Source organism: Saccoglossus kowalevskii, chromosome 18 (assembly GCF_978046115.1).
Source record: "Saccoglossus kowalevskii chromosome 18, keSacKowa6.1, whole genome shotgun sequence".
NCBI classification, from domain to species: Eukaryota; Metazoa; Hemichordata; class Enteropneusta; family Harrimaniidae; genus Saccoglossus; species Saccoglossus kowalevskii.
In genome coordinates this window covers 19,839,758-19,956,722 of record NC_140658.1, presented here as the reverse complement: position 1 = coordinate 19,956,722, position 116,965 = coordinate 19,839,758, and the positions used below count along the sequence as shown (strand labels likewise).

The following is a 116,965-nucleotide window of genomic DNA, read 5'->3' as shown; positions in this document are numbered from 1 at the left end:
CATAACACATATGCTTGATTGATTTCGCGATCTGGGCAGCGTTAATGATATTTCTACCTTTTCAATTATCAAAGAGCAACCAACATGGGTGAAATATATGTTGATCTATCCTGATGCAATTGCGCATTTTATATCCTCGTATAACAAATTCCTTGCTTCTGCTGAATTACCTTGGTCCGTGTACCTCTTCAACACCTCTTCCGCTATTGTAGGTGTCATCGATGCCAGTTAGTCGTGTCTGTTCCACCTTAACTACAAAGATGTTTGCTCTGTACCTTACACCTTATCTACATTCGATATTGAGTATTGAATGGGCATTGGAAATTGCGCATGCGGTTCAGCACCCCAAGTAACCAGTTTTTAATTCGACACATTGTAATATGTGATACAATAAGGAGGGGATAAGTATGTGTTACATTTCTTCTCTGGCCAGCATTTGTGTATTTTAATAGGCTCAATAAACCAACAGTCGATGTTCGGTCTCGTAGAAACTCAAGTGTTGGTGATCGTAGTTCTCAATCATCAAGTGGTGTGTGTTAATCTCCTGAAGTTGAAAAAAGGGGTTGAAACCACACTTAAGAAAATAGTAGAAATAGTTAGAATGTAAGTCTGCCACAAATGGAAAATTGTCGTTGACTGGTCTTTTTTGTCTAGCCCTTGATCTGTTGATTGAGAACAAATGGGGCCAAAAATCATACTCTTGACAAACTTACAAAATTAAAGCCAATGAATGGAGACTCTCATCATTTCGAAATGAAATTACACATTTCTAAATAACAGATTGTACACCTAAGAAGCAGCCGTTTTAATATCAGCATTATGTCTCTTGTGTGGACTGTTATCAGTCTCACTAGTTAGTGACCAGCAGCTACAGAGTATTTTAATATGGTGGGCGAAAGGTCTTTTGTGTATCAAAGAGACAAATGGTTCCTGCTGCTAATTACACAGAACCATACATATAGCATGGCTCTTTTAAATAACCGCTGATTAAGTTGGTTGCAAAAATATACGCCAATTTACGTTAAAACTGAAACAACATATACAGCTGGGTAACTGATCATTTCCGGCTCAGCTGTACATTGGGGCCCAATGTGACTTTTCTCACCAGGAGAGTAGCGTTGGTGATAACCACTTTGAATGTGGGATTTTCGGTTGAAATGATATATACTTATAATCTCCGCGCCATTGAGTAAATACTTCAGTTGAAAGAATATGTCTCGTGTAAGCGCCAGAACATGTCGATCATCTTACTGGGTGTTGTATACACATTTCGACATTTGAGTCACATATTAGCATCGTCATCGTCGGCATTGAGGTTTGCAGCATTCATTTTTGTCGTTCTCAAATATCGCTGCAACGATCTGCGTTGATTTGGCATCCTCTCCATAATTCAATAATGTTTCGATCATGGCTCAGGTACACAATAATTTGTTTGAAGAGCGAATGCCACCACAAGATCATGGGCCCTTCATAGGCATTCTCAGCCAAAATGTCCCCATTGGCAGTTTTGATTTTATCCTTGTTGTGCAAAAGTGTAGAACCGATATCGATGTAGTCCTTTTTGGCTGAAGGTATTACGAATTCGATCAGACCATCGACTATATTCGTGAGTGGGTTTACCTCTTCGTAACTACCTTTTTCGATACTTGTCTGTGTCAGAGTGATAGTAAAGGGATTGAATTGAGTATATCTGGAGATCTACTTCCAGTGTCCTTTTGAGAGTCCAGGACAGCTTTTGCCTCGTACCGAAAAAGTAATTTGACGACTGGCACTCTAGAGGCTTTGTTGAAGTTGTAGAATGTCACCTAGAATAACAAAACCGGTATCAAGTGCTGGGTTTATGCTGGCTTTCAGGCCCTGGGCTTATAGAGGCACAGTCAATGTTGCCAATCCTGAAAACGTACTCACGATTCAATATCCGTGTTGCAGTCTCGCATAAATTAACATAAGGTGTAAAATTGATGTATGTGTTTGTACATTTTTTTCACACAAGCGAAGAACAATCTTTCTGATTTATCTTCTACTTCAACAACAGTTTCGATAAATGACAATTCGACGAACTGTGATAGCCACACTCCACTCCACTTGTAATTGCTATTGATTTCCAAAACGTCTAGATTATATGTTTTATATACATGCAGCCGAAATGCTTATTTTTGTATGTTCTTTTATATATTAAGGTAGAGATGCAGGTTCGTGGGCATTTGGGAATGACATTTTTTTTGCTTTTTATTATCCAAACAGTCTTGGCTATAGATTGTTAAAATTTTGTAGACTAGTGAATAGTGGAACATACTCAAAATACGATTTTAAAATATAGATAACAGGTGCAAACATTATCTCCCTTGAATGCTTAGCAAGATTTAGCAAGGCTGTACATAAATAATAAAAAAGAAACATGGTGAAAAAAGGTAATGACGGAATCTCCATATTATGCACTATATTTAACTTTTAACAAAACGATAATACATTTAAATTTGGAACTGTAACAGCCATTTTAATTATGAGCATTAGCAAACTTCTTACTGAGTGAATTGTTATGGAAATTAGCAATTATCTCAGCTTCTTTTAGTGCACATCCCAGAACTTTAAAAAAATAGCTCATTGACGCTTCAACCTTTTGTTTTGATATTTTCACAAATTATTGACAATGTGTTTGTCTTCAAAACTCCGTCGGGGCATTGTTTTTGGTTGAACAGTGTTACAACAATCGTACAGACAACTAGCCTGGGTGTTAATTTATGCATAAACTTGAAGTAGCAAAATTGACAACTGGTAGACAGTTTTCAAGACGGCACTTTCTTCATAGTAGACAGATGTACCCATATACTAATTTTGACAGGAAACAGAAGCATTGTTTAGAAGCTATTTTTTTTTAATCACTTTCGACAAAAAAGCAAATTTTTGTGCATATTTCTAACTACAGTGTTCATAAAAAAAATACTATCAAAATTTTAAAATTCATCAATAAACTTACCGAAAATATATAGTTTTGTGGACAAGGGAGATCATCTTAGTTTCCTAATTAACTAATTAAAATACCTATTCAATAATTAGTCAAGCAAACTGCATCTCCACCTTAATTAACAAAATAAATAATAAATACAAGTGAAAATACTTCACCCTAGAAATGAGGAAACCAACCACTACTAGTAGGCTGATAGACATATTCGTGAATGGAAAGACACCACGTTTAGTGTAAACTAGGGGGTAACATTTTCGAACCTTAACATTCTGTGTTACGTTATTTTATTATCATTTTCATTTGTATTTGAGTATAGTAATTCCACAGGCGTATACGGATTGGCATATTTGCAGATATTTTTGATTTGTGCGCCACGAAAATATTTTGACAAGAATCATGCACAATGGTATAAGAGCATAACGTGTAAATGTGAATTTCGACTGACAAAGTGATATCAAGAAGTAACATGTGTGGTTCATTGTACGGCATCTAACATGCTTTGTCATCTAAACAAACAACGTAAACGCTTATAATAATATAATAACATTGAAGCATTTCATAGGTTGATGTGGATTAGGGCCACTCATATTTCTGGCGTCTGGAAGAGGTCGGTATTTAGGTGTAATAAATTTAATTTGTTTTTATAAAATCAAAAATTTGAAGTGACAATAATTAAATAGTATTTGAAGTGGAACTAAGAACGTTGCTCTGGGAATTGAATAATTCACGCCTACTAATAACTAAGATATTGTCTTAAACATGTTACATTAAAATTAATTTTTTAAACACCACATGCAGTAATGAATACATTAATTCTAAAATGTTCTGGATTACGTATATTCCCTCCCCTGTGACGGTGAAGTACCAACACTACTACGAAAAATATAATGAAGTATGTTTTACGATCCTAGTTCTGGCGCGTTCTAATATGTTTCCATGTGGAAACTTGGTCACTTGGATTATTTATTTATTATTGATATTGACATTATACAGAACGACACAATCTATTAGTTAAACCTTAAATTGTTACAGGAAGGTTGATAGATAGATCTTGCTTTTTGGCGTACCCAATCAGATCACTTAATTTAACTGAGGTCAAATACATCTTTCCTAACATTTTTCTCTATGCGACGTCTGCTTAATCGATGGAATGGTTTATTGTTGTTAACTGCAATTTACAATAAGAGAAACTATCGCTTAATTCATCTCTGTTGTTGCATTTACTATGACATTAGCTAGCATACATATATTCTGCCCTTACAACAGCCGGGTACCAATACTACCACGACTGCTACAAGAGATATAATGCACTTTCCTGCTTCGGCTTCTATGACTGCAGTTTGGAGCGTGTCTTTTACGATTGTAGCTTCAGTGCATCTGAATTTGCTTTCAAGTGAAACCATGTAATAACTGACCCTAACCTTACTGGTTTCCGAAGTTCTCGGGAGACATACGTAGTGACCTCAAAGGCCTTTTAATGTCTATTTTCACTCATATTATATTGAACAAACAATACAAATTTGCATATCAAGTTTATTGATTAGTAAATGGCGCCCTCACTCAACATTAATTGGAACGAGTGGCTGATTAATAGTTTGATGTGACGGGTGCATCTATTGGCTAAGCTTGTTGTACAAACATGCGAACGAGTAAACAAATTACTGATGTAGGGTGTATTGGGAGGGATTGGAGATTTCATTTTTTCAATGACTGGTTGTAATGTGTTATCTCGTTGTTTCCTGGATGGAGCCTCTTAATTTGTTGCTTTCTTGGTTGTTCAAATATGGCTACATTTCTTTGGGTGTGTGGAAGATATGTTGATTGGTTTTCGGGTCATTGTTTATAGACGCTGCAGCTTGAAATGATATGACCCTTTTCAAAATTGAATATGACGGTGTCTTGTAAAAACATGGCATCAACATGTTTTCTTTTTATGTATTACTGTATCTTTAGAACTAGTCATTGAATATGATATCGGGGAATAAATGGTATGCTGTATGTCTCAGTGTAAGGCCTGCTAATGAGAGGGTACCCACAGTACTCTTTCACTGCTAGTATGGGGGTAGACAAGACAATAGTACTGGAAATACACATATACCAACATATTGAGTTAAAGCTCTTGGCTATAATAATTCTAAAAATAATTACAAAAAATAAAGCACAGAAAAATACATTGAATAAAGTCACTAAAATAGGAGATTGCTTAGGGAAGTGTGCATTGGTGATAACTCACTGTTCCAGGATGTATTATTGGGCGACAGTCAATGGCTACTGCAACACAACAATGAAGAAATACAGGAGTCTTGCTTGCAGAGGAACGCCGGTATTCTGGAGGGCACCTCTGAAAGCAGGAGATCACAGAGCAGTTCATACAAGTCACACAATATCGTAGTAGCAAACAATGGATACCAAGTTAAAATGATGGACAGCAACTGTCCTGAGTCTGTCCAATTTATAGGCATGATTCAGTGTCACCACCTGGGCTCCACATGAGCCAGAATGTGATCTTGCTAGCAGCTGTGTCACGTAGGCAACTTGGTAGATCATAAACATCTTTTGTTATTCAAATAACAGCACACTTGGTAGATTCCTATTTTCCTTCTAGAGGTGAAAACAAGTATGACCTGTCAATCACCTTTATGACAATTATCACAATGCACACCGTTTCTTCCCATGATTCCATGCACACTTTGTTTGAGGTAATATGACAAAAACATATTATAAAGGATGCTGAAACACTCCAACAAATAAAGTTAAGTTACCAAGAAATGACCGTGTGACATTAGGTGTTGAGTTTGGAGTGATTATATAAGCAGAGGGTATGGCACTTGTAAGATAACTCCGAATTGAACAGTTCTTACTGTCCATCAAATAGCTTCGTTGTGCATGGTGGAAGGCTGAATCCGTCTTTAGAATGTCACACTTGTGAAATAAGTAGTTTAAGACACACTATAGGTACGACCACGAGGGCGCTGTTCATAGTTCGGATGCGATGACGTCATGCGGGGATGGATGACGTCATAATGGGGAACCGTGCACAGATTTAACATGAATGCTGACGTTACAATGAGAATTCGTGCATAAATCAGCATAAATGAGCGACCATGGTCGTAGAGGGGTTAATTTGAATGAGGATGACGTCACAATGGGATATTGCATACATAGAATTGATTTGAATACGAGGTCGTAACGAGTTCATCGTGAAAACATTTGCATAAATTACATCAATTTTTTTTTATTTTTTTTTTAATTAATTTTTTTTATTTTATTTTTTTATTTTTAATTGGAGTAAACAAGAATAAAATATTGACATGGAGTATACATTTATGGCGTGGTTGAGTATCTTTTTTAACGCCACAGAAAAAAACATACGATGTGAGTAAAAAAAATAGTTTCGTAGCGTATAAATATTTTTTGTCAACACCTCGAAAAATACGAAAAGTCAATAATAGTAAATAGTGAACAATAAAAAAATAATTCATTATATTTATACATATGTTTTTCATTTTATTTTTATTCCATCGCTCTAATTTGTCGTAGAAGAAAAAAAGAGAGAGAGAATAATATTAAAAACCGATAGTTATATAAAGAGGGTATAAGTTATGTGTTGGAAATTTAAAAGTATGAGACACAGGGTGAAACTGAGGTCATCAATCCGGTAAAATCCAAAGTATGCAAAGTATGTAAACATACATTTTTTTCAGAAATGGCGGACTACGCTACGATAAGTTAAAATTTATAATTACCTGACCATTTCACAGAATAACTTTTGACATACATAATCATCACACGGAATGAGTTTACGGTGTAACGTAGCGATTTTCGTTTTTCCCAAAATGGCCCAATGCGTTGCATCCCGCGAATATCATCTGTGTTTGATACGAGCGATGTGTATTATTCCGAAGCACACTCGTGAATGCCAGTCTAAACTCAATCACAAGATTAAGTGTGAGCGCATATGGTTATTTATAACACGCTCGTCAAATCAAACTATGATTTGGATGTTTGATTGTGGTGAGATATTTTCGTTCTAACCCTAACTCTAAACCCTAGCCCTCTAACCCTAACCAATTTCACTATAACGCAAAATTGGTTTTTGATTGAATCGAATATTTTTAGGTGTGTTTTGATTGGAATTAGTTTTTCTGAGAACTGCATTTGTTGCATTTTTTTGAGTAACGATGAAGGTTCCTGATTTGTGTGTTTTCATTCCGAGGTATGTGTAGGTTTTTGTATTTTCAAGTTCTCCCCCATCAACATAAAATTTCACTTCATAAATCACGTCATATGGCAAATCTGTCAACACCATTGGAAAACAAATGAAAATATATTACTGCAAATACCTTCTAAAAGTAAATAGCAAAGCAAGTTATTTGGCAAGCCTTCTAGAGTTAATAAATAATTCAAACCCAAACTTGCTAGTTCACGAAGCTCACAAACTTGGATTACATCTTGATGAAAAGGGAAAAGGCAACTGAGTAAAATACATGAATCAGATTTTAGAAAATTTGATTATAGAACAATTTCTGGAATACACATAAATCCCAGGATGACAAAAAAAAACCATGATACAGTGACAGGTAAATTAGAATAATCCTTTGAAATCCATAGCACAGAAACATTACATGATACCAAAAAAAGTACAAATCATAAAAACAAGTTACAAAGCTACAGAAAAATTAAAAACAGAATTGGCATATGAAAAATATCTCACCACAATCAAAAATCCAAATCATAGTGCTGCTAAGACGAAAGTTGGAATAAGGACCCATGCCCTTCAAATCGAAAGGGGCAGATATAATAATTTTATAGCCAAAGACTAAATTTGCTCAGTTTGTGACTAATAGAAAATAGAGAACTAAAAACAATCTATACATTAGGAACAAAAATACCATGATTGAAATATTAAATACAATAAAATCAACTTTAGGACGGATGATGAACACCTAACAGGTATACAAAAAAAACAATCATTGAACTAGGAAAATGCATTCACATTTATTTCAAGTTACAACAAGAAAAATTCTAAAATACCAGATGCTTAAACCAACCACCAAACCAACCAGCATTAGTTCGCCGGATCTACAATAGATACATAAAAGGGTTTTGATGACGTTTTCAAACGGGGCTGCCGTATTGATTTTTTAGAACAATACATTTTTAAGGTACAACCCAACAACCAATCAACAAATTGTATTTATAGTTGAACAACAAAGAAATTCAGGTTGTATTTATAAGACAATAAAACAGGGAAAATTTGTTTTTTCTTACATTTTCAATTCCAATGATATGCGAACCAGACATACTAACTATGTCTGTTTCGCTTGATTGTTGTGCACAGTGGCCTCGGTGAATCCACCGTACTATCTCTTATCTTTGTCGCGGGACACAGACGTCACAGTGAATCCACCGTACTGTGTCTCCTCTTTGTCGTGACACACATACGTCGTAGTGAACCAACTGTACTGTGTCTTCTCGTTGTCCTGGCACACATACGTTACAGTGAATCCACCATACTGTGTTTCTTCTTTTTCGTAGTACACAGACGTCGCACGTGGTTGCCCACTATGATGTCTTTGTGGTTTCGAATCTTGCAAACCATTACACTGACAATATGCTATATCGACCATGTAAAGTCACCATAAGTCAATTTGTTAACAGACAAAGTTATTGACCTTTAGGTAACATACATAAATTAGACTTACATTACTTGATTGCGACAATAACATTTACAGATGTCGCTCTCCAGATTGTTGGTGACAGACACAAATTTATTTGAATATTTGTTTTTCTTAAGTCAGAAAACTATTCAGTAGCACAGCCACACATCGCACAGTATGATGAAGCTTGAATTATCATTTATCATGAAATACAAATGTAAGATTGCTTTTGCAGTACAGTGTTTGTTTGATGAAAAACGAAAACCACTAAGGACTGGCTTGGTAATATATGTCACAGTGCACATATATATTCATGTAGTACGTTGCGACGTCATAATGACGTGATTTGATGTAAAGATACCAACTCTGTTTAGTTCATCACTTGGAATGTGTCAAAACTGTATTATTATATTGGCAGATAGAAAAGTCTAGTGCAAAGAACGGAAGACACATTGTATGGGATCACCAAAATGGAAATATGTGAGACACATGCGATAGGCTAGGAAGAAGCTTTGACGGTAAATTGGACAAGACATTCGCGATTCGTTCATGTATATAAACCCTACTAACTTAGGATATATATATATATATATATATATATATATATATATATATATATATATATATATATATATATATATATATATATATATATATATATATATATATATATATATATATATATATTAAGCATTCCTAAATAAATGAAAAGCGAAAATGAAAATAGTTGTAATTTTTGTTTTTGAAGATGGTATCAACCTCGGTGGAAATATTATTGATTATTTTATTATTTATTAAAAGGAGTTAAGGCACGTTAGGAAGTCCACATTAGCGAGCCATGCTGTTTTTACAACTGTTTTGACTACTAATCGACTACTATATATTCTGTATACATCTTATAGCATGATAGTTGAGAACGACTAACCGAACAAATAAAAAACTTTTAGTGCCGTATCACCTAGTGAATGGCATGGTATAACGTCGTATCTACTTTTGACCACAAACGTTTGAAAACGTTTTTCTTCATACATGAAAATTAAGTCGTAGTCGTTCCACACTAAACAATGTATCTTATAACGATGTTGAAGCTGACATTCCTTATAATGTTAAACTGTTCAATCTGCTTTTTCTATCACTGACAATACATTCGTATCCGTACCTCAATAGTACAGATTGCACGCATAACATAGTCATTTAACAATTTTGGTATCTTGGGAAGTTTATTGTTTAACCACCCGGTGGTCTGGGGTATACTCGTACCCATGCCGAGGACTTCATGTTTATAATGATATATGATAAATCAGACTAACTATCACGTGGAATCAAATAACGTATTTGTACCTAATTGAATCTTGATTCATTGACCAGGGAAAAAAATTACATTTGCAATAATAATCGTTGAGCAGGTCCGAGTTTAGCCGTGGTTTCGCGGCGTTTTGTGGGCAGGAAAGGTATTTTACTTCATCTGTCAATTATATACACATCATCGGGTCCGGCTGTATACCGATGATGTGTATATAATTGACAGATGAAGCAAAATACCTTTCCGGAACAAAAAACGTCGCGAAACCACGGCTAGTCCGGGTTGTAACGTTCGGTTGACGAAATAGACAATTTTGACCTACATGAATACCAATCAATTTCACATAACCAAATGTTGTTTTCTCCGATTTTTAATATGTCGTACATTATTTTCGGTGATAACTCCGAAATGGGATTCTGAATGTAGCCGTGAAAACTTGCAAAAGAGTCCGTTTCGATCGATACTCGCTTAAGCAGCATAGATTTTTTTGGGCTCATTTAAAAAATACGAACGGTGTCAATATTCAAAACTGCGTCTTTGACGTGCTTCAGAATGATATATCTTAACCGATCGTATTTTTTTTACAAAAGACCTGATGTACAGCACTAATTTCACCCTACCCAACCTCCAGCTCGCTTCTGCTTTTCGATCATTTTTTTCACTCGCTAATTTCTGCTTTATTTTCCGACCACGAGAACCCAGAAATAATGACCCGTCTGCTCGCTCGCATTTCAAATACATGGCCGTGGCATCTTTGTTAGTGTCAACAAGAGGTCATAGTTCAAGTTGTGTTCGCAAACGATACAAAGTGTGGTGGATTGGAAGTGTCGTTCTGAATTAAATAATGGTTAATACTCGTTTAATCCTCAAACTTTCGCATTAAATAACCATTTCGACAACTCGTGTGCCAGTGATCAGCGTTAAGACAAGCAGTCAGTGTTTTTAATAAGCGAGTGAGAAAAGAAAGGGATAAAAATATGGTCGTTTTCCAGTCGGAATTTAAGCGATACCAAGTGAGGACATGGTAGGAGTTGGTAGTATTAGTATACACGCGAGGAGGGAATCCAGAGAGGGACCAGCCAGCATTCCTTTTACGACGAAAACGTGAAATCTCGATGGATTTTTGCAGAAGCTGGTTTGTCAGTACCTAATCCATTTTTACTCTTAGGCTATTCTATCGACATTGGTTGTTTATTTCATGGATTTGTCACTTGAGGTAGCTGATAAGCCGTGTCGAAAACGTGCACAAAACCACCATTCTGTGCACGTTTTCGACACGGATTAAAAACCAGTTGTAAGCAGATAATTTATCTGGTGCAGATAAGATTTGACTTGCTTATTCATACTAGAATATTCAACATATTGCAACAAACTCTGGTATGATTGGTCTACACAAAATAAGACCAAGATTCCAACAAGAACGTGGGGCGGGTTAACTTATTACAACTATTTCAGTTTCAGCTAGTAGAGGTGTCGGTTCTAAAATGTCTGACAGAATCAACTAGAAAAGACAATATATTTAAAGACTGAAACTATTCTATTTAGTCCACTGTATACTTGCTATGTATTGTACAAATATGTTGCTCGTCTGTGTCTACTAATACTTGATACCAGCTCCTGCTATTTATTTCGAATTGAGTATGACGATTCATATAATTATGCACACAGATAATAAATAAAAATGCATCGAATTTTTTGCCTGTTTTAGTTTTGCCTTTTTTATTTGATTTACTTCCATTTTTGCTCAGCTAATTTCAACTCGAAAAAATGTTCGGTGATCCATAGTAGAGATTAGAATAGACATATTCTAATGTACCAGTCATTTCCATTCACGTGTTTATAGATGATCAGATAATCACTAGTTCAAAATGCCATGCAATCTGCACACTTACATACGATGAACTCAAAACATTAATACACATGTTGCCTTTTGACCCGTTTATTTGAATTAAACCCTAATACATATAACTCATTATAACCAATAACCCAAGTCTTGAATTCATCTACTTTTAAATATTAATTTAAAACTGACAATGTCACAACACCGTTTACTTGACCAACATTCTCTGGGGCTTGAGAGTAACTGTGAAAGGACACCCACATTAACATCTGTAAGTTGAAAAGAACAAGATATAGCTGAGAATATTCCTAAAATACGACATAATTCATTCGTAATAGCACAACAAGCAACGGAGATTGTTCTACTTAAGTTTGAATATTTCTGGTTGATATTTGTATATTTGGTCTGACGACGTAAACAGCGGACAACTGTACGCTCAACTGGCGTAAAACTAGTCGAAAATTCCATTCAAACTATAACTAATTTAACTGTTAACAGTTTTACCGAATGATTGTATTAATATAGTTAATCAGTTCCTTAATTGAATTCACACAAATAATTTCGGCGCTACTCTTTTTGTTGAGATTTGTCATAAGCAGGGTTTACCAAAACAAAAGATAAGCATTGCATTTACAACTGCTATACACCTCGCTTCTGAAAAACGGACAGTAGCTAGATGTTTGGCCAAATGTACAATGTTTAAATTGTTATGTAATTAATGATTAAATTTCACTTACGATGTCCCAAGCACTTTCCAACTCTCACCAAAATCAATGGCGTTATCAGCAATAGTACCATCAGGCTTCTGGAAGTCATCATGGCTATCACCATTGTAATTACCCAATAAGCCACACAGCTTGCCACGATAATCAGAGCCAGAAATGTCAATGGTGAAGATGTGTTTTCGCAATGTCCAATCCACTTTGAATACAGTATTTTTCAATGTGAAACTCAAAATTATCTTTTCTTCAGTTTCTACGGCTTGTATGATTTCCGATTTTGACAAACTATTCGTTTTTCCCTGTAAGATAATTTGTTGTGGGTTAGTTTGGTTGATAAATTGTAAATAATTAGACATTGAAATGAAATATTATTTGAATAATATTGATACTTGTTACTCACTGTCACTATGTCTAGTCTGTCCACATTGGCATATTCATCACCAACAGTAATATTGATAGCCACAACTCTAGTTTTGATTTCACCACTGGTGTTATCTTCACGAGGTTCAAATTTAGCAATGATTTTGAAATCTGGTTTGACATTGGAGCAGTCTTTTACCAGCGTGTACCAACATACCCCCTGATGACTGTAATGTCGACCATCCAACGTGGTAAAATGAGGATCACATTTAACAGCCCCACCATCTGTTGAATATATATAACATGTTTACAGTCCAAATTATTATTTCAGTATAGTTGACAAAACACATTCTTAACTGAAAATAAAATATGCATGGAGAAGATGTATTATATAAAACATAATAAAAACTAATAATTTTGAGATAGTTTAGTCATAAGGCTTGGTCAAGTTTGGTCAATATCGAAAGTCGTTAAATTGTAAGGAATCAATATCTCCCCTAAAATCTAATAGATTTGCCATTGACTGAACTGCAAAGGCTAATAAAAATTCAACATGCCAGGCAATAAACACGTATTGCACTAAACACTTAAAAAAATCAGTTTTTTTCGAGGCGGTCGGTTCGTCTCTGACTAAAGGGCAGCAACTACAAAATAATGAAATCGTCCAAAGCAACGTACAGTTATCCTGCAGAATATGAGACAAAACAACGCAGGTATACCACAGGGAAGAGGTCACATACCATTACAAAATAAGTAACGCTTACATTGCATTATCAATGTAGCAGGAATTTATACAGTGCAACAGTGTTTTTATAGTTAAAATAACAAAAATAAACCCGTTAATTGTACAATCACATATATCATTATAATAAACATAACATAAAATGTAGTCACTCACCACAGATATCTAGAAATCTCTGTGTCACAGTTCCTGTTATACTAAGGGTTGAAAAGTCCCATGTATAAATATCACCATTGCCGAGTTGAGCACTTATTTCCTGTGCACTAAGAACACGCCCCCACATATTGAATTGCGTGATTTGTCCAATAAACGCTTGGAAATTAGAAAAGTGCCCATCAACTATGTCTTGATCTTGTCCAAGGTATAGGCTTCCGCCCCCCTCAAGCGTGACTCCTTGTGCTTTTGTACCATCGGCTACTACCACTCCATCGACGTACAACTTATAATGCCCAGTTGTAGATGTCCAAGTGAAGCAGATATGATGACATATGCCATCGTTGATAGCAACGCCAGTTGTTTCTGCATAACGATCATTGATATATATTTTCAGATTACCATAGTCTAACAAAAGCAGCTCGTTGGCATCATTAGGTACAGCATAAGACATCAAAGTACCATCATTATTAGTAGTCGACTTCATCCATATGCAATAACTGACTTCACTCATATCTGGGATCGGTGTTGTTATTTTGATACGAGAACCGGTGTCCTCTAAGTCCAGATAGAAAGACTGATCTTCAAAGTAAGTATAATTAGAGAACATGTAATTGGTGTATTAGTATGACACATTGAAATCGCAAAAACTCCTTGTGGTAATTAAGACGTTTTTAAATTGATTACTTAAATTTTAATAGGAGATGTACCGTTGGAAAAAACATATATTACATAATTTAAAATAAAAAGATCTACTAACCATTGCGTTTCTCCAATTCTTTCTGCAAAAGAAAACGTATTTATGTTAGTATAGTATTTTATCAATTGCAGTTGGAATACAAACACCCAGGCAGTATACAGTTACACACAAGTTTCTTGTACAGCGCCGTGATGCGTAACACCTTTCAAATGACGACGCAGAATACAAATGTCAGAATATCCTAGCAAAGAGATGAGTTATAATACTTTGGAAAATTTGGCAACTAAAGATTATCGGCAAACCTCAAGCACTAGACTGTTTCATTAGAAGCTGCATATATTAAATCATTCCCATCAACGAACCAATTAAAGTGTTCAATCACATTACTGCGCTGCCTTCAGATTGTGATCACATCAACATAAATATTACTTCATTGGTGGGGATTGTATCAAATTGAATGACTTGGAAAAATCAGATCTAAAATTATCATTTGTGTTGAAGTTAATTTTCATTGCCACAATTGCTTTTAACCTATTTATTGAATTGATGATCGAGATAATATAGTAAATTATATATATATATGGGTAATACAGAATGTTACCTCATCACCAAGTTTTGCACTCAGCACATGGGAGACACACAGACACGCAGTTATATAATACAATGCGTATACCCTCATCCTGTAATAAAATGAAGAACAACAGTATTGTATTTTCATTGGTATTTATGTATATTGCCATTAATTGCACAATGTTTGTCACATTGTCTGTTTTAAAAGAACTGAGGCGTAAAAATGAATACTACAAATGTTTAGAAAACACGTATATCGTTATATTCACAATATTTGTATGACAACGAACACATGTTTTTGATTTAATAGACTTAAGTAGGAAGAATTACGTCAATTATTTTTGTTTCCATGTGCAACACAAATATCTAAAGCAATATTTAACTAATCAATACTCAGGAGCATTTCTTCTGAAAATATCATGGCATTTCGTGAACACATTTTTGAGTTATAAGTATACACCTATATCAATGGCATAATTTGACAATTTCATGCGAGAATCACTTCATATCTTTTTTTTTTATTTATGAATATCCTATTTAATCCGCTCGTACATGTGTAGAACGTATTCATTGGCTTAATCTCCAAACTCTTGTTTTCAATCGTATTTCCCAAGCCTTCATTGAGAACGGCAGCTGCGAGAGCTACGATGAGCAACATTTTAAGAGCCAGCCGATATCGACACATTCGCATAAATTTTATTGAAGTGCATATCTTTTATATTTGCACATAATTGGGGGAACAATAGTTTATGTTTTGTGCGGAAAGATGTATCATGTTTATTTACACTGACAGTTGTTTTTCGACAATCGTGAAAGTAGTAAAAGCAACAGAGTTAAATATAAAATAACATCAATCACGTGACTGATATTTTCTTTGGTGTCACTGCAATAACGTGTGATATTTTCAGTCCTATACCAACAGAAATCAGTTGATAACACACTTGTCTATACGATACTAACTAAATACTACTAAATATTAATACTAAAAGACTATAGTGTAACCCCTCTCGTACGTTAAAGACTAATTCTAAACAAGTAAATCAAATTGTGGATAATGGTGTTTAAATAAAACTAGACACAATTCACATACATATAAAATAAGCAGAATCACGACTGCATAATGTTTACCCAAATTCCAAACGAACCACTGAAGTTCTATGGTGCATAATTTCATTTTCAACCTGACAGTCGCACTAACGATTAACAGGAAAATGTACCAATCCGCCAAGACCCATGACAAGTAAACAGTAATGAAAGCTATGGATTTTATCATATTACAATGCAGTCAATCCTCACATTTAATCCAGTCATTATAAGGCAAACAAAAGGGCACTGTCACACTTATGGCTTATCAGAGGAGAAACTATTTGAATAGTTGGGCTTACTTTGACGTAATTTCCATAAAAACCGATAAAATATAGAGGGTAAGAGATTTTACTAAAAAATAACTAAAATTACAGAACTGTAACAAATATAAACCAATACATCTGTAGTATCCAAGCCTGATTAATAGTTTATTAGACGACGACAGGTGACAGTAGATAGTCATCTATGTCGACTTTGTGGACAACAGAGCTAACACGGGTCGCAGTAATGTTATAATGGGATAAGAATCCCGTACTTAGCAGGACTTGTCGTTGAATAATGCCATATTTTAGTACAATATTTTTTGCTACTAAATTGTTTAGCTATTCACCTGATTTCACTGATGTGGGGATTTGATATTTAGTTTATCATGCTAGGCATTTAACGGGAGAGCATTATGTGGTTTGATTGGCCGCAAATCACGATCATCAAAACGTCGTATCAGAAAATACCGCAATATGAAGAATTGAAAAAAATACATTGACATTAACATTTGACTTTTATCGGGTGTAAACAATTGTGACAAGAGGATTGCGTACAAATCCTTAGAATAGTGCTCAGTTAAGAATACACGATTTCAGTTGTACACTCAGAAATCAGCAAGAGGTGAAATATGATCGACAATCGCATACAAAATACAAGCTGAGAATCATACCTTATACGGTGTCTTGCTAACACAAGTTTCAGTCACACGGGTTTGTTGAAGCTTCCGTTGATTTCGCTGTTGTACCTATCTGATGTCACATCGCGTGTTTTATCTATCCTGCTTATGACATTTAAGACCAACCCATTAGTGTTCGATCATTAGAAAACGCTACATCTGTGATATACTCTTGCTGGCAAATTGTGACTGGATGGTCAGAAAGATGATTGACAGAATGGCACGATATGATGTACATTTTCACATTGTACGCAACTGATGATGGATGCCAGTACTGTTAGTACAATGGCTGGATTGCGAAATAATGTAAATTTTTATGAATTGATGAGTGTTTTTCTTATTTCCATTGTGACCCACCAAAGTCCTGCCAATATTTCTGGAACATGGAAGATGGATTTTGTGAATAAATTTACGAAAACGTGAATATTTGTATTTTGAACGGCGAAAAGGTAGACACCACTAATACTTCTAATTCCCTGACATAGCATATATTTAAATATACTAATAATCGCATAGAAAATACATGATTTATTATTTATTTATATATATAAGAGTGTTTCTAATTTTTGAATTTTATCACGTTCATGTCACCCTATCATTTAGAGACATAAACATGCGAGAAAATAATACATCGTTAACGTTGGGCGTTCACCGGCCGTAAATGTATTCTCACTGAACAATATCGAAATCGTAATCGAAATTCGAAATGTGGTCTGGGTGTGTGTACAAATTACCAAGGTACGTCAATGAGGGCGCTGTTCAACAACGCAAGTGTGGATTACCCAGATACAGCGTTGTTTTATCGTAAGTTCATCCGTGAAAATTCTCGAGAATAGTCGGCAGTTTCAATCATGACTGTTAATCATTTCAATGTTAAAAAATCGCCATAATCAAGCTTAAGCTTCTGGATTCATATCTCTGACATGTTTATGTTTGAACTATATTACTATAAATAAAATTCTATATCCTAAGTCTGATACCTAACTGGGACTGTGCCATGCATGGTTTGTTGAATTTTATTGCATTCATGTCACCGTATCAGTTAGGGACATACACATGCGAGCAAAAAGAGCATCGTTAACATTGGGCGTTAACGCGGCCGTAAATGTATTCACACCAAACAGTACACGGGTTTTGAATGAATTCAACTGTGTTTTATGTGTAATCGTACAATAGGGCACCGTCTCATGTGCACGCCTGAGACATTAATAGAACCTCAATATTGCATGTCCAAACAGTGAAACGCTTTTTCGTTGGCCATTCCCACCTTGCACAACACTTATGCAAACATAAAGTCATTGTTACAAGAGTTTTGTCTAGTGATGTACAGTAAAAAACAAACAAGTAAGTAATATCAACTTATATAGTTATCAAGTCATAACATGCATATTCACTTATTTACAGTAAAACATGTTGGTAAAATATGCGTAGCTGGCCATGTTACCAAAATTACAATATATAGGCATACAGACTTAAACAGAAAGCGGACTGAAATCAGGAATATTCACAGCTGTTGTTTGCATGTATTGCTACAGTCGATACAATTACTCAGGGTGTGCCACCGATCGACGTGCGTTCAACAAAAGAAATTGTCTGGATTAGTCAAAATATTTCGTCAGCATCGTACTAGTTTTAAAATAATGAGTACATACCAAGACGTGTTTTAAAATCATCATGAATGCAAGCAAATGTATTCATCCCGCTGAAAGGTATAACGGCAAGGCTCACTCCAGTCACAGGTTTTTGCACTGTAGTGAGTTAAAAAAAGAAAGTGTTATTCCTTAAAGTAAGTTGATAAAAATTATCAACATTCGCCATAATGATGATTTAAAATTACTTTATTATTACATTTAGTAATGCTGAGAGAAATTATTTGAAAATCATCATAAAGCTAAATAAAAATATCAAATTCAATAGCCGTATTGAAAAGGTGTAGAGCTTGAAATTTAAATCAATATATAACAATATATAGGCATATGTGTAACCGTACAATGTGCACGCCCGAGACATTAAAGGGGAGCAGAGGTGTGGCTTTTGACACTCTGTACATGAAATTTGAGATCTATGAATGAATTCTGTCGATAAAAGCAACTTGTATGTGCTTCAAAATGCCCTAAATATTGGGTATAAAACGGGCTGTGAAGCAGACGACAAACGTCCGCTTTTCCTGGCGTCATTTCGCCTCTAGAGGGCCAGTCAGATGATGTCATCAGTGAACACTGATAATTGAACCCATTCATGCTAGTACGTCAATCCCATAGAAATGCTACTATGAAAGACCTTGTTAACTGACAACTTAAAAGTTAAAACATGGCGAAATAATGTTGTGCGTATGAATGCCATAACGATTCATGTTATGTTTCTCGAAATCCCAGATAAAAATCACGTTGTTGGTTGCGAGAAATCGGCAGAAGAACTAATCTGAAAATGAAGACACGTACAGCGCTCTAGCTATAGTAAACAGTGAGTAAATAAATATTGTTTGAGTTAAAAACTAAATTAGAAATACGCTAATATCACTTGAACTACAGTAATCATTTCACCCAACTTCCCACTTTTAATCGACCGCTTATCGCTTGATTTCCGACCGCACTGTATTTTCCGTCCGAAAAACGACCGCATTTTTATCGTAATTTTTCTCTCACCGACTCATTGAAAACACCGACCGGTCGCCCAAACACTGGTCACTTGCACAGGAGTGATCGAAATAGTGGTTTTGAGTGATATAGTTTAGAGATTCAACAGGTACTAACTATTGTTAAATTCCGAACTACTCTTCAAATCTATAACACCTTGTATCGTTCGCGGACGAAACTTCACCTGTGTCCAATATTAAATAACTGACTTTGCGTGATTATTATGAAAGCGATATATTACAATGTTGAAATTTTTAGAGCCGGTACAACACTGTAAACAAATTTGCGTAATTAGAAAAGCAGCGCACTAAGTAAACGACCTCAAAATATACAAGTTTGTGTACAGCACCGTCATAGTCCAGTCAATTTATGGTTTTGACCCATCACAAATTGCAACAGAAATAATTTCTTCACAATACATTCCAGGGAGGTGTCTATATTGACATACTAAAAGTCTAGAAAAATCCAGGCTTCCGAAATACCTAATTTGCATATATTCAAAATGGCCGTTTGGTGCATTTTCACAACATGGAAAATATAACTATTAGGACATATCTTTAATTCCATATGATATTTTTTAGATATTCAAGTTGCTGCGATATGGTTTGGTGTGTGTGAATGTATATGACTGAAACATTTTATTGAATAATAATCCTATTTTGCATAAAACCAATATGGCTGTCAAAATAGTATTATTTAAATGTGCAACCTTGGGCAGCCCTTCGGAGTCTGTTCCTCATAATGACTCTGTGAGCCACGCCGTGGGCTGAGGAGGGAGCATCGATCCTAGTGACCCGATTTTCACCCCCCTCCCCTCTCTCGATCCTGAAACAGTCACTCTCCAGGATCCAGAGTCCTACATTCGGTATTGCTTTGGATCCTACCGAGTGCTGGACGTAGGGGGAAACGCACAGACGGTGTTGATGGGCGGACCTTGGTCCCCCGCTGGATAGAGGCCTATGTCCTTAGGACAGGTCAATTTTTTCCCGCTGGACCAAGCGCTACCCATTTGAACGGTGTTTGAGACTGGCGCCAGCAGAATCTGGAGTCAAATCTCGCGTTCGATTGGATCCCTCGGTTCCTCCCCGACCCCGGTACCACAAATTGGGATGGGTAAAGGGGTTGGCCACGTTCATGGAATATTTCAACTAGTTAGTCAGAAACAATCCATGCACTGAGAGCCGTGTGGCGACCCTCAACTTTCGAGTTGTGGCCAGCCCACTGGAACGAATTGTTTTGCGCTGCCAGCACTCTGAAGTCTCAATGGCGGAATGCACCAGCCTCCTAGACCAGCAGACACAGCCATTGGTGGAACACCACATGGCTACGTAGGATATCCTGCAGTGTCATCTGGCTCTCGTGGCAGGGGCTGCCTCTGTACAGTGGAATGTGGTTTTGGCTGTTTTCACTGGGCACATCACCCCCTCAGTTATGCAGGCTGGACTTCCTCCACCCTCTTCTTTTTTGAGGATGGAAGGAGCAGTCTCAGTGCTTTGGGATCCCACTGACCAATTGGTACAGGTGAGACCCACGAGCCAGTTTGGCTTCTGCCAAGGGCAAGCGGTAAGGACTCCAAGCTGAGAAAATGTAATGACCAAAGTCGGCACCCACTGACCAGAGGTAGCCAGGAGACAAGCATCCCAGCTCTTATGGGGATGGAAGAGTGGCGAAATGCCCCCCTGGAAGAAGGGACCAGGCCTACCCAGCTTGCAGGGGAAGTAGGTTTGATGCTTCCGCTTGCGACAAGGGAGATGGGCATATGTTCGACAGGAGGCAGAGTCACAACCTATCAACTTCTACAGGCCTCACAGGGTCTCACCTTGGCGGAGGAGAGATCACCCTGATGTGGAACCACTGAACCCATACATCTTTGTCGCACTGATTGCGTCGGTATATTCTGGTTCAGAAGCAGCGAGTAACCGATCTCTGGACTCTCCAGGTGGCGATACACGGTTACAAGATCCCACTGCAATCTCCACCCCCTGGCACCAGCCCCCATTTGGGGCACTACCAGGGGACCCCCGCAAAGCGGGAGCAATCCAACAGGAGGTAGACAGTTTGCTTACAAAGGGCGTTATGCACAGGATAGGGGACTCTGGTGTTGTCGTGTCTTCTACTCGCAAGTATTAGTGGTTCCAAAGACTACAACTGAGACTACAGGTGGCTGTGCCCCGTTCTGGACTTAAGCAGACTAAATCAGTATAAGCTTCCTAGAAACGCCTAGCACCATATTATTCTCCATGCTCTGTTTCAACAGGTTAGCCTCACTTGATTTAAGCAATACTTACCCGCACATACCGATACACCCAGTGAGTCAGCGACTCCCTCGATTCGTTCAGTTGGGCCAAGTAGTCAAGCACGGGGTGCTCCTCTTCCGGTTTTGCATGGCTCCATACGTATTCATCAGAGTGTGGAAACAGGTGGTGCTACTGCCGCGCCGGTACACTTCACATCGGTAAACATCAACGTGTACCTAGATGGCTGGTTGCTACCCAACCAACAAGTGGTGGTTAGTCAAACATTAAGGCTAACACCAGATTTTCTAGGCCAGTTGTGCTTCCTAGTAAATCGAGCAAGTCCCACTCTCCTGGCCAGGGAGTTCGACACAGAGGTGGTTTTGGTACAGTCACTGTAGGCCCATTGCTTAAACGACCTAGCCAAATGCCTAGTCAGCGTTCCCTCTGTGTCCCTCCGAGAACTAAGTCGGATCATTGTTCAGTGTTTTGCAGGGTAGTTCCGCCAGGCTGTGTTACGCAGCCGCCCATTACAGTGAACTTTTGTTGCAACACCGGGCTCTCTTACGGAAGGTGAGAGGTGAATAACACTCTCGGACCAAGCAAGGGATGCCTTGCCCTGGTGGTCGGCAATTGCAAACCTCAGGTAGGGGGTCCCCTTGCCACGGCTATAACTCTGGAAACGGATGCCTCCCTCACATGTTGGCGAGTGCACCTATTGGACGAACAAGCCCAACGGAAAATATGGCCCCTGCGTTAGATTCAAGACTGCCATATCAACTGGCTCGAACTGAAAGAAGTGTGCTTAGCACTACTTCACTTTCCACCCATGGTTCAAGACCACAGCGTCTTATTTCACACAGACAACACAGTGGTGGTATCCTATAGCTACAAGGAGGGGAGATCAGATACCCATAGTTGTCAGTCCTAGCGGGGCAAATTCTTCTTTGGTACCTGGAATACACTGGTGTACCACTTACACGCATCAAGGTTTTCAGTTGACTCACTCAGATTTTTTTCTGACTTGGCTGCCAATGTCCTGGTCAGGGTGAACAGGGATCCCACCAACACAGCCTACACCTCGAAATGACGTGTGTACACTGATTTGTGTAGTGGAATGGACATCCATGCCATCCCTTTGTTGGCCATACAGCTGACTCTCTGTCCACCGTTTGAACGAAATGAACTTGTCCTTTAGCTATTGTTGGCTTTAGGTCAGCCTTGTCATCCACCATTGGGATTCTCTGGGGACGAGGCTAGCCGGTTGTCCTACCATTAGGAGACGGTTTACTGTTTAATCAGAGGCCTGACCCCGAGCGAGAGAGCCAACTAATTTGAACTTATCGGTTGTGTTGGCCGCTCTAAGCAGACAGCCCTTTGAGCCTCTCCGATCAAGTCAGGATAAAGACACGAATCGGGTTTCTGCCAGGAAGCAAATCCCAGGACGCAATCCTGAATTTCTCTTGAGGAGAGTGAGATGCAACTACTCCACAGATTGTCGCAGTCTCAGATGTACCAAGCAAAACCTTGAATGACGACGATCTGGATGCACAAATGTAGTTCAGACATCTGATGAAGATAGCAATTACATTAATCAAACAATAAACTTTTGGGCAGAATTTAATCAAAAATATAGTTTATAGAGTTGAAAATTTACGTTTAAATGGTCTATTATGTATATAGTATAGCAGATTTGTAGATCCAACCAAGGTGTTTCATTCCTCTAGTTTTTCTTTTAGATGTGACGGCCATGTTGGATTTATGCAGATGAAGCATCCGTCTACCCAGGAAACCATTTATTTACATCTTGTCTGTACTATACGATTCTGTTTAAAATTGTATTCTAGCATCTTAAACTTATTACTTATGCCACATAGTAGAAAAGCCGGAAAGAAAGTTACATTAAATAATTATATTATCGCGGCCATATTGAATTTATGCTAATTTTCATCTACCAAATCTCCGACTCAAAACAGTACCATAGCATCATGAATTTTTAAAATACCTCATCTAGAATTAAAGATATGTCCAAATAGTTATATTTCCATGTTGTAAAAATGTGCAAAACGGCCATTTTGAATATATGCAAATTAGGTATATTTCGGAAGCCTAGATTTTCCTAGACTTTTAGTATGTCAATCTAGATACCTTTACGAAAAGCACCGTGAGGAAATTATTTCTGTTGCAATTTGTGATGGGTTGGCCCCCCTTTTTTGCTAGAATGACTGGACTATCAGAACTAATAACGTTTTTACAAGATCGACGCGCAGAGCATGAAAGAAAAGATTGCTAAGGTGACGCGCCTGTTCAGTGCGTGACTTGAGGGTCAAACTTCGGTCAACACACACTTGATGTCAGCATCGCCGCGCAGTAAGTTACGCAATGAAGTATTTAAAGTTCAATTGCGTCCCAAAATGATGTCGTTGATCACCGTGACTCAGTCTTTTGCAAAATATTATAACTAGTTTCCAAACTTTTGATGCAGCCAGATTTATTTAACTTTGTGGCAATATAATCTTTTTTAATTTCCCAGTCCTTTCTGTTCATTCTTTGTCTTGACAATATATGTGAATTACTGTGCGAGCTTTTCCTACCCGACCGCGGTCAGACGGCGTCATGAAATCTATGCATAAAAGGCGGGCGACCTGCGGCTGTTTGATTTCCTACTCTCTCCTGAGCTAGCGATTGGTGAGAATGGTTATTAATATATTACCCGATGTACTTGTAAATCGAACAGTCATACCGCAATTGTGTTGAAACATTTTTGGGGCAGTAAGTAACGTCAGAATATTGTTTAAAATAAAATATTCCATTCCAATCAAATCTAGGTCAAATGGTCAAATTGCGTGCATATAATTATAGATAGTTAAAAACTAAATATATTTGAATTTTTGACGGCTATTCAACGTTTGTGCAAACCAGAATAAAAAAGGTAGTGTATACAATAGCGATATGACTGAGATATCGTGGCATTTGTTTACAATATTGTACCGGCTCTAGTATTGGACAGTCACACAGATGAAGTTGTTCGCGAATGATACAGAGTGGTATAGATTTGAAAAGCCGTTCAGAATTTATAATAGTTAACACTCGTTATGTACCCCAAACATTTTGACTACTCCTGTGCCGGTGACCAGTGTTTGGGCGAGCGGTCGGTGTTTTCAATAAGCGAGCGAGAGAAAAAAACGGTTAAATGTGGTCGTTTTCCGGTTGGAAAATACAGTGAGGTCGGAAACTATGTTGGGCAAAATGAGTACTGTGATTCAAGTGATATTAGCATATTTCTCATTTAGTTTTAACTCGTACAATATTTATTCACTCAATGTTTACTATAGCCAGAACGTTGTACGTGTCTTCACTTTCAGGTTAGTTCTTCCGCCGATTTCTCGCAACCAGCAACGTGATTTTTTTATTTGGGATTTCGAGAAACATAATATGAATCGTTATGGCATTCATAACACAACACCTCTCCATGTTTCAACTTTAAAGTTGTCAGTTAACAAGGTCTTTCGTAGTAGCATTTCTTATGGGATTGACGTACTAAAATGAATGGGTTCAGTTATCAGTGTTCACTGATGACATCATCTGACTGGCCATCTAGAGGCGAAATGACGCCAGGCAAAGCTGGCGTTTGTCGTCTGCTTCACGGCCCGTTTTATACCCGATATTTAGGGCATTTCGCAGCACATATAAGTTGTTTTTATCGACGGAATTCATTCATAGATCTCAAATTTCATGTACAGAGTGTCAAAAGCCACACCTCTGCTCCCCTTTAATAGGACCTTTCTCAATATTGCATGTCCAAACAGTGAAACGTTTTTTCGTTGGTCATTCCCACCTTGCACAACACTTATGCAAACATAAAGTCATTGTTACAAGAGTTTTGTCTAGTGATGTACAGTAAAAAACAAACAAGTAAGTAATATCAACTTATATAGTTATCAAGTCATAACATGCATAGTCACTTATTTACAGTAAAACATGTTGGTAAAATATGCGTAGCTGGCCATGTTACCAAAATTACAATATATAGGCATACAGACTTAAACAGAAAGCGGACTGAAATCAGGTCCAGTAAAAAAGCTATTGGGTTGCGTGGAAGGAATATTCACAGCTGTTGTTTGCATGTATTGCTACAGTCGATACAATTACTCAGGGTGTGCCACCGATCGACGTGCGTTCAACAAAAGAAATTGTCTGGATTAGTCAAAATATTTCGTCAGCATCGTACTAGTTTTAAAATAATGAGTACATGCCAAGACGTTTTTTAGTATCAACACAGGTCCAGTCACAGGTTTTTGCACTGTAGTGAGTTAAAAAAAGAAAGTGTTATTCCTTAAAGTAAGTTGATAAAAATTATCAACATTCGCCATAATGAAGATGTAAAATTACTTTATTATTACATTTAGTAATGCTGAGAGAAATTATTTGAAAATCATCATAAAGCTAAATAAAAATATCAAATTCAATAGCCGTATTGAAAAGGTGTAGAGCTTGAAATTTAAATCAATATATAACAATATATAGGCATATGTGTAACCGTACAATGTGCACGCCCGAGACATTAAAGGGGAGCAGAGGTGTGGCTTTTGACACTCTGTACATGAAATTTGAGATCTATGAATGAATTCTGTCGATAAAAGCAACTTGTATGTGCTTCAAAATGCCCTAAATATTGGGTATAAAACGGGCTGTGAAGCAGACGACAAACGTCCGCTTTTCCTGGCGTCATTTCGCCTCTAGAGGGCCAGTCAGATGTCATCAGTGAACACTGATAATTGAACCCATTCATGCTAGTACGTCAATCCCATAGAAATGCTACTATGAAAGACCTTGTTAACTGACAACTTAAAAGTTAAAACATGGCGAAATAATGTTGTGCGTATGAATGCCTTAACGATTCATGTTATGTTTCTCGAAATCCCAGATAAAAATCACGTTGTTGGTTGCGAGAAATCGGCAGAAGAACTAATCTGAAAATGAAGACACGTACAGCGCTCTAGCTATAGTAAACAGTGAGTAAATAAATATTGTTTGAGTTAAAAACTAAATTAGAAATACGCTAATATCACTTGAACTACAGTAATCATTTCACCCAACTTCCCACTTTTAATCGACCGCTTATCGCTTGATTTCCGACCGCACTGTATTTTCCGACCGAAAAACGACCGCATTTTTATCGTAATTTTTCTCTCACCGACTCATTGAAAACACAGACCGGTCGCCCAAACACTGGTCACTTGCACAGGAGTGATCGAAATAGTGGTTTTGAGTGATATAGTTTGGAGATTCAACGGGTACTAACTATTGTTAAATTCTGAACTACTCTTCAAATCTATAACACCTTGTATCGTTCGCGGACGAAACTTATATTAAATAACTGACTTTGCGTGATTATTATGAAAGCGATATATTACAATGTTGAAATTTTTAGAGCCGGTACAACACTGTAAACAAATTTGCGTAATTAGAAAAGCAGCGCACTAAGTAAACGACCTCAAAATATACAAGTTTGTGTAATAATTTCTTCACAATACATTCCAGGGAGGTGTCTATATTGACATACTAAAAGTCTAGAAAAATCCAGGCTTCCGAAATACCTAATTTGCATATATTCAAAATGGCCGTTTGGTGCATTTTCACAACATGGAAAATATAACTATTAGGACATATCTTTAATTCCATATGATATTTTTTAGATATTCAAGTTGCTGCGATATGGTTTGGTGTGTGTGAATGTATATGACTGAAACATTTTATTGAATAATAATCCTATTTTGCATAAAACCAATATGGCTGTCAAAATAGTATTATTTAAATGTGCAACCTTGGGCAGCCCTTCGGAGTCTGTTCCTCATAATGACTCTGTGAGCCACGCCGTGGGCTGAGGAGGGAGCATCGATCCTAGTTCACCCCCTCCCCTCTCTCGATCCTGAAACAGTCACTCTCCAGGATCCAGAGTCCTACATTCGGTATTGCTTTGGATCCTACCGAGTGCTGGACGTAGGGGGAAACGCACAGACGGTGTTGATGGGCGGACCTTGGTCCCCCGCTGGATAGAGGCCTATGTCCTTAGGACAGGTCAATTTTTTCCCGCTGGACCAAGCGCTACCCATTTGAACGGTGTTTGAGACTGGCGCCAGCAGAATCTGGAGTCAAATCTCGCGTTCGATTGGATCCCTCGGTTCCTCCCCGACCCCGGTACCACAAATTGGGATGGGTAAAGGGGTTGGCCACGTTCATGGAATATTTCAACTAGTTAGTCAGAAACAATCCATGCACTGAGAGCCGTGTGGCGACCCTCAACTCTCGAGTTGTGGCCAGCCCACTGGAACGAATTGTTTTGCGCTGCCAGCACTCTGAAGTCTCAATGGCGGAATGCACCAGCCTCCTAGACCAGCAGACACAGCCATTGGTGGAACACCACATGGCTACGTAGGATATCCTGCAGTGTCATCTGGCTCTCGTGGCAGGGGCTGCCTCTGTACAGTGGAATGTGGTTTTGGCTGTTTTCACTGGGCGCATCACCCCCTCAGTTATGCAGGCTGGACTTCCTCCACCCTCTTCTTTTTTGAGGATGGAAGGAGCAGTCTCAGTGCTTTGGGATCCCATTGACCAATTGGTACAGGTGAGACCCACGAGCCAGTTTGGCTTCTGCCAAGGGCAAGCGGTAAGGACTCCAAGCTGAGAAAATGTAATGACCAAAGTCGGCACCCACTGACCAGAGGTAGCCAGGAGACAAGCATCCCAGTTCTTCTGGGGATGGAAGAGTGGTGAAATGCCCCCCTGGAAGAAGGGACCAGGCCTACCCAGCTTGCAGGGGAAGTAGGTTTGATGCTTCCGCTTGCGACAAGGGAGATGGGCATATGTTCGACAGGAGGCAGAGTCACAACCTATCAACTTCTACAGGCCTCACAGGGTCTCACCTTGGCGGAGGAGAGATCACCCTGATGTGGAACCACTGAACCCATACATCTTTGTCGCACTGATTGCGTCGGTATATTCTGGTTCAGAAGCAGCGAGTAACCGATCTCTGGACTCTCCAGGTGGCGATACACGGTTACAAGATCCCGCTGCAATCTCCACCCCCTGGCACCAGCCCCCATTTGGGGCACTACCAGGGGACCCCCGCAAAGCGGGAGCAATCCAACAGGAGGTAGACAGTTTGCTTACAAAGGGCGTTATGCACAGGATAGGGGACTCCGGTGTTGTCGTGTCTTCTACTCGCAAGTATTAGTGGTTCCAAAGACTACAACTGAGACTACAGGTGGCTGTGCCCCGTTCTGGACTTAAGCAGACTAAATCAGTATAAGCTTCCTAGAAACGCCTAGCACCATATTATTCTCCATGCTCTGTTTCAACAGGTTAGCCTCACTTGATTTAAGCAATACTTACCCGCACATACCGATACACCCAGTGAGTCAGCGACTCCCTCGATTCGTCCAGTTGGGCCAAGTAGTCAAGCACGGGGTGCTCCTCTTCCGGTTTTGCATGGCTCCATACGTATTCACCAGAGTGTGGAAACAGGTGGTGCTACTGCCGCACCGGTACACTTCACATCGGTAAACATCAACGTGTACCTAGATGGCTGGTTGCTACCCAACCAACAAGTGGTGGTTAGTCAAACATTAAGGCTAACACCAGATTTTCTAGGCCAGTTGTGCTTCCTAGTAAATCGAGCAAGTCCCACTCTCCTGGCCAGGGAGTTCGACACAGAGGTGGTTTTGGTACAGTCACTGTAGGCCCATTGCTTAAACGACCTAGCCAAATGCCTAGTCAGCGTTCCCTCTGTGTCCCTCCGAGAACTAAGTCGGATCATTGTTCAGTGTTTTGCAGGGTAGTTCCGCCAGGCTGTGTTACGCAGCCGCCCATTACAGTGAACTTTTGTTGCAACACCGGGCTCTCTTACGGAAGGTGAGAGGTGAATAACACTCTCGGACCAAGCAAGGGATGCCTTGCCCTGGTGGTCGGCAATTGCAAACCTCAGGTAGGGGGTCCCCTTGCCACGGCTATAACTCTGGAAACGGATGCCTCCCTCACATGTTGGCGAGTGCACCTATTGGACGAACAAGCCCAACGGAAAATATGGCCCCTGCGTTAGATTCAAGACTGCCATATCAACTGGCTCGAACTGAAAGAAGTGTGCTTAGCACTACTTCACTTTCCACCCATGGTTCAAGACCACAGCGTCTTATTTCACACAGACAACACAGTGGTGGTATCCTATAGCTACAACGAGGGGAGATCAGATACCCAAATTCTTCTTTGGTACCTGGAATACACTGGTGTACCACTTACACGCATCGAGGTTTTCAGTTGACTCACTCAGATTTTTTTCTGACTTGGCTGCCAATGTCCTGGTCAGGGTGAACAGGGATCCCACCAACACAGCCTACACCTCGAAATGACGTGTGTACACTGATTTGTGTAGTGGAATGGACATCCATGCCATCCCTTTGTTGGCCATACAGCTGACTCTCTGTCCACCGTTTGAACGAAATGAACTTGTCCTTTAGCTATTGTTGGCTTTAGGTCAGCCTTGTCATCCACCATTGGGATTCTCTGGGGACGAGGCTAGCCGGTTGTCCTACCATTAGGAGACGGTTTACTGTTTAATCAGAGGCCTGACCCCGAGCGAGAGAGCCAACTAATTTGAACTTATCAGTTGTGTTGGCCGCTCTAAGCAGACAGCCCTTTGAGCCTCTCCGATCAAGTCAGGATAAAGACACGAATCGGGTTTCTGCCAGGAAGCAAATCCCAGGAAGCGATCCTGAATTTCTCTTGAGGAGAGTGAGATGCAACTACTCCACAGATTGTCGCAGTCTCAGATGTACCAAGCAAAACCTTGAATGACGACGATCTGGATGCACAAATGTAGTTCAGACATCTGATGAAGATAGCAATTACATTAATCAAACAATAAACTTTTGGGCAGAATTTAATCAAAAATATAGTTTATAGAGTTGAAAATTTACGTTTAAATGGTCTATTATGTATATAGTATAGCAGATTTGTAGATCCAACCAAGGTGTTTCATTCCTCTAGTTTTTCTTTTAGATGTGACGGCCATGTTGGATTTATGCAGATGAAGCATCCATCTACCCAGGAAACCATTTATTTACATCTTTTCTGTACTGTACTATTCTGTTTAAAATTGTATTCTAGCATCTTAAACTTATTACTTATGCCACATAGTAGAAAAGCCGGAAAGAAAGTTACATTAAATAATTATATTATCGCGGCCATATTGAATTTATGCTAATTTTCATCTACCAAATCTCCGACTCAAAACAGTACCATAGCATCATGAATTTTTAAAATACCTCATCTAGAATTAAAGATATGTCCAAATAGTTATATTTCCATGTTGTAAAAATGTGCAAAACGGCCATTTTGAATATATGCAAATTAGGTATATTTCGGAAGCCTAGATTTTCCTAGACTTTTAGTATGTCAATCTAGATACCTTTACGAAAAGCACCGTGAGGAAATTATTTCTGTTGCAATTTGTGATGGGTTGGCCCCCCTTTTTTGCTAGAATGACTGGACTATCAGAACTAATAACGTTTTTACAAGATCGACGCGCAGAGCATAAAAGAAAAGATTGCTAAGGTGACGCGCCTGTTCAGTGCGTGACTTGAGGGTCAAACTTCGGTCAACACACACTTGATGTCAGCATCGCCGCGCAGTAAGTTACGCAATGAAGTATTTAAAGTTCAATTGCGTCCCAAAATGATGTCGTTGATCACCGTGACTCAGTCTTTTGCAAAATATTATAACTAGTTTCCAAACTTTTGATGCAGCCAGATTTATTTAACTTTGTGGCAATATAATCTTTTTTAATTTCCCAGTCCTTTCTGTTCATTCTTTGTCTTGACAATATATGTGAATTGCTGTGCGAGCTTTTCGTACCCGACCGCGGTCAGACGGCGTCATGAAATCTATGCATAAAAGGCGGGCGACCTGCGGCTGTTTGATTTCCTACTCTCTCCTTGGTGAGAATGGTTATTAATATATTACCCGATGTACTTGTAAATCGAACAGTCATACCGCAATTGTGTTGAAACATTTTTGGGGCAGTAAGTAACGCCAGAATATTGTTTAAAATAAAATATTCCATTCCAATCAAATCTAGGTCAAATGGTCAAATTGCGTGCATATAATTATAGATAGTTAAAAACTAAATATATTTGAATTTTTGACGGCTATTCAACGTTTGTGCAAACCAGAATAAAAAAGGTAGTGTATACAATAGCGATATGACTGAGATATCGTGGCATTTGTTTACAATATTGTACCGGCTCTAGTATTGGACAGTCACACAGATGAAGTTGTTCGCAAATGATACAGAGTGGTATAGATTTGAAAAGCCGTTCAGAATTTATAATAGTTAACACTCGTTATGTACCCCAAACATTTTGACTACTCCTGTGCCGGTGACCAGTGTTTGGGCGAGCGGTCGGTGTTTTCAATAAGCGAGCGAGAGAAAAAAAACGGTAAAATGTGGTCGTTTTCCGGTTGGAAAATACAGTGAGGTCGGAAACTAAATTGGGCAAAATGAGTACTGTGATTCAAGTGATATTAGCATATTTCTCATTTAGTTTTAACTCGTACAATATTTATTCACTCAATGTTTACTATAGTCAGAACGTTGTACGTGTCTTCACTTTCAGGTTAGTTCTTCCACCGATTTCTCGCAACCAGCAACGTGATTTTTTATTTGGGATTTCGAGAAACATAACATGAATCGTTATGGCATTCATAACACAACACCTCTCCATGTTTCAACTTTAAAGTTGTCAGTTAACAAGGTCTTTCATAGAAGCATTTCTATGGGATTGGCGTACTAAAATGAATGGGTTCAGTTATCAGTGTTCACTGATGACATCATCTGACTGGCCCTCTAGAAGCGAAATGACGCCAGGCAAAGCTGGCGTTTGTCGTCTGCTTCACGGCCCGTTTTATACCCGATATTTAGGGCATTTCGCAGCACATATAAGTTGTTTTTTATCGACGGAATTCATTCATAGATCTCAAATTTCATGTACAGAGTGTCAAAAGCCACACCTCTGCTCCCCTTTAATAGAACCTTTCTCAATATTGCATGTCCAAACAGTGAAACGTTTTTTCGTTGGTCATTCCCACCTTGCACAACACTTATGCAAACATAAAGTCATTGTTACAAGAGTATTGTCTAGTGATGTACAGTAAAAAACAAACAAGTAAGTAATATCAACTTATATAGTTATCAAGTCATAACATGCATAGTCACTTATTTACAGTAAAACATGTTGGTAAAATATGCGTAGCTGGCCATGTTACCAAAATTACAATATATAGGCATACAGACTTAAACAGAAAGCGGACTGAAATCAGGTTCAGTAAAAAAGCTATTGGGTTGCGTGGAAGGAATATTCACAGCTGTTGTTTGCATGTATTGCTACAGTCGATACAATTACTCAGGGTGTGCCACCGATCGACGTGCGTTCAACAAAAGAAATTGTCTGGATTAGTCAAAATATTTCGTCAGCATCGTACTAGTTTTAAAATAATGAGTACATGCCAAGACGTTTTTTAGTATCAACACAGGTCCAGTCACAGGTTTTTGCACTGTAGTGAGTTAAAAAAAGAAAGTGTTATTCCTTAAAGTAAGTTGATAAAAATTATCAACATTTGCCATAATGAAGATGTAAAATTACTTTATTATTACATTTAGTAATGCTGAGAGAAATTATTTGAAAATCATCATAAAGCTAAATAAAAATATCAAATTCAATAGCCGTATTGAACAAGTGTGGAGCTTGAACTTTAAATTAATGAAACATTTTATTAACATTCCGAGATTAAGAACCAATCATGCAGCTTTTAGTTTCCAAATAAGCAATTGTTACTCCAATTAGCACGAAGCAAGATGCCTTTACGCGGACATAACAATCACAGATGTTACTTTTTTTAAGTGTAGTGAGCACAAAATGACAATCAGTGCCCGCAATTTACCAGAATGTATAAACTACTAAATATAAATCTACTGGTTAACTCAACTACATTCATCTGAATTCCATCGCGCTCAGGCTTTATAGTTCGTCCCCTATCTACTATATAATGGAACTTCGAGGCACGGCCAACAGGGAAGCGATTTAACATATACTGAACTCTTCTTCTAAATGTATTTATAAGATTCCTGTAGGTACATGAGGCAGGTAATCTCTAAGCGAAACAAGTTCCAATATTGCCTGTTATTATAAGTATGCAGCTTAGTAGTCTGTCCATGTATAAATTGTGCACGTGATCTAAAAACAGATCATTAAACAAAAATGAACAGTTGTTACTATAAATGTTCGCTATAAATGTCTCGTTTTTGTTCTGATGTTCGCTGGGTTGATGATTCTGGCTGCGGGTGGAAGTCGTTCAAAGAATGTTTTATTACGCAAACCAGCGTACACACTCGAAATAAATGTCAGCTCATCCTCTAGAACAAACGGGTCTCTGTCCAAACTAAACTAACGTGTGTTCATAATAGACTAATCAGGACACACGTAAACATACCAAACGGCCTTAATATATTTGAATGGGTGTTGCGTATATTAGTGCCTGCAGTGAATTTACTGACGAACGAACCACAAACAATAAAGCTTGTGCATGATATAATAGTGTTTAATAATAATAAAATGGGGAATGTAGTAATATTATTGAGTTAGATATTAATAAAATTTTGAATATGCATAATATATTATTTTATATTAATAATTTTCGAATATATTACAGTCATGTTTAATCATGATGACAAAGTGAATGTACATAATATATTGGTGTTTAAGCATAACATAACGATCGTTCGTGTTGGTATTGCGTTGAATATTAATTACACAGCGGTATGCGATTTAATAGTGCTTTATCACAATAAAATGTTGAATATACAAATTATAACTTTAATTATAATAATAATTAAATTTTAATTATAATAAAAACAACGACTGCACATTAGATAATAATATTTGAACACAACAAAGTAATGCATCTGCCACCTAGTATATTTGAACAAACGTGGTTAGGGTGGTAAACAAAATCGAACCAGCGGTTTCCGGCTCGGAAATGTACAAATTTATGCAAGATTTGTCCTTGAGCTGACAATTCAGAGCGGCGCCTCCTTTTCGCGAGCGGACTCGAACTAATTAAAAAAAAAACATCATGAACGACATCAGGCCTTCTGTTGAGCGTCGCGTAAATAACGTGTGTGGTCTAAAAAAAATAACATTTTTCAAAATGAAGTGTTATTCTTTGCTGACAATACGCCTATGTGTTTGGCAGGTAATCCCCAAAGGAAACAACTCCCAATATTGCTAGTTATTGGTAGTATGAAATGCAGCAGTGTGTTGATTTATACATATAGCTGGTAATCTTTAAAAGAAGCACTTAACAATATTGCCAATTATAAGAATTATGCCGTATAGTAGTGTGGTATATCTAAATCCTGTGATCTGAAAAAAAACGTCACCCCCCTAAAAAAACAGCAACCCACATTAACAGTTATTTGTTGCTCTCAATAAACTAGTGTGTATATGTATACATATGGCAGGTAATCCCTAAAACTAACATCCCCCAATATTGCCAGTTATTAATGATGCTTATGTCACAAAATGTCGTGTTTTACCTCGTGCAATATGGTTTCCATATGTAGTAGTTTATAAATAATCGTATATATGATCGAACACATCAAAGTCATGTATTTGCAACTCTTGGACCAAATACTTTCACATGTACATAAATATACAACGCGAATAATGATTGTGTTACAATATGTGATGTTTGACCTTGGGCGACATGTTTGTCATCTATAATCTGATTTACGATTCCACAATTCTCAATATAGAAACCACTAAATCATAATTCTGCAATCACAATATGAAACTTTCCAGTGCTGAGAATAAAGCGTCCATATTTTGTTGTTGGGATGTTTGTAAAGTCCCAAATTTACAGAGAAGACCATATTTTACGGAAAATGCAGGTAATTGTGGTGTTTCAATTTGCATTAGTGCATAATTAATTCTGAAAGTGACTGGTAGACAGACCAGTTAGAAAGATTATCGGTAAAATGTTTCCCCTAATGTCGAGAGGTTCTTAATTTATATATCTACCCAATATATCACCATATCTGTTACTTCACCTGAATTATCTCAACCTTTTCCAGTCCGTCTCCACACAAACCTAATCATTGCCCTCATCATAGCTCCGCCAATGCGCTATGTAGTTTCTGGGAGGTTGAATTGCAGATCAACATAATATTGTAAGCTAAATATGAGATACACAAAAATGGGCATGCTAACAAGTTTCGTGCAATCCATGAGGTGAGTTGTAGTTTGGGGAATATATTTGATTGTACGAGCATCAGCTGAACCAGTTAGATTCAAATCCACTTATTTCCCATCTGTCACAGAACACAATCAGCAATTTGGGTTTCTAATCAAAACAGTCATATTCGGAACAATTTCCAAACCAATGTAGTAGTTTTATCTGACAGATATTGAAATAATGGTGAAATAATTGAAAGATGTTGAAATAATGGTGAGATAATAGTGAAATAATTGAAAGATATTAAAAGAATGATGAAATAATTAAAAGATGTTAAAATAATGATGAAATAATTGTGAAATAATTGAAAGATATTAAAATAATTCTATTTTGGCGGTTATCTCACCCCATAGAATGCAGTCTTAGCGAGCAATCTTTAAACTAATATTAAAAATTCTCTCAGACTGCATTCCGATTTTCCTGAATAAAACCAAAGACGGAAGCCACTCGTTTTCCTGGTACGTAGTAGTAGTATATATAGTAATGTCGTTATTACCAAACGCTTCAGCGTGGTGTTAAGAGTTTGTTTTCAGCAGCGGGTGATACCAAGGTGGAAAATGGATACACATATGGGGGAATTGCAATAGAGGGTTCAGGCCGAAATACAATATATAGTCATTGTGTTTTCAAGTTTCGTCTGATATTTCTGTGGTATTCTACCGCTGTAAATAATGCAAGATTTGTTCCGAAGTTCAGTGTGTTGCGTGCACTCCAGGGTTATTCGTTTTTTGCTGAAAACCTCCATATTTTTTAATGGCAGAGTCGAATAGTTTCACTCCCACTGGGAAATCTGCATTGTTGCCTGAATGAGAGCTAATTAAACACATTTTCCAGACCGGCGAAAGTGTATGCAACAGCCAATTTTAAAAGACTGTCACATGATTTTCCTCTGAATGTCACCATGAAAAGAGGCCACTCCATTTTACGTAGGAATTAATAGGGTGTAGAATATGTGAGGGTTTGTATCAACAAAGATGTGTATACTGAAAAGTATTATATATCCTTTTACATCGCTGAGCATTTCTGTTTTAGTATACTGGTTTGAAAATGTTGAATTTGCATGATTTTCGATACATTTTTTTACTGAATCCCGGGTTTGAAGGAGAATTGCACACCACGTGATTTGTTTGAATACAATGATGAAGGGTTGACACAAATTTATGTTTAAGTTAAACGTTTCTCCACAGAATTTTGCATTGGCAAGCACGAGGAGATGACTTTCATCGACAGTCGTTGTCGCTGAGCTGCACGCTACAACTTCGCTTGTGATGTTGCTCGTTATCGTGGATTGAATGAATTTTGATTACCGGTTGAAATGTTGCTCAATTGGCGTTGGTAATCTTTATTTGAAACTGGGTAACGCCGCCAGCAGAAACCTCCTGGTACTTCCATGTTGATGGTTGCGCCCCCATAGCAATCGCTAATTTTACTGCGGGTGGATCTTCCAAGAACCCTTTAGGGTTTATAAAACTAAACATACACCAAGTTCTCTCAATCGTAGTATTCCATGTGATGTACACCTAATATTCCAAAAATGTCTGTTAACGATTTGAACGAAAATTTGTATACCAAATAAAAATAGTCTGGTTGACAATTAAAAAAACAAGCCGGTTGGCGATCCGCTCCGCTCAAAAAAACAAGCAACATATGTTCGGCTGTTGCCATGGTAGGACATGAACGCGAAGCTAACTTTGGTTTATAACTAAAACCGGGCCCCCTATACGCAAAAAACATTCAGTCTTTAGAAGTCACTTATTGCCTGGACGTATTCTGCCGTTAAATGTATTATTTCCAACCGTTTTGCGATAGTATTTTCTAAATTGGAGGCAGCATTTACATTTCATTCAAAGTTGAGATTACGTTGATACAGTGTAACAATTGTCGGCGCCGGTGATCCCTTACCGGTGAGCAACGTAGCCAAAATAAAGGAATGATCATTTAAACACTGCTATTACAAGACTGGTAGGGGGTAATAAATTTGGGCGAAAGTATTCAAGAAAAAGTTTTTGGCGTTGCCATGGTAGCTGTGGTTACATGAAAACACTGAAAATCACACATAACCGACACACAAAAGTGATTTTAAGGGCAATTCTAGTGGAGCGGATCGCCAATACCATGTTTATTTGCATATTGACCGTGAAAATACAAACCTCAGACTAGTAATACTAGTCTGAGTACAAACCAAAAATTGCATGGGTGATATGCAAATTAGTTTTAGTCAAAATAAGCAACTGCTGTCACAGATCCGAGGAGTGGCTAAGCACGCGGGAGCACACAATGAATGGTGATGACAAAGCGCATATAGTTAACTAAGCTATTTTATTCTCTAAACCTTAACAGATATTCATACTCAGAAATTAACATGAAACTTGTGCACAAGAACTTGTCACTAATAAATCACGTTAATCGACAGATCAACGACTTCAATCTATTATCCATTTATGCGAAATACAACAATATGCTTAATACATAGTTACGTAAAACTAAGTTGGGCCATACAAGACCTTCGGGTCAGGAAATTAAGGCAAAGCTAAACTTTGATAAAGTTTACAGTATCAGTGTCCTATTGTAGTCCTGTAGTGTTCTGTTACGCTCCTCAAATCTTGGCATCGACGATACTTCAGCTACCATCTACATCAAGTCCATAGAGCTTCTAACACTGCCTGTGCCACCAGTAACCGATCCGGGTAGATATAATACCAGTTGCCAATATTAACGTACGTCCACACGACCACGATACACCAGTTCATAATCACCAAGCCAACTGAAAATAGCAATACCAATTACACGTGCTAATTAAATTCCCGTCACATGACGAGTATTCTATAGGACTATTATGTATCGCTACATTACACTTAAAGATAGCTTAAATAATGCGACATGTATAATTCACAATAAACTCCATACTTCTATTTATCGCTTTAACACCACATGAATAATTGTGTCTACACGACACTCCAAAATATGCAAAGTACGACTTACGGTTGACATGCAGTCACTCCTCCCTGTTCCATTCAGCAAAGGACAGAACCACTGAAACCAACAGACTCGTCCTGTCTGTACACAGGTATAAACGTAACGCTGGTTGACTATTAGTCGGGTTCTGCAGTAAGGTGACGAAGAGCCTGAAATGCCCTTACAAACTGCTGCTAGGCAGAGCTGAATACGGTGCTCACACTTCGACGGCTCGTGGTGTACTGACTTGCCACATCCACCACACAACACCCGTGAATTTACATAACAAAGCCACCTGCAAGACACATGCAACCTTACATTCCCATTCATACGCAAATATCCACATCATACACTGTACAAAGCAAATTCAACACTTGGCTTGGTTAGGCTCGATCAAGGGTCGGACCAATTTTATTTATAAATTTAGCTCGCATTTACATAGCGGAAAACTAGGCTGATTTTCCTACAACAACTGCCTAGAAGTACCATTACTTTTGTTATTATACTCGGCAAGTATATTCTTGTTCCAAGGGTAAAATATCGTGCTTCCAAACATAGTTTATTTCTGCTATGTTTCGAAAAACGCTACTCTTGGAAAGACTACTTTTCTTTTAGATCGCATTTGCATATGGGGCGTGGAATCAAAATAAACTGCAGTACATATGTAATGATGTGGAATGCTTCATTTTCACTGTAAACATTTTTCCGCTAAATGAATTTTAGTGAAAATACCATTTCCTTCATACTCTTGAAACTTGACACAGAACAGTGAAAATTTTCATCTATGACCAATTAACGGTTGGCTCGAACGCACGGCACGGCTATTGACAAAACATGGAACGGCCCAAAATGAACCAAAACTAGCCAAACTGCCCCAAAATGAATTAAATAACTCCAAAACGAGTCAAAAACTACTCAAATGAGTAACAAACGAACCAAAATCAAAAAACGTGAACGATCAGTCATTTTGAAAAGATACTTTGAACTGGCAGTTGGGGGCGCTGTCCCTGAACGACACAATAAAAAAAGGTAAATAATAAATGAACAAGCCGGTAGGCTAGTTGGCAATCCGATCCGCTCAAAAAATAAGCAACATGTTTTTGGCTGTTTCCATGGTGACATAAACGTGAAGCTAATGTCGGTTTATAACTAAATGTACACGAAGTTTGCAAAAACCATTCAGTCTTTAGAAGTCACTTAGTTTATTACTAGGACGTATTCTGCTGTTACATTTATTATTTCCAACCGTATTGCGATAGTATTTTCCAGAATAAAGGCAGCATTTACAGTTCATTCAAAGTTCAAAGTTGCGTTGGGATTACGTTCATACAGTGTAACAATGTTGGCGCCGGTGATCTCTGACCAGTGCGCAACGTAGCCAAAATAAAAAGCATGATTACTTTAGTATTTGAACACTGCTATTACAAGACTGGTAGTAGATAATAAATTTGGGGCTAAAGTAAGTAACAGTGGGCCAAAATGTGTTATCAGATTTTTCTAATAACTAGGGTTAAGGCCGTAATAATACGTGAAAACACTAGAAATCACACAGACACACAGAAAGCCACAAAAGTGATTATAAAGGCAATCCTGGCGGAGCGAATTGCCAATAAATAGATAAAAATCTCAGGATAATATGAGTAAGTAAATAACAAATAATTATAACACAATAAACAATCTAATGCACAATAATTTTAAGTAATAAATAAATCACCACTAAACAAACAAAAGATAAAAATTACTGGTAAGAATAAAAAAAACTGTAAAATTACATTCAAATTAAAAAGTGATATTTACTGTAACTGTAACTTAAAATGGAGGTATATTACAAAGCGTTTTATTTTTACAAAGGACAGTATCGCGCGTTGTAACTTGTGATAAGGGCGACCAGTATATTTTGCTGGGGGTAAAATTTTAATTAAGATCGCTAAACGGTTGCTATCCATAGCTATGACGGTCAGTTTAATAATAAAAAAATATTCGAGAGACCGATCTTGAATTAAATAAAGATTGGTCACAGTAACGAATGGTTGATATGACGTGGTGTGGACATAAGAACCAATCAACGTTTCTAGTAAAATGTCACCCTGGAAATTATCGCAAAAAAATACTTATGCATACAAGCGGGGTTTTTTTTTTGACACACTATACATTCGCCCATTTGATTGTCTGAAACACTTTGAATGACACTTATTGTCTATAAGTATTTATTGCTTTCCTAGGCCACCGGCCCATATATAAACATATCAAAACAATGCTTAAAATGTAACAGGTACAAGTAGAATATGATAATATTCTCGGTTATAGATCACATGGAATTAAATAATAATTAATTTGTTAACAATTGTTTCCTAACTTCAAATGCTCTGAACACAAACACACAAATATTTCGTAGAATAACACTATTTGTTGCTTGAACAAGCCTTTGAAATTTATCCATGGTTGGTTGGAATGAATAATGTTGGGGGATTAACTCTCGTTTTAATGTGTTATATGCTGGACAAATCAACAGAAAATGATATTCATCCTCAACAAAGTTACCACGACATACTTTACAGACTCTTTCCGTTGAAGGCAAACCTTCGCGCCGGCCTACTTCAATTCTAAGGGGTAAAACCCCAAAACAAGAACAGGCAGAAATGCGAACGAGTTTCAGATTGCAATTTAAAGATAAATATTTCTCCGGTTGTAAGGTACTCTTGAACTCAATGCAATTACGTAATTTAGGTTTCAAGGACGCATTTGCTTTCCAAAGCTGTTTCTGCGTGTCAGAGACTCGCAGTACAAATTCAGGAAGAAAAACGTCTAACAGATACCGATGAAAGAATCATAAGCGTTTTCCCAGCCTGGTCCGCTAAAGTAGAAACTGCTTTAGACCAAATATTCCTGGAAGAAAGCACGAGACCTAAATACTTATAATAGGAAACAACTTCTAACTCGCTTCCCTCAAGGTACCACTTCTCGTTTTGTGAAGCGTGACCGCCTTTGCGGAAAACCATAACTTTTTTTTTGTAAATTAACTTTCATACACCACTTGCTACAAAATTGTGATAAAATATTAATCAAATTCTGCAAGTTTGGAATTGAGTCACTAAAAATGGCTACATCATCTGCATACAGTAAAGCGAACAGATTACAAATGTCTTGTGTTAGTTGAATCCCCAAATTTCCTGAGTTAACCAACATCAAATTTAATTCTTCAATAAAGAAACTAAATAAAATAGGGCTCAACATACATCCTTGTCTGACCCTTATCAGACATTCAAAGGAACTTGAAAGATTCGATTCAGATTTGACACAAGACTTAACATTACTATACATAGAACGCATAATACAACCATGTTACCATGTATACCAATTGTTAATAATTTATATAATAATAGTGAATGATTTAACCTGTCGAATGCTTTAGAAAAATCCACGAAGAGACAATAACATTTACCACCCTTTTTAGCCAAATACTTCTGCACAATAGCATACAAAACAAAAATATTATCTATAGTACTGTGATTTTTTCGAAAACCTGATTGACAATCGGATAACACGCCATTATGTTCTGCCCATAAACTTAGCCTTTCATTTAAGATTGCCGTAAAAATCTTTCCTAAAACATTTAATAATGATATCCCTCGGTAGTTGTTTACATCATTCCCCACCCCCGTGCTTCAATATGGGAATAACAACACCCGATGCCCACTCTTTCGGACAGTTACCTGAATTGTAAATAAAGTTGAAGAGAAGGGTTATAACAGGAAGAATAATTGGGGCCGAAAATTTTAAAAACTCATTTGGAAGTCCATCGTCACCTGGCGCTTTACTATGCTTGAGTTTATTTAAACTTTTCAGAATTTCATCATCCGTAATTTCTTGGTTCAAATGATCAACCTCATCATTATTTTGGACGGACAACCCTTACATTTCCCCATGTAAAACTGCTTCATCAACTGTAGTCATGAAAACATGATCCCTCGATTTGCAATGATTCACACTATACAGGTTACTGAAATGGACATACCATTCATGCAAGCTGATGTTATTTAATGATTTACTTTTGACCTGAATAAATCTCTTTAGAATTTCCCATAATTCAACTGAACCAGACACAGCTGCATCATTTAAACGGTATTTGGTGAATGCCTACCACTCTTTCTTTTTTTCTTTACAGACTAATTTGAATTTTTTCTTCGCATTTACGAATTCATTTAAATTCACCTCATTTCCCAGCCGTCTGAATAATTTCAGCTTATTATACATACATCGTTTTCTTTGATGACATTCTCTATCGAACCATGATGGCTGATTGTTAGGTTGTTTATCGATAATTGTGACATTCTTAATTTTCATTTTTCTCTCAGCAAATTTCAACGCTGAATTTAATTTGGACAGTGAAATTTCAACATCATGCAAGGCGTTGGTTGAATCCAAAATTAATTTTTGAAATTCTTCGGATTTGATTTTCTGCGAAAACTCATCACTGTGTTTTTCATTCCATCTAAAACGAACGTGTTTAGCAGACGACGTAATACATGGATTTGTTTGCATAACCTTAGACTTATCTGGGACACAATTCATCTTGCAAATAATTGGCATATGGTCTGATTCATGACGCAGTGGTATGTCAAAATCGGTTACATAACTGAAAAGAGATGATTGCAGGATACAGTAATCGACAACACTTGTCCCGTTTGTCGTAATGTAAGTAAAATTTCCAGCCGAATCATTTCCCAATCTGTCATTGGCTATGTGAACATCAAAATGTTTACACAACTCGATTAAAGATACACCTTGCGCATTTACCACTTTGTCATTTGACGAGCGTGGCATGCGAAAATTGTCTGCATTGTAAACAGTGTTTTCAATAGGAAGATAAGAAATCGAGTCATCCACAATATAGTCAGCAATGATACCTGTTCTGGCATTAAAATCACCATTAACATAATATACAACTCTGGGTTTCCTGAAATATACTCAGCTAATTTTCCATTTAGTTTATCGATATATTGAGAAGCATTTTCGGGGCGAATATAACAACAACCAAACAGAAGATCCTTGTCTACAGATAATACCGACTTATCAAAACGAATAAAAATACAATTTTCTAAATCACATTGGATTTTGGTAATATTTCCAGCTAGGTATTTTTTCACATTCAGTGCAACGCCTCCACTAGGTCTTCCTCTAATATTATGCCTAGTAGCGTGACTTGTAAACAGGATATAATTTTCTAAAATGGCCAGATCAACATCGTTTGTACAAAAAGTCTCAATTAGACCTACGATATCGGCAGATTGGCAGAATGATATAAACTCAGTATTACATAATTTACTTCTAAGACCTCTGATATTCCATACTAAAAATGAGATACTATTGCTAGCATGGACACACTTGTCAACGATTTGTTTTGGGCTTTGGCCACGCCCCTATGAGATAATTTCCACTACCTTACCGGTATCTTCGTCAACTTTGAATCGTGATTTCTTTCCATTTTCATCTGTTATAACAAGTTTATCATAACGTAAAAATGCTTTTAGTATTGACACTTGTATTATCGGAAACAAATATGGAGTTGAACAATAGAAATGTTAAAAGGCAATTACTTTAGTTTTATGTTTTGAGCTGGATTTGTTTACGATGGTGTACCTGTAATATTGTCTGTCGCTCTATTGAAGTTGTAAGTTATTCTTTCAAAAGTTTTTTTTTAAAGAAATTTTCTCTGTATTTTTTCCTGACAAAGTTTACTCACGAGTTTTTAAAGGAAAATCCCCGATAAAACAAATATGCACATTGCGCATCAAAACGCTCAAACGAGTAAAGGGTGTCACGTGAAACTTTATGTCGATTATTTCTGCCTCATACCTGGTGGCGGCCATTTGTCACGCTTTCTACTGGTTGGTTAAATGAGTCTGTGCAGCGAAATTATTTTAACACTATGTTTTATACGTCACAATGAACAAATAGAGAATACCCGGGTTTACATTGATATAACCCGAAACACACAAAGGGATAAAAGGTGTTTAAATAATGTCGATCATTATGAGATGATTGGTCATGTGTTACATTAGCCCGGCAATCATCCGCCCATGCTACATGATACGTTGAGTGATATAATACCAAGTATGCCAACTCATGACAATACGATACACAGACTACTAGTATTTACCACATTATGCCTACAGTCTCCGTACTCTATTAAAACGGTATAGATATTTATCAGTTCGTGCGACTATCCGAAGCAGTTGGCTTATGAGTTCGCCTGGCGTCTGCTAAAAGATGAGAAGATTATTTCAGATCTCAAGTAAAATGTTTGTTACTCTCTCATCAAGTATTGCTCTCGGTAAACGATTGTTTGCGAGTGAAAGTTACTTTCATGCCGCTCAAACTGGCGATGCCATGGTTTTATGGTTGTCATAATAAGTCACATGACTACATGTTTTAGTACATACAACATGTAGAGCAGTTTCACGACCACAGGCTACGAATCTCCAGTGGTAACAAGTAAAAATTTTATTCCCATTGATTAATTTCCACGTCGCGGTGAATTATATAGGTAACAAATTACAGTGATCATTCCGGTCAAGCAGAACAACTACGAAGAACTAACCACAAAGTCTGCGAGACAAGGTTGAACAGCTGATCAGAGTAAAGAAAATAACGATAAAACAACGATTGTAGCCTTTAGTATCAACACCATCAATTCGGGTAATAAGGTATTCCTATATTTAACATAAACATCATCAGTTGAGTATGCGACTGACTGACGTGTGGCATGACGGGAAGCCCGTAACTGATGTTCTCTGTTTTCATTCCTAAGATCTGGGGGGTGCAAATGGGTAACCATACTTTGAAAATAAGTTGTTTCTACCCTATATCGGCGTATTTAGTGCGTGCTTGAATCAAATCTCTTTTCAAATATTGTGATATTTTCTATGCAATGCAGCAATTACAAACTTTAACCTAACGTTTTCCCAATAGGGCAGTGACATATTTACCGTGTGCATTACATATCCTGGACAGATACAGTCAACGTCAACCAACACATGTGTCCAGTTATATAATATATTTGGGAAAATGTAATACAGGAAAAGTTACACCATACATATACTTCGTGCCGTGTCGCAGTAAAAATGCTTTAACTATGTGGCATTAGATATGACGAGAAGCGGGCCTACTATGTTCATAACGTTTGCAATTGTTGTTTATACGGAAATTAAACGGAATGACATAAAACTTCTCTTACACGTGGCGGGGTATTCTAGATTTCATGATATAAATTATAGTTTATGAAAAATGAGCGTTGCTTGTTGTGACGTATCATTCATGCGAGAATGATAAGACGATTTCTGGCTGCGTTGACTTCTTATACATGGAAGTAGTTTTTTTTTTTTATTTTAGCCGTCATTTTTTTTAAAAACCAAATGTCACTACCACAGGTAAAGCTTTGAAAATCACAGCTAAACTCTAAATCTATTAATTGCTTACCGCTAATTAATTCATTGAAATTACACCAAAAACCAAAACCGAAAAAACATTACAATTTCACTTGGCCGTCCTTTAAGTTAGCCATGGACCAATTTATTATTTGTTGATGTATTATAATATTCTTCAACCTGGTATTTTTTATAGATTTTATTTTTCATTATGTTCGTCTGTTTTTTTCTGTTTAAAAAATGTGAGCTGACTGGAGCCTTCATCCCTTGTCTATTTTTTACACTAGTTACCAGCCGATATCCCGCCCCCTCATAGAGACTGCATACAGTTGATCATAGTTCCTAGGCTCCCTGTGACCAAACCCTACCATTCCATACTACACCCTCCAAGACATCCTTTCACCGGTGTATTTTATTTGACTTCAGGAGATATGACAACGAACTTAATTATAATTTCAGCTTCAAGTTCAGCACTAATTAAATAAACTACCTCGTCTTTATGCCAACTTGAAGTTATTGCATACCTACATCAGTGACTTAAAAAGTTATGTTTCAATCCCAGGAAATTTACTTGCTATTAATGCATGAAGTGCCAGTCTATTATTTTTCATTGTAATGTCAATTTCTTGCGATTACTCGGAACATGAAGCTGTAACCACAGACCGTCTAGGTGATATAAGGCCAGACTTTTATTATCCCTTGTTTCGCGAACCCGGCGAATGAACAGGAGCCGAAAATGAAACAAAAATACAATTTTATTTCAGCGTAATTTCTCGCGCCCGCAAAAAAATGCTAAAAAAAAACTTATTTTAATCTTCATTTTTTTCCGCCCGCCGCATAACAAACCCAAGTTGCATTTTCGTGGGAGTATCATGATCAAAGTTTGGTACTTTGTCTCGCGCAGATGAGAAACCAGGTTATACATGGAATAAAATTGTATTTCATTTCTTCTCTCCGATCAATGATCTCACAATTCTTTGAGAATCACACAAATCTAATGGAAAAAAAGAATTAATTTTATTATTTCCACCCTCCTCAAAAAAATTGCCTTATAAACACTCGAGAAACAAGGAATAAAAAAGCCTGGCCTCTAAATCCTGGTATAAGCACCAGTTATATAGGCTTGAACAATGCATGTGAAGCCAGCTGAGAGGTATATCCAATCCTATAGATTTCTCATTGTTTGGTAACTATTTGCTGCAAATGCAACAAAAATCAATATAGAAATATTACCCACACAGCATTCTATAGGTTACTTTTATTTTGTATTTGGTAAAGGTGAACGTGAACGTATCCATTCATTCATACTGTGCGGGTTATCACGTTTAATCGATCTCTAACGTGGCCGTTGGCGACGCTGTTGAGGTGAATCTGGGGTCAACAAACACCGTGACGGGCGAGCTTTGCTGTCGCTGTATAACCGTAACCCTCTATACTCGTACTGTTAGATAGTTACGACTACTATCCGTTCATACGATTCAATCTAAGTGAAGCACATCGTTGGGACTCCAAACGGTGAGTACGTTGATGGGTCGACGGACCGATTAAACGGTTTTCTCCTTCTGTGTTGAATGAGGTGCGTAATGACAGTTTTCACTTTCACATGTGTGTTTGTTTGTATACGTGTGTAATGCATGGTATAAATTCGAGTGTTGACTGTACGAGATCGTCTATGCATTTACTATGAGACGAAGGCACATCCGAAAGTCAGTGTGCGGGCCCATCTTGCTACATACATAACGGGTATTATCGTTGACGTACATTTAGTCGTGTCTCCACTGGCTTTGAGAACAGTTTTAGTCTACCACGGTGAATATGCAAGGCTGTGCATAATGTTGTCGAACAATAGTGGACATTTTGACCTATATACATACGATATTCTCTCACAAGCGTTGTTCACATTGAAGCCATTGTTTTTCAATTCGTGACATTGTTCGATTTCGATAGATGGTCGATAGACATATGTATACCCAATCATGGCGTACTTTTACGTTATTTAACCAGACGCAATTTGATGTCACTCAATGTGCTATATTCAATTAAAACAGTCGAGACTGAAAAAAATCACGATACTTGTAATTCGGTGATCTGTTTCAAGTGTAAATATGGGTCCAACATCTACAGTGTTTCAAAAGAAATCGATTACATACGTTGAAAAGGGTAAAATTGAACAATAATAAAATCATAAGTCGGAATAATATTTTACTACTTTTGGCGCATGCGTACATCATGTAGTCATTGGTGACAGTCAAGATTACTAATAGTCAGGATGAATTTATCAACAATATTGAATGTGACCATGACTCTGGGTAGAATATGCCAACCTATATAAATGAATGTATATTCCCCTCACGTTGATAAAAAATGATGTTGGCATTCGTGAATTTTCTTTTTTGGGCTGCCATCTTGGATTTCAAAATGGCCGCCATAATAACATATTGAAAGTTGTAAAATGTCATACCTTGGAAACTATAATAGATAGAAAGATGTTTTTGGTACCAAATTGTATTGTTTTGGTGCACAAATTGTATGGAATCATAAAAATCAGCATAAAAGCAAAATTAAATTTATAAGCTGTTTTACAATAAATTTCAAACTATTTATTGAATACATTAAGCAGATATTACTCATAACAACATGATCAAGATTTTGAGTACACGTTTCTAGATTCAAATTAGATGTATGCATAATGTAATAGTGTTTTAATTGATAAAATAAATTTAAATACCCAATAATATATATTGCGGAAGTATATTTTCATTCCTTGTTTTTATTTTTATTTTACATCACTACCAATAACTGATGCAAAACAACATGCAAAACAACATAATGCATAATAAGCTATGGGAAGTGTAAAATTTCAGCACATAATGAAACAACAACTAATGTACATTAAACTACATTGATGCAATTCATCGTGTCTTGATGATATATCATTGTTTATGTCATTTGACTCGTATAACAGCTTTCATGAGTTACTATCCTTGTCATCATTTAAACTACCATTGTATGGATTTTGACACCAGCCTTTATCAGCTACAATCGAATTTGTACATGTGCATACAGCAGTACATCAAGGTTCACTTCACGGTTTGATTCTACTGAAACAACAAGCCTATGAAAAAGGTCTCGATCTGCCTTGATTTGTGTTGTCTGGCGCTTGTCAACAGCTACTGATATTTCAAACAAAGATGCAAACGTTTTACATTTATTCTTGTGTAGAACTTTATGAAAACTAATATTTATTTCCATAAGCCGGTCTTTGATAAAGTTATCCAGAAACTCCTTGGCCATTTTTGGAGCTCCAAGTAGGAAATTTGAGATGTCCTCTGTGGCAACATCACCAGTTGTTATGCTAAGTAAAGCTGAAGACTCGCGTGTAAATATATGATGTTCATAAGTGTTTTTACATCATTCTCATCACGACTCAGCCTGGAAGAGCCAAGATCCTTGTGATCAATCTCACAACAGTCATCCATTTCATCTGGTTTCAATCCAAACAAGGCCCAAGTACATTTGGCAAGCTGACTTCTTTGATTGTAGGCCAAACTCCAAAATCTATCACTTCTTGTGATTCCAACCAAATCACCAGCTATTTTACCAATTTTGTTGATATGTTCCAATCGTTGACCGTCTGGAATCATGTTGAATTGATGCCGTGTCTCCTTCACCACAAAATCACCTTTCATGAAGCCATCATACACAAATGGAACGTGTGTTTCAGGTTGCTTTGCATCTGCCAGAAATATGCTTCCCCATCTGGTGTAATTTGTGTGGTTATACGGTGAAAAGTATGGAAGCATTTCAGCTAGACTTGAAAGGAGGAGTATAGACACTATTTATATATATTGACGCCAAAAGGTATATGTAGGATTATCTTCTTTGATTTTGTCATATTCGTGTAGAACATCATAGAGCTTCTCAAGTGGAGCTAGTAAATCATTGGTTCCTTGTGTGATCTTATCTGCATTTTTGCTACAGAATCCTGTCCCCATGCTTTTGACGGATTCCATGATACTTGGATCAAGAGGAAGTCCACTTCCTTTCACCCATTCCTCAAATGCAGGCCACAAGTACCTCAACAAAGCACCTAGTGTGAGCTTATGTGCTCTGATAGTACGGTTCCAGATCTTTTCTTGTAAAATCTTGTCAGATGTATTCTCCCCAAATACTCCAGCATTGACCCAAACATCTTTCAACCCTGAATCTTCCATGTGTTGTCCTATGGCCTTTGCAAAGTTAAATTGTGTGTGGACCCCACTAAGCATCATTGCTGAGACGATAACTGTTCCATATTATTATGATGGATGCGGTCATAAAATTCAATGAATGCATCATCGTCATACTTCTGTCTTTCAGTGGATTTTTCTATCAGTTTTTCAAGTCTCAACTGAGAGTCTCTGGTGCTATAATTTGGGGAAACTACACATTGGCATATAACACACTTGCTGAAATCAATGTCTGTGCCATTTCCATGTAGCTTCCATCTTTTTACAGCTGTATCATTACTGAAATAATATATTATATGTATATAATATTTTGAACTGGAAAAGTTATAGAATTCATGACTCTTGGTAGAATGTTGATTCACATACCCCTCAGGTTTATAGATTGGCCATTTGTTTTAATCTAGCCCTCTATTTAATGGCATTATCGTATCCGTAGGCCTCAAATATATACATTTTGACTCTAAAAATTAATTTCTACCCTAAATAGAAACTGAGATATTTCAGTTTATCTACCAGGAGGTAATTTCATGGCGGCCATTTTGAAATCCAAGATGGCGTCCACAAAAACAAAATTCTCGGATGCCAACATCTTTTTTTATGAACCTGAGGATTATGAGAATCAATTTATATAGGTTGGCATATTCTACCAAGAGTCATGGTCTCATCTCATTTCTAGAGTCTTTTTTCAGAATTCCATCCTGACTATAATAAATGCTTATTTCTGGCTCAGCCAAAGTCGTAAACGCTTTTGTGTGTGTGTGAGTATAATCGTTTGCCTGAGGCGTTCACAAAAGACGTCGGCGTGTATTAAAACACTCCAGTCGTTCCGCCACATCTGTTTTACAACGGCCGGTGCCTATAACACGTATAAATTTCGAAAAATACCAAAGCGCGCTGCACGCCGAGTGCCTGTTGCGTTTTACAGCCGTTCCAGACACTGATTTGACGCTGAAGTGCTGCTGGTTATTGATAACATCCTATTGTAGAATCTGTCTCTAATCACTACTTCGGCGTCAAATCAGTGCCTGGAACGGCTGTAAATCACGGTATCAGTGTTGACACGATTTGAAATCGTAGCCATTTCATTTTACTTTACTTCATGTAGTAATTTAGTTTATTCAAACCACACAAACCCCGGTCTATAAATACAAAATACTTAGCAATGCTAATATAGATTGCATAGAACAAACGCTATTCATCCTCCCAAATGCATGTTCGGTTTGTTTTAGGGTTCGTGACCTTTTGACATTTGTATGGAGGTGGCTGAACGACTGTTAATTTGTTATCCTCTTACTTACTTTGGAAATACGATGTTCGTTTTACAATGATCAAGTTTCAAGTGTGTGATGCTGTTGTTTTTGTTTCTATACATTTCCATTAGAAGAATTGTTTGGTTTTTGAAAATCAAACTTTCTCTAATGGCCAGTCCTATATAAAAACAAAACTACTTTTCTGTACACACACACCACGGGAAATGGTGCTGACTAATATTTGTCAACTTTTTTCATTCTGGATTGTACATTTTTTATTTAATTAATCGTTCAGAAATATTAAATCCTACAAACATACTTGTTTCGCACAGAACTTAGTTTATTTTGTTTACTTTGTTTTTTATGCAGGTGCGACTGAAAGCCTTTATTATGGCGCCACCATCAGAAGCAGTGTATCACAGCGCAGTGTACCGCCAGAGGTACGGACAGACACGAGTCAGTGACATCCGGGGCAGTCCCCAATCAATTGCCTGCTGTGGTTGTGTATTGTTCATTTTTTCCATAATTCTATTCTTCATTGGACTGATATTAACCATACTGGGGTATATTAACGAGCCAACTGACACTACTTGGAAGATGTTCCGTATCATGGGACCATTATCATTAGGTAGGTTGTTGATTTCGTAGTTATCGCATATCACGTATCGTATTTCATATCTTTAAGTAACTCACGATGGCGTAAGTGAAAACAGATGTGAACACTAAGTGGTTTAAAAATGGAAGAATTTAAACCCCCGGCCATGGGTTGGGTTTAAAATAGGCTGGGCAATATAAGTGAATTTGAATTTGAGGGCGACAGTCAACTGTTTTTACGGTTATCTTATTTCAACGTAGGTACTCGCAATGTTTGTCGGATTTAAGATAGTTTAGTTTTTTTATGAAATCTTTGTTAAATTTGAAATATGGTGAACTTAAATGACATTAGCTACATGTTCCAATAAGTTAAAGTGGCAGGGTCGTCACTTGCGCACGCACGGGAATTGAGTCCCAAGCGACGATAACAACACACGCTAAAAACGCAAAGGGTCATGGGTAGACGATTGTTTGTGAACAATGGCACGCTATGGCCATCTGACGCGTGCGCAGGTGACGACTCCCGCGCTTTAATATGTATGTTGGTAATTATTATTACCTTACAACTAGGAATTGTGCTGGCATTGGCATCTAAATATCATATCTGGTATTTGAAATGCCAGTTATAAACTGACTACTGTTTATCAAGTCTTCTTCACATTTCCTGAATATCATACCTGGGGCAGACTCATCTTGAACACAGTGCCATCGAAACATAGAAAATACGTCCCACCTGGAGTTTTTATTTCTACAGAGAATGCTACACCTTTATACCGCAGTGTGTTTAATTCTCAACAATGCTCAACATTGCTGAACAGGAGTGTTTTATTTCGTTAAGAAATACTCATACCTATACCTCTTGTACGAGTACGTCATATAATCTACAGCCTCGTTCGCGGAAAATCGTGTAATGATCACTAAAATCACAGCATTGTTGGTGAACGTTTGATTTGAAATTTCAAACGAAATCATAAACTCCTGATGACGTGACATGTCCAAGCTCAATATTTAAATACATGCACGTGCTTGTTTTTCTAGGTTTGTTTGTGATGATGTTTCCGTTGTCGCTAGTCACGTTCAAAGCTGCTAAAATACAGGAAGCGAGATGGAAAAGGGCACAAGAAGAAGGAAAACCACCGGAAGCAGGTATGATGTCCACCGGAAGCATGTTTGTTATTCGACGACCGCCAAACCTACTTTTGCTTACTTATCCAATACGCGGTTTTTTATTCCGATTATAATTCAAACGATATTCGGAAAGTCTCACTTTGTGCCCCAGTTATTCTCATTGTGGATATAATTAATATCTAAAGCTGCTTGAACAAGTATATGTCCGCGTTTTTTTTTCATGTTCAGAGGATTTATTATAGTTTCTGTCTTTCCACCCTCTGAAATTGCGCATAGTGTAAGAGTTTGTTAATCACGCATCGTTCATTTGTTGTTGTTTATACCTGTTTTACATATTGCAAGTGTCAAAACGGCCGCAGCAGATCCCTGGGTATATAATTTTGTCAACAATCATACACCCATAGACATTTTTGTAAAAATTAGTATTTTTTTTATTTTCTAAAAAAAATCTACCCGACCACAGGGTTAGAAACTTGATATTTTCACAAGCCCGACGTGACTGAATAGTTACCTGTGCCAGGCGTACAGGTGGGCAGTAAAGGGGCGATACTATGAGGTTATTACGAGGACACCTCAAAGCATGCACGAAGACAGTACAGCGGGAAGTATCGACCGACGCGCAGCAGAGAGGTCGGTGCGACGAGGTACTGCCTGAGTGCATACTTTGAGGTATCCTCGTAAGAACCTTATTATTATACATCTTTTCCTTCCATGATTACATCATGGAAATGCCGAAATCCAAAACCTTTAGAACAGAATCATCGAACTTCTTTGTGTGGAGTCATACACATTACACAATATGAACAGATAATGTTTATACCGTTGTTATTTTCTAGCACATGTCACTGTTGACGAACACGGAACTCAAGTTATTCGTGGAACTCCAGGGGGTATAAGAAACTGTGCTCGAGCCATGATCGTTTTTGGTGTCGTCTTTGTTTTGATCGGTATTCCGTTGACTGTAGTTGGTGCTGTTATGTACAACGGCCAAACCATACCTTGGATTTTCCTGTTGGTATGGGGACCAATACTCATGCGTAAGTAGCCACCCTGTCAACACGTGCTTACTATTGCTCTTGTAAGTAACACGCTTGTCATGCGATACATTGTACCCCTTGTAAAAATATATCAACTATTTTATATTGGTCGATTCATACAGTTGCGTCAATTGGAATGTTTCTTGGAGGACGAGCAGTTTACAAAGTGTCTAAGACACAAGAAGAAAGGTTGAAACACCCTGAGCAGTATACAACGGAGTTGTCGCCACGTCGGACGAATCAAGGTATGGAAATCAAAAACTGTCTTTATTTTCTCACAAGACTTAAAATTCGGTTCCTTCGTCTGTTGATCTGGAGTCATATGTCAGACCCCTCTTGACTGAATTTGTTCATTCATTCATACAAAAATGGCACAAATATGACAATTGAAAATAAAGTGTGCAACAACCATATATTAGATTGCAAAAATAGAAGTCATTTAATAAATCTGGTTAGTCTATTATTCACTCTCAAATATTGACCATACAATGTACATGGTCAGGTGACCAGCATAACCAATTTGATTACAATAATTATATGCATATAGCAATACATGTCCATAACTATTCAATTTGTGATCAGTTAAATCACAACAGACTTGCTGCCATCTTGTTGTTTGGTCATATTATTTTATCTTAGGCATGAATAACATTTCACCCAATTGCAACGCCGGGACTGTGTCATTAACTATGACTTTCATGAGGGACGTCACGGTGTCGCCATATGTGACTGTATTCTGTATTGTCGTTGAATCGAATTACCCATGAATATTTGTTCCGACTTAAAAAAACACATTTGTGTCCAACAATCTTAAATTAAAAGCGAGATGTGTATGTAACTACAGTGTTTTGTCACACTCGTGTAATATAAGTCAAAGCTATGTCTGTTGCATAAAGTTGTGCAGCCACCTGTTAAGGAACTTGTTAATTGTGAAGTCTGTTAACACATTGATTAACAGGAATGTGAGACTTGTTTGAAATTAAATGGGTCTGTATATCGTTTTGTTTTTTTATTGTTAAGTTTCATTTTAATTTTCAGTGTCGACGGTCAGTGGCTCTTTGCAGGACCCGGGCCCACAAGACTGTCGTGGTGCCGCAACGTCTGTGTATCACGACACGGAGAAAACACAGTATGGCGGATACACGTATCAGTGATAGTGATAGTGATAGTGATGTAAATAAAAAATAAACAAATTTGAATTTTATTGAATAATATTCATTATAATATTAAGTTATGTTATCTTGTATATTGTATTTTATAGAATTTTCCATTCATACAAAGCTTTTCAGAAATCGATAAACTATTTTTTATGAAAATTTATAACACATCTACCTGGAAAGACATTCGTGCAATATTCAAATGAAAAAAATGTTTTCATTGGCTAGAAAAGGCTTTGATAACGTTTGTTACCCATGAGTTAGACTTGCTTGCAGTCTGTTGCGAATCCGATGAAAAATTCTTGAAAAATAAATATAAATTGCGTAAACGAGGGGTGAACGCGAAAGTCATGTGACCGCGAAATCCCAACAGACTTGCCATCAGTGTAAGCGCCCTCACATTACCGGCCAGATTCATGCTTGTAAATTTGCATATACGTCATACTGTGGATGGAGCAACCATCAAAACCGGTTTCACTGATTATGTTGTTATCATTGATGATCACCGCAGCTAACCTTCAATGAATTCTGCAATATGGCTTATTTCGTTTAAATTGTCATTTTCGGGTAGCAGAATAATGTTTGTCATGGGTAAAACACCACAATGACCGCTCTGACATTGTGATTGGTCAAGCTGTTTTCTACATTTTACAATTATAAAAGGTTTATAAATATTTTATTTAAAACCCTTTTATATGCCGTTTTAAAATAAAATGTATATATATACTACGTTAATACAATACTTTGTTTTCAGTTGGAATTAATTTTTGCCGAAGAGATGAATCAGTGAAAATAAAGTTCTGTGAACATATGTTTTCCAGATATTTTATGCTCAACTCATCAAAAATCATCGAAAATGAACTTCATGGAAAAAATGTTTTTTCAGCGCAAATTAATTCTAGCTAAATGTTATTTTACAGTACTTTTCTCGTGTATACGAATGGTTCAAGTTCATTTCCACTGATGGTTATACAGGATGCTGTGCAATATTTATTGAGATTTAGCTTTTAATTTTCGTCCCGCAGTTCTAGATGATAAAATGTGACACTTAATGCTTAATTTGAAAACATTCCATTTCCATTTTACGTAAACCAGCAATACTGCAATTATGTCGCAACCGTTCTGTCTGTTTGCTTTAACTTAAGTTTTGTGATAGAGATTTTCTAAATTGTAGCTTATTTTTATAAAGGTGTAACACACGAAATAGTTTTATACGTTTTGAGATGACAAGAGTGTATTTATGTACCGGCCATTCAGTGAGAGGTTTTCTTTGTCGATGATATATGTCACACATAATATTATCTTATTTTGTTCAGTTTTTGGTTCGATGCAAATGTCGCGCTCGTATAGAAATCACGCTCCCAAAAATGGCGTTGTTCTCACTTGTGTTTCAGTCGTTCTCGATTTTGAAAGCAGGAGCGAGTGGAAGTGAGAGCGCCACCAGTGTTCAAAAATATGCATGAACCCTAAAGATCACACTTTCTGGTATTTTATGAGATATTGTATTTTGTTCGATATTACACTTATAATGCATTTCTAAATTCTGAATATTCTCTTGCCCGTGTGGTAAATCCTTGTAGTTCACTGGACTAACACATTAGAGTTAAATAAATAAATAAATAAATAAATAAATAAATGAATAAACAACCATCTTGATGTAGCTCATTTATTTGTCCAGTAAAATGTATATATTGAATAAGCCATTTGTGCAATAATTCATAAGTTATTATTTATAACAATATTATATGTAATAAAGTACATACATTTTAATTATTCGTGAAAATTATTTGTGTGCATCTCCACGTTATATGTACTTGAGAACGATTTATTCGAACACTATTTATTTATATATTATAAATACATACAACTTGTTTGAATCGTACATCGTGTCTTATACGTGGTATTCAAATATATGGAATTAAGTGCTGGAGGAAGTGACAAAATGAAACAAATATAATCAAAATTTAGATTTTAGGGGAAAAAATTCTCCCTACAACACAGACATACTCATCAAAAGTTGCGGTTACTGTGACAGTATCACATTAAGTAATTGTATATGCCTTGAAACAAAATAGAATACTAGTATAAAACACAGATGAAAAAATCTGTGATCAAAAAAATGTATAACAAAGAGGTTAACCGTTACAAATTCTAGGAGATAAATTGTAAATATCGAAAATCTACTCTGAGAAATATTTGAAACAAAAAGTACGAATGAGAGCATTCTTCCGGAAAATCCCAATGATTGCATTCCTTAATGTGAATGATAGCTTAATTTAATTCAGAAAATTAGAGCATTCAATCCCATTAAGCATCAATAATTTAAATTCATTAAAATAACAATATTTGGAGTTACAGTCTAATGTAAACAAACAAATAACATTTTAGGTAACTCGGGGATTTTCTTTGGAAGTGATCATCTTCACTTGATTTTGTTTCAGTAATAATGATTTTAAATTGTTTAACTTTCATTTGATTGAATTCCAAGCCATAATTGCAATAAAAATATTGGAATATTGAAAAATGTGAAATATGAAAAAAAAAACTTTGAAAACATATCAGAGACATTCGCTTCCAACAAATCTCGAAGAGGCTAAACATCAGTCACACCTTACATGAATACTCTACATATTAATTAATATATTTGCTACGTCCACTCAACGGCCATAACGCCCGCTACGACCACAATTAAAAGAAGCTGGCCGCCATTCAAATAAAGATAACCTTCAAGTATTTCTTAGTTTTTCAATTAGACCATATGCACACGAGGTCAGCAAAATAGTGACAACTCTTAGACGGTTAAGTGTGGTTTACCGCCATTAAAAATAATTATATATGACAACTATCGTACAAAGATGGTGATTTTGCAAAAAACACTCGTGCGTAGCTTGGGCGGAATATCGGCGGTGTGGATACACCGATTCAGAATGTCTGGCTGGTCTGGTTTGCAACGCGTGATTTCGAAGTGATTGACATAGTGTTCACATTAAGTTAACTTTAGCTTTGTTTGTATATGTGTCGACCCGGTATGTTTGGCTGGTCTGCTTTTTGTGTTTTCATTTGCAGCACGTGATTTCGAAGTCATTTGTTTAGACATTATTTGTTTCTTTAAAGTCTCTTGTATATTCCAACAACGTGGTTACAGTTCGGACACGAGTGTACAACGTTCTTGCACTCGTCAATACAGAATGGGATCAGACAGCATCCACACCAGCAGCTGAAATTAGACAAGATGAAACATCAGGAATTCGTGCACGCGTACATTCATTCTAGTATATACTGTAAAACATGTCTTTTGAGCTAGCATGTTATTTTAGCTAATTTAGCTAATCTATAATTTCGCTAATTCAAGATGCAGCTAATTTAACAGAAAGTATATTCTCACAAGGAGATAGTCGACACTTTAGCTAAATTAAGATTCTGTTAATTCATGCAAAGAGTCAAATCCGCTAAAGTTGCAAGGAGCTATTTCAACATGTTCTGCAGTAGTACGTCTCAGATTACCAATGAGTAAAATCCTGCGATGGGACATTACATTAGGGTACGGACCATTTTGGATTTGAAAATATAATGTTAACATGGATAACATTTTCGAAACCATGAGAAATAACCGAAATTGTGATAGAAATAAGTCATTAATTAAAATTGTCGATATAAACGGTTGCGTCAATACATAGTGTGCAAGGGAATGAAACAAAACGCATTAGACCAGTTCATAATTCGTAATTTTGGTTTGTAATACTGATTTTGTTACGTTCACATGCTTATTTCGATTTATAAATTGACGATGTTAATATTTTACAAATGGTTATGTTCTAATTGTCGTTAAGATAAATCAGCAAATTTCGTTGTGATGGAATTTTCGCTCCGTAATTCAACGTTTAAATTATTCGCAAGATGATGCCTTACTTCCATCCATCCATCCATCCATTTATTCCAGGCTAAGTTCGCTTTTATTTCCCGTCCCCGGTATCCAAATAGATACCCACCTCACTTACATACAGCTCTTCCCACACATACCAGAAAGTAGAATATAACATTGGCTTATGATTACTTGCGAGCGCTGTGCGCGACTTGGATGGTCATTTGGCAGATAGATAATAGTCCCTCTACCCCTCTGGTAGAGGAAATGTGGATAAATGAACACAGATAACCAGAATTAAGACATAGGCGGCGGAGTGAAGCCATACCTACATCACTTATACATTTGATGGTAACTTGTAACGAGGTAGACAACGAAATGAACATTAGTGTTATGAAGATAGCTATTAATGAATGGTAATACTAATATAAAACAATGCCGTACCCAAACAAACACAGTGTACCGGCAATCAGCCACGTTAGCAGTCCTTCGTCGTGTTTGATCTTCGTGATCACGTTAGTTTGGCATACATGGCAGTGTGTGGCCAATGGCGTGTCGCGAAATATGAGATTCTGCGATTCTGAAAATAAAGTGTAAGTTCATTAGAACACTATGTTGATGTAGTCATTATTCATTTTCAAACACACCGTTCCAATGAGCTGCGCCCTCTAGCGAGGAAGCGCGTATGTGACGTCGTGAATGGCTGTAAGCGACGCCATAAACCATTTTTCCATAGGTAGCAAGACTGGGGTGCAAAAATACTCCTGCTTTGTCATGGCAGAAAATACAAACATGTCAGTTTGCTGACAATAGAAGGGAATTTTTAGTTTTGTGTTATTGAGATATATTAACTATATCGTAAACGACGAACTACTGAACCGAACACAGTTGTATGATATTTGAACGTCATTGTTTTCACCCATCTACGTCATTTTAACGTCACGTTAATAATTCGTCGATGGATGGCGCGTTTTATAAGAAACAATTGTTATCGTACGTCTCGAGCGTCAAGTTGTGCACGGATAAAGGATAAACACATTTCTGCAAATTCCTAACTTGGGAAATATCTGTTGTAAGTATTAATTACAATATAATATATGCAATCATTTAATTTGTATTATGGAACAATTCTACGTCACAGGTTAAATATGCGTTCAAGCGCGGTAGTCGTCGCGCTGCGCATGTGCGAGATATATAGGTCTCATATAAACAAAGATGGCGACTTTGACTGTTGCAGATCAACGAGTACGAACTGACACATTTCCAAGTTTTAATTGGGTAATTTTCATGTGATTGGAAGGTATCGAAGGAGTCACCGGCGGTAATCAGTGCAAGTCGCGCCCAGGTCAAACCTCCGTCATACTTGTGATTTCCATTTGAAGAGCGCATTGGGTTGTGGGAAAATCAATGTTTATCAACACAAACATGCGCAGCGCGACGACCACCGCCCTTTAACAGACTACATAATACCGGAACAATCGCTTCGTAGTTGACCATATCCGTTAGTCTAAGAGATGTAAAAGATAACAACAAAGCAAACAGGGATAACATCATCACATTATAACAACATACCAGGAATCATCGCTGTAGTGGCTGAGTACACCTCGGTGGGCGGTTGTTGGTATATTATCATCGGCTGCATGGGTTGTGGGGGCGGGTAGTGGGCACCGTCTTTCTGTGAATACGATGAATCAACCTGACCACTCGGTGAATATTCCGGCGGTGATGTCATCGTGACTGGCACCGTTTGATTCGGTTCATTTCCTGTAGTTTCCATGTTGCGCTTTTTAGGTCCAGCACTTTAGGCCATCCAGTGAGGTAAAACAAAGATTTGGAATTAATATATTAATCAGTAATTTAGGAATAAACATAATATTATAGCATTGGAAGATCTTCGATGATGATGAGTGTGTGTGTGTGTGTGTGTCAAAAACGATGTAATAAAGATATGTTTTCTGCGCTGCCGTGGATTGTCATGGTCCATACGCGTAACGTACCTTAAGTGCAGATCTTCGGTTATAATAATCCTACTGCAGTGATCAGTAATCGGGGAAGTTTGTAGTTTTCCAGAAAGACTTGTGCAGCAGATAGTACAGGAAACGTTTGCTAGCTGTGAAACACTGACGTTTTGAAAGGATATCCGTCGATTCAAGGTAACGCATTGGTAGCCACGTGACACATGTAAGCCAATCGTAATACTGTCGCCTCAACAGGTTATATGCAGTTCACAAAGAAAATATTAACCAACATCCGAAACCGCCCTCAACGACAATGCGTTGAAATCCAGCACAACTAAACTAATACTACAGCTACAAAGTTAAACCAACTATACGCGAAAATTCAAAGCTTGCTAGAAAATGTTGGTCTGACGTCATCCTGTGGAAGCAGGTTTTTGCTATAATGTTCATTTTACTTGTTGACTTGAATGGTTCAAACTTTATGTGTATACTTGCGTAATTTATGTGAACGAGTCAGACCTTTCTGACATCATGTCGTAAATATTACTCTGTAAATATTATTCTGTTGTGTAAATGTTTGTTGGCTCGGCACCCACAGTCATTAATTATGACCGTTAGGAACAATTTATTTCACGGCGTGCGTGTATGATGTTATTCTTCACCTGTCAACACCCCACTCATGCGTGCGGAAGATTTTTTCGCATGAACTTTTTCTTGGGTAGTTTTCTTTTCGTTTAAAACATGGAACTTTTTCTTGGGTAGTTTTCTTTTCGTTTAAAACATGGTTTTTGATTTCATTTTTGTGGCGAATATTTGTTCATAAATTTGGTGGCCAAAACTACCATTTTCGATGCATTTAGAGATAAACTAAGTTTGAGGATTATCATACACACAATCCTGCAGTTACCTTTGGTGTTAGTCTCTCTCAGATTTTTTTTTCATTTCATATAATAATTGACAGCTAAATCGTGTTTCCTTCCCAGATTGCATGACGAACGAAGTTTGTGATTCACTTTAAATTTGTCTATTTCATTCGAGTTTACTTTTATAATAATTTCATATTCTTGAATACCCTGTATCATCGACAATGGCATTAGCAAACCAAACAAGTTGCCCACGACGACATTCTTCTCCGTGTTATACTAAAAATCATATTATGCTGTTTACAACGTTTTGTTAATATAGATGTCAGTTAAACCATAGACACTGTATGCCTACTATACTGTATATGATTGCGTAATGTTAGATATGGGTCCCATGCGACGTATTCAGAACGCACACATTGCTCGACTGATACAGAACACAGATTCGGAGGGCAGACTACGCGTTTAGTAAATTTATGCCCTCTTTACCTACTTTGTGCAATAAATAACTCCACCCTATGGCCTACTAATTGATCGTTGCAGTTTCAAAGGTTTTTTTGTTTAATTTGTTTGTTTAACTGTGTCCATCCTATTTCCAAATACGTCCGTAATTTAGAGGGTGAAAGGTACCAATAACTCAAACAATACACCATCCTATAAAATTGCGTCCTCTAGTAGCAGGGCGCCTCTGTGACGGGCGTCAAAATCATGAAGTGTGTGAGTGAGTGTCGGAGATTCATAATATATATTTGTATTCGTTTTCATATTGCTAATATTATTATTACATGTCATTTCGCTATAGTTAATTCGTTTACCTTTCGCATGAAGGATTCCTCTGAGTAATTCTCGACCAATTAGAATCATTTAATTTCAGCCAATCATTTTACTCTGTATTGTATCTTTTTCTCCCGCGTACTTCATTTTGTATTTCCCGCTTACGTGTTTTCTCTCACGTTCGATACGCACCTATATAAAGGGCTAGTTTCGGAGTTTCGGGGCTCCTTATTCATGTGTTACATGTTTCTATGCCAGTTTATCCAGCAATAAACCATACCGTGTTTTGCATCCACATTGACTGTTTTATTCTGCCATCAAGTTCAACTGAAGCGTATTATTATACCCCACAGTGAGGCAATGCCATTCAAACTCGACAACTCTGTATGGTTGTGTGTTCGTTCGCCATCTAATATATATCTGGTTCACACGTAACATTTACGCCGTTGTAGCACCGCCGTAAATTTAACGACGGTGTTATTTTTACCGTGTGACCAGTTTACGCCGGTGTAAAAATGGCGGATTTTACACCGGCGTAAACTTTCTGACCAGAGTCCGAGCTCAGACCTAAATTCTAAACAAAAGTGTGTGTGAACACGCACAGTGGCATAAACAGTGGCACAAATACCCTCTATCGGGAATTCATGTTCATGTGAGATAAACCCACAGAACTGTGCCGTCAAAAGTAAAACCTTTGAAGTCAAGATTCAAGGAAGCAATTGAAAATAATAACCGTAGTGATAGAGTACGAATATGTTCAAACACGGGTCTAACTATAGAGGGGGTTGCTACACAGGCCTAATATAAAATTACACCGGCGTTTTTAATGTCGTGTGATCGCAAACGAAATACACCGTTGTAGAATCAATGCGACGGAACACCGGTGTTCTCACTGGCCCTACAACGGCTTATTTCTAATCTGTGTGAACCAGGTAATATAGTAAAATCTCTCAAAGCACAATCTTCAAAGATGAACGACTGCAGATCAAAACGACACCAATGTTTTCAATGGCGGCCTTCATATCACCTATTTACGTCATCGAAGCGCGTTGTCAATGGAGGGCGCGATTAGTGGTAATTGTGCACTTTAGGTACAGTTTGTATATTAAGGTAGGTCGAGCCGAATTCAAAGTTTAAACTACTGAGCATGTTACTGCCCATGGATGCAATAACTTTTATTATTAGGGTTGGTATCAATAACATATGTCATTTTTATCCCATGTCGCCGAGCACATTTTGAAATATAAAATAAGAATCTCACTACAGAAACCAGCGTGAAAATAATCCGATTTTTATAATTTTCTATGACATTTGGGACTTTTATATCCCGAACAATTGTCAAGAGATCCAATTTTGTTTTGTCATTTTTGGTTGATATGAACTTATAATAATGAAATGTGGCATATATTTTCAACTCGACTCAATTCTACCTAGTGCGACAGAATATGATAAATGGTATATTGTTTTCCATGTCAGCAAATTGCGTACTGGCAGAGATGGGCGTACCAGTATTATGACGTGTAAATGTATGTAGCAGCCGCGATTTATTCATATTTACCTATCTATCACAGTATTCACCGATTAAACACGAAAATCATTCGAAAATCATTCGATGATAATTACAGCAAGTGTCCATCACATATATATTTTGGTATGCATGTGCCCCTCCCTCTAGGCCCAGTGGTCATCACTGTGATCGCATCGTGCCATAAATTTACGATTATGTGTTTAATTGCTGCATCTGAATACAGGTTCTTCACCATATTAGTTTGTAGTCACACATCGCGTTCAAATTTCATGTAAACAATGTATTTTTCACGTCCCCGCCCCCACCGGACGGTTTTGGTTTTCCATCAAATTCTAGAATACACAGCTTATATCGTCGCCCCGCGTCTTGTTCGACATGGGTCTCCTGCGACGTCACAGCGCATGTAGATTACACTGTGTTTACATGAAATGTCAATGCTTACGCTAACATGTTTTGAAGAGCGAGGTCTGGAACGCACTGGCAAGCGATTACAGTAGAAATATAACATTACAAAATGAGGACAAAGCTTACGTCATTTTATTTCAATCTCAATTAAAAGAGGAATTTGTTTACAAAACTTGATTTTCAGACAAGATATAAATAGTAAATGTGTACATATTAACAACATTCAAACCAGGTACAAGTTCAAATCCATTGGCTGAGGGCGTGTATCCGATGACGTCATGCGTGCGGATACTCTGATGATCGTTTGTAGCTACTCTGAAATTGATCGCCGGTTTCCCTGACTTATGGTTTTATTTTATGCCACTGCTCACAAAATCTAGATAAAAAAATTAATGGTCACTGAACTACTTTTCGCACAAAGAATGTGTCAAACATCTATAAACATGGAGATTTTTGAAATTTTTTCCAATGGTTACTATAGTAAAAAGTTCACAGCATATCTCACAATTTCGTTCGTATACATATGATGAAAAAATATGTAGAAAATAAGATAGTTCCTTATGATTATCCCGAATGATTGGGGAATTACGACGATTTTTTTTTTTTTTTTTTTAGACTGGTTTTCTTCGAAAGAATATTTTCTACTTGGTAAAAAATTATAAAAGTCAATGACTGATGTCTAAATCAATAATTATTTATCAATATTAAAAGAAATAAACGTAATTTGATTGACGGTATTTAATAGATGAGGTTGAATACCCGCGAACAACCTTAATTATAGTCTTTTTTCGGGTCCTACATTTGTGAATATTTTCCTAGAACAATATTACAATTAGGGCAACAGTGCACTGCGTCTTTGCACGCATCAATGCAAAACGGGATCAGACAACAACCCATCCAACACCTGCAAAGTAAAATAGAATTAGTGAGTGAATTAATTAATTAATATATGTATAAATGAATTAATGGGAGTGGATACAAAAACTATTTGCAAATTATTTTTATTTAATTTAAAGCGGGGAGTCGTCACCTGCGCATGCGCCAGATGGCCATATCGTGTCATTGTTTACAAACAAGCGTCTACCCATGAGCCTTTCGTTTTTAGTGTGTGTTGTTATCGTCGCCTGGTACTCAATTCCCGCACGTGAGCAGGTGATGACCCTCCCGCTTTAATAGAAATAAGTGCTTGGTTATGCCTGGGGATTTCTTATGGATACCTGGAGCTATGTTGATTGTCGAGTTTCTTTGGGCTGGTGTCGATTTCCGCAGCGCTGAATATATATATATATCAGTGTGAACAGGACACGCCCAACGTGTTAGTACTTACCCAACAAGACAGACGATACCTGCAGCAAGATAGGTAACGGTACCATTCTCATAGGTCACCGTGGTGACGATAGTATTGTGACAATGCGGACATTCTTGGCTTACAGGCACTTGGGTATATCTTATCCCAGCGGAGATCACGGTCACTAAAAAAAAAAGCACGACCACTACGGTTACTGCAAATGCCGTTATGTAGAATTGAAGTGTTCTCGTTTATGAACTTGGCTAGAGGTTCATGTTCATGAGATCATGGAGCTAGATGATGAGACAAATCATAGAGAAAAGTACTAATCAACAAACAACCTCAGGTGAATGTTCATTCGTCAGGTGATTTTGTGACGTACGAGGCTGTATATTACTATTATTGCTGAATAAATCTATTTTTAAAGAATAAACAACGCATTTGTGCAAAATGTCGTTTTAATTAGCCCGACGAAAGGCACATGACTGAGAATCAATATCGCTAACACGCGGTACGGTATGAGAACAACCGAAAAAGGTCGCCTTATCACAATTTCTCCTTGAATGCAGTGCACTGCAATCATGACGTATACAAGTACGTAGACGTGGTGTTACTAAAAAATGGCAAATATCACAACACATACGAGGTGTCATTTTCACCCCAGTTTCTCTAGTACATAAGTGGTCTACCTGCTGGCTGTACTGTCACGGGTTGTGGTTGTGCCTGCACACCTCCTGGGACTGCTTCGTTGTACGTCGGCGGCGGCGGTGGGGCTCGATTTTGGTCCATCTTTGCTAGAAATGTTACTAGTGAACAGTGCAGTAGACTGTAATATGTTGAATTGGCTTGAAGCTGAGTGCTTTGTGTGCAGTATAGGTTTGCAATGCTACACAATAGCGGACGTCACGAGATTGTGAAAAGGCCTTTCTAATTGTCAGTGGCTTTATGAACCAAGGTACATAGGAACGTGTAACGTCATAGGCACATGTTTGTTGGTTTCTATGTATAGCTGAAACCGATCAATAATGCATGATTGATTAGTGGCCTCGCTGTCCGTCAGACTTATTTTACGCAATGGTCACAAAAACCGAGTACACTCACTCCGTACGTTCTATTGTGAAATCCGTTAGTGTGTGATTCCATTTTACAGTTATTGTGCGTGTTTTTATATTCTACCGGTACGTTTTAACATTTCCTTCTAAATTATGGATAACGAACCATTGTTCGAAACGTCTAGTTATTTCGAATAGTTACTTAGTGAGGACACGAACAGATAAAATTTATAAAACTTACCATAAATATCATACTTAGCTATGCTACGCTCTTGTTCTCAGTTCTTTTATCTATTTTTTACTGATTTGTTTCCGAGTATTTGTATTGGATTCAGTTTACTTAAATATTGTGGTCATGATTCTATAAAATAAATTACTGTAAAATACTTTATATTAGCTGGAATTAATTTTCGCCGAAAAGATACTTTGGGCGTTTTTTATGGAGTTTTTTTTATTGATTTTTGACGAGATGAATGTAAAATATATGAAAAAAGGTATAAAATAGCGAAAATAAAGTATTTTACAGTAGCTTACCCGAGTAAAATTTTGGTCGCGATTTTATGCGGAGTATTGCTTTGTTCTACAATTTGATTACACTTATGAAATCGATATGTTTATGATTTTACGAAGCCTGGGTGAGGGAAATTTACAATACATTAATCATAGAAAATTGAAATGTGTGGTTGAGGGTGAATTGTTGTATAGCCCAGTGCACACTAACCTTTGACTTACGGTGGGCTGGACGGGGTGTCGTGTAACCTCATCAATATGTACAATGTGACAAGCCTGTTATGTGGGCATAATCTTAGCCAGTATGGCCTGCCCATAGCAACGAGCTCAAAGCGTGATATTTCCTAAAATAATTCTGAAAAAAAAAATTTTGCATCTTTTTCAAACCTAAAAAACCCAGGGGTCGCAATTTTGTTTATTGTGTCACATGCCCGTAATGTAAAAAAAATGATTTTTGTCGATTCAGTTAACAGAAGGTTGTATCCCTACCGTGTGTTATTTACGTTTGGGGCCTACTTCAAAACGTGAAAAGCCGTGGTATACGGTGTATTTTGCATATTAATTAAAAATCTGATTTTGACCAATCAGAACGACGTATTCAGACAAATAACATAGTTGAACTCTGGTGACCTTGCCCTTTGTTATATAATATAATTCCCTTTATCATAGTTTGTTTCAATATAAATATGCATTGTCATAATTAATTTTGAATACAAACAAGTTTTGGGGTTGAACCAACAGTGGGGAATCAGTCTACCGAATGTCCTTAAAAGATGTAAATATCTTACAAAAACATTGGTGCCTTATTTGTTTAATTATTTTAAGGAACATAATTTCCAGCTTTATTGAAAGTAATTGAGATATTTAGAATAAAATCAAATATCTCATTGCAAAAAAAAGTGCTACTTTTAGATGTGAATAGATTCATAAAACATGCAAGATAACAGAAAAATTTAGCTGGCTTTAGTTCAAGTATTTTGTACAGGTGTCTGTCAAAAATGAATGATTCACTGAGACAAATATGAACTGCCTCATTGTGTGACTACTGTATTATATGAAAAGTAAAAAAACACCCTTTATGAATAGCTATCATGTTGCAAGCTCTGCTTTGTATGCAAATCAACTTAAATAGTTGGTGTCCAGTGGAGGGAGAAGTCAACAGTACTGTTGCCTCCTGAGAAACTACATCTTCAAACACTGCAATGTCTGAAGTGCGTTTTTAAACTAGTATTATAAAAACTCTATCATTCTGTTCTAATAGCTGAAACATATTCCTGTGAGTTTTCATTTGTCGAATGAACTGTTTGTCAAATACAGAATACATATATTTTAGAATAATTTTCTTTTTAAAATGTGGATGAAATGTTTTGCTTTTAATGTATTTTTTATGTATTGTTTTTGATTTGATAACTTTTGACTAAACAGATTTTCTATTAGCTTCAGATCTTGATCAAAGTTTGGCACCCAGTTCATAGCAGTGCTTATATTGATTTTCTGACATCTTGTTTTCTGTAAAGATTTTATTGGTAGGTTTGCAAATGTGTATCAGACTGTGCAATCTCTCCATGAGTTGGTTTTGAAACCCAGTATGGGATTCTGAGATACATTACCAAGGATATTATTACAAGATAAATCATTTGCTTCATTGAACACATACAACAATGCATATTTCCACTGAGATCAGTGACCTTTGATGTGTATCACCAGTGATCAGTCAAGTAGAAATAGTCAAAATATTTTATCAGATTTTCTCAATTTTTGCATGATATTTTCATATAGGACATCTGTTGTTCAAACTCAGGAAGTTTGATAAAGTTTGGAATAGAATTATTAAAGTTATTATGCACACAATAACAATTATTAACGACGACGACGACAACAACAACGACGACGACGACGACAACGCCGGACAAAATTTTTCCCTTAATATACCTTTCCCTTCCATCTTTGATGGTACGGGCAAGGTAAAAATGCATAATATAATGCGTGTTTTTTTGTTTGCTTTTAAATGAAAGTTTCACGAAATAAAACATAAATAACTCACATATATATTTATTTATTTATCGCAAGGGGATTATAACATTTCTTTATTAGGTCTCATGTTCGTGTTCGACATGGGTCTTATAGCGGCCATGATGTGCACAACTGTGATATATTTATGTGTATTTCTATTCTATTTTAGTAGTGGGTCTCAGTTCTAGTAGACATTAGTTATATAGATTTGAGAGCGTGAATATTGTACCGTTTTTATGGTAGCGAGAGGGGAAACACAAGTTATAGTTTAATTGAGATAAGGACTTTCCTCGCCAGTTACTAAGCATGCAGTTATAGCAATGTATATGTTTTCAGAAATCTGCGATATAGCAGATTACGATCATATATGTTTCGTGTTAATATTTGCTCAGAGAGTTACGATCTTTCCCGTGAGCCTCCTAAACATAAAATAAGTGATGACAGTAGTCTGTACATAAGTAATTTTGACGTTTTGAGTGTCTAGCATGTCTAGCATATTGTTTTGTCATGTGATAACCTGTGAGCAGAATAAATACATTTATATTTTGGTAGTATTTTTTTTCCTTTGTATGTCGTTTCTTGGCGCAAGGACGTGACACACGTAGCGTGGGGCCGTGACAAGTACTGTAAAGGGGGTAATTATTCACTGGGTTTTAATTTAGCTTATTTCGCTGACTGGAAAAACGCGCTAAATTAAAACACAGTGAATATGTAAAATTTAGCATAGAACACATTATCTAAATGACGAAACCGTGAATTTAAAACCCACTGAATATGCTCGAAATGGTAAATCAGTGAAATTTAAACCCAGTGAAAATTAGTCATTTTACAGTATAAAATACATCATTACTAAGCCTCATGTGCAAGAACGCCACGTTCATTGGCCAGAACGCGTCCATGTGACGGTCAATAAAACTAATATTGATTATCTAGAGACTGAATTACTAGTATGTGATTGCTGTATGTTGTCTCCATAGATCTCCGATGTCATGTCGATTTCATTCCATGTGCATAACATGTTTCACTTAGCTATAGACAATTTAAATCAGAATACGTGACAAAGGAAAAACGAGGAAGATTCATTTTATTAACATCGATGCTGTTTAATAAAAACAATTCAGAATCGTTTACAAAAAGTGCAAATACTCACTGCACAGTCACCCAATACCCATCATCCCACCCTACCGAATACCCAAGATCACCCAACTATTAACTACCAACAGAATGCCGTCTACCCATTCTATCCTTACAATGCCTCCCACTTCCCTACTAGTCATGTTCCCCTCCAATGCCTAGGGTCGTCTGATTATTGGTTAATTTATAAAACTATAGTAAAATTAAATAAATGCAAATCTGTAATCGATAAGAAAGTGACGCCTCAAATAGCATCCGTAGCCGCTGAGACCAATTTGTTCGACGTGTGGCCAAGTCAAAAGTAGAAAGGCTTAAAAATATGTGTCCGACGTTTAAGTAAAACTTTGAGCTGGATATCATTTAAAACAATATACGTGTCCAAGCAACCCACGAATGTGGCTCCAGACGTGCACTACCTACTGATGCCCAATTGCAGAGAGTGAACTGTGACTTTGGGTCGACAACATTACTACATAATACAATGGACAAATATGACTGTATCAATATATCGTGTATCCGCTGCCGCGGTAAATAGCTGTGCCTGAGTTAAGAGAGGCGATCAAATTTTCCGACCAGCGTTTTACAGTTGGGACACGTATGCTCCACGTCTTTGCAGACATCCAGAAACAGAGGTATCAGGAAACAGCCAAGCCAACCGCTGAAATAAGAAAACAAAGAATACGAATGTTTTACTATAAAGCGTCGCGTTCAATGTGGGACCCATGCGACGTATACAGCGCGAGTCGTGTGTATTTACAAGAAATCAGAACGCGCTGTGCACTATGATGTTAGCTCAGCTTCAAATATCCCGAGATTGATCTTTTTGGGAAAATTGTTTTTTGGTGGTACCGTATATGAATAAATTACCAGGGCTTAAGGTACACGATCGGCAATCGGGAAAAGTAACCCGACGGTACCAGGTCGCCACTATGAAATATCATTTCGTCTTCGATAATTATCATGCACATCAAAACTGACACTTATTTATTGAGGAAATGCTAAGTACCCACACCATAACGTATTTGTTTGATAGTCGTGCCGAATCTATGCTTGCGAAGTTTTTGATTTGTGACTTTTTTGAAGAGTTAATGAGTTTCGTATAGTACAGTCGTGAAAAAGGCTTTGCTCAAATATTTTTTGTGATTGTTATGTCCTTGCGACACATGCTCTTGAAACTACTAGTATACTGACCAGCCTCATAGATTTCTATATGGTACATCATTACATCGCCACCATAGTTCGAAATACAGAGGGGCCATGAAACGAAAAACGAACTTTTGAAGAGAACATTTGATTCGAATGATTACGTCATAAACATCGTGTATTTAATACAACTACTAGAAGGGTGTGGTGATTCAGCAAAATCAGTATCGTGGTGATATGAGTGTTGAAGCTGTAAACCAAATCCTACGTGAATCGAGAAGTAGGGCAAGGTAAAAGTCAACAAACACGTGGCAATCAAACCGTGACGTGAATAAACAAAAAGCATACACGAATGTTATGGATATGGCAACTCACCCAAACACGCAGATGATACCAGCAACCATCCAGGTAAAGAGGCCGGTGACGTAAGATGTTTGAGTGGAAACCACTTGTTGGCATGAGGGACACTGCACTTGAACCGGGTAGTCACGGTAACGAGGGGAATGAACTGTGGTCACTAGAAATTACAGATACACAGTTAGGTTAACTACATGGAGGATAGAAGGACACAATTCCATACCAAAACTGAGTGCACCACGGGAACTGTAACAGTGGATTTTAACAGTTTCGATATCTCCGGCAAAACACGGAAGCATGCACGGTTCCCAATTCCCAAATGTACCAATAACCGCCCCTGAAACACTCTGATGTGTGCATAATTATAATAGTTCTTCATTCGAAGACAATAAACTTTCCTATAGGTCGCGCCCTCTAGCGACGAACCACATCTGTGACGTCAAAATGTCGTAATAGTTGATTAGCGACGTAGTTCAAGAAGACACTTGCAATTTTGTTATTGACAACGACCACGGATCAATTTCACACAATTACGCCACAAAATTTAAAGCGCTTCGTACTAGAGGACTTATAACAACGTTGCCTTGTATGAGTTATAAATCTATTTCTTTTATAAGGTATACACAATCCGAGTGTTATTGTGCATAATAAAATCATATCATAAATAATAATAAAAAACATTAATAGTATATACCGTTAGGTCCGGCTCCAACGACCACAGTCGTGCCCATTTGTTGACCAACTGGAGCTTGAACGTATCCCTGCGGCGGCGGAGGACCTTGTAGATACTGGGGTGGTGGTTGTTGAGGGTATTGGGCGGGTGGAGGCTGTTGGGGATATTGGGCGGGTGGAGGCTGTTGGGGATATTGTGGCGGTGGTGGCTGCTGACCGCCTAGTTCACCGCCGGCTGGCGGATATGTAAGGGGCGTTTCCTCCGGTTTCTCTGTCATCTTTGTCACACCTATTATAAACAAAATAAGTATATGTAGTTGTCCGTTTTGGTGTGGAATTACAATTATAAACTTCACTGTTGTTGGTAAAATAATAGCCCCCATGAGGCTGATTGCGGATTTTCCTATATATACTGACTTATATCACAATGCACCGGAGACTGACACTGGCTATAATAGCTGCCTCACTACGATAAAGTAAACCAGAACGCACACACTCAGTTTACTTTGCTTTGTACGACTCGGACTTGTCTAATATCTCTACATCAACTCCAAATTTTACACCTTGTCACGCCCTAAGACCTCGAAACAATACTAGTAGACTGGTATGTTGTTTGACTCCTCGCTGGATTTATTTATCCACTGCCTTATGCTCTGATGTACGTTCCCGGGGGTGTACGTTATTTCTGAGCTTCTACCCATTTCGATTGCGAAGGATATGCTGCCCTCAACGGTATCACTTCTGAAGACATTATCGTTTCCAAGTGCGTGAATGTTCCTCCATTTTGTAAATTGGGATATTTTTAAAAATAAATATTTGGGCTAAGCATGTGACGACTTTATCATCTATACCCAACGGTGATTATTAGTAAAACGGCGACGTCGACTGCACTATAGTCCTGATTGGTATAATTGTTTCAACCGTATCTTACGGCGTATTTTACAACCTTGACCATTGAGTACTTAGCTATCCAGCAATAATTAACACGTCAGTGACGGATCGTCTTCAGACAACTGAACCCGAATGTTTTTGTATACTACTACACATACCACAAACATAGTAGGGGGTTGGCAATGGGTAGCTGGTACAGTTTTACTGGAAATGAAAAGTTTTTGTTTACAATTTACAAGAAAAAAAAAGTCGTTTTTACAGTGAAAATTGAATGTTTTTATTTTACCTAAATTTTGCAGTGAATTGTGTCATCTAGTCGTTTTACAGTTATGAAAATGTAATTTCCCTGGATTATTCTTTACGATTTTTTTTTATTTGGATGTAAATTCTTGTACGTACCGAGAAAAATAACACATTTTTACAGTGTACGAAAAAAATATTTGATTGATTACGTTGTACGTCTAGCTTGTGATTACAGAATTACGGAATTTATTTGTTTCAATTTACGTTGTACGAACAAAAAAAATATTGCAATTACGTTGAACAAAAATAACCCTTGCCCCCCCCCCCCTCCCATAGTAATACACTGCAATCGAGGTCAAGCCAAGGTCAAATACACAATGAATCACCCGATAGCGACTAATGTCGGTTTTTCTCTCTGTTAGTAGTGAACGTGAATGGTTTGGGCTGTTATTAAATCAAGACGTAATCCGTTGCGTACGACTGGATGATAATGCAAGATTGGGGGGTTTATATGAACGTTCTCGTAGCTATCAAATACCCGAAATAGCTTCAGACACAGTCCGTCGATCTCAAACTCAAGCTATGACGTAACAACATAACAGAATCCATTTTCTATGAGAACGAGAGCACAATGAGTCAGCAACAACTCACCTGTACACTATAACGGTCGCCAATACAAGCAATCAGCCACAATAACAAGAGGACACTGACCCTCCGATAGTAAAACTGTCTAAGACTAATGTATTATACTAAAGGGCAGGAGTATGTATTTACGCACTTGCACTGCTAGTCACGTGATCTATACGGGGGCGCTGCACTCAATCACTTTCATACATTTAAATAATTTTCATTATGCAATACTTGAGTTTTACCACAGGGAGCCCAGGCACTATGATCAACTGTACGCACTCTCTATGAACGGGGAAGGGGTATCGGCTAGTATCTAGTGTAAGAAATAGACAAGGGATGAAGGCTCCAGCCAGCTCGTATTTTTTAACTGTAAAAAACAGAAGAACAGAATGAAAAATAAAATCTATAAAAAATATCAGGTTGAAGAATATTAGTTGCTCTTTCAAATTTCGCCAAAGCTTTGCCTATATTTTACCTATATCTGCAGAATAAATCAAGAAAACTACACAAATTGACTCAATTTACGAATAATTAACGGTTTGCCCGAACGCATGGCACAGTTGGAGGCGCGGCCTGTTCAGCATTTGTCAACAACCAATCACAAGACAGGTTACGAACCAGTTGAGCAAGGTTAACCGAGTCGTGACTTCGATGTGGTTCGTACCTCTTGGACGACGACATACTCAAGAGACCGGTGCGCCGTTTGATTTTTTACCATGAATCTCACTTTAAAATTGGTAGCCAAGTATTGACATGCCTAGAGTCATATTAGGTGACTTTAGAAGTAATGGAACACTGTCTTGTAACTCATATCACGGCTGACACATACAGAAAATGTCCCATTTGTAAAACTAGTGAAGTAGAGGATAAAAATACACTTTCTTCTAAACTGTAAATTATACATGAATGAAAGAAACGATATACATGTATTCAAAAATTAGAAACACAGCCTAAAAACAATACCAATAGAGAGAAGTTAGAAACTCTTCTAAATAACAAAGATGAAAAACTGATTCTCAAAATATCAAAATACATTCACAAATGCTTTCTTATGAAAAAAGAAAATATACAGAGATTGTTAGCTGCCCTGAAAATATAATGCATTCTCACATTTATATGTAAACTATTTATTTACTACTTTGTAAAAGACTTTTTTTACTGTTATTTTTTTTCTTTTTCTGTTAAATTTTTATTTTTAGTTGTTGTATTTTTTGTATTTTAAATATATATGTTCTGTATCTTTTAATCTTTATTGTATGTTAGTCCAGATCTCAATGGAGATAGGTTGACAATAAAGTTATTAGTATTATTACTATAATTATTGTTACGACTGGTTATAACCTAGTAGACGGGTGTAATCTTAAGTATTATAGTTTCAACACTGCGAATGGGTTTCTTAAGTTGTGTGCATTAGACACATGTTGTTGATAAAGCAACATATGAGTAATTATTTATAGAGATTGTCTTGTAAGTTATATGTGAGCAGCCACAATAACACAGTTGTTATACATGATACCTAAAAATATGCAAGCGATCGATGTCCCCGCCTATACCATACTGTTGTGTCTGGCGCGGTAAGTAGTGGGTGTTGAACGAAATACAATACTTTAAATAACGTGAGAACATAGAAAAAAAGCTAATTTACAAGTGAAGCTGAATCATGGACGTACTACTTTTCTAATGGTGTTGTAGGTTGTGATGTCAACAACTGGCTTACAGTGACTATATTAAATTTTGTCTATATTTATTCTCCATGTATCAATAGGAATCAGAAAATGTGTGTATTCCAACAAAATAATAAATGCCCGGATGTGTCTGGTGTCTTGTATATAATTAAAGGCAACAGATTTGATTTTGCGTAATACATTAAATATTTTGTTATATCCAAAAATGTTGATGTACGGATTACAAATACATCCGTTCGAGGCGCGACTTTTGGCTATATCACAGTCCCTCTATATATAATAAAATAATGCTTATCTATGATTCCTACGTCCATGGCCAATCAGTCATTCCTCAGCTCCTGAGAGCGAAGTTATTTGTAGTTATGTTGGCAATCGCCGCTGTGTCTGCAGAAGTACTATGGGAGATTGCATGATGGGAGTGAAAAGCCTTTTGATTAGTAAAATAATTTTTACAAAAGTGAAAACTAGAGTGACTGTGAAATAAAGGTTGCTTTTAAATAATTAATATCATGGAATCTGGATGAAATAATTGAACTGGTTTTATCTGTATTTATATTTCAGTAACAAGTTGTATGTGCATGATCTGATGCCCCCTTGTGAACCAGCTTTGCATATCTTGATCTAGACCGCGTTTGTCCAAGGGGTGGTCAATCCGCACGGGTACCGGTGCATTTCCTTTCCTTGGTAAACATGGCATTGGGTCATTTCTAATTGACATATTCCCCGTACTGATTACAGTCCCAAGTAATTGCAAGACAGATAGCGAGAACCGAGAATATTCTGGCAAGTTATCTTGTGATGGATTGTATAGAAGCCAGTCTATTTAAAGGGTGGCAGTCTTCGCGCCGCGTCCTGTTCGATAAGGGACTCATAGCGACGTATACAACGCGTGTAAATACATTGTTTATTTACATGAAATTCGAACACGCGCTGCGCGACGATCACCGCGCTTTAAGATTACACAAAATACCCAAGACTTGAAGTCATTCAGTTTAATGCACTGCCATATATAAAATGATATGTTACCGTTTTCATACCGAGATCGCCTATACATATCCGTTCGTGCTTAATATGCTTAATGAGCATAATATTCTGGATGGTATACTAGTATATTGAACAAACATTGACGAAACGTAATTGGGAACCATCCCATGAACATTAAAAAACAAAACATTGAAAGTCAGTATAATTTCAATGATTATGGCAGCCAATTTAGCTCGAGGTGAATTGAAAAATAATGTGCTGCAGACAGACAAACACTTTCCAACTCTAGGAAAAATATATAGTTTAGGAAAACACTTTTCATTTTTTTTTGATGTAGCTAGTTTGACCAACTGAGATTGTGACTCATTTTCTATCTCTCTATTATCGATTAGACTAGACAAATGTATATTGCCCGTACTACCAGTAGTCGTGATTGACATTGACATTGACATTGACATTGACATTGATTTGTCAGCATTAAATCACATATTGTTGAGATTTACACCAATTTTTACAAAGTGAAAATTTTGAATAATTTCCATGTTTTTCAGCTGTATAGATAATTGTGTCTTAAACAAAAATGACAACTAAGAAACAATGGCATATCATTTACAAACAAGCAGCCTGCCGGCTGTTAGCAATGCACATTGCAATTAATTAAAGAACAGAAGATGTCATTAGAAAATGAACAATATGTATAGTATCAAAGCAATCGGAGTTGCTGTTTTCAACAAGAATTCAAAAATATCACTTTTTAGCAAAAATGCCAAAAATATTCACTAAAATTAGAGAATTGAAGATATCATCACAAAATGAACACATCTGAGAAAGATCCACATGTAGTACCTATATATGTAATATCAAAGCAATTGGACTTGCAATTTTGAACAAGAAGTCGAAAATATCACTTTTTTTCCAAAAATGACCAAAATATTCACCAAAATTAGAGAATTGAAAATATCATGAAATGAACAAATCTAAAAGAGGTCTATCCAAGGTACATATACACCAAGTATCAAAGCATTGAGGCTTGTAGTTTTCAAGAAGAAGTCGAAAAAGTAAAACATTGACACGGATAATCACTCATATGATCAGCTCCGCTTGACAAAGTCAACAGCGGGGCTAAAAAAACGAAAGTAGAAGTCCCAAGATTGAACATTGGGGTCACTGGCATTTACATCGTTACAGCATGACAGTTTTCCTTAGTAGTAATTGAAGTGATGTCATAAACTGGCCAATGTCATGACCAAACTCTGAAAAAATTGTGGCACTCCATTTTTACTAAGGGGTGGAGTAATACTGCGCAAACTGGACCACAGGATATAAAACCAGAGACAACAGACATAGTAGCAATAATCGTCATGAGCTAACAAGCTCAAGATGGCCGACAGTCGACCATTTTGAATATTATCTACGACCCAAAGTGATGTGCAATAGGGTCCAATAATGTCAGGGTCAAAATCTAGTTCTGAAATGACAGAAATGCTTTTGATGAATTTAAAGCAGGAGGGTTGTTACCAGTGCACACGCATAACGACACACGCTAATCAAAGAAAGCTTAAAAGAACTCCCGTGTGCTGAGAGTATTGGAGACACATTAAAAATTAATTCAAAAGTACTTGAACTTGAGATGTTGATGAAAACGCAGAAAACTAATTATGCAAATAAGGTAACTAATATGAACAGATTTAAGTGTAAAACTAATAAAGTCTGCACAATGTACCAAGTTTCCTTGAAATGTGATTAGAACCAAAAAATATTAATTATTATGCTAATTAGAGAATTAATATGAACAGATTTTAACCCAAAATTAATCAGGCTATTGTCTAGAGCATTTATGTACCAAGTTTTATTCAAATGTGATGATCAATACTTGAGATATCAGTATTAATTAATTATGTTAATTAGGTGATTAAGAAGCATAAATATTTACCGAAAACTAATATGTTGTATAGTCCTAGGTTCTATGAAATGTGATGGGTACTCTTTAAAAGTTTCATTGAAATCCAATGAGTGGTTTTTAGACATCAGTGCAACAGCCATAGAACAGCAAAAAATTAACTAATTATGCAAATTAGGTAATTAATAGGCACAATTATTTATCCCAAAATTAATCAGGTCTCTGCATAGTCCTAGAATATCTATGTTGCAAGTCTCATTGAAATGCGATGATTAGTACTTGAGATAACAGGTGAAAAGTTGAAAATTAACTAATTATGCTAATAAGGTGATGATTAATATGCACAAATATTTACCCAAAAACTAATTAGTCCTCAAGTAACTATGTACCAAGTTTCATTGAAACGTGATCATTACTACTCGAAATATCAAAAGCTGAAAATTAATTAATTATGCAAATTAGGTAATTAATATGTACTGATATTACCCTAAAAACTATCAGGTCTGTGCAGTGTCATATGACATCTACATGTATGTACCAAATTTTATTGAAATGTTATGATTAGTACTTGAGATATCAGTGGAAAAGCCGAAAATTTATTAATCATTATGTAAATTAGGTAATTAATAATATTAACAGATTTTTACCCAAAACTAATCAAATCTGCGCATTAGTTCAGAGCATCCATGTGCCAAGTTTCATTGAAATCCAATGAGTGGTTCTTCAAAAATCAGTGGAACAGTCATAGAACAGCTTAAAATCAGTTAATTATCATGCTAATTAGGTAATTTATATTCATAGATTTTTACCCAAAACTAATCAAATCTCTGTATTGGTTCAGAGCATCCACGTGCCAAGTTTCATCAAAATCCAATGAGTGGTTCTTCAAATATCAGTGGAAAAGTCTTGGAACAGCTAAAAATCAGCTAATTATCATGCAAATTAGGTAATTAATATTCATAGATTTTTACCAAAACCTAATCAACTCTGCGCATTATCCTGGAGCATTTATGTACCAAGTTTAACCAAAATTTGATTGGTGGTTCTTGAGATAACCGTGGAAAAAAAAAAAGTGACATACATACATACAGACATACAGACAGGGTAACTGCAAAGACTCCCTTTTGTGCTTCGCACACAGGAGTCAAAAATTTAAAGGCTCATGGGTATACGCTCGTTTGTAAACAATGACACGCTATGGCCATCTGATGCATGCGCAGGTGACGACTCCCGCGCTTTAAGCACTAGTATAGCTATCCACAATTTGGTAATATTGATTCGAATTACAAAACAAATGCACAAATGCAGGCATGTCTGAGATACAGGAGCTAATAGACAAACAGACGAATCGATACATAGGAACACTTAGAAAGGGATATTACAAGTGCATCTGAACGGGAACTGAAAGTGTCCCAGGTGCATAATTTAATGGCAGGCGGGTTGGAAATGAGAATTTGTCTTCCCTTACCTCAGAATTTAAAAATTAATTCAACGATCTCAAGTTGACTGGTGACAGGTTCAAGTATGGATTTCAAGCAAACTGCGTAATTGCTGAAGAACAGAGAATATTGCATTTATTGTCATGTGAGAAACAGAATTTACAGATACTGGATATTTACAAATAGTCTTGAAAACTGACCCTCGAAAATTCGGCAAAATCTGCTCTGCATGCAAACACACATATGTATTTAAATTTAAAGGCACCATCTGAAAGTTGAAACAAGTTTTGTTTTTTTAATATAAGGCAGAGATTAAATAGTATTCAATAAATATCTTAATCAGTTTCAAGTCCGCATCGCTTTCTATATTGCCATGATTATTACTTAAATTACAATGAAATTCCACGCAATCAACTTAAGTTCCATTATCTTGATAATTTGGTATTGCTAAGCAACAGCTCAAAATATAGTACTGTAAAATACTTTATTTTCACTTGGAATTAATTTTCGCTGAAGGAACGATTCAGTCAAAATAAAATCCAGCGAATATAATTTTTTTCCTATATTTTACATTCAACTTGTCAAAAATCAGTGAAAATAAATTCCATACAAAACACCTAAAAAGTCTTTTCAGCGAAAATTAATTCCAGCTAAAATAAAGTATTTGACAGTATACCAACACGTACATGTGAGAATTCTTTCTACTCAAAAACTAAAATTGTTTGAATTCACTCCACTGTGCATACATGAAATGTGGTTGGTTGAAGTGAATAACTGAAAATAATTAGCAATAATCGCTAATGTTTCACATTTGACAACTCATTTTAAGATATTGATCACAACACTCATACAAGCATTCTTGAGGTTAAACAGTAAATTTCACACTTAAATATTGCAACTCGAAAAAATATTATTCTGAAAACTACAACCACTTTTTGTTTCATATTTCAAATTATAATAGTACATTATATATAGGTCAACCAATCATACAGAAGAAATAGCTGTCACATAGTGCATATTTGAACTGGGTGTTAGTAAACAACATATTTTATATGTACATGTATTGTATACATACATGGGACCCACACTGAGAACAAAGCACAAAGAATGTGACATTTTAATAAGACCTCAGACTAGTAATATTACTAGTCTGAGATAAGACTGACTGTCTTCAGTGTTAATCATTTTTGTCATGGTTACTGGAAAAAAAATTCTTTATTAACACTTGAATTACCGTCCATTTGAGCTGATTCACAACTGAATTTAAGCCACTGGTTATCATACAGTAACCAATCGTGACTATTAATACAGTGCATTTCATTCTTGTTTTAGCAGTTTATATTGATCTGGTTTTTTTTGCACGGTTTGTAAACTCACATCAAAATCACATCGAAATAAAACATCTAGGCTTTGTTAATAAAAAAAGGCACTGAGTTTAAATAGCCATATTTGCATATATTACATATACATGAATTTTAAATATTTGTGATTACATGGCGCAATAGAAACCATTAGTTTTGCAGGAACTCATGGCTGACATTTTAAAAGTCAGAAAGAAGAAAATTTTCAAATAATCTTCTTGATAATTTATCACTATATATTCAGAACATTTCAAATTGCCCAAGATATAATGTTATTATTAAAGTCACTGTACTGTGCCCATTAAAATACCCCCCCCCCCCAAACCATAATTTCTATGATGTAACTTACATTTTACAAAATATCACAAATTTTAGGTTTAGGTAGAATAATACCTTGCTGACATCATCCCAGCTGATTGTGTTATAATGTTAATTTTTGTGATCAATATAGTTAACTGTGAAATATCGAAGTGAACAAAGATAAATAACTTTCTAGTGTGCTATTTGTTGCTATATACTATAAAATGAAAGAGTGCGCGATTTCACGTTGATGGTGTCATGTAATTTTTTGATATTTTCCCTAAAACTGTTTTTTTTTTCGTGTTGCCAAACCCAATTACTTTTGTGGAAACTTGTTTGAAAGTTACTGCTAATATATATCTTTTCAAAAGTGGTGCATATGTGAACCAAATTAAACAAATATTAAACTGCAACTGAGGGGTATATTGGGATTTATTCTGTTCCATGTGACTAACTCTCTTCTCTAAATCTGAATTACGGTTATAGAGAAAGAGACAAGTGTTGTACAGTGATTAATGACGTGCATGTATTTACTGTAAAGGGGTTAATTATTCATTGGGTTTTAATTTTGCTTATTTCACTGACTGAAAAATGTGCTAAATTAAAACCCAGTGAATATGTAAATTTTTGAATAGAACGCATTATCTAAATGATAAAACCGTGAATTTAAAACCCACTGAATATGCCAGAAATGGTAAATCAGCGAAATTTAAACCCAGTGAAAATTAGTCATTTTACAGTGTAGTTTAAAGGAATGTAATGAAAACTTGGCTGTATTTTGACAACATTTTAGGACTGTTTCATCGTTTTAATCTAAAAAATCACATTTTGCTGATTATTTCACTTTTGATTAGAAACAGTTGTAAATCTGAGTACAGCAGAAACCATACAAATCGATAAATAATGTTCAGGTCTAATAGTATATCTCTGCCATAAGCTTGTAGCAAACTCAAATCCTATTTTCAAATACACCTAAGTAAATGTAAATTGAAATTCAGAAAAATGTACAACATGCATTTGCTTGAGGGTTTTTTTTACTAAGTATTTCTTGTTGACCATCAGCCTCTGGTGTATCCAAGTTAGCGCAATCTCTCGTACTTGCCAAGCAGGGCACCGCAGTTAGGACAGAAATGTGTGCAATCCTTCAGACCGTCTATGCAGAACGGTATCAAGAAGCACCCCAACCATCCTCTGTAATGAGATATAAACATAACATGGTAAAGCAAGGTGTGTACAATTTAAAGAACAAAAAAAATAACTGACAAGTCATTGTCAATGTCCTTGACAAGTTTTTAGTGACTCTGTCAATCATGAACAATGAAAGATGTAGACATCCCATATAATCCTGTACAGGAAGATCTAGCATATTAATGCTTTGCTTGCTGAAAGATCAACAGACAAATTAAAATCAATGGGGGAAAAGGAGCCAGCAGATAGCATATGTTAACATGTTATTTATTTCGTATAAAGACAACTTTTCTTGAACAATAAAACCAGCATGGCCATCAGTCGGTCATTTTGAGTCAAATCACAAACAAACTGACATGCATCAGTAATGCAATACATGTATACATGTATACATACTAAGTTTGAAGGTCAGAGGTCGTCGTGCCATGTCCTGTTTGATATGGGATTCATAGTAAGATACAATGTTTGTTTACATGAAATTCGAACAGGCGCTGCGCAACGATCACTGCCCTTAAAAATTGCAATAATAACATACTCATCCTTCTTAGCATCCACAGTACACTGCTCTGGTGTCAATAGAGCAAAAAACTAAATTGACACACACACGTCATCTTCAAAGTAAATCTGTTTTTATCAGTCACAAACAAATATCCATATTTTATCATTCAATAGGTTGCATAGTTAATACAAGCAATTGAGAATGCCACAACCCTCTGTTTTGTACTTTAACACATGACAAATGATTTGTTTCTGATCCGGGAATGTGATGTGATTCTTTTTAATTGGCATCAGAAAAGGCTGTAGACATAGACATGAATAAGTAAACATTGTTCATTTCATGCGTCAGCTGTGAGGTCAATAGATCTTTGGAATTAATTTTTTTTTCATTTATCATGATACGACTAAAAGTGAGTTTGTTGGATGTTATATTGGAAAATAGGTTAGAACCAGATTACATCATTAACTGCCCGGAAACCAAAATGCAATGCATGGTGCAATCACAAATATTCAGAGACTGTCAGAGTACAACGCAGTATTCTGATTGGTTAATGGTATTCATTCTAGGTAAATAAAATGGTGCTGCAATCAAGATGTTCAAAATTGCTTTAAACAAAGTAATTGCAGCATTATAGCGTGATTCACAATATTTTGCCTGGTTTATGTCATTCAAATCACAAAGTTTTCTCTTTTTTAAACCTAAATTTGCTTACTTGTCATTCATGTAAAAGCTCTATGACATTGATACTCACAGTAAAGAAACTGGACAAGAAGCCTTTTCATACGAATAAGTGGTTCGGTTCTAAAAAATAGTGCTACATTAGTTGATGAGCTTGTCATCATTATCCTTGTTACACTTCTATGACCCAGGATCATCTACAAGCAACGTTTCAGAAAACCAAAACAAAATGGTGTCTCCACAAGCAATGTATTGTTTTTGTTTCCATGGCAATTTGTCACAATTGTAGTCTCTAATGACTACAAAAACAAGTCATTGAATGTTCTCTTTGTGCTTGTCATATTAAAGTGGAGGTGTTGTCGTGAGCGTGTTCTTGAAACTTGAGTCCCAAGTGGCATATACAACAGATTGTTTATTTACTGTAAAATCTGTATTAAAAGCCGCGGCTTCCAATAAAATGATACAATGCAACAGAGGGGATGTGGCTTCTATTAGAGCATCTACACATATGAGAAATGGCGAATTTTTAGGTCTCAATTGTTCAAAAAAAATGGGTGCGGCTTCTATTAGGGATGCGGCTTCTAATACAGATTTTACGGTACATCAAATTCGAACACGTGTTGCGTGATGACCCCTCCGGTTTAAGACATAGCAAAGAAAAACATAGATCACAAGTGAAAGCAACTCCAAGTTATCTTATTTTAAACAAACAAGATGGCCGCCAGTCGGAGACCGAATTATGAGTCCCCGGTTTCGGACTTCGTCTGAACGGGGACTAAAAATAATTAGAATAGAGTAGATACATACCCGAGTAAACAGATAACACCTGCTGACAACCAGACCAAAATACCATCATCATAATGTACTCTGGATATCACTTCATAGGAGCACACGTTGCATATAGTGCGGACAGGATAGTCTCGAAATGATGTTGTAATAACTGAAATGAAAAGAGTTACCAAATCAACAAGGGCACAATAAATAGAAATTTACTGTGTGATTATTCTACTTCTAAGGCTGGTTGAACCGAATTTAAATTTTGCACTACTGAGCAAAGCAATGTGTGACAGAATTTGGATATATATAACCGAAAACTATTTTTTTTGAAATGTTTCAATACATATTAACACTATAGTAATATACGGTAGTTTCACTGTACAAAATTTTTAAATTACTGTAAAATACTTAATTTTCGCTTGTAATTTATTTTCGCTGAAGAATGATTCAGTGAAAATAAAACCCAGTGAAAATACCTTTTTTCCTATATTTTACATTCAACTCATCTGATATCAGTGAAAATAAATTCCATACAAAACCCCCGAAAAATCTTTTCAGTGAAAATTAATCCCAGCTAAAATAAAGTATTTTACAATAATATATAATAATGAAAACATTAAGACGATAACATACACGTATCGCAAATATTTAGGTGTAATTTTTCGAACGTATTTGTTGTTACTAGCATGAATGGGTAAACTCTGTTTAGACAATTAGCTGTCATAGCCGTAAAAAGAGATAAATCTTTCTTCAATGCTTTTAAAAGGTACTACCGATAATTTTTTATTTAAAAAAAAAATCATACTGTTTTCCCACCAAATTCGAAGGCAAAAGAACTAACTACAACATAGATGAATTTTTTCTGTGTTGTGTTCATCATTCATGAGAGGTCGCTGAACCATCATTAACATATTTAAATGAGCCATGGTAATTTGAACATGTTGGCACCATCCAGCATTCTGATTGGTTAATTAATAAACAACTTGACCTATCAGGTCAAAGAACATAATTTCAACTGCAGGTCAACTCGTTTATGGAAAAAAAACATGGCAGATATTGTATTGCATCATGCATTTACATGCAACTAAAAACATTCACTTACGATGAAACTAAGTTGAATTTTACTTGCATTTCATAACCATCCAACGAATTGAATTTTTGTATGTTATTATAATCACGACTGAATACTTAACTTAACACCTCAAAAACAAGTTATTCACTTGTGAAACACTGCATGTTCACTTTTTCGCTACCAACAAAATAAAAACCAATGCATATTAGATTGAAATCACTAAATATTTTATTTATTATCATGTAGAATTATTATTATTACATTCTTTGACTAATTTTGACTAATAATTGTTTAACAGTTTGTAATGCCCATTTTAAAATTAAATTCAAGGCTTTTTACTTTTCCATGACACCTATATTACACAATTTATATTACAAATTGTGTGGAGATAACAGTTAGAAAACTGGAATAAATCTTTTCTTATATACATGTACGTGTCAGGAGAGTAAACATTGAAATTGCACTGTCCTTATGGTAAACATGGTTAAGTATACTTAACCCCCCCCCCAAAAAACAAAACAAAAAAACAACAACAACAAACAAACAAACACATTTTTGTCAGGAATGTAGCCATACTGTAGATGAGCTACTGGAACATACACTATTGTGTAGAACAATGTAAATTGAATTTCCAAGGGATTATGGGTCATGACATGGGATTAACACATACATGTAATAACTGGGTGTGTACTCAAACTAATCAAAATGATAAGTGTTATTTTTTAAAAAGACAATTGATGTATTTATTGCAGCTGGTAATGTACCATCTGTTACCTGACAATGGTCTGCACAAATATGTCAGAAACTTGAATCAAATTTATCCAAATATGATAATTATTATGTGTTTTATTTTTATTAATACTGTAACTTAATATTTATGAATATATTTATTCTCTGTCTCCCTTTTTAATTTGCAAGTGACTGTCAATTTCATCTGTGAATGGAAATGTTCATGAATTGTCCATGATTTGTATATATTGAAATCTAAATTACCATTATATTTATAATATTAGTAATCTCATTTAAAATTATATTTACTAATTTTTAACTTATAAAGGTTGTCTGTATTTTAATCGTACAGCTAGTAAATTGATTTGAGTCTTTGCAGTTAGTGTGTCTATGTTTATCTCAAGAACTACTAAATGAATTCCAACGAAACTTGGTACAATGTATAATATAGTCAGCGATCATGAAAGGCAATGTGTTTGATGTACAAGGTACAAAAAATAGTTGTGATATATATTGTAGAAAATATTACAAGGTGATTTATCCACAGAGCCAAAAAAAAAGCTGGTTTGTCAAAATAAAATAACCTATATAATTTTATTTTTATTTTTGGTACTAGTAGTATTAAAATTATAGGGTCGTATATGAATGCATTATTGAAGAAATGCCTTTGTGTGCGATCATGAGTAATAAATATATATATACTGTAAAACATATCGTTTTCGCGAGCATGTCTTTTTAGCGAATTTAGTGAGAGAACTAATGTCACTAATGACTTCATTATAAATTCAAAATGGCGGCCAAACAACGTCTTTTTTTTCCACACACACACTTTGTAAACAACACAGAAAACGTAATAATCTGGAGCGCTTCCTTATTACACTTGACAGTTTTTCTTTGTTTTTATGGAGGTGATAACTAGGAATTTGTTTTGGCACGACAGACAAGTATTGTGAAAACAGGAAATCAACTAAGACAAGAGAAATTCGCTAAATCAATATTTCGTCATTTTACCACAATTCGCTAACATGTTTTCCAGTATTTATAAACCAATTTATTGTACCTGGATCACAACCTTTTTGGATCATAGACACACCACTGTCAGGCAGTACTAATATAGCAACTACAGTACATGCAACTAACCCTAATCAATCCAGTCAGTCACCTGTCAACACCTAAATCCCTGTGATCATATTTTGACATCTGTGAAGCATTAGGAGGTTAATATACTCATTATGATAAAAAAAAAAAAATGGTAAAGTAAAGAGCCTTTTTTTATTTTATTTTTTCATATTTTGGATGAGAAAACAAAGTGCTGTAAACAGTTAAATTTTTATCAAATGAAATGATTGTGATTTCATAATTCGAGAACACTAACTTTGAAAAAAAATGACCAACTGTCAATGATTTTCACAGAATTAAACCTGCATAATTTGTTCTTATAATTTTGATCAAGACTTGAAATGAATAAAAAATTAAGATAATTATGGAGAAAAACATGAAAATTGACAAAATATTTCACTGAAATTTCAGCAAAAAAAATGCTAGCATTAAAAGAACTAAAAACCCCAAACCAAAATTTGTCAAAACTTGCAGAATTTAGTTGTAAAAAAAAAATAGAAGCATCATATATGCTTACAAATTATAAATTAATACAACTAAAATGGCAAGTTAGCAAGTTATTGGCTGTATGATAAATCCTTAAAATAATACTTATTTTCATCAAAAAAACATCTCTGTAATTCCCAATTTTCAAGTTCTCAATGGCAGCTAATTTACATATGCATTTCAAGGTTTCGCCATGCGGGGGCGTACTCCCAGTGGGGTTGTTTTTTGCTGTTCACAGAAGCGTAACAATGGAAAATTTGCATTCGAAAAAAGATTCTGAATTACGTCAGTTTCTACAAGAACGAGGAATAATAATACACAAAAGGCCAAGCTGATTGAACTCGTGGAACTTGCAAATGAGTTAAAAGTTCACCCTTTAGAGCCTGACGATCGCGAAACCTCGAGCAAGCGTCGCCGTACAGTTCAGGACAAGGAATCTACCCTGACATTAGAAGATCTGTATACTATCAAAACCTGGGAGAAAAACCTCCAATACATGCCATCATTCGAAACTGCAGATATATTTGCATACTTATTACATCGATGTGACTGGACACTGTCCAGGTTAAAAGAATATCAATATGACAATGGTTTTCTTCTGTACAAAGATGGACATATTGTTTCTGTCAAGCTTCACCATGTTAAAGAAACTGAAGTTATTTGCATCATGGCTGAGTGTGTTCGAGAAAAATCCCATAAAGAAAAAAATTACCAATGTTGGTTTCTGGTTAAAACAAGTTCAGAAATAATTTCCGGTGGCTGTAATTGCGTTGCATAAGTCAGTTTTTTTTATTAAGAACTAGACGCAACTACAAGTGTCACTGAACATATGTTACACTTTCGCTACTTGTCGACGTGACTTGAAATAAATGTTATTAATAATCGCTTTAATGATTGTAATTTCCATTGAAAATATAATAGAGAACATGGGTCATGCAAACACTGTGTGGCACTACAATTCAGTATCCAGGATTTTGACTTGCGCCACTAAGATCGCGCAACACAGGTCGGCACAGATGTTGCATGTTTATGGGACAAGCCGAGAAAGGAATCCACCCCCTGCAAATTGATAATATTGATATAAGACAAAATAAATCGCATTCAGCCACTGCTAAACCAACATTGTCATCTTACAACCCAGGAAGAAAATCATGCCATGTGTCCGACATTGAACTAATGACATCACTTTCACTAAATCAGCGAAACTTGTCGCATTGGTTTAAATATCGACATGGCCATATAACAGCCAGTATAGCTCACTGCGTGCTTCATATGCAGGAAACTAATAATTCAGACAACTACATTGTGAAAACAATACTAAGTACTCGCAATCAGCAAGTGCAGTCTCCGGAACTAGATTTTGGCATCGAGAATGAACCTGTCACACGTCAGTTATATTTTGAGAAGTACCAGACTAGGCATAAAAACGCCGACATTAAAGATTCCGTTAAGCTGGAGGGCTATGGATATTTTGTCAGATTATTTTTTATGGCACTGGAAAAACAGCCAGAAGCGTTGCAATACCAATTTACCATTGTGATTACTGCGTCCTCGAAAGTAAGCAAAGAAATTCACTTTGTGTTTCAGCAAGTAAATGCCAAAGCTGTGGTTATTTTGACCCCACTCAGAGCCATGACAGTGGTTGTCATCCGGGTACTTTGATAGCCCTCTAGCGGCTTTCTAGCGAAAACCAGGAACTCGAAAATTGATAATTAGGTAACACCCACCTGTAACATTTGTCTGCGTGATTGGCTGGGTCGTGTACGGTGGAGGTGGAGCTGTGCTGGGGACAGCCGTTGAATATGCAGGAGGCGTTGGGTCATCCATCAACGGTTTATTATCAGGTTGGCTCATCTTTGCTTATATCTGTTAACGGAAGCATCAAGAAAATTGAATTATCACTGACAAATAAATATATCAGTACATGTACATTGGGTCATTTTATTATGCCAAAAATTGATCAAAGAAAACTAAAGAAAATGAATACATAAAATAAACAGAGTTCTGCTGCGTGAGAATCACAATTGTCAGGGAACCTACGTTTCAAGTTTCATTGAAATATGCTGAAAAGTTCTTAAGATAATAACATACAGGTATTTTGACATAAAGGTATTACTGAATTAACTAATTATCATGCAAATTTGGTAATTAATATGCACAAATTATATTTCCACATATACTAATCAGGTCCGTGCATTACCCCCCAATGCATCAATATATCAAGTTTCATTTCAACGGTTCTTGAGATATAAATCGAAAAATCTGAAAATTGTTTAAGTATTAAACATGTGGAACGTACATATATACAGACATAAATTAACCTTGTTTCAATCACAACAGGAATAATACCCCCCCAATTAATAATGATGAACCCTCAATGTTTTAACCACTGCACATGAAGCCAACTACCAGCATCTTTATCTAATAAAATAAAGCGAAACAAAAAAAATACCCGTATTAATCATAGTAGAGTAGTTCTGAACAAAATACGCTTAATTTATTCTCTGGTTTTTATTTTTACTTTTTCCGCTGATTGCTGGATGCACAAAATCTGGTAGTGTTGGCGTACAGGCAGTGTACCCACAGGTAACAATCTCGAAGCCCCAAAAAATTTCCTATTTTATATAAAAATGTACCATTTATGGCATGTATAAACTTCTTTTAGGGTCTACTGTAGAATTCTTTATTTTCACTTGGAATAAATTTTTGCTGAAGGAATGATTCAGCGAAAATAAAATCCAGCAAATACACCTTTTTCCCTATATTTTACATTCAACTCGTCAAAAATCAGTGAAAATAAAATCCATATAAAACACCAAAAAAGTCTATACAATGAAAATGAATTCCAGCTAAAATAAAGGATTTAACAGTACTCAGTGTGTCATCTGTATGTCTCTCTATAAAGCAATACGTCTTAGCTTTGTTCTAACATTGCAAGAATGCTAACATTAAAAGGAGTATAATGCTGCATATGAATTCAGCATACCCATGAGAACTTGAACTTGAGAAGGCACCCATTTTCAATGTCACAATTTATTAAATGTCCTTAGCCACCAGGAATTTTTTAGTATCTACGCCCTCTATGTGTAACTGAGGACAGTTACTCCCTAGACAATTACTAATAATGTCTGAGGTAGCAAAGTACCAACTATTGTAATTCAGTTTAGAAGTATTGAAAGATTATATTTGTATTGTTGAGGCGAGATCGCCTTCATGAGGTGCGATCGGCTTCACCTTTCTTATTACGAAATACTGTTGGTCAAGCTACATGAGGGACGAGTAACCATTGAACCATTAGTATCTAATTAGAAAGCTATACACTGACAAGGGTGTGTTTATAGGAGTAAAAATGTGCACCCTTGTATGTGTATAGCTTTCTAATTTGTGTATAAAATATGGGAAATTTAAATGATATAGGCAATATGGAAGTGCAGCTTGATGCAATTGATATTCAAGCCTTGTAATTGAATGACTTCATGATCCTGAGTCAAAATCAAGTTGGGTCAACTAAGTGACTTATTCAAGAAAAAAACAAACAATTGTATGAGGCTGTATAGGGACTGATTTCGAAGGCATGAACTAAACAGTTGTGGCTCTTGATTCCCTTTTTTTCACACTTTGTTTATAAAATGTGAATTTCATTTTACAAATGGTAAATTCCATAACTAACAGGTCATCGAACTGTAGCTTCATTCGTTCACATGACAACCAGTATGCGAATGTCTAAAAACAAATATCGCTCAATTATCAGGAGTAGCTGGCAATCTGCTGTGACAATGTATTATAATAATTTTATTGACACATAACAACCCTCGAACGGGATGAAATGGGTTACAATTAAAATGAATAAAAAAAAGACAATTAAGATGTGCGTTGATGTCTATGTTAATTATTGTAGCATACATAATGATATGAATTGCGTAAGTATTATTGACTTGTCATCACTATGCAAGTTGTTTTAAAGTGGGAGGGTCGTCACCTGCGTATGCAGAAATGAGAAATAGCAAATAGAAATATAACGTTTGTGACCATATATTCGATTGCAAATTTAGAAGTAATTTAATAAATCTGATTTTATTGATACTAGATTATTAATATCTATCATTATACATCTATCACCGTAACGCCAAAAGTGACAGAACATTTCCCCTGATTACAACGAGGACCATTAAAGCGGGGCGGGGGGTCGTCACCTGCACACATGCGAGAATTCCCAAGCGTTGATAAAACACGCTAAAAACGCAAAGGCTCATGACGCTTGTTGTAAACAATAACACGATATGGCCATCTGACTCATGCGCAGGTGACGACTCCCTCGCTTTAAATAACAGGGACACATACATGTATATTTAATAACGACAGGAAAACAACATTTCATACTAGGTGGTTGCAGGGGAAAATGTGCACAAGACATCGATAAAATTGCAAAGGCCAAACTCTTCCAGCCAATTATTTCACATGTTAATTAAACACTATGTTGTTCTTTGTATATATTTTATAACATAAAATATTGATAATATGTGGTACTTGGATTTGCAATCAAATGGTGTATAATAATAATGGTATTGTTTATTTAAATAGTCCGAATATAATAGATGATGCCAGCTGTTAAGAATACTATGTATATTTTGATGACGTCATACTAGTATATTGTAGCCGCCCAGTAACACTGTTTTAAAACCAAAATAGATGGTGCGTAAAAAATCAAATAAAAATAGATATATTATTGATATATTGTAGATGAGGTTGCTCTTTCTTTGCATCAAAAGCAAAAACAAACCGAAAACGGAGGGAAGCCCCGTTCATTATAAATATCGACAAAACCATTGCCAGCACAGCTGTTGCTGTCCCCTGTAGTTGTAGTTTCGGGAGCAGTTTATGCTCAACGAGCTACTACCAGGTTACCACCGACAAAAGTTTGTGATAATTACTAAAATTCTATGTCAATTATCCACATATTGTTACTAACGAAACTGCCACCTACCTTGGAAGACAGACGATTTGACGATAACTTGCTTGAACACTTTCACAATAATTTCTCGTACTTTCGATATTTCAGACGGAAAACCGGAAGTACATGCAAGTCAACGCGTACCCTGCAGTCATGTGATCTGCAGCTGATCCAACACGGGGGTGCTACTACTTGATACAATGCACAGTCATCACATTCTTCAATTTTGTTGTAATATTTACCATTTGCGCTCTTATTTTATTTTGCTAAAATAAATTTCGATTGAATTACTTGTATTTCTTTGACGGGGTAAACGGAAAATTCGGTAGTTCCATTGTTTGTTGTCGACGCAAATGATAACAGTGTTGAATGAACACGAATTCACGTTCTAAACCATAAAGCAACATGAGGTTGCATGACGGGATACGACATTAATACACACTTATTCGTTTCTATTACCTCTGGAATACTCCTCTAACATGTTAAAGGGTGGTAGTCGTCGTGCCGCGCATGTGCGACAATTGTGTTGATAAACATTGATTTTATCACTGACGAGTAAATATAGTAGTGTAGATATCAATGTAGTAATGATTACCGCCGACATTCCTTCGATACCTTCCAATCACCCAAAACTAAAAAATTAAAGGTTCATGACTTTCCTCGAGGTTACAGTGAGAAAATGAAAAAAGAAAAAAGAAAAACTGAACGAACAATACGACCAGTCCCACGAAAAAATATCTGTTTAGACCCCGGCGAACCAAGGAAGTTCCGTTAGTACCTTCCATGGTCGAACGTAGTCCAAAAAGGAGACTTCGTGCGTCCGTCCGTGTGCCCGTCGTCATTTCTCAGAGACACCTGGACAGATTTTCTTCAAAGCTGGTACAAAGATAAATCATAATGGGAGACATGTGCACGTCGATTTATTTTTTTATTTGGTTGACCTTTGACCGACTGGAGGCCATTTTTGTATCCAAAAAAACAACAACATTTGGACATGTCATTAACCGTTTCTCGGACATGCCTTGACCAATTTCATTGAAACTTGGCATTGACATCGGTCATGGTGAGTTACTGATGCACGTCATTTTTTTCGATTCTGCCCATTTTACAGAGATAATTTTACAGACTGGGTTTAAATTTGGTACAAAGGCAAGATATAATGGGTTAAATGTTTTGTTTTATTTTTCAAAGTTGGTACATCACAAGTCATGATACATGTGAATATCGCTTTGTTTTATTTTGATGACCTTCAACTGACAGCCATTAATTGTCCCAAAAATTCACATTTGGACATGTCTTTAACAGTTCTGGGGCATGCCTTGAAAATTTCATTCTGTAGTTAATATGCTAAATACTATCCCAATATTTAAACATAATCTGATTATGCTTTTCAATGTTTGACCTCAGACTAGTAACACAATTGTATTACTAGTATGAGGTTTGACAAAGCATGGAGATATATACCTCCATGGACAAAGTTACTAAAGACACGACGGGGACTATGACTTGACAATGATTTGTTTTTTTAGAAATTTCCTTCACGTAATCCCCTAAGCAAATATTGAAATTAAAAATATACGATCGTATTATCCAATATCTCAGCTATCTGTAAACACACACATATATATATTGTCATAGTAACATGCTTAGTAACCAAAACTATTACTTTCCCAAACATACCCACTGCAAACTAGTACACCTCCGTTGAGTCTGAATCTAAAGTTTTTGTGTGCCGTGTGAATATTTCAGTAAGCGTACGGGGGCGATGGTTTCCCAGTGTGCTATGTAAACCACAATGACATATAACTTACGAATCAATTATCTGCTAAAGGCTACTGTCTGCATGTACTTTATTTTATGCAACATGGGGGATAACTTCGAGCTAGGGTGCGGTTATCGGTCAGCTTGATAAACGCCAGCAACGACAAGTATGCCAAACGTATTTGTTTTTTTGTATCGTGGATTATTTGCTTTCACGCCGAGGTTGCTTTATTAGTGATGTTGGTGTGAATCTGCAGTTGACTCAAAGCATATATGCAAAGTAGAATTTGATACATAGAAAAAAAAGTGTCAACAAACAAACTCTCTGATTGGTCTTAAATCGTACGAATATGCAGTTGAGACAAAACATGTATGTAAGGCAGAATTTGATACGTCGAAAAAAAAAAACTGTCAACAAACAAGCATCTGATTGGTCTTAAATCGTACGAATCTGCAGTTGAGACAAAGCATGTATGTAAGGCAGAATTTGATACGTCAAAAAAAACTGTCAACAAACAAGCTCTCTGATTGGTCTGACTGTTAGGGATGGGTAGCCAGTCAAGCACAATCTTGTTAGTAACTTCACATTGACTCTGATAGCAACAAAATGATGATAGAAGACAACATCATTTAATGGTTGGAGTAGCTTTCTGTTTAGTTAAGACGATCATACTTCCCTAGTAACATATTGCAATTGGGACAGTGATGGTTGACGTCGTTGCATGCTGGTATGCAAAACGGTATCAAGCAACAGCCAAGCCAAGCCCTGTCAAATAAAACGAGTATACATGTATTATTATTAGGCAATTCTCAGCATCTTACAAGGTCTCGCGTGATTTGGCAAGTGAGTGTGTTAAAGGTCATACAGTATTCTACATTCTAAAGTAGGTAAATGCATCTAAACTGACGTTTGTTAGCAATAATAATAGTTTTAGCACGGAAACTGCCCCACGTGTCAGATAACCGTAGTTTAGTAGTTGTTTGTGTAAGGTTTGTGTAGATAATAATAAATTCACAGCCGCTAAAACTTATCGAGAAACATGCATCCTAAAAACATAGACCTTGGGGTATGTTGAAGCTTGTTCACAAAAAACAGAACAGAATTTATTAACAGAATTCCAGCTCAGATTTGACACCAAAAACAAGGAGCCTCTAAAAAAACGTTAACAACGTCGAATGACTTGAATGATCACAGTTGCGTACATCGCATGTAAAATACATTGTGTGTTTCCATGAAATGTGAACGCTCGTTGGACGACTTTAAAACGTCTGAACATATAGTATATATTGAAGTGAATCGACTGCTTCAGTGAGTAGACTTTACTCACCCGGCCATACATGTAATACCAGCAGCTACCCATGTTATCATACCGGGTTGGTACTCGATTTTAGTTACGATATTCTGACCACATGAACGACACTGCTGACAGACAGGATGATCACGGTACGCAATCGGCATCATACCTGTAAATAAAACACAACAATGAACAAAGCATATTGCCGCGACAGTTCCCCCGATAAAGCAGTAAAATAACGTTCGGGATCTACGTAGTATATAATGCAAATCCTAGTAATCTTATTGGTTCATCCATAGACCCTCTAACAGTTAGAGGGTCTATGGTTCATCGTAGTGCAAGCAGACTGAACGTTTGGCATCATGGCTGACAATCCTAAAATATGCTAACATCTCACCATGATGATAGTTGTACTCTGTATTTCTTGAAAGATTGCTAGGAATCTCAAAGAACAGTATTTTATTATTAAAGGGGGCAGTCGTCGTGCCGCGTCCTGTTCGATATGGGACTCATAGCGACGTATACAACGCGTGTAAAATACATTGTTTATTTACATGAAATTCGAACACGCGCTGCGCAACGACCACCGCGCTTTAACATGAATGAATGAATGTGGATAAAAGAAATGTCAACACTGTTCGCGGCCCTCTTTCACTATTCTATGTCACCGAGTCGAATCGTCGCAAGAAGGCGCGATTTATAGGAAATGCATATTCAAAGTGGGTCAATTAACTGTATTATTTGATGACTTACCTCCTCCAGGCTGTGTCCCTATGGCAGTTGCACATTGGGCTCGTCCAGAATATGGTGAACCACCGACTGTAAACGCTGAGTAAGGTGGAGGAGCAATTGGTGAATGGCCTCCACATGTGTACGGAGCGGTCTGAGCCGGGTATTGTGGTGGGCCAACTTCGGGTTCCGTGGACGTAGCTGTTAGTACCGGAACTTGTTGGGGATATCCTCCGAGTCCAGACTGAGTAAAGACATCCTGGGTCTGATATGGGTATGGCGGTGGAGGCCCGAGTGGAGCTGGTTGGTCGTCCTGTTTGAATTCTTCCATGTCTTGCTACGATTATTGGTGGTTTCTGGGAAAGAAATATACTTCGCAGTAATTACTGTGGAAAGTAAACAGATAATTCAGAACATTGAAAGCAGTAAAATATGGCGATATTATCATAATTTTCTGGTTTGTCTGATCCGTAAGTAAAGCTTATTCTTGCACTTAAAAGTGATTTTGATTTCTATCATTTATCCACAATCTCTTTAATAGTCTTTGATTTGTATATTCTGCCAATTATTTTGGGAGTTTTTGAAAATTATAACCCGGACAATGTAGCTTAAAAATGAAATCAGTTGTGAAGCGGATCAAAATATAATTGCGAAAATCGTGTTATTCCCGGACAATTTCGATGTCATAGTGGAAATGCTTCCCTACCTTGTGTTATTATATGAGTGGTCGGCGACTGACTAAGTATACCGACCCTACATTAGGTCCTTTTTATAATCCAAAAACGTTCTGATCGCCTTTTGATTCAGGTCCGGTATTTAGGCCGACATATTTGCTTGCTCCGACATCATAGTGGTCACACAACTTGGGATAACATTGAATTAGCACTGATGACTGTGCACATACCTGCAGACTGACTGGTCGAGTAGAATTGGTGGGTATGAAGAACTGTTACCAAAGATAGACGACGAACGTATTTTTTATAATATGGCGGCCCCGTTATACTCGTCCGCGCGTGCGTGTCATTAAGGCGGATATACGCGCGCCGCGCGTCATTGAAAGATAAAAACGCACTCTTGCGACAAAGCGGCTGTGTGGCACTGTGTCAATGTCACTGTGAGTGGTCAGAGGGGCTCGGATCCCTGTACCCACTGTACACCGTGCATATATTCGCGATAAGCATAACCCCAGAGCCGACCAATGGTTATCAAGTATCAATACTAAGTCAGTAACGAGTAAACAAGTTAAATATAAATCAATTCTAACAAAACGAAATTAAACTCACGCGCGCGAGCCTTATAGTCTAACAAACATACGATATCACTGAGTTGTATTACATGTCATAGACACTGATCAGCACACTGAACAAACAAACAACAGTATTGCCTACCTCACTCAATATACAAGGACGTTACTCTTTGATTGGCTGCAGGTTTCGTGTTATTCAACCCAGTATGTGATTGGTTATCATATTTAGTTCGATTCAGTGAACCATGGTATGCTTTCATTGACTCCCATGTGCGAAGCACAAAATGGGAGTCTTTGCAGTTAGTGTGTCTGTATGTGTGTGTGTATGTGTGTCCGACTGTTCCACTGCTATCTCAAGAACCATACATCGGTTTTTGATGAAACTTGGTGCATAGATGCTCTGGGCCAATGCGCAGATTTGATTAGGTTTTGGTAAAAATCCATGCTCGTTAATTACCTAATTTGCATGATAATTAGCTAATTTTTAGCTGTTCTATGACTGTTCCACTGATATCTAAAGAACCACTCATTGGATTTTGATGAAACTTGGTACATAGATGCTCTAAACATATGCGCAGATTTGATTAATTTTTGGTAAAATTCCGTGCATATTAATTACCTAATTTGCATGATAATTAGCTATTTTTTAGTGGTTCCATGACTGTTCCACTGATATCTAAACAACCACTCATTGGATTTTGATGAAACTTGGTACATAGATGCTCTGAACTAATGCTAGGTTTTGATTAGTTTTTGGTAATAATCCGTGGATACTAATTACCTAATTTGCATAATGATTAGTCAATTTTCGGTTTTTCCACTGATATCTCAAGTACTAATCATCACATTTCAATGAAACTTGGTACATAGATGTCATACGACACTGCACAGACCTGATAGTTTTTATGGTAATATCAGTACATATTAATTACCTAATTTGCATAATTAATTAATTTTCAGCATTTGATACAAGTAGTTAGCATTACATTTCAATGAAACTTGGTACTTACATACTCAAGGACTATGCAGAGATTGATTGTTTTCGATAAATATTTGTGCATATTAATCACCTAATTTGCATAATTAGTTAATTTTCAGCTTTTCCACGGGTATCTCAAGTACTAATCATCGCATTTCAATGAAACTTGGTACATAGATCCTTTAGGACTATGCAGAGACCTGATTAGTTTTAGGGTAAATAATTGTGCATATTAATTACCTAATTTGCATAATTAATTTTCAGCTTTTCTACTGATATCTAAAGTACTAATCATCACATTTCAATGAATCTAGAATTATGCAGACCCAATTAGTTTCCGGTAAATATTTGTGCATATTAATCACCTAATTTGCATAATTAACCAACTTTCACACTGATATCTCAGGTACTATACATCACATATCAATGAATGTACATGGATGCTGTAGGACAATAGACAGACCTGAATAATTGTGGGTTAAAATCTGTACATATTAATTACCTAATTTGCATAATTAACCAATTTTAAGCTTTCACACTGATATCTAAAGTACCGTAAAAACTCCAAAATTTCGACCGGTTTTAAATAATTGGTGTTAGATATGTGACGTGTTTTTAGAGTCAAAATTAAGGTGCATTTTCGGACGGTCGAATTTTTCAGAATAGAAATCAGCAAATGAAAAAATGGGGATGATAGACAGTGTGCTTCATTAGTTTTAAAAAATGCAATGTCCGCAATTGACGTAAACTTCCTCATGTTTCACGGTAAAGCAAAGGTCGTGGCCGAGTTGTAACTCAAAATCTAAACAAAGTCATCAATCAGTGAGTATTATGACAAGCAAAACAAAACATCAAGACGCGGAGAAGAGGTCAGCACAAAACTAATAGGTCAAAAGACAAAGCTGTCTCGCACTACCTAGAAAAACTTGCGAATGTTCGAAGTACAGGTACCCATTGGACAAAAGATGCATGGAAGTTTAGCAAACTATCTCACCGACCCAGTGCAATGTATCCGGTTAGAATCAAAGCTCACGTGTCCCTTATTTGAGGGACCAAATTCTGCCGTAAATTCGCCCTTGGATTAAAAAATAAAATGGGATTTAAGAAAATAAAATGGGACTTTTAAGGTGTATTTTGGCGTCATTTTTCGGACATTTCAATCAATCCTGCCAGCTAAAATAGAGTCTAAGTTTTACCGTAGTCATTGACGTTTGTCTATTCAAGAGTACACGTGTATGATTTTTATCGTGACTAGCGTGAGCGGGTAAGCTTCCTTTCGAGAATGAGCTGTTATCACTGTGAACAATGTTAAATTATTCTTCAGATGACCAGTTTATTTTTTAAAAACAACTAATTTTTTTATTTAAAAAAAATCATGCCGTTTTCGCATCAAAATCCAAGCCCAAATATCGTACTACAACATCAATCTCTTCCGCATTGCGTTCAATAACATTAACATATTTAAATAAGCTATGGTAATTTGAACACGTTGGCATCATCCAGCTTTTTGATTGGTTAATTAGCGATTTGACCTATTTGACCTAAGAGAACATGGCGGATATCCTACAGCATCAAACGTTTATACGAGACCGGAATCATTCGCTTACGATGAAACTAAGTTGACTTTTATTTGTATTTCATAACCATTCAACAAATTTATTTTGTGTACATTATTATAATCACTACTGAGTACAGTAATAATCAACAATTCAGAAACGCAGCATGCCGAGATTTTTGTGTTCGTTTTTATTTGAAACTTCGTTTATTTAGAATATATTTTCGTTACCAATAAAATAAAAATCTCTCAGTCAATCAGAAACCCGGATTCATGCCTTCGAGGAAGGTCCCGTTTGAACGCTCACATCGTGTGTTTTTTTCGTTTGGGGGGAAACTAAAACTGGTCGCAATTTTCGAATAAGAATGAGTCGGCAATTTTTAGTGGAGTCGACAATTTGGAGGTAAATAAAACGTCGAAACCCGGCAAATAAATAGGCGGGCGAATTTTTAGAGGGGTCGAAATTTTGGAGTTTTCACGGTACTAATTATTCCATTTCAATGAAACTTAGTACAAAGATGCTCTAGGACAATGTACAAACCTAATTAGTTTGGGGTAAAAATCTGTTCATATTAATTCCCTAATAAGCATAATAATTCATAATTTTTTGGTTCTAATCACATTTCAATTAAACTTGGAGACATAGATTTTCTGTTACATTGCGCAGACCTCATTAGTTTTACACTCAAATCTGGTCATATTAATTTTCTGATTTGCATAATTAGTTTTCAGCTAAGTAATTTCGAATTATATTTAATGTGTCTCCAATACTCTCAGCACATGGGAGTTCTTTCTAAGCTTTCTTTGATTTTAAGTTTAAGTTTAGCCATTGATACAGTGACGTGTGTGTGAGGGGGGGGGGGTCATACGGTATATTAATATGTGAAAATATAATAATACAATATCATATCATATCAGTGGTTTATGCTTGCTTTATAGAAATACAATTATGTAAATAGAAATCATTTGATATATATTTTCAATACAATTATATATATAAAACATCCGCTATATAAGTCACGTGAATCATTTCGATGGAGCACACTCATACGTGTTCAGTGTCCCATGACACGTTACGCCAAGGGACACGTAACAAATCTAAAGGTCGAATACTTATCGCAAATTTTGAAACGTTTATCAAGTATTTTAAGCAGTATAAGAATAATTGTTTATAGATGAATGCCACTCATATATAAGCTTAATTTGTAAAGAGATTTGTTGACGGCCACGTGTTGACGGCCACGTGTTGACAGCCACGTTTAATTCACACGATCGTATCGGCCTAAGTAGGTGGTGCAATTCGGACAGTGGTGGGTGACGTCCTGGAGAGCCGGGATGCAGAACGGAATCAAGCAACATCCCAACCAGCCTCTGAAAAAAAATAACACTGAATTTAGTTCATGCTGACGGATAAGGCTTATATAATATCATTGTAAATTGCGTCTTAATGTAAATGGGCTAGAACCTCTTTGTTTTGATGATATGTCCCCAATTCTAACCTACACCTCTGCAAACACACATCAGCAACATTGGTTTACCTCCACGGGGTGGCTTGTCTATATCAGTATTATTTTTAGCAGCAAACTTGTTTTGGGACCCCAACCACGCCATCAACGGCAGATATCAGTGGAGGCTTTAAGTTGGAGAATTAAGGCCAATCAGTTCTGCATGGATGATGACCACGGTCTATGAGTAATGGCGAAGCTTATGAAATAAAATTAGTGTAACCTAGTATGACCTACCCCACTATACAGATGAGTCCTGCAATGAGCCAGACCAACAAACCGAACTCGTAGTCCATTCTTGTGACAATGTGTTGATGACACGAGGGGCACTGCTGTTGAATTGGAACGTCACGGTATATAATCTGTCCAGAAATCAGGTTGGTAACTGTGTACAATGAAAGAATAATGGAAATGAATTCAAATGAAATTCAGACAATTCGCGGTAAACTGCTATGCTTGCAATGGAAATAGAATTCACCCATTCTGTAAGTCGTGCTTCGGCAAAGAGTTGTGAGAATTCAGTAAGACATAGATGAGTGTAAAAAATGACGTTCGAATTTGATTTGATTTGTTGGGCAGTCACTTCACATTTAGAATATAGTAACATTTCAAAAACACAATTTGTTGTACGGATGTACACATTATTGATTCTGTGAAGACCTTTCATACAACATATTTTCGTCCCAGTAGAGTTTTCTCGCCTGAGGGCGCGATTTAAAATGTAATGTACATGTATTGTAATGCAAAATGATAAAAATACATACTATGTATTACCATGGAGCTAAAAATACACCTCCAAAGACGATCAATATGAATCTAAACTCGAGCATTCTTGTGACAGTACGCCGTCACATCGACCTCCGCTGCGTGTTGGTCGATACTTTCGCGCGCTGTACTGTCTTCGTGCATACTTTGAGGTATTCTCGTAATAATCTCATGTTGTTCTACATGCGTCCGAAAGAATCACAGTAGAGCCGCAGTGGCAATGGGTGAATACTGTATGTATGAAACACTACAACACCAGTCACGGCGTATTCTTACTCATCACATGACCAACTAAACCTTCGAGCCTGAGCCCTGTCAATATGTTGCACATTTGTATTCAATCAATATTTCAATATATTAAGGCGGGAGAGTCGTCACCTGCGCATGCGTCAGATGGGTATAGCGTGTCATTGTTTACAAACAAGCATCTAACCATGAGCCTTTGCGTTTTTAGCGTGTGTTGTTATAGTCGCTTGCGACTCAATTCCCGTGTGTGCGCAGGTGACGACCCTCCCGCTTTAAAGCTGTGGGGCTTGACGCAAATGGACTTATTTTCCATTAAATAGTGTGACCATTCTCTTCCGTCATGGCTTCTACCGCTTGATCTATGTAACTGGTATTTTGAGAACCGTTTAGTGAGTGCAGCATGGCTAGCTACAATATATGAACAACGATCAATATAAACAATGGCGCGGATTGAGAACGTAATCGGTCAAAATGATCACGTGACAATGAACACCACAAATTGCCAATCTCAGCGTGGCCAGCAAATACTTTAGCGAACTCACCGACAGGTTGCGTGACCACAACAGTGCTGGTATGTGATTGGTTGGACTGTGAGTATACTTGTTGAGGATACGCGGCATGCTGCTGTGGGTATTCAGGCGATGCGGTGTTGTAAGGTGGTGGAGGCTGCTGCTCCGCGGATTTTGTTGGTTCGCCCATGCTGATCAATCACGAGAAGCCACTTCTGAAAAACATAATGTTATCAATTCATTACAATTCAGCGTGATTAATGTTGTTAATTCATTACACTTCGACGTGTGTTGTTCGTCGGATTATCTATAATGGCGTTATTTTTGTCAATGTTCATTCATTAAGCTTCATGAAATAAAATCGATTATTAAAACACGTATGGGAGGCCTTTTGTAAATGTCACTAGGCCGAGGGCAGGATAGCCTTTGTTGGCCATAAGTGTAGCTGCCACACTTGAAATAGCACGACTACGAGGTGTGATTAACGACTTATGCCACGACAATCCGACGAAAAAGCGAAATGAATGCACACGTCTCATTGCTGTCAGTGGAGAGGTATATTTGCATAAAGGCAGGAGATCCAATTCGGTGTATATCACGTGACGACGACGATTACATCTGCAAGCCATTCCAACTAAATAGAGTAGAGTTTATAGGTGCTGTATACCGGTACGAAGGTTGTGGTTCGAACCCAACTTTTTTCAATAGTTGGGAAAGAAGTGTTATTCACCTTCAAAATTTCAAACTTGACACCTGACCTGACTAATGCCTGATATTAACGAGTGTGTGAACTACCAATCTACTTGGTAAAAAATGGGTTATTTTTAATATACACATAATAAGTAAACTGTGGCGATTACTACTAAACCTGTGAAAACAACTGTGGCGATTACTACTAAACATGTGGAAACGACTGCGACGATTACTTATAAACATGTGAAAACAACAGTGGCGATTACTTATAAACATGTGAAAACTGTGACGATTACTTATAAACATGTGAAAACAACTGCGACGATTACTTATAAACATGTGAAAACAGCTGCGACCAATACTAATAAACATGTGAAAACAACTGCGACGATTACAAATAAACATGTGAAAACAACTTCGACGATTACTATTAAACATGTGAAAACAACTGCGACGATTACTAATCTGCACATGACAAAAACTGATATTAAATCTACATAGAGACAAAGACTATGTTTGGGGTTACATGAACAACTTGAATATACAGCCAGACCAAATGGTCACATGAGTGGTATAAACGTCATAAAAGCACAAAGTTATGAGTACCTCCCCTAAGGAGGTACTGACACACTAATCTCATATGTTTGCAGTGTTCGAACGGTTACCTGTAGCTAGCATAGTAATCCCGTACAGAATCAGTGCAAACCAAAATTCAATCGTGGAAATACGGGTGGATAAGCTTGGAAGAGAATATTGCTCTGGTAAACCTACCAGTATCGACCTTGGTGAACGACGGGGTTGGGTGGGGTAGGATCAAGTCGTTATATTCCCACAACGCCGATAAATTCAAATTTTATAGGTACAGTGTAAACTATACTTGTTTGCAGTCTGTTGCGATTCCGATGAACAATTCTTGAAAAATAAATATAAATTGCGCAAACAAGGGGTGAACTCAAAAGTCATGTAAACGGAAGTGGTAAGAGTGCACCGAACCTCAGAGCGAACATGTCATGCCCCACAGTCCCTCAACTGAGGAGCTGTGGCGTTTCATTGTGTCTGCCCCATGCCTGGATGACGTATGGCGACAGTTTTAAATTGTAAATGCAAACATTAATGCACTATTGTAAACATCGCGCAGTGTTTATCGGAACAACGACCGTAGTATTATTACTTTACACTCTGGATGGTCGTTTCGCACCGTTCAGGTGTTCCCAGTAGTATTCTGATCGCCTTTTTTTCCGAGCTACACGTGACGTCTCACGCAAACAGCGCACTGTTGTCGCGACGGCGGATTGGGTTATTACATATGATATACGTAAATACAATCCTGGGGCGGAGGTGGTGTGTCTCGGCTATATTGGTTCTGTGTGAGTTGAATGGTGTTTGTTAATGCCATTGAGTCACACCAATACATGATTTAATATCCAAGAGGTTAAAGTTCAAATGGACAAACAAATCACTGTAAATGTCACAGAAGAACGTTTACCATGCTTGAATTCCAATATGGTGAGTGTCTTTGCCTTGACAGTTTAAGAAATGACAAATAAATATCGTGCATTGAAACGCAAACACATAGCAACGGTGTAAATATTACCTCCATACAGCGACGAGGGGTTAGTTTATTACATCTGTTTACAGACCGGAATAGAAGTGTCTGAAAGTACTGGCGTGACGCAGTTCAATTTCTTCAAGGTACTGGGTCGTGAACGAAGTAAGTTTGTGGTGTCGGTGAATATGTCGTTATGCTAAACTAATCACAAACAAAAGCCGAAGCCACTTACCTCGAAGACCTGAAGAATATGTTGTTATGATTCTAAACCTAAGCGGCGAATTCGTTAATAAAAGTGTGTTTTGACGCCGACTAACTGGTACAGGTACTTAAACCGTTAACGCATGCGCAGTAAATGTAAAGGTTCAATGAATACCAAGGTGTAGTTACACTTAGTTGTTTTGTTTTGAATTGTAGTGAACCCCGGTAAACCAGGCTGCGTTTAACTCGCCGCTACAATGATATTGAGTTGCGCAAGAAAATCGAAATAACGAAAAATCTAAAATAACGAAATATCTAACGAAATCTAAAATAACGAAATATCTAAATCCTCTCCTAAATCCAAGTGTCTAAGGTACGAAGTTATTTCGAGGACAAAACTTCAATTCTATTTTGGAACCAAAGAAATTAGTTTGTAACAATCATAATTGTCCCTGTGGAATACGGATTGCTGGTTAAGTAAAGTTGTAAAATAAATATAAAAAAATATTATAAAATCACCTATACTTAAAGGGCGATCGCGTGTTCGAACTTCATGTAAACAAATAATGTTGTTTACACACTTTGTGTACGTCGCTGAGAACAGGAGGCGGTGCGACGACCACCGCTATTTAACAATATAAAACGACCCGAGTAAAGCAAGGAACAAGTAAGCAACTAACCATCGCGCTCCTAAGTACCTACCCGGCCCCGTTGCCAGGCATTCAGAGCGTTCTGTACAATGACCCTATTAAATCTCAAATGTGTATTGTAATATAAAACTTATATTACACCATGTACCAGCGACGTTTCAGTAATAATAATAATAATAATAATAATAATAATAATAATAATAATAATAATAATAATAATAATAATAATAATAATAATAATAATAATAATAATAATAATAAAAATAATAATAATAATAATAATAATAATAATAATAATAATAATAATAATAATAATAATAATAATAATAATAATAATAATAATAATAATAATAATAATAATAATAATGAATTGTTCACACGTGGCCAACATTATCTCATAGATGATGTACAGAAATTATTTATTTTTTTTTCTTCAAATATATTCTCCGAATCATGGAGCTTGTGTATAGTACCACTTCATAACTCAGGATCCAAATCAACCCAAACTCCTATTGGCATAGCTATGTCCAGTTATCCAGGGAAACTATTACTGAACGTGAGACTAACTGCATAGAAGAGAATAGCATTCTCTAGTCCCTAATTTGATTTCAGAAAAAAAGCGCCGCACCACAGATTATGAAAAGGATTGTTGATAAATCTCTGTACCACAGTCAACATACTGGTAATTCAACGACAAAAAAAATAAAAAAAGAAATATAAACGACTATATGTTTGTTTTATAGACCTATTTGACAGTGACTGGCGTGAAGGTATGTTTAAAAAAAAACTACCGCATTAGAGGCAATATATATAAAACCATTAAAAATATATACAATATATTAAAATATAAAGTGGCTTAACTAAATAATTTATTTCAACGTGTGGTGTAAGTCAAAGACGTAATAAAAGCTCTTATCCTTTCCATTTGTTCATGATAAATGATCTCCTGGGTATATTTGATCCAATCACCTGTAATTCACCGTAACCAACCAACTCCAATTGTCTTCTATATGTAGAAAATGATGTGGTACTATCTGAAACAAAAACAAGGCTACAGGCGTGCATGGATAAACTTTCCTAGACGGTGACAGTTAACTGTCAAAACAGAAAAAAAAGTCCTGAAGTTCAACAAAATTGCTTATCAACGACATTTTCTTCTACGAAGACAAAGAAATAAAAATGACAAAAAAACATTAATTATATTTGGGTGTAACACCCACCCAAAGATGCCATGCGTGCAGACACCGCATGGAACTAAGACAGCAACACCCTTCCAGGTGAGTACTTCATTTCAATGTTATAGATATACATATTATTGCTGTATTTTAGTGAAATTGTCTGTAATTGTGTTCGTGATTTGTACCAGTATATTTTAACTTGTGTTATATTTTTTTTATTTAAATTTTTTGTCTTTTAGTCATTTTTTTTAGTTATTTTATGTTTTTTACTGCCCATACTTGTACGTCATTATTGTGGCAATGAAAACGTAATTAAATAACACAGCGACTTTACTTTCTGAATGAAAACAAAATTTGGCATATCTGTAAGCTAAGGGAAATACTGCAAAACATGTCTTTTTAGCTAGCATGTTATTTTAGCTAATTTAGCTAATCTGTAATATCGCTAATTCAAGATGTAGCTAATTTAACAGACAGTATATTCTCACAATGAGATAGTTGACACTTTAGCTAAATTAAGATTCTGTTAATTCTGCCAAGAGTCAAATCCGCTAAAATTGCATGCAGCTATGTCAACGTGTTCTACAGTATTCGTGGGCATTTACAGGCGAAAATAGAGGTACATTTGAATATCTATCATGGAATACAAAAGCTCGCAGAGCTTGTTGGGTAAACCTCGGCAAATCTAAACCCTGATTGGTTTGACAACAAGCTACACGCCTACTATATTAAGACTAAAACCATAAACAAATATAAAGTCTAACTCTTTGCCACCCAAAAATAACAATTTTGGAGTTTTGCCCCATTTTAATATATACACGCCACAATCTTCTCTATATTGTTGCATTGTTAATTATACTTTATAATGCCATCCTAACACTTGACGACTAAGTGGAAGAAAAGGACGACTTTTAACCAATTTGTTACCTTAGATTGTACGAACATAAACAGTCCTGGATAATCTGGGACAAACACTTCTCAAAAGCCTAACAAAACTATAAATATCAAAGTAATATATTGTAAAACCATTTATTTTCACTGACATTTAATTTCACTATTTTGATGTTTCGAGCATATTCGCTGTGTTTTAATTTCACGAATTTGTCAAGAAAACAATGAGTTTTATTATTATTTTACATGTTCACGTAAATTCTATTAATAAGCGAATTTTACTTATCAGCGGAAATAGCGAAATTAAAATTGAATGATTTTACAATATTGTCAGAAATGTAAAAGAACAATTATATATATATATATATACATGTACCGAAATGAGTGACAGACAGAGACACCTTGGAATTTTACAGTCTGTCTTGCAGATTATACATTTTACTCTGTTTTTTAAGGCGAAACAACCGCTTTTACGAAAGTTTATACTACACTATATGCTTATGAATATATCCCCCCTGACTATATACTAATATGTGTATAGGTTATACACGTACAAATAAGATATTTCAGGAGTTGTTTCCTGTAGCCTGACATGTAGGCGTGAGTGGCGCCCTCGCCGACCGAACGACATAAGACCCTACGGCGTACAGTGTTGGGTTTGGAGCACCGCAGAGGGCGCAGCTCACGCAACCTTGTGAGGCTAGAATGGGGCACTCTGGTTAAAATATAATGAATTACACGGCAAATAAAATAAAAGAAAATGTATAATAAAAATAACTAATTAAACCCAAATTTAAAAAAAAGATTGGCATAGAGGGGACTGAGGAATAAGTAAACAATGTTTACCAGTATTGTCAATCTTATTCTGGAAACAAAACTTCGCAAATTTACGAACTGGAAATGCATCTTCAACCAGTCGTTGACCTTCTTATTCAAGTTGCCCAAGTAGATATAGGGACTGTGATCTTTCCTTTATACTGTCTGTATACCACCATAATTTACATACTTGAATGTTCCCTTTGTGTACATCGTAGACGCTCAAACTACTATAGAACAGACTAGCAACGTCTATTGTTGTGAATGTGAATTGGCGATTACGCCCTTGGAATGCGAGCCTTGGCAGACCTTGCATTTACCTGCTTCGTATGTTTTCGTTATGTTATTCTAGTGCCAAAGGCACATGCGCACACTTGTGAGTTTTGACCTTATAGTCGTAAATCCTTCTGTTCAAATAGACAATTCTTTTGGTGAGTTACAGCATTTTTAATATTCCTTTCTTTCGTCTACGATATTTATGAATACATAATGAGCAATTTATAGTAGTATTTCTCATTATTTTGATTTTTCTACAGTAGTCTGAGGTAGAAGTGATTGACCTGCGCCAATTTGTTGTCTGAGGCCAAACACACACAACTTCAAATAGGCAGTGATTTCACTGATCGGTACGTTTAATTCAAAGGTAAGAGTTACCGATTTGTTTCTCATTGGAAAAAGTACCGGTTTTTTGTCGTGATTACACGTTCCACGCAGTGAAATCAACATATTACCTAACATTGAAGTGTCAATGGTAGGATAGTGTTTCAATGCTTTGTTTGTAGAAGATCGTGCCCACAGTGACAGAAAGTTGTTGGTGGTGTTATTAACCGCGGTGTAGCTAAGCTCTTTGTTATTGAGGTTCGCTGTTTATCTAACTCATTGCCGAATTTTGTGAGTGGCATACTCACTGGAACATTCGCATGCATTAACGCGGCCTGGAGGTTAACCTGTTCGTCACTTCTAATTGAAGGATACAGTTCCCAATTTGTAAGATAACAGTTACTAAAAACAAGTGACCGTGGTGTGACGTGGTGTGACGTGAAGTGAAACTTCCACTGTCCCATTAATAAGAGATTGTTGTTTTGTTCAGTTCGTGAGAATTCTGATCGACTGGAATCGTTAAATCGAATTCAGTTAAAGGCCTTCTTGTGGGAGATTGCTCATCAGCAACCCATTGAGGCAGAGCTCTTGCAGAGACGATGGCGGTGGATTGGCCACACCCTACGGAAACCAATGCCTAATATTACTAGACAGGCATTGACTTGGAATCCTCAAGGAAAAAGGAAGAGGGGAATGCCTCGTAACTCATGGCGCAGAGACATGGAGGCAGATGTTAAGAAGATGGGCCGCACATGGAAAGAACTGGAGACGCTGGCTCAGAACCGCTCTGCCTGGAGGAACCTGGTTGACGGCCTATGTCCCAGGAGGGGCGATAGGCGTAAATAAAAAAAAATAAAGGCCTTCTGAATTAATGTACATCGACCCGGGCATCAACTTGGCCGTGAGTTATTATTACGACATTGTTCTGTCAGGGATGAAATGTTTCAGGATTTGTTATCAGTTTTTATGGTGATCACAATAATGAAGGGAAGGTGTTCTACATGAACACGGGAATGTAATTTATCAAAAACAGTTTATTCGGGTAGGGAAGATTCGTGTTCAATTGCGTGAACTAGATTCCGTGTAGTCTGTGCCATTGTATGAGACGTCAGAACAACTCTATAAATATAATATACTATTTGACGAGTCTTTGCAACCATGGACGTACTAGTCCAACACATAATAGCTTTATTCACCGCACAGTGTGTCAAAGGGTATCACAAATCAATGTAACGTGGAACAATAAGTCTGTCAGCTATGTTCCGTTCATCTATTTCGCAGTTCAATTGTCTTAGCAGGAGTACGTGGTGCACGAAACGCATCAACCTATAAATCTTACACATACAGACCGACGTGGATTTGAATCGTCAATCTCGATGATTTTTTGTATATTCTACTTATTATAAAAATATACGTGTCTCCACAGACGAGTTCCTACGCGTCACTTGATCAGAGAAACACACTGTAAATGTGTACAATATTTTACATTATTGTCTTATTTTGAACTATGCTTCACCTTCGCTTCACCTCATACACCTCATTTTCAAAAATGACATAGACACAATATACTACCAGCAGAACGTTTATGTTCATATATAACAAGGCATATTATATACGAGAATCCACTAAAAAAAACTATATTTGAGTGAAAGTACTGCAAAAAGAAACGTCCAAAGTAAACCGTTAACGGACACTGGCGTATGCCCGGTGGATGTATTTTATTCCATTCGCTATAACGTTACTGCTACCACCCTGCCTGCATATATGGGGTTGTTGAAATCCTTTTTCAAGATTATTATACACGAGTTATTCTTATTTTAAAAATCGGGAAGTCTGTGTAATTTCAGAAGTCCTTTCATTTGCAACTAGGTCACCTACAATATATATACCCATATAACATATATATGGCTTTATCATTGCTAAATGTTTTGTAATTTCAATGTATCGTCCGTCGTGAAGGCGAATGATCGTCGATAACATGCTATCTATGTATTCTTTTTTTTTTCAAGATTTCTAATCTCCTAGATCCAGAATTAATATCAAGTATAATCATGAAAGAATTGTACATTTGGTGTATCCTGTTCTCCGTTGTTACCAAGGTTACATGTGATACAGACTCGATGTATTTGGACATGACCTACACCTTAACAAGGACACATTACATTGGCCAACTTATGACGATTTTGAATTGACCGTGCTTATCAAAAACTACACCATGGGCGGTGAATTGTATTTAGAATCCAATAGTTTCTGTACTCCCGAACACCTTGGTACCCACATGGACGCGCCAGTTCATATGTCAAAGGTACGTTAATTCACGTTACTTTCTTGACCCCCTCCTGTGTTAACACGTCTGCCTTCTATTTTACAGAAAAAAAAATATTTGACTGACCTATGTATGCGAAAATATTTCATAACTTTTCTGGGAAAGCTAGAAAACAATTCACTTTAAAATACAATTTCGTAAAATCTCTGGCGTTGACGTGAAGGTACCACGACTGATCTATGTGGCGTATTGAGTATTTGTAAAATGAAACGAAAGGAGTTTTTCGCTTGAATAGAATCACGCGTGAGTCAGGCCAGGTGACTAGCAGTCAACGAATCAACATGTTTGGTTTCCGCTAAAATACTGGTGATCACCTCAAGCACATACGCTTCTGCATCGTGGATCAAATTAAACACAAATTTAATATTTATAGACTCAAAACACCATGAAATATTTATCTGTCAAAATCGAATATTTTCTTTCGCAGGGAAAATTAAATGCTGACGAAGTTTTGCTAGATCAGCTTATCGGCCCTGCAATCAGAATAAATATAAAATCAAAAGCAGATGAAGACCCGGATGCACAGCTCACTGTTCCCGATTTAGAAGCATGGGAAGAAGAGAATGGTGCCATCCCCGATGACGTCATACTGATGGTGTATTCAGGATGGGGAAGCCGATGGCCAGATAAGGTAGACTTGTGTGTTCGTGTGTCACAGTTACTTATTTGCAGTGATGCCTGCTTTCAAATATCTAACACATTGATTTTTTTTGTCGTAGATCAGGTTCTTAGGGACAGATACTACGAACACCACGTTATTGCATTTCCCCGGCATTGCCCCCGAAGCCGCCCAGTGGCTGGTTGACTATAGAAAGGTACGTATCTAAGTTCATGTGAGACAATACGGTCCCTAATATTCACACACTGGTGTGACAGTTTTCGGACGCATTTGAAATTGAATGACATATGATTCGCTGAATTCAAAAAAATAATCTCGAATTACTCTATCGACATCGAACATAGTTCTCATGTTACCTCGTGTATATTGTCGTTATTGTACATTTCAGATCAAAGCAGTTGGAATTGACACGCCCTCCCTGGACCACGCACCGTCTTCCTTGTATCCTACCCACCAAATACTATACCTGCGAAATATACCAGGTGAGAACTCGTATTATGCCTCCGACCCAGTTGACGTGTTCGTGTTTAAAACTCTGTGACTTTATAAAATGTATATGGTTCGAGTGTAGCGCAAATGTCCATGGGTCAGTATATTATAGTCCCATGTGCTGCGCAAACAGTAACGCGCGTGCGTACTTATTTATTCTGAAAACGCCACCACCGCCGAGGTGCCGCCATATTACCCTTATAGTGCCTCGGCAGCCTTCATCTGTTTTCTCTGCTTCGCGATTGAAACATAGCGTCACTAAGTCAGACAACTATGATCATACTGTCCCATGTTTATACTAATAGCTAGAAATGTAACATTTTTCGGAGAAAAAAAAATACTGGTGTACATGTGATGTATTCTGTACACCACGAAATGTTGTTGTTTTTTTGTTTACATAAATCCAAAATCCAAAACAAAGTAAAACAAGTTGCACAGATCATGGCTCTTTAAACTTGACAGAAAAGCAGTAACTTCATTTTCTTTCTACAGGTTTTGAGAATGTTGCCAATATGGACCAGCTTCCCACCAAAGGGGCCACTGTATTTGCAATTCCAATGAAAATAGGGGGAGGAAGCGGCGCTCCACTTCGCATTTTTGCCACTGGGTGGCGCTCTGACATCGAAAACCCATGCAGCGTTGGCCTAGCGACTAAAGTCGTATTCTGGAAGTTTGAAATTACATTTCTCGCCGTGGTAGTTTCTATACTCCGAGTACTGTAGTACATCGTATCAAACCTGTAATAATAATTTCCGTCCTCCAGTGGCGAATTGTTTCTGTGACGAAGATGGGTAAAAGCGAATGTCATTCAAAGCAACAACTATAGTGGGTTGTGCAGATGTTTCTAGAAATATAGTAAAACTCTAAAATATTATTATCCGACTACAGATAAAAAAAAAATATCGATGCAGATAAAATCGCCTTTCATTTCTCCATTTACGTGACAAGGACATTTCGTCGCTAGAGGGCGCCACTTAATGTAAAGACGTATTTTTGTTGACACTAACTACTTGTATACACACACAAAGCTCGTGTATTATTGTTTTCATCTCATTAATTCTATTATAATATTTACTAATTGGATAGAATAAACACATTTTTCAGATCATTTTTTAATAACTATTAAATAATTGTGCACTGCACAGTAAACGTTGAAACCCGAAATTAAGACCAGTTAACCGACCGTTATATCGGTCACGGTCTTCCCAAGTTTAAGGGCTTTGCGCGTATTTTTGTTACGTCACGAATACTCAAAATAAACTGCAATCAGGCTACCGATTAATATGATTTGTGTTGAACTAAATTTGCATTTAATTTAATTAATTTTTCATCTATTTTGTGATTTCCCTGCAATTAAAATAATGTTGTTGTACTTGATGCATGAAGTATATGTTTGTACGGTGTCACATTTTTCAGGTAGTCAAGTGACTTTTTGAAAAACAATCAGATAGTCAAGAACAACATGCTCAGCCATTTTTGTTACAAGTCTCCACTTTTGAAATAATTGTTGTGAGCATATAGATGAAAAATGTCACCTAGCATGATAACTGTGCTCTAAAACAACAAGGTTACTTTGTGTAATTGCTTTATAATTAATAAAATTCGTTAAAATACTAGTAGTCTTTTCATAAAAGCAAGTCTCTCATGAATATTAAGACCGTATTTTGTTGTGTTTGTTTTCTTTGAGTGATTACCAAACTATACCCTATTAGGGTCAGTTGTTGATTTGTATTTGTTTCATTTTTACCTTGCCCGTACCATCAAAGATGGAAGGGAAAGGTATATTAAGGGAACATTTTGTTTGGCGTTGTCGTTGTTGTTGTCGTCGTCGTCGT

The 116,965-nt window shown here is 36.8% G+C and overlaps 8 protein-coding genes, 1 long non-coding RNA gene and 1 pseudogene across 10 annotated transcripts; 2 read left to right on the top strand and 8 right to left on the bottom strand.

Annotated features, from left to right (window-relative positions):
- Positions 1-11,851: 11,851 nt before the first annotated feature.
- LOC100369285 (C-reactive protein) lies at positions 11,852-17,119 on the bottom strand. Its single transcript, XM_002739596.2, has 7 exons — positions 17,036-17,119; positions 15,047-15,125; positions 14,506-14,527; positions 13,749-14,327; positions 12,891-13,135; positions 12,506-12,789; positions 11,852-12,037 (listed from the first exon to the last, which is right to left on the bottom strand). Exons 2-7 carry the CDS (start codon positions 15,122-15,124, stop codon positions 12,031-12,033), a joined length of 1,215 nt encoding a protein of 404 aa, XP_002739642.1. The 5' UTR covers position 15,125; positions 17,036-17,119; the 3' UTR covers positions 11,852-12,030.
- A 21,441-nt stretch (positions 17,120-38,560) lies between these two features.
- On the bottom strand, positions 38,561-39,424 carry LOC144361169 (uncharacterized). Its single transcript, XR_013422349.2, has 2 exons — positions 39,243-39,424; positions 38,561-39,024 (listed from the first exon to the last, which is right to left on the bottom strand). It is a non-coding gene; the product is annotated as an uncharacterized LOC144361169 (long non-coding RNA).
- Positions 39,425-43,867: 4,443 nt separating this feature from the next.
- Positions 43,868-56,079, top strand: LOC144361171 (uncharacterized). The gene is made up of 6 exons (XM_085492672.1): positions 43,868-43,910; positions 52,491-52,749; positions 53,754-53,861; positions 54,680-54,880; positions 55,003-55,125; positions 55,919-56,079. The coding sequence occupies exons 2-6, from the start codon at positions 52,512-52,514 to the stop codon at positions 56,032-56,034; spliced, it is 786 nt and encodes a 261-aa protein (XP_085348798.1). The 5' UTR covers positions 43,868-43,910; positions 52,491-52,511; the 3' UTR covers positions 56,035-56,079.
- Positions 56,080-59,145: 3,066 nt separating this feature from the next.
- Positions 59,146-61,692, bottom strand: LOC100370173 (lipopolysaccharide-induced tumor necrosis factor-alpha factor homolog). The gene is made up of 3 exons (XM_002739602.4): positions 61,472-61,692; positions 60,344-60,479; positions 59,146-59,254 (listed from the first exon to the last, which is right to left on the bottom strand). The coding sequence occupies exons 1-3, from the start codon at positions 61,674-61,676 to the stop codon at positions 59,146-59,148; spliced, it is 450 nt and encodes a 149-aa protein (XP_002739648.1). The 5' UTR covers positions 61,677-61,692.
- Positions 61,693-65,537: 3,845 nt separating this feature from the next.
- LOC100369143 (lipopolysaccharide-induced tumor necrosis factor-alpha factor homolog) lies at positions 65,538-67,628 on the bottom strand. The gene is made up of 3 exons (XM_002739595.3): positions 67,405-67,628; positions 66,755-66,899; positions 65,538-66,331 (listed from the first exon to the last, which is right to left on the bottom strand). Exons 1-3 carry the CDS (start codon positions 67,502-67,504, stop codon positions 66,223-66,225), a joined length of 354 nt encoding a protein of 117 aa, XP_002739641.1. The 5' UTR covers positions 67,505-67,628; the 3' UTR covers positions 65,538-66,222.
- A 4,139-nt stretch (positions 67,629-71,767) lies between these two features.
- LOC100368995 (lipopolysaccharide-induced tumor necrosis factor-alpha factor homolog) lies at positions 71,768-75,526 on the bottom strand. The gene is made up of 4 exons (XM_002739594.4): positions 75,382-75,526; positions 73,619-73,885; positions 72,943-73,084; positions 71,768-72,082 (listed from the first exon to the last, which is right to left on the bottom strand). The coding sequence occupies exons 2-4, from the start codon at positions 73,872-73,874 to the stop codon at positions 71,971-71,973; spliced, it is 510 nt and encodes a 169-aa protein (XP_002739640.1). The 5' UTR covers positions 73,875-73,885; positions 75,382-75,526; the 3' UTR covers positions 71,768-71,970.
- An 8,434-nt stretch (positions 75,527-83,960) lies between these two features.
- Positions 83,961-94,684, bottom strand: LOC100368848 (lipopolysaccharide-induced tumor necrosis factor-alpha factor homolog). The gene is made up of 4 exons (XM_002739593.4): positions 94,562-94,684; positions 91,305-91,443; positions 86,202-86,334; positions 83,961-84,220 (listed from the first exon to the last, which is right to left on the bottom strand). Exons 2-4 carry the CDS (start codon positions 91,429-91,431, stop codon positions 84,109-84,111), a joined length of 372 nt encoding a protein of 123 aa, XP_002739639.1. The 5' UTR covers positions 91,432-91,443; positions 94,562-94,684; the 3' UTR covers positions 83,961-84,108.
- Positions 89,826-91,239, top strand: LOC144361172 (uncharacterized; annotated as a pseudogene).
- A 2,219-nt stretch (positions 94,685-96,903) lies between the features above and the next one.
- LOC102806458 (lipopolysaccharide-induced tumor necrosis factor-alpha factor homolog) lies at positions 96,904-99,260 on the bottom strand. Of its 2 annotated transcripts, none has more exons than XM_085492796.1 (4): positions 99,218-99,260; positions 98,338-98,669; positions 97,618-97,753; positions 96,904-97,055 (listed from the first exon to the last, which is right to left on the bottom strand). In XM_085492796.1, exons 2-4 carry the CDS (start codon positions 98,642-98,644, stop codon positions 96,944-96,946), a joined length of 555 nt encoding a protein of 184 aa, XP_085348922.1. In that variant the 5' UTR covers positions 98,645-98,669; positions 99,218-99,260; the 3' UTR covers positions 96,904-96,943. The 2 variants fall into 2 exon arrangements, with proteins under 2 accessions (XP_085348922.1, XP_006822659.1); XM_006822596.3 differs by lacking the exon at positions 99,218-99,260 and adding an exon at positions 99,020-99,192.
- A 3,747-nt stretch (positions 99,261-103,007) lies between these two features.
- On the bottom strand, positions 103,008-107,719 carry LOC100368690 (LITAF domain-containing protein-like). Its single transcript, XM_006822588.2, has 4 exons — positions 107,593-107,719; positions 105,152-105,333; positions 103,836-103,983; positions 103,008-103,464 (listed from the first exon to the last, which is right to left on the bottom strand). The coding sequence occupies exons 2-4, from the start codon at positions 105,306-105,308 to the stop codon at positions 103,353-103,355; spliced, it is 417 nt and encodes a 138-aa protein (XP_006822651.1). The 5' UTR covers positions 105,309-105,333; positions 107,593-107,719; the 3' UTR covers positions 103,008-103,352.
- Between the last annotated feature and the right edge of the window lie 9,246 nt (positions 107,720-116,965).

Excerpts from the sequence above, each read along its gene's own strand:
- LOC100369143 (XM_002739595.3), bottom strand. The coding sequence starts at position 67,504 with ATGGACCAAAATCGAGCCCCACCGCCGCCGCCGACGTACAACGAAGCA. Across the intron at positions 66,900-67,404 it reads CGTGACAGTACAGCCAGCAG|TGACCGTGATCTCCGCTGGG; the intron begins GTAGACCACTTA and ends TTTTTTTTTTAG. Across the intron at positions 66,332-66,754 it reads GGTATCGTCTGTCTTGTTGG|GTGTTGGATGGGTTGTTGTC; the intron begins GTAAGTACTAAC and ends TTTACTTTGCAG.
- LOC100368995 (XM_002739594.4), bottom strand. The coding sequence starts at position 73,874 with ATGACAGAGAAACCGGAGGAAACGCCCCTTACATATCCGCCAGCCGGC. Across the intron at positions 73,085-73,618 it reads CGTTGGAGCCGGACCTAACG|TGACCACAGTTCATTCCCCT; the intron begins GTATATACTATT and ends TGTAATTTCTAG. Across the intron at positions 72,083-72,942 it reads GGTATCATCTGCGTGTTTGG|CGGTTGGCTTGGCTGTTTCC; the intron begins GTGAGTTGCCAT and ends TTCTTATTTCAG.
- LOC102806458 (XM_085492796.1), bottom strand. The coding sequence starts at position 98,644 with ATGGAAGAATTCAAACAGGACGACCAACCAGCTCCACTCGGGCCTCCA. Across the intron at positions 97,754-98,337 it reads AGGGACACAGCCTGGAGGAG|GTATGATGCCGATTGCGTAC; the intron begins GTAAGTCATCAA and ends TTTTATTTACAG. Across the intron at positions 97,056-97,617 it reads GGTATTACATGTATGGCCGG|GGCTTGGCTTGGCTGTTGCT; the intron begins GTGAGTAAAGTC and ends TTTATTTGACAG.
- LOC100368690 (XM_006822588.2), bottom strand. The coding sequence starts at position 105,308 with ATGGGCGAACCAACAAAATCCGCGGAGCAGCAGCCTCCACCACCTTAC. Across the intron at positions 103,984-105,151 it reads TGTGGTCACGCAACCTGTCG|TTACCAACCTGATTTCTGGA; the intron begins GTGAGTTCGCTA and ends CATTGTACACAG. Across the intron at positions 103,465-103,835 it reads GGACTCATCTGTATAGTGGG|AGGCTGGTTGGGATGTTGCT; the intron begins GTAGGTCATACT and ends ATTTTTTTTCAG.
- LOC100370173 (XM_002739602.4), bottom strand. The coding sequence starts at position 61,676 with ATGGAAACTACAGGAAATGAACCGAATCAAACGGTGCCAGTCACGATG. Across the intron at positions 60,480-61,471 it reads CACTACAGCGATGATTCCTG|AATCGCAGAATCTCATATTT; the intron begins GTATGTTGTTAT and ends CTTTATTTTCAG. Across the intron at positions 59,255-60,343 it reads GGTACACTGTGTTTGTTTGG|CTGCTGGTGTGGATGCTGTC; the intron begins GTACGGCATTGT and ends GTCTAATTTCAG.
- LOC144361171 (XM_085492672.1), top strand. The coding sequence starts at position 52,512 with ATGGCGCCACCATCAGAAGCAGTGTATCACAGCGCAGTGTACCGCCAG. Across the intron at positions 52,750-53,753 it reads CATGGGACCATTATCATTAG|GTTTGTTTGTGATGATGTTT; the intron begins GTAGGTTGTTGA and ends TTGTTTTTCTAG. Across the intron at positions 53,862-54,679 it reads AGGAAAACCACCGGAAGCAG|CACATGTCACTGTTGACGAA; the intron begins GTATGATGTCCA and ends GTTATTTTCTAG.
- LOC100369285 (XM_002739596.2), bottom strand. The coding sequence starts at position 15,124 with ATGAGGGTATACGCATTGTATTATATAACTGCGTGTCTGTGTGTCTCC. Across the intron at positions 14,528-15,046 it reads GTGCAAAACTTGGTGATGAG|AAAGAATTGGAGAAACGCAA; the intron begins GTAACATTCTGT and ends TTTCTTTTGCAG. Across the intron at positions 13,136-13,748 it reads GAGATTTCTAGATATCTGTG|ATGGTGGGGCTGTTAAATGT; the intron begins GTGAGTGACTAC and ends TATATTCAACAG.
- LOC100368848 (XM_002739593.4), bottom strand. The coding sequence starts at position 91,431 with ATGAGCCAACCTGATAATAAACCGTTGATGGATGACCCAACGCCTCCT. Across the intron at positions 86,335-91,304 it reads CACGCAGACAAATGTTACAG|TTATTACAACATCATTTCGA; the intron begins GTGGGTGTTACC and ends TTTTCATTTCAG. Across the intron at positions 84,221-86,201 it reads GGTGTTATCTGTTTACTCGG|AGGATGGTTGGGGTGCTTCT; the intron begins GTATGTATCTAC and ends ATCTCATTACAG.